This window comes from Oncorhynchus mykiss, chromosome 24, assembly GCF_057628025.1.
Source record: "Oncorhynchus mykiss isolate SJ-2025 chromosome 24, ASM5762802v1, whole genome shotgun sequence".
In the NCBI taxonomy this organism is placed as follows: Eukaryota; Metazoa; Chordata; class Actinopteri; order Salmoniformes; family Salmonidae; genus Oncorhynchus; species Oncorhynchus mykiss.
In genome coordinates, this window is record NC_143045.1 from 12,590,047 (window position 1) to 12,715,392 (window position 125,346).

Sequence of the window (125,346 nt, forward strand, 5' to 3'; positions counted from 1 at the left end):
CCCTTTGGCCGATGTCCAATATACCTTTCAATACGGCAAGTATACGTCCATAGGTTGGACCCCATTTACGCTAAAATACCTCTCGGGAATATAAATTCAGGTTTAAAGGTGGTGGGTATGTTTTTGATAACTGTGGGCAATTGAGTCAGTACCACATTATCAATAGAACATGCGCGTGGGGTGTGTGTGTTATCCAATTCAGTCAAATACATTCGCTGTCAAACTATATGTCAAATGTTCATAAAGGTGTCATTAAGGAAAATACTGTCTCAATACTTTTTCATCCAACATACTTACAGTTTAGAGAAATCACCAAGTAATTTAAGTCACCAAGTCAAGAAAGGTTAATATAGGTACTTTATTGTGGGTATACCTCAGCCTAGCCCCAAAGTAATGATATAAATGGTGCTATTAAGTACACCGTGTGCTGGGGAGGGTGGCTTGCGGCGCAGGCAGGCATGCAGCCTTTCAGACCCACAGCTACAGCTCGAGGCAGCGCGCTCAATTAGCCTAAATGGAAACAGTTTTCATTCATTGCAATAACTCACTGTTCTCGAGACCACTTTCAGAATACATACTTTATTATGACACGCTGACCCGGAGGCGCGGAATGGCAGGACCAGGGAACGCTGGGGAGATATGTGCAGCCCAGTGGGTTGTAATTATTAGACATTCATTGGGTTCAAGACCCTTTGCAAGTATAGCTAAATTATTTGCTTTCTTGTGCTATAGTTCGAATTTAAATCCCATCAAAAAAACGTGGTTGGGCAGTTCACAACGTTTGGATCCTATTTTAACCTAATTAGATGCGTTACCTTTGGTAATTTCTGCAGAAAATAAGAACTCACGTTAATATCTGGTAATTGATTGTTTATTTCAATGCATTTAGTTATGTTTGGGAGGTTGTTTAGTGGTTAAAATAAATACATAATTTGTATAGGAGCTGTCGAAGCCAGACTAAAAGTGAGAAGGGAGCCTCCGGCACAAGGAAATTACCGCGCACCCGCGTGACCTTTGAGCAAGGTAATCAATCAAGTGATCAACAGGGATATTTTATCAATGCTTTGCCCAGCCAAGACGTTTCTGAAATAAAATAAGGAGATGGACAACGACGATAAAGCGTGTAGACTATACTACTAAATACAAATAATAATACGGTATAAATACTCCCATCACATTTGCAAAAACATTAAAATAATATATTGTCAAGTCAATTGTTGTATGTGCATGAGCAGTATATTGATTTATAAAACATATACTTTTTATTATAATAACACTAATAACAAAAGCATTTCAAATAGGCCTACAAATAAAACGTCTTTATAAATAAACCACACTAACAACAATACTAATAACACATATTAACAACACCAAAAACAATAATAATACTATTAATAATAATAGCCTAATAATAATAGTTATTATTATAACTTGTTTTATAACTCTTATATGTGCAACTGCTTTTGAATCTGATACTGGTGCCTAAACATTTTATGCTTTTGACATAAACGTGTGCTGGGTGTTAGAATCATCATGCCATACTGCCTGTGTTTTTACAACCATTCTTTCACCTTTAACTTCGAGAGTATAATCATATTACCATAATTTCCTGCTCTTATTCAATTGTAATAATTCATATAATGCCTTATGTGAAACATGTTCTAAGGAGTGTGAGCCGGCGAAAAGGACGGGAGTGGAGCACGCTAGTGCCCCGGTGAGCAGTGCCCCTCCGTGGAGAGAAGTGAGAATATTTTATAACCTATACGGACCACTGAGCTCTGGTACCGACACCCATTCAACACAATCTACATTGCCAATACACCACGGGGAACTCCAACTTTCTGCCTGACTTTTCCGTTCGAGTAGAGATACGCAGAAATAATCTGCAACTGTTCGCTCCTGGATTTTTAACCACATCGAAAAGCATCCACTATACCCTTCTACTTTTCGATCAAAGTTAATATTAGGCTACACTGTTGTGGCTATTTGGATATCGAGGTGTTCATATTTCCACCGTTTGGTTATGGGCAGGTGTGTCATGCACCCCAAAAAACTGAGCAGGCACAAAGTATGTGAGGATGGCTGGGGGGTGATCCTGGAGAAGGGCTATGCCCCCATCCATAAATTGGAGAATTTAGCATTTTTGGTTATTGTTGTATTTAATCCCTTTTTTCACCACATTTGCGATCCAATCTCATCGCTGCAACACCCCAACGGGCTCGGGAGAGGCGAAGGTTGAGTCATTCGTCCTCCAAAACATGACCCACCAATCCGCGCTTCTTAACACCCGCCCACTTAACCTGGAAGCCAGCTGCACCAATGTGAGGAGGAAACACGTTCAACTGATGACCGAAGTCAGCCTGCAGGCGCCCGGCCAACCACAAGAGTGTGATGAGCCGAGTAAGGCCCCCCCGGCAAAATCCTTCTCTAACCCGGAGGACATTGGGCCAATTGTGTGCCGCCCTATTGGACTTCTGGTCACGGCTGGTTGTGACACAGCCTGGGATCAAACCCGGGTCTTTAGTGACGCCTCAAGCACTGTGATGCAGTGCCTTAGACTGCTGCGCCACTCGGGAGGCCAAATGTAGCATTATTTCAAACTCCTGAAACAGCTTTTTCCTGTGATCTAGAGCCATAATCAGTTTGCTTAATTATATGTAAAGCAATAATGATAACAATTCTGCATGTCTAAGCAAACCTCTTGAGCTGTCTGTATCCTCCTGACAAAACTATATATGCTTCTCTGAATCTCTGCTCAAGGGTAAAATATTGTTATAGTTTTAACCATGTTTTGAGCCTAGTGCTTGTTTACAATTACATCGTTTGTAAACAATAGAGTAAAAAATGCGTATATTTTGGGTTCTGAAGGGTTACGACAGTTGGACTAAGGTCATGAGGGATTTATAAATAATATTTTTCAAAAATCAATTGGAATACAAATTGTATATTCACGGTAACTCTCTTCAAGCAGATTTCAGTAAAAACTGTGACTGGGCCACTCAGGGACATTCACTGTCTTCTTGGTATGCAACTCCGGTATAGATTTGGCCTTGTGTTTTAGATTATTGTCCTGCTGAAAGGTGAAGTCATCTCCCACTGGCACCTACTACCATACCCCGTTCAAAGGCACTTACATATTTTGTCTTGCCCATTCACACCCTGAATGGTAGACATACACAATCCATGTCTCAATTGTTTCAAGGCTTAAAAATCCTTATTTAACCTGTCTTCTCCCCTCCATAATACATTGATGGAAGTAGATTTAACAAATGACAACAATAGGGGATCTATGTCATGGAAAGAGCAGGTGTTTGTAATGTTTTGTACACTCAGTGTAGATTGAAAACCTAGACCTATAGCCATAGGGCCTTTATATCAGCCCACTCCTTATACAAAGTCCACATTCAACCAATTAATTTCATCCTTTTTTTATCAGCAATAACCCAGTAACCTCTCCTCATGTGAAGTCAACATGCTTCCCCTGCAAACTCAACTTGTGCTGGAGAATGAAGTAGCTAATAAAGTATTAGTGACTGTGATTACATTCAGTCTTTACGCAAGGCTTTCATTCGATGTCATGTGATTCAAGCAAGGAGTTCTTGGTTCAATTGAATACTTACTGGTTCAGTCGTGTTTAAGGCAAATATATATTTGATGAGCTTGGTAGAGCTTGGAAGAGCACAACCCTTGCATTTGAACAAATAAGCCAAGTCTGCATCTTGGCGACACACTTGAGAAACCGAAGAAAATGCACCAAGACAAGAGTATCAGAACAACGCCCATGACGCTGTGGAGAACATGTGAGCAAATACAATCTAACTACTGTAGGTTATATTATCAACATACCGCTGTGTGCTTCAACAAAATAATATGTCTTTGCTCATCAAAGTGTGCATCTCTGCATGAACAACAATCAACTAAGAGCTGCTAATAGTTTATAAAACTGCAACCAAATACTCTCCCCAAACCATTTGTCTGTTGAGATTGTATTCATTTCATGTCCTTTAGTATTGGTTTCTTTGCAGCAATTCAACCATGAAGGTCTGATTCATGCAGTCTCCTCTGACGAGTTGATGTTGAGATGTGTCTGTTACTTGAACTCCGTGAAGCATTTATTTGGGCTGCAATTTCTGAGGCTGGTAACTCTAATAAACTTATCCTCTGCAGCAGAGGTAACTCTGGGTCTTTCTTTCCTGTGGCGGTCCTCATGAGAGCCAGTTTCACCATAGCGCTTGATGATTTTTGAGACTGCACTTGAAGAAGCTTTCAAAGTTCTTGACATTTTCTGCGTTGACTGACCTTCATGTCTTGATGTAATGATGGACTGTCATTTGTCTTTGCTTATTTGAGTTGTTCTTGTCATAATATTCTTACTTTGAAGAATATCAAATATAAAATATATTTGGATTTTTTTAACACTTTTTTGGTTACTACATGATTTCATGTGTTATTTGCTATTTGTCAACCTGATGCATATCTTTGGTTTGGAGGTGTTAAATTTGTTAAAACGTTTTACAACAGCTATAGTAAATTACACCCAACCAAACAAGTGGGTGCAGTGATGACAGATTCTTAGATTACAATATTTCTAACGTTTGTTGCTCCATAATGTTGTACCGCCATCTAGTGCTCAATAAGCGGCACGGTTTACAATAACGTAATGAAACAAACTATTTTCTAAAGGTACCTATAAAAATATATATTCTACAACAGAGGTATAGATATGTAGATAACACTAGCAATACGATGATGGTAATGTATACATTCACTGCTGGTATTTCAGGAGCAAGCAAGCTATTGACATCTTGGTGAGGCAGATAGTTGAGTGCATTTTAACAGTGATTCCCGGTAGACCTATCTAAGGGGCGGATTACTATGCACTCTCGAGACAATCTGGAGAAGTATTTATGGACATGGTGTGGCGGGGATGTCTACGGGCAGTCGTTTATCCTCGAACTCAGCAGCTCGATTAGGTCACAGACAGGTTGCAGAGCCGTCCTCATCAATTCTGATTGACTTTTCCATTGCAAAAGTCTCTTCAACTAAGAGACCTGACAAGTAATCAATCCGTCATTCAATCAGCGTTATTTATCTGGGGTTTACCGTAAGAGCAGACTGGAGTGGGATGCTCGTCAGTTTCCCGGTTGCAGTGACATAATGGTTTCTGGAGACCATGCATAGGAATCAGGAATAAGACAGCTGTGTGTGCCACGGTCACACAGAAGTTCCAAAACCCATTCATTTTTATTAGCACTGAATCAAACTATTTAATTTCAATACCAAACAAGAGCTCTTATTCCCATAGATCATTTTTTTGTCTCCAATGTAAGCCTATGCCTGCCCTCGTATATAGCCTAGGCTATATCCAAGTTATTTTGTGCCTTATCAAATGAACAGTTAATTCTCCTTGGGAAACATTTAGAAAAATACCTTTAATCAGAATCAGTGTTTCATTGAATTGTCTCTGGTGAGCAGGCCAGGGAAAGGCATCAGACATGACTCAGAAGCACTTGTGATGGATGACGTTGGACCCCATCTCCTGGTACTCCAAGGCACTGATGCACATGTCTCCAAAGATGGAGAGAGAGGCCAGAAGGGAGCCCCCCAGCCAGGCAGTGTCCATCACAGGGACTGGCCCCACGCGGCATCCTGGCGGGGCCAGAGCCGAGGCCTCCTCCCTCAGTCTGTGGCCCATCCCGGGAAGGAGGCTGGAGCCCCCGGCAAGGACAGCGTTGTCTAGGAGCAGCTGCCACAGGTCTGCATCGCTCTCCAACACAGAGCTCACCAGGAGACTGGGAATGCCTTGTGTTACCATGCGGACAGTCTGAGGAGAGAAGAGGATTTCGGGTGCCCTGAACCTCTCGCTGCCAACCCTCAGCATCTGTCCGTCGGGGAGCTGGTAGTCCGCATCGGTGCTGCCAATGATGGTTGTGGCTGTCTCTGAGGAGGGATCAGTGGATACATAACACATCTGCTCCTTGATGATGGTCATGGTGTCATGTTCCTGTGTAGTGCTGGAAAACTGAGCTCCGGATTCCTTCAGCAGCAGAGCCAGGTGGGCCGTGACATCCTGCCCTCCCAGGCCCAGCTGACGCACAGCGTGGGGGAGGCAGTGGCCCTCGAAAACTGGGACGGTGTGGGTGACGTCGTAGCCACAGTCCACCACACAGCCGGTCACCCTGCCTGAAGACAGCAGGGCCAGGAGCGACTGAGGGGCCATGTACAATGCAGGGACACCCAGACCCTCGAACATCATCCTGCAGGTCTTTTCCCTGTCCGACTGGGTGGTCAAGGGGAACTCAGTCAGTAAAACCGGGCTCTCACATGAGGGGGTCTTCACGTGCCTGTTGAAAACATAGCTCCATATGGCCTCCATATCAGCCCATGACACCACCCTCCCACGCTTCATGGGACGAATCACAGACAAGTCGTCTCTCCTCCCCCATGCCTCATCTCCAAAGCAGAGCTCTCCTTCACTAGAGTTGCTCTCAGATCTGCCAGTGACATTTTTACAGATCAGACTAGGCTCTGTACTGCCTGAGGTCCCAACTCTCATCTGGTCAGTTCCATTGTCAATCACAATTGCAGTTGGCAAATGTGCCATTTCTCTCTCAATTCTAGCAGCAGAAAGTATGAAAAGAGTGCCCACAAATATGAAATAAAGTTATGCCTTATTACAGTCCCCCTTCTTTATTCCTATCACTTTGTGATACATTACCAAGTACCTCCGCAATGAAAACATTCTGATTTCAAAACAGACTAGAACACCATTATGATGTCACAACCACTTTCTCCTCTAGTTATAATGTGAGTGTATCTGGATCGGTGACAATGGGTGAGTTCATTTTGCATCACCCGGTGTAATTGTTGTCATATATGCTGATTTCGTGGCGCGAGTAAATAGTTGCATTTAACTCAGCAGATAAGAAGATGAAATCGCAAGACTTCTGTTTGTGTCCTGCTTAGGTTTGCAATAATGACAGCATTGTGCGTAAACATTTTATTATTATTTTTGTATGTATTTTTATTCAAGTTTTACAGAATGTACAATGTAAGCACAAAGATTTTACCATATCCCAACCACCCTCCTTCCCTCCATACAACACATCCACCCAACCCCCCTAGTCCCCCCCTACCTCTCCGCCCTACCTCAGTCCACCCACCTCGATTCCCTCCCTCCCTCCCAACCACCCAACCCCCTCCCAACCACCCACACTGATCACCCCAAATAGCCAACCCATCCCACACCCTCCCTCAATTCGGTCCTAGAAAACAAAAATTCTACAGAGATATCACCACAAACAAACAATCAAGAATACAGGGGGGGTATACAAACAACTCAATACAGATTCAAAATACAAAAACAGAAATAAGTAAATGATCAGTAAACCTTAGACAAACGTGCTTGGACTGGATAGCATTATATTGATGACTGTACCTATTATGTAATGACTACTGGTAATGCCTACTGGGAAACCTTGAAGCATTTCATCAGAGGAGAGCCTCTGCAAGCCATTAGAGTATAATATCAATGGTTGCTATTTTCTAACAAATGTATCATTGGAACCCCTAAGAGAATACCTAATTTTCTCAAGCTTTAGGAAGAACATTACATCCTTGAGCCATTGAGAAGTAGAAGAGGGCTGAGCAGACTTCCACTGGAGAATAATTCTACATCGAGCTAATAAGGATGTAAAAGCAACAATATGGGCATGTTTGGGGTCCAAGGAGAACAAGTATTTTGGAATACCAAAAACAGCTATCAAGGGACAAGGCTGCAGGTTCATTTCAAGCATCACAGATAGAGTTTGAAAAATAGAATCCCAGTAACTTTGCAGTTTAGAGCATTGAATGAACATGTGACTCAGGTCACATGGTGAGACATGACATCTATCACTCTCATCATTTACATTTGGATATATGTCAGACAATCTGGATTTGGAAAAATGCACCCTATGTAAAATCTTAAATTGTATGAGACCAAGATGAGCACAAGATGTAGTGGAGTGTACTCTATCAACCGCATCATCCCACCACTCCTGTGTAAATTCAACACCCAGATTTGGCATGGTTCCCCAGATCCTCAAAAGGTTCTACAGCTGCACCATCGAGAGCATCCTGACCGGATGCATCACCGGCTGGTATGGCAACTACTCGGCATCTGACCGTAAGGCACCACAGAGGGTAGTGCGAACGGCCCCGTACATCACCAATCTTCCTGCCATCCAGGACCTATATAATAAGCGGTGTCAGAGGAAAACCCATAAAATTGTCAGAGACTCCAGTCACCCAAGTTATAGACTGTTTTCTCTGCTACCGCATGGCAAGCTGTACCGGAGTGCCAAGTCTAGGACCAAAAGCCATAAGATTGTTGAACAATTCATAAAATCGCCACCGAACAATTTACATTGACCCCCCTCTCTTTCGTACACTGTTGCTACTCACTGTTTATTTGTTACCTATGCATAGTCACTTCGCCCCCACCTACATGTACAGATTACCTCAACTAGCCTGTACCCCTGCACACTGACTCGGTACTGGTGCCCCCTGGATATAGCCTCATTATTGTTATTCTTATTGTGTTACTTTTTATTATTACTTTTTATTTTAATATACTTGGTAAATATTTTCTTCTTCTTGAACTGCACTGTTGGTTTAAGGGCTTGTAAGTAAGCATTTCACTGTAAAGTCTACACTTGTTGTATTTATAAAATAAAGTTTGACGGAGTGTTGGCGGAGTGTTTGTCCAATGACAAAATACACAGATAGATCTGAGAAATGACTGCTTTCTGTCGAGGTAATAGAGTCAATATGCCATCTCAGGGTTAGCAAGGGGGTGGAGCAGGGAAGCCAGAAAATGGGGAGGAGACACAATGCCTAAAAAAGTGAGATGGAGGCAAAGAGTATCTTGGAAGGACTTAATACCTTTCCTTGTCCAGTAAGAGAAAGCATTATCTATTAGAGAAGCGAGGAATACGTGATTCTTATTAATAGGACCCATAGTAGATGCAGCAGAGAATTTAAAATGTTGCCGAAACTGGTACCAAATCTTAAGTGTGGAAAGCACTACAGGATTGCGAGTATAGCAAGAGGGGCATGTTGGGAGAGAAGAGCAGAGTAAAGCAGGAAGAGAAGCAGAAATACAAGAACGTGCCTCTAGGTGGCCCCATGGGGTATCTGGAGCATGTAACCAGAATGGCAGTTTCTGAAAGTTGGCTGCCCAGTAATAGTATAAAAAGTTGGGTAGTGCCAGCCATCCACTAAACTTGCATCTCTGAAGAAAAGATATACTGACTCAGATCTACCTCCCCAGATACATGTGGTAACAGCCGGATTGATTGACTTTAAAAAAACACTTTGGTAAAGACAATGGGATAGATTGAAATAGATAAAGACATTTGGGTAAACTGTTCATTTTTACAGCATTAATCCTTGCTATAAGTGAGAGTGGAAATTAGTTTTCATTTGCACAAGAAGGGGAGCAAAGCCTGCAGAAGAAAGGGCATGTAATGAACGAGTTATGTTCAGCTGAAAGGGCTGTCTGCTGGAGATGTAGCACTGCTGGACTGACTGGGAAGCACTCACTTTTCAGGACATTCAAATCCACTCTTATTAGTCACATGCACCGAATACAACAGGTGTAGTAGACCTTACAGTGAAATGCTTACTTACAAGCCCCTAACCAACAATGCAGTTTCAAAAAAATATGGATAAGAATAAGAGATAAAAGTAACAAGTAATTAAAGAGCAGCAGGAAAATAACAATAGCGAGACTAAATACAGGGGGGTACCGATCCAGAGTCAATGTGCGGGGGCACCGGTTATTTGAGGTAGTACGTACATGTAGGTAGAGTTATTAAAGTGACTATGCATAGATGACAACAGCAGTGGTGTAAAGAGGGGGAGCTGAGGGTGCAATGCAAATTGTCTGGGTAGCCATTTGATTAGATGTTCAGGAGTCTTATGGCTTCGGCGTAGAAGCTGTTTAGAAGCCTCTTGGACCTAGACTTGGTAATCCAGTACCACTTGCCATGCGGTAGCAGAGAGAACAGTCTATGACTAGGGTGGTTGGAGTCTTTGACAATTTTTAGGGCCTTCCTCTGACACCGCCTGCTATAGAGGTCCTGGATGGCAGGAAGCTTGGCCTTAGTGATGTACTGGGCCGTTCGCACTACCCCCTGTAGTGCCTTGCGGTCAGAGGCTGAGCAGTTGCCATACCAGGCAGTGATGCAACCAGTCAGGATGCTCTCGATGGTGCAGCTGTAGAACCTTTTGAGGATCTGAGGACCCATGCCAAATCTTTTCAGTATCCTGAGGGGTAATTGGTTTTGTCATGCCCTCTTCACGACTGTCTTGGTGTGCTTGGACCATGTTAGTTTGTTGGTGATGTGGACACCAAGGAACTTGAAGCTCTCAACCTGCTCCACTGCAGACCTGTCGATGAGAATGGGGGCGTGCTCAGAACTCTTTTTCCTGTAGTCCACAATAATCTCATTTGTCTTGATCACATTGAGGGAGAGGTTGTTGTCCTGGCACCACACAGCCAGGTCTCTGACCTCCTCCCTATAGGCTGTCGTTGTCAGCTGTTGTGTCATCTGCAAATTTAATGATGGTGTTGGAGTTGTACCTGGCCGTGCAGTCATGAGTGAACAGGGAGTACAGGAGGGGACTGAGCAAACACCCATGAAGGGCACCAGGGTTGAGGATCAGCGTGTCGGATGTGTTGTTACCTACCCTTGCCAACTGGGGGCGGCCTGTCAGGAAGTCCGGGATCCACTTGCAGAGGGGGGTGTTTAGCCCCAGGGTCCTTATAGCTTATTGATGAGCTTTGAGGAATGAATAGCATTCTCACGTAGGTGTTCCTTTTGTCCAGGTGGGAAAGGGCAGTGTGGAGTGCAATAAAGACTGCATCATCTGTGGATCTGTTGGGGCGGTATGCAAATTGGAGTGGGTCTAGGGTTTCTGGGATGATGGTGTTGCTGTGAGCCATGACCAGCCTTTAAAAGCATTCTATGGCTACAGATGTGAGTGCTATGGGTCAGTAGTCATTTAGGCAGGTTACCCTAGTGTTCTTGGGCACAGGCACTATGGTGGTCTGCTTGAAACATGTTGATATTACAGACAGGGACAGGGAGAGGTTAAAAATGTGAATGAAGACACTTGTCAGTTGGTCAGCGCATGCTCGGAGTACATGTCCTGGTAATCCATCTAGCCCAGCGGCCTTGCGAATGTTGACCTGTTTAAAGGTCTTACTCACATCGACTGTGGAGAGTGTGATCACACAGTCATCCGGAACAGCTGGTGCTCTCATGCATGTTTCAGTGTTACTTGCCTCGAAGTGAGCATAGAAGTAGTTTAGCTCGTCCGGTAGGCTCGTGTCACAGGGCAGCTCTCGGCTGTGCTTCCCTTTGTGGTCCGTAATAGTTTGCAAGCCTTACCACATAAGACGAGAGTCAGAGCCGGTGTAGTACGATTCGATATTTGTCCTGTATTGACGCTTTGTCTGTCTGATGGTTCGTTGGAGGGCATAGCGGGATTTCTTATAAGCTTCCGGGTTAGAGTTCCGCTCCTTGAAAGCGGCAGCTCTAGCCTTTAGCTCAGTGCGGATGCTGTCTTTAATCCATGGCTTCTGGTTGGGGTATGTACGTACGGTCACTGTGGGGATGGCGTCATCGATCCACTTATTGATGAAGCCAATGACTGATGTGGTGTATTCCTCAATACCATCGGAAGAATCCCGGAACATATTCCAGTCTGTGCTAGCAAAACAGTCCTGTAGCTTAGCATCTGCGTCATCTGACCACTTTTTAAAAAATCTAGTCACTGGTGCTTCCTGCTTGAATTTTTGCTTGTAAGCAGGAATCAGCAGGATAGAATTACTGCCAGATTTGTCAAATGGAGGGCGAGGGAGAGCTTTGTATGTGTCTCTGTGTGTGGAGTATAGGTGGTCCAGAGTTATTTTCCCTCTGGTTGCACATTAGGAATCATGTAGTAACCAAAATAATGTTAAACAAATCTAAATATATTTAATATTTTAGATTCTTCAAAGTAGCCACCCTTTGCAGTGACGACAGCTTTGCACACTCTAGACATTATTATCTCAACCGATCCCTCTCCTTCTTGGTCGAAAAGCCCTTACACAGCCTGGAGGTGTGTTGGGTCATTGTCCTGTTGAACAACTAATAGATAGTCCCACTAAGCGCCAACCAGATGGGGTGGCATATCGCTGCAGAATGCTGTGGTAGCCATGCTGGTTAAGTGTGCCTTGAATTCTAAATAAATCACAGACAGTTCACCAGCAAAGCACCCCCACATCATCACACCACCTCCTCCATGCTTTACGGTGGAAACCACACATGCTGAGATCATCCGTTCACCTACTCTGCATCTCACAAAGACACGGCGGTTGGACAGATTTCCACCGGTCTAATGTCCATGGCTTGTGTTTCTTGGCCCAAGCAAATCTCTTCTTCTTATTGGTGTCTTTTAGTAGTGGATTCTTTGCAGCAATTTGACCATGAATGCCTGATTCATGCAGTCTCCTCTGAACAGTTGATGTTGACATGTGTCTGTTACTTGAACTCTGTGAAGCATTTATTTGGGCTGCAATTTCTGAGGCTGGTAACTCTAATGAACCTATCCTCTGCAGCAGAGGTAACTCTGGGTCTTCCTTTCCTGTGGCAGTGCTTATGAGTGCTTGATGGTTTTTGCGACTGCACTTGAAGAAACTTTCAAAGTTCTTGACATTTTCCGATTGACTGACCATGTCTTAAAGTAATGATGGACTGTTTTTTCTCTTTGCTTATTTGAGCTTTTCTTGCTATAATATGGTTGGTCTTTTGTATACCTGTATGCCAATCATACCCTGTCACAACACAACTGATTGCCTCAAATTAATTAAAAAGGAAAGAAATTCCACAAATTAACTTTTAACCAGGCACACCTGTTAAAATAAATGCATTCCAGGTGACTACCTCGTGAAGCTGGTTGAGAGAATGCCAAGAGTGTGCAAAGCTTGTAATCAAGGCAAAGGGTGGTTACTTTGAAGAATCTAAATTAGGAAATATATTCTGATTTGTTTAACACTTTTTGGTTACTACATTTATCCATATGTGTTATTTCATAGTGTTGATGTCTTCACTATTATTCTATGAAGTAGAACATAGTAAAAAATAAATAAAAACCCTTGAATGAGTAGATGTGTCCAAATGTTTGACTGGTACTGAATGTATAATGATGTATAAATAAATAAAAAATGTACAGGGTGATGTGCGATAGGGGAAATATATAAAGTAGGCACCGAAATTATTAACACGCCTGATAAAGATGAGAAAAAATGGCTGTATAAAATAAATAACGTCAGTACTATACTTGATTAAGGTGAGCCAAAAGACTGTAAACAATAATTAAAATACTATATTGTATTTATACTATACTGACATGAAGATAGAGCTCTATGGCCACGCACAAAAGTGATGGGTTTGGTGTCAAAATGAGAATGCATTAGCAGAAAATAACTCTATACCTACTGTAAAATATGGTGGTGGATCTTTGATGTGATGGGGTGGGGCTATTTTGCTTCCAATGTTCCTGGTGACCTTGTTAAGGTCAACGGCATCATGAAGTTGTTGCCTCGGCCAGGAGGCTGACATTTGGCCGCAAGTGTATCTTCCAGCAAGACAATAATCTCAAGCATACATCAAAATCCACTGGAGTCTTTGGAAGAGGAGGAAGAGGTCGGTAAAGATCTTTCATGCATGCTTCCTTGCCCTGGGTTCATACAGGACCTCGATGTAGGACAGGTGGTAGCCGATGACCCTTTCAGCAGAGCAGACAATCTGTTGCAGTTTGCCCTTTGACCAGGCAGACGCATTCCCTAACCAGACCAGTGATCTAGGAGATAAGGATGTAATAGATGATGGTTGTGTACAACCAAACTAGTATTGCCCGTGAGAGTTTACATTTCTACAGCTGACATAAGAAGTACATCCACTGGTGTGTCTTATTGGTGATCGCTGTGATGTTGTCCTCCACTTGAGGTTGTGGGAGATGATGGTCCCCAGGATTTGAATATCTCAGTCGCGCTTACAGCTGAGCCATTGATTTCAAGACAGAGAGATGGCGAGGAACGCTTCCTGAAGTCAATCACCATATCCACAATGGTTTTAAACAATTTTAAACAATATAAAAACATCAAAAGTAGCAGTAATTATACTCTGTAAGTACTGCACATCACATTTCCAGAGTGAGTGCTCTGCTACTTTTGAAGTTCTGATACATTTTATGAACATCCCCAACACAGTGAATGGGAAAATGGATTCAAAGGGAACTCCCTCTGCTGGTGGTTTGCTGAATGTGATCAGTTAATGACCTGTAATGTACATTTCTATATATAAAATGGGTCATATCTTCAAAAGTAGCAGAGCACCCACTGTAATTTGACGTGTTTAAAGAGTACTGTATATTATTCCAAACAATATGTCTAAAAATAAGCTAAAAAAAGGGTACTTTTGTGATAATCATATACATATTTTTTTTATGTAGAATAAATTCATTTGTAAAATTGCATTTCAGAATCTAGACATGCCTCATATTTTAGAGCACACTATAATGAGTATAATAGGTCTAAAAAGGGGCTAAAATGTCCGTTTTTATTATGATAAAAAAAAAGACTTGTGATACAAATGTAAAAAGCAAAAAACATCCTTCCTCAAAATGAAGTGGAATTGCTCAGCATTCAGTCCAGGCTGCCTCACGATACAGAAACAATCAAACATATTTATACAGTCCTTTCTACACCAGCAGATGTCACAAAGTCCTTATACAGACACCCAGTCTAACAAATGCAGATGTAAAAGCACCGTGGATAGGAGAAACTCCCTAGAAAGTCAGGAACCTAGGAAGAAACCTAGAGAGGAACCAGGCTCTGAGGGGTGGCCAGTCCTCTTCTGGCTGTGCCAGATGGAGATTTTAAAAGTACATGGCCATTAAGGCCAGATCAGAGAGACAGATACAGACATACACATTCTTCCATCTGTAATCATCATGGACCCCTGTAGTAATAAAGGCGTGGTTCTCTTTTATTTCTCATCAGGGAATGGGATCCAGGAAATCCACTCACTCTAAATTCCATCAACAAGGGGATGTGTCCTGTACTGATCAAACCCATAATGAGTCCTGGCTATAATCTCCATCATGAATATCTCCTAATAATGTATTGAGCTAATGAAGTGGACAAGGCATGGAAAGATGTAGTCGAAAACACAAATCCATTTAAAGAAAGAGTAACAGAACAATCGAGAACACAAACATATACACCCACAAAACAGATACAATAGAGCCCGGTTGTTGACAACACAGCTCACTAAATATAATAACAAATATATCAAAACATATACAGAGAATTATGAACATGTGAGTATGATGTAAAAAACACTACTTTTAAAAAGCAGCAAAACTCCTCATGACCTAACAATAGCTAGCTAGAACCAAGTGAACATCGAAGACAGCCCTGAAATTTCCCACTTGAAATATTGCATTGAAAAAAAAACCCTGTTGAACGGAGGAACTATCTTGGATCAGCCTGGTCTCACAGACTAGACGCAACATACCAAAACTACATCCAGGACATGCAAATGAGTATGATATGTTACGTTTGGTATGGTTACATAAGACAGAAGGTTATTTAAGGCGAAAACTAAAGGAGAGTGGTTGGCCGGGGGGGATGGGTGGGAGTATAACTTAAAAGCTGCGTGTTCGAATCTCGTCACAGACAACTTCAGGATTTTAGCAACTTTGCAACCACTTACTACTTTTTAGATACTTGGCAACTACTTAGTATGCCAACACTTCTCCTTACCCTTTAACCTAAATCCTAACCTCTAGCCTAGCTAACATTAGCCACCTAGATAACGTTAGTGTTAGCCACCTAGCTACAGTACCGATAGCCACAACAAATAGGAATTTGTAAAACACTGTATCATAGGTATTGCAAATTCATAACATATTGTACAAATTCTATTTCATAATATACTAAAGGGAGCATTCATAAGCTGAAAGTAATTTAAAGCTGGACCCACTTGGTTTGTAACTGTCACGGCCGAACAGGACCAAGGCGCAGCGTGGTGAGGGTACATACTTTTATTAGTAGATGTCTCCAACAAAACAATAAACATACAGAAACGACCATGAAGCTCAAGGCTATAGTGCCAACCAACAAAGACAACTACCCACCAAGACAGGTGGGAAAAAGGGCTGCCAAAGTATGGTTCCCATTCAGAGACAACGATAGACAGCTGTCCCTGATTGAGAACCATACCCAGCCAAAACAAAGAAATACAAAACATAGAAAAATGAACATAGAATGCCCACCCAAATCACACCCTGACCAAACCAAAATAGAGACACAAAACGCTCTAAGGTCCGGGCGTGATAGTAACAATGTAAAGAAACAAGTTACTTTTTCCAAATTGGGTAATATTATTACAGCTGCTTTCTCAAGTAATGTGTGCATTACCTTTACATTACTTTCAGCAAATATTTTCCCACCGATGTAACGGATTTCTTCCTGGGAAAGAGAGGACCAAAGCGCAGGGTGGTGAGTGTTCATCTTCTTTAATAATAAATCCCCACTGAACACTTCAAATTCCAAAACAACAAATGTGACAACCGAAAACAGTCCTATCTGGTGCATAGACAGGAACCAATCACCCACAAACCCTAACACAAAACAAGCTACCTAAGTATGGTTCCCAATCAGAGACAATGACAAACACCTGCCTCTGATTGAGAACCATATCAGACCAAACACAGAAACAGACAAACTAGACACACAACATAGAATGCCCACCCAGCTCACGTCCTGACCAACACTAAAACAAGGAAAACACACAAGAACTATGGTCAGAACGTGACAGTACCCCGGCTCCTGGCTGACTGGCGGCTCCATGCTGACTGGTGGCTTTGGCGGCATCACTGTACCTGGTTTGAGTCCCGTAGGGCAGTGCACAATTGGCCCGGGTTTGGCCGGGGTAGGCCGTCATTGTAAATAAGATTTTTTCTTAACTGACTTGCCTAGTTAAATAAAGGTTAAATTAAAAAATATATAAAATAAATTAGCACCTCAAATTTTGGACCCGTTAAAGGGGCAATCTGCTGTTCAAAAACTAAGAAAGCGGTCACCCCGCAACTGGGAAGGGGCTGGAGAAATTTAACCATACTCAAATTAATTGATAGAGCAATGGATACAAGCATTGACCATCCATAATATAAAGAACTTATAGTTTTAATCCTTACAATTACATTGTTCACTAACAATGGAGTAAAACAAGCTTATATTTTGGTTTCTGATGAGGCATTTATAAATTAACTTCTTCAAGAATTATCATGAATAGGCTATCATTAATTAAAAATGTCCAAAATAGATGCATCAATCACAGATTTCCACTTCAACCCTTCTCCTATAGTTTCCGCGGAATACATACGCACACAGCACTTTTCTGATTTCAATTAAAATGTTTCTTTTTTTAAACAAGTTATTTTTTCATTTCACTTCACTAGTTTTGACTATTTTGTGTATGTCCATTATTTGAAATCCCATCCCCCCAAAAAACATTTACATTACAGGGGGGTGATTACTTTTGAAAGGCACTACATACAGGTAATCTCTCAGAAATCTCTCAAACACGTTTTGACTGTTTTTCCATGTATGAATCTGCTATTCAATGTGTTTCTATGGGCTAATAGCAGTAAGGACAGATTCAATATTTCTTCAAATATTTGTTCTTACATATGTTTTGGTATCTACAGTGGCCCTAAAATTCCTAAATCAAATAGCTAAAAGATCCTTGGTATGGCCATCTTAAAACAATTCCACATGGTAGTTTGTAGAAACACATCCCTGGGCCCTGAGACTTAACAGCGATTCCCGGTAGGCCTATCTGCAGCTCGATAAGGTCCCACACACACTTACGTTACAGAATCGTCCTCATCAATTCTGATTGACTTTTCCATTGCACGAGTCTCTTCAACGAAGAGACCTGACGAGTAATCAATCCGACACTCGATCAGCTGTTTTTATCTGTGATTTCCCGTAAGAGCAGAGTGGGATGCTCGTCAGTTTCCTGCGGTTCAGTGTGCTGAATAAAGGTTTCTGGAGACCATGCATAAAGGGATCGGACAGCTGTGTGTGCCGTGGTCCCATAAAAGTTCCACAACCATTTGCTATTATTAGCACTGAATAAAACCATTATTGAAACCTACAACATTTTATTTCAAAACCAAATAAGAGTTCTTATTCCCATAGGCCTTTTCTCTCCAAAGTAAAAATGTTCCTGCCCTCTTGCAGCCTATAGGCTATATCCAAGTATTTTTGCCTTGTCGAATGGACCTTTTATTTGCCTTGGTAAAAATGTAGAAAAATACATTTAATCAAAAGCAGTGTTTCTCTGAACATATTGTCTCTGGTGAGCAGGCCAGGGAAATGCATCAGGGACCCACTTGTGACAGTCCCCAAAGATAGACAGAGAAGCCAGAAAGGGGAACACCTGGTCAGTTGTACAACTGAATGCATCTTTCACATTTAACCCAACCCCTCTCAATCAGAGGTGCGGGGGGCTGCCATAATTGACATCCACATCTTCAGCACCCGGGGAACAGTGTGCTAACTGCCTTGCTCAGGGACAGCTTGGGGACTCAATCCAGCAACCTTTAGGTAACTGGCCAACGCTCTAACCACTAGGCTACCTGCCAGCTAAGGGAGCCCCCCAGCCAGGCAGTATCCACCACAGGGACTGGCGCCACATGGGACCCTGGCAGGGTTTCGATGGCTCTACTACTCTCACAACAAGCATTCAACCTATGATATTCAACATTGTGGAGAGTGCAGAATGTGAAATAGCTGCTAGGCACAAGTAGAAAATGTTCACATTGTAGGCTATTTTAACAATTGATGTGCACACCATGGCATGAATTTGGAATAAACATGTCAATGTACAGAGAGGTGGGGTGGAGGGGGCCACTATATTTTCATGTTGCCTGAAGAAAATATGACAGAGAATTAATGAAAGTCATAGTCTTAGATGCTATAGCATCTTTTTCTGCGATACAACTTTTGATTAGGATAGGTTGGGAGCAGGACTCAGGCCATTTACTGCTACTAACCCTGAAATTCAATGCTTCCATAGTAGGAGTTGAGTTCGTTCTCAATTAATTTTCTCTGTTTTTTGTAGAACCACCTGCAACTGGACATGAACATTTATAAGAAACACTTTTTATGAATCTAGAATGAAGAAAGTATCACAAAGACCAGGTTAGTTCAAAAATCTTTTACAAATGAAAGATTGATGGAGGCGTTTTCCATTAACCAAGCAGTAACTCAGACTACGGAAGCATCACATATTGGAGTACCTAGTGGTAATCAGAGTCAAGCAGAATCAGGTGCAAAATGATGGTACAGTTGAAGTCGGAAGTTTACATACACCTTAGCCAAATACATTTAAACTCAGTTTTTCACAATTCCTGACATTTAATCCTAGTAAAAAGTCCCTGTCTTAGGTCAGTTAGGATCACCATTTCATTTTAAGAATGTGAAATGTCAGAATAATAGTAGAGAGAATGACTCATTTCAACTTCTATTTTTTTCATCACATTTCCAGTGGGTCAGAAGGTTACATACACTCAATTAGTATTTGGTAGCATTGCCTTTAAATGGTTTAACTTGGGTCAAACGTTTCGGGTAGCCTTCCACAAGCTTCCCACAATAATTTGGGTGAATTTTGGCCCATTCCTCCTGACAGAGCTGGTGTAACTGAGTCAGGTTTGTAGGCCTCCTTGCTCGCACATGCTTTTCAGATCTACCCATACATTTTCTAAAGGATTGAGGTCAGGGCTTTGTGATGGCCACTCCAATACCTTGACTTTGTTGTCCTTAAGCCATTTTACCACAACTTTGTAAGTATGCTTGGGGAAGACCCATTTGCCACCAAGCTTTAACATCCTGACTGATGTCTTGAGATCAATATATCCACATAATTGTCCCCCCTCATGATGCCATATATTTTGTTTAGTGCACCAGTCCCTCCTGCAGCAAAGCGCCCCCACAACATGATGCTGCCAACCCCGTGCTTCACGGTTGGGATGGTGTTCTTCGGCTTGCAAGCCTCCGCCTTTTTCCTCCAAACATAATAATGATCATTATGGCCAAACGGTTCTATTTTTGTTTCATCAGACCAGAGGACATTTTTCCAAAAAGTACAATCTTTGTCCCCATGTGCAGTTGCAAACCGTTGTCTGGCTTTTTTATGGCGGTTTTGGAGCAGTGGCTTCTTCCTTGCTGAGTGGCTTTTCAGGTTATGTCAATATAGGACTTGTTTTACTGTGGATATAGATACTTTTGTACCTGTTTCCTCCAGCATCTTCACAAGGTCCTTTGCTGTTGTTCTGGGATTGATTTGCACTTTTCGCACCAAAGTACGTTCATCTCTAGGAGTCAGAAAGCGTCTCCTTCCTGAGCAGTATGACGGCTACGTGTTCCCATGGTGTTTATACTTGCGTGCTATTGATTGTACAGATGAACTTGGTACCTTCAGGTGTTTTGAAATTGCTCCCAAGGATGAACCATACTGTGGAGGTCTACAATTGGTTTTCTGAGGTCTTGGCTGATTTCTTTAGATTTTCAAGCAAAGAGGCATTGAGTTTGAAGGTCAGCCTTGAAATACATCCACAGGTACACCTCCAATTGACTCAAATTATGTAAATTAGCCTGTCAGAAGCTTTTAAAGCCATTACATAATTTTCTGGAATTTTCCAAGCTGTTTAAAGGCACAGTCAACTTAGTGTATGTAAACGTCCGACCCACTGGAATTGTGATACAGTGAATTATAAGTGAAATAATCTGTAAACATTTGTTGGAAAAATTACTTGTATCATGCATGGAGTAGATGACCTAACCGACTTGCCAAAACTATAGTTTGTTAACAAGAAGTTTGTGGAGTGTTTGAAAAACGAGTTTTAATGACTCCAACCTAAGTGTATGTACACTTTTGACTTCAACTGTACATGAATAGAAGGTGAATAAAGCTGAATCCAAAATGTATAGCCTAGGAGCCTACAAGACATTGACGAACACAGACATAATTAGACTATTTCGGAATAATTTGCTAAACAGATAAACCAAATAGCCTGTTCACTATGTTTGTTTACGTTGGCTAATGCTAGACGAATCCTCTTGTTGATAAAACATTGAATAACCTGGATTGCATTTGCTACAGCCTCTAAAAGATCACACCCGAGTAGAAATGTTAGGCATAACAATGTTATGTTTGTTTCTTACATGCGTATTGTCTTAACATGTTGCCTGGGGTAATCTGTGCACATTTTCAGCATGTCTACATACATTTAACAAATCAAAAACTGAAAAATTGGGCGTGCAAAATTATTCAGCCCCCTTAAGTTAATACTTTGTAGCGCCACCTTTTGCTGCGATTACAGCTGTAAGTCGCTTGGGGTATGTCTCTATCAGTTTTGCACATCGAGAGACTGACATTTTTTCCCATTCCTCCTTGCAAAACAGCTCGAGCTCAGTGAGGTTGGATGGAGAGCGTTTGTGAACAGCAGTTTTCAGTTCTTTCCACAGATTCTCGATTGGATTCAGGTCTGGACTTTGACTTGGCCATTCTAACACTTGGATATGTTTATTTTTGAACCATTCCATTGTAGATTTTGCTTTATGTTTTGGATCATTGTCTTGTTGGAAGACAAATCTCCGTCCCAGTCTCAGGTCTTTTGCAGACTACATCAGGTTTTCTTCCAGAATGGTCCTGTATTTGGCTCCATCCATCTTCCCATCAATTTTAACCATCTTCCCTGTCCCTGCTGAAGAAAAGCAGGCCCAAACCATGATGCTGCCACCACCATGTTTGACAGTGGGGATGGTGTGTTCAGGGTGATGAGCTGTGTTGCTTTTACGCCAAACATAACGTTTTGCATTGTTGCCAAAAAGTTCAATTTTGGTTTCATCTGACCAGAGCACCTTCTTCCACATGTTTGGTGTGTCTCCCAGGTGGCTTGTGGCAAACTTTAAACAACACTTTTTATGGATATCTTTAAGAAATGGCTTTCTTCTTGCCACTCTTCCATAAAGTCCAGATTTGTGCAATATATGACTGATTGTTGTCCTATGGACAGAGTCTCCCACCTCAGCTGTAGATCTCTGCAGTTCATTCAGAGTGATCATGGGCCTCTTGGCTGCATCTCTGATCAGTCTTCTCCTTGTATGAGCTGAAAGTTTAGAGGGACGGCCAGGTCTTGGTAGATTTGCAGTGGTCTGATACTCCTTCCATTTCAATATTATCGCTTGCACAGTGCTCCTTGGGATGTTTAAAGCTTGGGAAATCTTTTTGTATCCAAATCCGGCTTTAAACTTCTTCACAACAGTATCTCGGACCTGCCTGGTGTGTTCCTTGTTCTTCATGATGCTCTCTGCGCTTTTAACGGACCTCTGAGACTATCACAGTGCAGGTGCATTTATTCGGAGACTTGATTACACACAGGTGGATTGTATTTATCATCATTAGTCATTTAGGTCAACATTAGATCATTCAGAGATCCTCACTGAACTTCTTGAGAGAGTTTGCTGCACTGAAAGTAAAGGGGCTGAATAATTTTGCACGCCCAATTTTTCAGTTTTTGATTTGTTAAAAAAGTTTGAAATATCCAATAAATGTCGTTCCACTTCATGATTGTGTCCCACTTGTTGTTGATTCTTCACAAAAAAATACAGTTTTATATCTTTATGTTTGAAGCCTGAAATGGGGCAAAAGGTCGCAAAGTTCAAGGGGGGCGAATACTTTCGCAAGGCACTGTAGTTTATAATTGAGCTTAGTTCAACTGTCGTGTCCCATCAGAACCCAAAATATAATCTTGTTTCACTCAAGTTTGTAAAAAAAATGTAAATGTAAACAAACACCATATAGCATCTAAACATGGTTAAAACTGTAATGTTGATATCATGGATGGTCAGTCCTTGCATCCATAGCTTTGTCTATGCATTTGAGTGGTTACATTTCTCCAACCCATTCCCTCAACTTTTTTACCAAAACAGGGGTAAATCTATTGATTGCCGCTTTAGTAAATAGATTTTTTTATAAATTATGTGTTACATTCAACTGTCAAAAAGTCTGTTATCGAGATAATTTCTTTAGTAGGTGACGTCAGAGGTCAGCATGTGGGATAAATCGGAGTTCAGGGATGAATGACGAGCTTCCCACTAGTAATTACATGTTGGTAAAACCCACCTTCCCACTCGGTTATGAATGCAGAATTAACCACAGGTCAGCGACCACAGGTTAACTTCTAAATAAAAAATGCATGGTTCTCATTTGGGCAAAATATCTTCCTCTCCTCGACTCCTCCGTCCTCTTACCTCCATGACACGGAAACCAATAAGTGGTCAAGTGGGTAGTGTCAATTCGTTAGTAGGCGAACGAAAGAGTGTACTCCCCTCCTCGATAGCCACCTTTCGATGAGAATAGTCTATGTATCCTACCAGAGTGCTTCACAGAGGAGTTTTTATACAGTATGTGTCATACCCTCTTTGAATCAGCTGTTGTTTTGTCGGAGTAGAAAAGCATGCGCACATTTAAAAACTATATGACACTTATTGTTTTATCTATAAAATGTCTGCCACAACCATCACCATTTATTTTGACCACTTTGTGCATATATTTTGGGATTCTTCCTCTGTAAACGTCATTTGCCTGATGACGCGCTAGTGGACAAGGACCGTCTCATTTCATTCAAGCGCATTTGTTTCCACATTTCTGCATTGTTGGCAATGTTGGCAATGAGCCCCTTTATGAGCCCCTTTATCTACTTCCCTAGAGTCGGCTCAACATGTGGATACCATTTGTATGTCTCTGTGTCCAGTTTGAAGGAAGTTAGAGGTAGTTCAACGGGCCAATGGTAACAAGCGTTAGCACAATGACTGGAAGTCTATGGGTATCTGCTGGCATGCTAGCAGATACCATAGACTTCCAGTCATTATGTTAACGCTAGTTAGAAACTCCCTTTAAACTGCACTCAGAGACATACTGCACTCAGAGACACAAATGGTATCCACAAATGAATCTGACTCTGGGGAAGTAGGTAAAGGGCCTCGAAGTATGGCTTTAGTTATCTCTGGGTCTGTCCTTAGGCTACCTTAGGGAAACTTCACCCCGGAGGCTAGGTCCATTTGCAGGAATTTTGATGTGTAGGTCAAATGACAGGAAGCATTAACTACTAATTCCCTTGTTGTCTGTCTGTCAATTTTCAGAATGCGCATAGATTCAAGGCCACTTATAAAGTGGGATAAGAGACTATAAAATTGGGGTGTAGCCATAAAATGCATGCTCATTTGAAACAAGTGGGTTTAAGTGTGGTGTTGTAACACAATATACATTTTGTCCAAAGTTACAGTACAAACCAGGCACTACAGAACATTGATTGAAATGTGATCAGGCTATAGTGCAAGTCAGTGTCATACACTGTATTGTATGTACATGTATATTTATGGTGTAGTCCCGAAGTCAGAGAATCTGCCAATCACAACATTGCAAAGCGCTGCTATTGACACAAATTGGTCAATCATTCACAAGGCTTTTACCTCAATCATTTAACCTGGCTACACCCGTTCATCTGCACAGGGGAGAAGGGAGGTCTTGCCAGTAGGAATACTGAGACAAAGTCTGACTTGCTGGTTTTTTCCTCCTTAATCATGGTTTTGCCTCAGGTTTGGAGATGGATACTATTTGCCTGCTTTCACTGGCTTTGTGTCTGTCAAGAAGCTCCTAGACCGTAAGTAAACCTGCACAGTCATCAGAGTTAGAATTGAATAATAAACATAGCATCTCCCCCCGGTGTAAAATGTTCTCTCTCATAGAGCAGATCAAGAGCTATTTTTCATCTACCCTATCTGCAGATATTTTTTTCTGAAGACTTCACCTACAGTTGAAGTCAGAAGTTTACATACCCCCCAGGCAAATACATTTAAACTCAGTGTTTCACAATTCCAGACATTTAACCCTAGTAAAAATCCCTTGTCTTAGGTCAGTTAGGATCACCATTTTATTTTAAGAATCTGAAATGTCAGAGTAATAGTAGAGAGAATGATTAATTTCAGCTTTCATTTTTTTCATCACATTTCCAGTGGGTCAGAAGGTTACATACACTCAATTAGTATTTGGTAGCATTGCCTTCAAATGGTTTAACTTGGGTCAAACGTTTTGGGTAGCCTTCCACAAGCTTCCACAATAAGTTGGGTGAATTTTGGCCCATTCCTCCTGACAGAGCTGGTGTAACTGAGTCAGCTTTGTATGCCTCCTTGCTGGCACATGTTTTTTCCACTCCAATAACTTGACTTTGTTGTCCTTAAGCCATTTTGCCACAACTTTGTAAGTATACTTGGGGTCATTGTCCATTTGGAAGAGCCATTTGTGACCAAGCTTGAACTTCCTGACTGATGTCTTGAGATGTTGCTTCAATATATCCACATCATTTTCCTTTTGTGAAATGCACCAGTCACTCCTGCAGCAAAGCACCGCCACAACATGCTGCTGCCACCCCTGTGCTTCACGGTTGGGAAGGTAGACCTCCAATTACTCAAATGATGTCAACTAGCCTATCAGAAGCTTCTAAAGCCATGACATAATTTTCTGGATTTTCCCAAGCTGTTTAAAGGCACAGTCAACTTAGTGTATGTACATTTCTGACCCACTGGAATTGTGATGCAGTGAATTATCAGTGACATAATCTGTCTGTAAACAATTGTTGGAAAAATTACTTGCATTCCACCAATCAGCCTGTGGCGAAGGATCACCTTCCAACAGCATAAAGTAGATATCCTAACCGACTTGCCAAAACTATAGTTTGTTAACAATAATTTTGTGGAGTGGTTGAAAAATGAGTTTTAATGACTCCAACCTAAGTGCATGTAAACTTCTGACTTCAACTGTAGGTACCCTCTCATTTTGTACTGATATTCCTGTTTGTTTGTTGGTGTGTGTATGGTCTCTGTAGGGTTTACATGGTAGCCATTCCTGCAGTGATCCAGGCAGGCTCAGAGACCAAGCTTTGTGCCAGTCTTCTGCAGCCCAAAGAGACCCTGGTCATGACCATATCTCTGATTGGTGATGAGCAGAGCAAAATTCTTCTCCAAGAGAGTTCTGACCAAGAGTTTCACCGCTGCTTCCAGTTTCAGGTCAGCCAGCACTGGTCGACATCCAGAACCATTCCAATAAGAGTATACAGTACTTCTTAGCTTTGTGATGCATCTCTTCATTTTGTGCAATGGAATAATATTTGATTGTAAATATCAAGGTGTTGGCCTTGACATTTTTACCTGGTTTTGGTCAGATGCAAGCATGCTTTTAAATACTGCACAATATATATATAGTGCATTCTGAAAGTATTTAGACCCCTTGAATTTTTCCACATTTTGTTATGTTACAGCCTTATTCTCAAGAGGATTCAATTAAAACATTAATCAATCTACACACAATAACCCATAATGACAAAATGAAAACAGGTTTTTAGAAATCCATTATTTCCATAAGTATTCAGACCCTTTGCGATCAGACTCCAAATTGAGCTCAGGTGCATCCTGTTTCCATTGATCATCCTTGAGATGTTTTTACAACTTGATTGGAGTCCACCTGTGGTAAATTCTATTGATTGGACATGATTTGGAAAGGCACACACTGGTCTATGTAAGGTCCCACAGTTGACAGTGCATGTTAGAGCTAAAACCAAGCCATGAGGTTGAAGGAATTGTCTCAGAGATAGCTTCGAGACAGGATTGTGTCGAGGCACAGATCTGGGGAAGGGTACCAAAACATTTCTGCAGCATTGATGATCCCCAAGAACACAGTGGCCTCCATCACTCTTAAATGGAAGTTTGGAACCCCCAATACTATTCCTAGAGCTGAGCAATTGAGGGAAAAGGGCCTTGGTCAGGGAGGTGACCAAGAACCCAATTGACACTCTGACAGAGCTCCAGAGTTCCTCTGTGGAGGTGGGAGAACCTCCCAGAAGGACAACCATCTCTGCAGCACTTCACCAATCAGCCTGTGGCGAAGGATCACCTTCCAACAGGACAATGACCCACACAATGACCTGGATGCTCCCCATCCAACCTGACAGAGCTTGAGAGGATCTGCATAGAAGAATGGGAGAAACTCCCCAAGTACAGGTGTGCTAATCTTGTAACATCATACCCAAGAAGACTCGAGGTTGTAATCGCTGTCAAAAGTGCTTCAACAAAGTATTTCTGTTTTTTATGTTTAATACATTTGCATGAATTTCTAAAAACCTATTTTTGCTTTGTCTTTATGGGGTAATGTGTGTAGACTGATGAGGGAAAAAACTACTTAATCCATTTTAGAATAAGACTGTAATGTATCCAAAGCAACTCACAATAGCATATGTGATCCCCACAGGAATTGAACCCCCAACCTTGCCATTGCCAGCAGCATGCTCTTACCAACAACCACACAGGACCACAGTATAGTATTATATGTTATTGGTACATTAGTTCATCAGTGTGTTGTCCTCTGACTCCCTGACAGGCCCCTCAGGTGGAGAGTTCCAAAGTGCAAAACTTTAAGGTGGAGGTTCGAGGTGAAATGTTTCTATCGACAGAGGAGAGAAAGGTCATGATCAAACCCTACAGTCCGATGACATTCATCCAAACGGATAAACCAATCTACAACCCAGGAGAAACAGGTAATTTTACACAGAGCCAGGGACCTACACAATTAGTCTCCTTGCTAAGAAACAGGACAATTAGGTGGGAGCATATTTCTATGATGGTTTGCTCTGTCATCCCAGAGACACTTGAAACAGCACCATCAGGTGCAGATAAAGAACAAATCCGCTGTGGGTTCACTCAGAATATGTACACTGGAACGGAGTTTGAACTGTCATACCATATGTTATAAGATGTTCCTCTCCTGGACATTATCACTGGATATTGACAGTGTAAATATTTTCAGCGAACTCAGTGCAGTTTTCCTTTATCTGCAATTGATTGAATTGGGGCCTTAGTACCAACGGTTGAAAATGTTATCGAGTACCTATAAATAGTTTGTCTTCTGAAATTCTCATTGAGTGCTTGTCTTCATTTTGTCATTGCCTTCTTACAGTGAAATTTAGGGTTATCACCTTGGATACCAATTTTAGCCCTGTCAATCAGCCGGTGAGTGTTGAAAATGTGCAACATTGAATATTGAAAACAATGACCTGTATTTGGTCATCCTTTAGATCAGTATCTCAACTACTTAAAAAAAAGACAAATACAGAATAATCACAAGTATCCCAACATCACACTACTGTGATAGACATAGCAATCAGGTCTGTATAGCATTGTCCAAACAACCCAGTTCCCTTGTGGTTTACAGTGCCTGCCCTGAGATTGGAAGGTTTTGTGTTCGAGTCATACCAAAGACTCAAGAAATGAGACCCGATGTCTCACTGCTTGGCACTCACCATTCAGGGCATAGATTGAGGGTTAAACCCAATGATTACACCAGGGATGCCAGAAAATAATTAAAGTATTTCAGATTGTTCTGGTAATTCTAATCCTTGTCACATATAAACTTAATTGGAAGAAAGGACGTCTGATTTACATTTCTATCACATTTACCTCTTTTTTTTATCATGATCAAATGGACCATTTTAGGCCCTTAGGCCTATATGTCTCCTGAAAGACATTATGATCCGTGAACCATACATGATACAGACAACATCTTGATGTCATGATACTCCTTTTAGTGTGCTCTGAAATATGGAGTCTGTCTAGATTTTGAAATACACATTTTCATATTAATTTATTAACATCTCAAAAGCATACTTTAAATCACACCTTTATTCGCCAAATACATTTGTATGGACAGGAATGTGACTTAGTGAAATGGTGCTGCCACAATAAGAATATACAGACAGACGATAAACAGTATACACAGACAACATATGTAGAAGAGATCCACATGCGGTACGCAAATCGTAGTGTATGCACACTATGTACACCGTGAGCTAAGAACTACAAGTTTCACAATAAAAACTTAGCAACGTTAAAAATGATGTATGTAGAGACGTATAAAGAAAAAACTATTTTACAGGATGATCTGAGAGGGGGGGGATTTATGTACAGCGGGGCCCGAAATGAATTTACACCCTTGATAAAGATTAGCAAAAATGACTGCATAAAATACAGAATTCAAATACTATACTTGATAAAGATGAGCAAAAATGACTATGATATAAATCATTGAAATACTATATTGCATTTATGATATACTGACATGAAGATAGAGCTCTTTGGCCACATGCACCAGTGGTGGGTTTGGCATCAAAATGAGAATGCATAAGCAGAAAAGAACCCCATAACTACTGTAAAATATGCTGGTGGATCTTTGATGTTGTGAGGCTATTTTTCCTCCACTGAACCTGGGGCCCTTGTTAAGGTCAACAGCATAGTGAACTTTACCCAGTACCAGGAAATTTCAGCCAAAACATGCAAGTGGAAGTGGATCTTCCAACAAGCCAATAACCCCAAGCACACATCAAAATCCACAAAGAAATGGATCATTGGCCACAAAATCAACATTTTGCAATGGCCATCAGTCTCCGGACTTGAAACCCATTGAAAACATGTGGATTTAATTGTATAGGGAGGACCATATGCGCAGACGAAGGATATCAAGGATCTGGAAGATTCTGTATGGAGGAATGGTCTCAGATTCCTCCCAATAAGTTCTTCAACTCATAAAACAAAACAACAAAAAATGTTCAGTGCCGATATCCTCACAAGGTATGGTGATTTCAGACCTCACTGTATTTGAAAATAATGATCTTTGGACCAGGCAGACGCATTCCCACACCAGACAATGATCAAGGAGGTTGAGTATGGACTTTATGATGGCTGTGTAGAACTGAATCAGTATTATCCATGAGTTTGAATTTCTTCAGCTGACATAAGAAGTACATCTGCTGGTGTGTCTTATTGGTGATCACTGTGAAGTTGTCCTCCCACGAGGTTGTGGGAGATTGTGGTCCCCAGGAATTTGAATATCTCTGCCGTGCTTACAGCTGAGCCATTGATTTCAAGGAGAGATAGTGAGGGACGCTTCCTGAAGTCAATCTCCACCTCCATGATGTTTTTTTTTTTTTTTAATATACTCTACTAGTAATATACATCAAAATCCCAGAGTGGGTGCACAGCTACCTTTGAAGTTATGATACATTTTATGAGCATCACCAACACAGTGAATGGCAAAAGGGATTTGAAGTGAACACTCTCTGCATGTGATTTACTGAATGTAATCAGTTAATGACCTATAATGTACATTTATATGTATAAAATGGGTAATATCTTCAAAAGTATCAGAGAAGCCACTGTAATTTAGACGTGTTTGAAGAGTATTTTGTTCCAAACAATATGTTTTAAAAAATGAGCTAAATCAAAAAGGGTACTTTTGTGCTATTCATATAAATATTTTTAACGAAGAATAAATTAACAAGAAAAGTTGTATTTCAGAATCTAGACATGCTCCATAGAGCATACTATAGGGAGTATAATGTCACTAAGATGATGTCTTTATCATGTGCTGTTCACAGATCATACAGTCAGTCGTACAAGCAGTGATGTAAAGTACTTACAGTTGAAGTCTGAAGTTTACATACACCTTAGCTAAATACGTTTAAACTCAGTTTTTCACAATTCCTGACATTTAATCCTAGTTAGGATCACCACTTTATTTTAAGAATGTAAAATGTCAGAATAATAGTAGAGAATTATTAATTTCAGCTTTCATTTCTTTCACCACATTTCCAGTGGGTCAGAAGTTTACGTACACTCAATTAGTATTTGGTAGCTGTTAGAGGAATTTAATTCCTATATGTTCATTAACCAATTCAATTATAACAAAGTAAAACACTTTGTCCGTTTCTAAGAATTTGTAAGGTTCTTATTTGCATAAAATAGACAAAGATCAGTCTCAAAATGAATCAATAGCGTTTATTCCCGAGAGCTCTGGTCATAATACCATGTACATTGGCTTATATACCTCACATTTTGTCCTAAATGTCCCTCCTCTCAGATACAATGGCAATATAGTTCACAAGCCTTCTCACATTGTTTAACAGGTGGCAGACAATCTACTACAAGCCCAAGGTCTCTCCTCTCCTTGGGTAGGGACAGAATGTCCTGTAAGGAACACAGTATTCCAGCCGGTCTGACGATAGCTCCCTTCGTTTCCAACAAGGAACAGAAAGTCCTTGTTCTAATTCTTGACTAAAACGACACACCTTATATTCAATATTATGATTATAATAATATTCGTACATTCATACAGTGTATACGTTAAATGTATACCTAATTTAGTCATTATTCATAAAAATCCCATAACAGTAGCATTGCCTTTAAATTGTTTCATTTGGGTCAAACGTTTGAGGTAGCCTTCCACAAGTTTCCCACAATAAGTTGGGTGAATTTTGGCCCATTCCTCCTGACAGAGCTGGTGTAACTGAGTCAGATTCGTAGTCCTCCTTGCTCGCACACGCTTTTTCAGTTCTGCCCACAAATGTTCTATAGGATTGAGGTCAGGGCTTTGTGATGGCCACTCCAATACCTTGACTTTGTTGTCCTTAAGCCATTTTGCCACAACTTTGGAAGTATGCTTGGGGTCATTGTCTATTTGGAAGACCCATTTGTGACCAAGCTTTAACTTTAACTGATGTCTTGATGTTGCTTCAATATATTCACATCATTTTCCTGCTTCATGATGCCATCTATTTTGTGAAGTGCACCAGTCCCTCCTGCAGCAAAGCACCCCCACAACATGATGCTGCCACCCTCATGCTTCATGGTTGGGATGGTGTTCTTTTGCTTTCAAGCCTTCCCCTTTTTCCTCCAAACATAACAATGGTCATTATGGCCAGTTCTCTATTTGTTTGCAGTTGCAAAGCGTAGTCTGTTTTTTATGGCAGTTTTGGAGCAGTGGCTTCTTCCTTGCTGAGCAGCCTTCCAGGTTATGTGGATAGAGGACTCATTTTACTGTGGATATAGATACTTTTGTACCTGTTTCCTCCAGCATCTTCACAAGGTCCTTTGCTGTTGTTCTGGGAATGATTTGCACTTTTCGCACCAAAGCACATTCATTTCTAGGAGACAGAACTCGTCTCCTTCCTGAGTGGTATGACGGCTGTGTGGTCCCATGGTGTTTATACTTGCATACTATTGTCTGTACAGATGAATGTGGTACCTTCAGGCGTTTGGAAATTGCTCCCAAAGATGAACCAGACTGTGGAGGTCTAAAATGTTTTTTCTGAGGTCTTGGCTGAGTACTTTATATTTTGCCAAATTGTACTTTTATTTCACTATGTTCCGAAAGAAAATGCTGTACTTTCCCTGTACCTTTCCCTGTCACCCAAAAGTACTCATTACATTTTAACAGGAAATTGGTCCAATTCACACACTTATCAAGAGAACATCCCTGGTCATCCCTACTGCCTCTGATCTGGCGGACTCACTAAACACAAATGCTTTGTTTGTAAATTATGTCTGAGTGTTGGAGCGTGTCCCTGGCTATCTGCCAATAAAATTGTGCCGTCTGGTTTGCTTATTATAAGGAATTTGAAATGGTTTATACTTGTACTTTTGATACTTAAGTACATTTTTAGCAATTCCATTTACTTCTGATACTTAAGTATATTTAAAACCAAATACTTTTAGACTTTTACTCAAATGTTATTTTACTGGGTGACTTTCACTTTTACTTGAGTCATTTTCTATTATGGTATTTTTTACTTTTACTCAAGTATGACAATTGAGCACTTTTTTCCACCACTCCGTACGAAAAGCATGTATAGGTCTAAAAAGGCCCTAAAATGGCCACTTTCAAAATGGTTTGTGATATAAATGTAAAAAGCATATTAAACATCCTTCCTCCCAATTAAGTTTATATGTGAGGATGGCCAGAACATTCTGAGATACCAAAAACATTTTCGGACCTAGCTGGCGTGAAATCGCTCCCGGCTGTCCAGGCTGCCTCACGCAACAGAAACAGGAGATAGGCTCCTGCCCTATTGGCCACCCTGGTTCGGACAAGGATTGTTATGTACAGTATACTGTATATGCTGTAAACTAGCCACCACATATCATACACGTCTCGTCAGTACTCCGTTGACAACAATACTTCTGGGAATGGGAATCTATTGGGCAAAATCCAAATCTCTGAAGGTATGATTTTTAGCGTGTGACGTCTCTTTGATCAGACTACACAAACAATTGAGACACATACTGTAGCACTTAGGGCAAAAGTGCATGTCTGCAGATGTTCTCTAAATAAACCTGCGTGGGCTGATTTTGAAGGTCCTCCAGCATTTACCATAGGACATTGGGTTTTCAATTTCATATAGGTCAGATTGGAATGTATGGGATTTTCTTTCTTGAGATTGAGTTGATCTACTAAATTGATGTTAGAGTCCCAGTCAGATGCAAATGCTACATGTGATGTCTACTTGAAGAGACAAAGCCAATCGCCTGCCTAGTTCCTACAGTTGTATACATCAGCTTTGCTCCTCTGTTGATTTTTTTTGGGGGGGAATGTGAGTTATTCATAAAACATTAACCAATATCTTGTCTTTGCCCTTCACAGTACAATGTTGTGGAACTTGAGGTAAGACCCTTATTAGTCTGTCAAAAATACTACAACACGATAAGACGATGACTCCACCAGCTAGGTAGGTCATCATTCATTTCCACATGGCAGTTACCAGAAGCCTCCATATCAGCTATATGTGAACACATCTGGGCCACCTTCAGTAAGCAAACTTCAGAACATTGCAGATAGAAATGTCATGAATAGAACTGACGTGACTCCTTATTCTACATGTCAGACAGGCATGTTTAACTTACACCTACAAAGGTGCTATCTAGAACCTAAAATGGTTTTACGCTGAACACAAAAGGCTCTCTCCTATGGGGACAGCCGAAGAACCATTTTGGAACCCTCTTTTCTAAGAGTGGACTTCTATCTGAACATTAAACAAGGTTGTGCCCTGCTAAATGTGTCCCTTGTTCTATGAATAAACAGGATATTCGTCAGAACAGGATTGGACAGTGGGTCAATACATCATCTAGCGGCAACATTCTGCAGCTTTCACACCCCCTGAACTCTGAAGCACCCGTAGGATTATATGCTATTGTAGTGAGGATTGGTGATAACAAAATATACCATAACTTCAAGGTAGAAAAATATGGTAAGTTGAGCTTCTTTATTTACCTTTCATGCTCGGTAATATTATGGATCTGGCAGTTGAATCATTAAATCACAATCCAGGAACATTCATGAGTTAACTGCTGTTCTATTATATCTAGTTTTGCCAAAGTTTGAGATCAAAATGAACCTCACCGATGAGCTCAGCATTGTTCAAGAGGAGTATGAAGTAGAAGTGTGTGCAACGTGAGTCTACACTATCGCCGTTTTGCAATGCACTGTTACAAAATAGTCAAATACACAGACAAGTGCATTTTCAAATACAAATATTGAAATACCCTATGCATTTGACCCAGGTCTGCTTAGTCCTAGGGGTATTTAAAATAAGGTATTTGGAAATGAGTCATTTAAAATAGTTTCAAAAAGTAGGCTATTTATAGAAAATTACATGAAAATACTTTCAAATACTTCAAATAGAAGTAGTTGATTTGGCCACAATATTTGAAAATACTCATGCACAGAAAATAAGTATTTGAACCTAGGTCTAGGTAATGACAGCTAATGACTAATTATTGTGCTTACTCAAAGCTCAAAGCTGGCACAGAGCTCCATAGACTAGAATAGTACATTTTGGATTTCAGACTTAGATTGCTTCAATACAGCTTAATTCTACTATTTACCAGTCACTACTAATACCACTAATACTGCAGTCACTACTATTACCACTTCTACTACTACTACTAACACAGTCACAAATTTGACTACTACAATTACTACTGCAGTCACTACCACTATTATAACTTATTTCACAACCATAAATACTCAAGGCAAGCTCGATAACACGCACAATTTCTTTAAGAAATGTACTTTTCTAGTTGAAGATCTACGATTCCACTGCTCAATGTTATAAACTGCTCTTATGAGTCCCTGAGACTTCAAAGGTTTGGGACAGTGGCATGTACATGAAGAGCTGTGCCCGTAGTCACAAAGCATCTCAGAGTAGGATTGCTGACCTAGGATCAGGTCTCCCCCTGTACATAAGATCTTGTTCATTAGATACAGAAGTTAAAATTCTGATAGACTTTATGAATACAGGTCCAGATCCATTGACAATGTTGAAAACACTTGACTTAAAAGCCTGCAGGTTTAAAGCATTATAATGTGTTATAAGTACACATATACAGTGCCTTGCGAAAGTATTCGGCCCCCTTGAACTTTGCGACCTTTTGCCACATTTCAGGCTTCAAACATAAAGATATAAAACTGTATTTTTTTGTGAAGAATCAACAACAAGTGGGACACAATCATGAAGTGGAATGACATTTATTGGATATTTCAAACTTTTTTAACAAATCAAAAACTGAAAAATTGGGCGTGCAAAATTCTTAGTTTTTGATTTGTTAAAAAAGTTTGAAATATCCAATAAATGTCGTTGCAGTTCATGATTGTGTCCCACTTGTTGTTGATTCTTCACAAAAAAATACAGTTTTATATCTTTATGTTTGAAGCCTGAAATGTGGCAAAAGGTCGCAAAGTTCAAGGGGGCCGAATACTTTCGCAAGGCACTGTATAAACCTTTATAATGTATCATTTGAGGCTTATACTATGGTATGTGTCTCTATGTAGGAAATGTATGATACTTGATGTGTTTGATGTATGTTTGTGTGTTATTATGAATTTAAATCAGATACACGTATGGACACCCTGTACCTGGAAAAGCAGAGGGAGAGTTGTGCCGACATGTACTGTACAATGTAATGATACCAATAATAATAGATGAGAAAGATCAACAAGGAGTTCCTGATTATACACACCCCTGTCACAAAGAGTCAATAGTGGTCTGTATGATTTCCTGAAGAAACTATCATCAGCATAATTGTTTTTACCAACATATTACATTTGAATGTGATGTGGTTAAATGTATTTAAATCAGTTCTTAATGTCTGTGGTTTTGCTTGCTTTTCCCAGATGGACCAAACTGGCTGTGCTTCTCATGTCTTCAACATGTCCATTTTCACAAAGAATGCTGGAGAGAACGTGATCATAGACAGGTTTAGTTTTAATGCAAAAGTAGAGGAGGAGGGGACAGGCAAGTCATTTATCACAAAAAATTGGAGATGTGACAACATTCTTTTATTTTACCTTTATTTAACTAGGCAAGATCAGTTAAGAACAAATTCTTATTTACAATGACGGCCTAAGAACAGTTGGTTAACTGCCTGTTCAGGGGCAGAATGACAGGGGTTTGAACTTGCAACCTTCCGGTTACTAGTCCAACGCTCTAACCACTAGGCTACCCTGCCGCCCCAATTTGTCTGAAGTCAAATGAAAGCTGTTTTTTTGTCTTTAGTGTGAATGACATAATATCAATATTGCATGTTTAATTAGATCATGAAGACCTGTGTGTTTGACCTTCTGTGCTACATCATGTGAAATTAAGCTGTTTTTATTAATTTCTTCTGTTTGTAATCATGTTTTTAATATTTTTAATAAACTGCAATGGAATTCAGTTGCTGCATTGTGAACTGTCATTGTGCATCATGGTGGCATGTGTTCTTGTTAAATAAACCATCCTATTCTCATTTGTTTTCCTTTAACAGGTATTACACGGTCAGAGGAAAAACACATAGCGGTCTCCTATGTGATTGGAAAACTCACGTTTGTCGACACACCCAAAATCTATGAGCATGGATCAATTATCGAGGGCAAGGTAAGTCCAGATCCAGTGTTATTGTTCCTTGTACTTTGTTGACTTGTGGATGCCATTTGTTCTTTGACATTCCTGTTTACTTAACTACTAATGGTAGGTAACAGTGACAAACAGATGTAGCATGACATTACTCCTTTTTTCCTCAGATAAACGTTGTTCACTTCAACAACACACCTATCTCTGACATGTTAGTCTACCTGTTGGAGAAGAAAGGCTGGTCCTCACATCGTCTCCAGAACCTAACCACGGACAGCCATGGTGTTGCCAGTTTCTCCCTCAACACAACCACTATGCCCAAAGAGGATATTAACCTCATAGTAAGTATGATTCCTTCTAGGTTTGAAAGACTCTGAGACTCAGAAGATCCCAACTCAGAAGATCCCCCTTGACCCTACACTCTAGGGTCAATAATGCTCTTGTGGAGATCAGAGAAGATTCCATTTGTATAACAAACAATATGGTGACACTTCCACCTATCCTATCATGGGGAAGGTGGCGATGTTGGCATATTGCTTATACCTGTAAAATAAAATATTATAAAAAATAAACTAATCCTCTTAGATCTCCACAAGTGTAATGGCATAGGCTCTAAGGGTCGATTTGGGATTCGTTAGACTTTTTCTTCCCTCTGTTGATTTCCAGGTTAGCAACACACCAGAAGTGGAGAACACTAGATACAGGGTCCCCTATTTCAACAGGGGGCACCACGTACTCTCACTGATCCGGCCCACTTTCCCTCATTGTAAAACATCCAGCTCTCTGGCTATTCAGAAGACGGAGAAACCACTGACATGTGGGGAGGAAGTGTCAATCAACATCCAGTATGCTATCGTAAGGGAGACCGTCCCAAAGGGCTCCGTGGATGTCATCTACCTGGTGAGTAGAACCAGAAACAAGTTGTGACAAACTGCAAACCCAGGGTGCATCCGAAATGGCACCCTAATTCCATAGTACACTATTTTGAACAGGGTCATTTCAGACATAGTCCCAGCCTCTCACCTTTAAAGGAAGGATGTCCCTATACAACACCAATACTCCTCATCATCTCCTTATTCCTGACTTGATGGGAAAACTGTTTTTCCCTCCTCCAGGCCTTATCCAGAGGGGCGATACTTCAGCATGGACATATGTAGGTTACTGTACAGCAGGGGAGTCCTGGTGAGGATGATTTATTAAGTAATTATGGACCTACTGGGAGGTGCTTGATGACAATGACAGTGTGAAATGCTCTTACGTTGCAGTAACTGAGGGTGAAGTCACCTTGAAGTTGGCAGTGGTTCCAGAGATTGCGCCGTTGGTACAGGTCCTGGTGTACAGTATGCTACCCAGCGAGACTGTTATCGCCCACAGCATGAACTTCCCCACTGAGAAATGCTTCAGGCACAAGGTGCTAGTCATATACTCAGTGATTGCACATCAGAAACATATTGTGATCATTTTATGGAAGCCAGAAAAAGTGTCAGGTATTTCCATGCACATAGATATCGTACCTTGTATAAAGGTGTATAATGCCTCCTGAGTGGTGCAGTGGTCTAAGACACTGCATCGCAGTGTTAGCTGTGCCACTAGAGATTCTGGGTTTGAGTCCAAGCTCTGTCGCGACCTGGAGACCCATGGGGCGGTGCACAATTGGCCCAGCGTCTTCCGGGTTAGGGAGGGTTTGACCGGCAGGGATGTCCTTGTCCCATCGCGTACTAGCGACTCCTGTGGCGAGCTGGGCGCAGTGCATGCTGACACGGGTCGCCAGGTGTACAGCGTTTCCTCCGATACGTTGGTGCGGCTGGCTTCCGGGTTAAGTGGGCATTGTGTCAAGAAGCAGTATGGCTTGGTTGGATTGTGTTTCGGAGAATGCACGGCTCTAGACCTTCACCTCTCTGAGTCCGTACGGCAGTTGCAGCCCCCGTACGGACTCGATTCTGTAACTACCAATTGGATGCCACGAAATTGGAGAGAAAAAGGATTTTACATTTTTTTAAAGTAAAGGTGTGTCATGTACACATACAGTGGGGCAAAAAAAGTATTTAGTCAGCCACCAAATGTGCAAGTTCTCCTACTTAAAAAGACGAGAGAGGCCTGTAATTTTCATCATAGGTACACTTCAACTATGACAGACAAAATGAGAAGAAAAAAATCCACATTGTAGGATTTTAATTAATTTATTTGCAAATTATGGTGGAAAATAAGTATTTGGTCAATAACAAAAGTTTATCTCAATACTTTGTTATATACCCTTTGTTGGCAATGACAGAGGTCAAACGTTTTCTGTAAATCTTCACAAGGTTTTCACACACTGTTGCTGGTATTTTGGCCCATTCCTCCATGCAGATCTCCTCTAGAGCAGTGATGTTTTGGGGCTGTTGCTGGGCAACACGGACTTTCAACTCCCTCCAAAGATTTTCTATGGGGTTGAGATCTGGAGACTGGCAAGGCCACTCCAGGACCTTGAAATGCTTCTTACGAAGCCACTCCTTCGTTTCCCGGGCGGTGTGTTTGGGATCATTGTCATGCTGAAAGACCCAGCCACGTTTCATCTTCAATGCCCTTGCTGATGGAAGGAGGTTTTCACTCAAAATCTCATGATACATGGCCCCATTCATTCATTCCTTTACACGGATCAGTTGTCCTGGTCCATTTGCAGAAAAACAGCCCCAAAGCATGATGTTTCCACCCCCATGCTTCACAGTAGGTATGGTGTTCTTTGGATGCAACTCAGCATTCTTTGTCCTCCAAACATGACGAGTTGAGTTTTCACCAAAAAGTTATATTTTGGTTTCATCTGACCATATGACATTCTCCCAATCTTCTTCTGGATCATCCAAATGCTCTCTAGCAAACTTCAGACGGGCCTGGACATGTACTGGCTTAAGCAGGGGGAGACACGTCTGGCACTGCAGGATTTGGGTCCCTGGTGGCGTAGTATGTTACTGATGGTAGGCTTTGTTACTTTGGTCCCAGCTCTCTGCAGGTCATTCACTAGGTCCCCCCGTGTGGTTCTGGGATTTTTTGCTCACCGTTCTTGTGATCATTTTGACCCCCCGGGGTGAGATCTTGCGTGGAGCCCCAGATCGAGGGAGATTATCAGTGGTCTTGTATGTCTTCCATTTCCTAATAATTGCTCCCATAGTTGATTTCTTCAAACCAAGCTGCTTACCTTTTGCAGATTCAGTCTTCCCAGCCTGGTGCAGGTCTACAATTTCGTTTCTGGTGTCCTTTGACAGCTCTTTGGTCTTGGCCATAGTGGAGTTTGGAGTGTGACTGTTTGAGGTTGTGGACAGGTGTCTTTTATACTGATAACAAGTTCAAACAGGTGCCATTAATACAGGTATAGAGTGGAGGACAGAGGAGCCTCTTAAAGAAGAAGTTACCGGTCTATGAGAGCCAGAAATCTTGCTAGTTTGTAGATGACCAAATACTTGTTTTCCACCATAATTTGCAAATAGATTTATAAAAAATCCTACAATGTGATTTTCTGGATTTTTTTTCTTCTCATTTTGTCTGTCATAGTTGAAGTGTACCTTTGATGAAAATTACAGGCCTCTCTTCTTTTTAAGTGGGAGAACTTGCACAATTGGTGGCTGACTAAATACTTTTTTGCCCCACTGTATGTATGTCCTGTGTACCAGGTGTTTGTGGAGTTCTCACCCTCAAAAGCAGTCCCAGGGGAGGAGAACACCCTGCAGCTCTCGGCCCAGCCCGGCTCCCTCTGTGGCCTCAGTGCTGTGGACAAGAGTGTTCACATCATGGAACCAGGGAAGAGGCTGGATGCTGACAAGGTAACAGAGCTCACTGAAGTGAATGTCAACAGTCATACCACCATATAAACAAGCTTTTGTGGTGCTGGCCACAACAACCAGCTTCAGGGGAATTAGAAGTGACTACAACAGACTTGGAGTGGGTCTGTTCGCAGTGGGCCATTTGGTGTACTTTCAAGGTAATTGGCACTCATTCGCTGCAATGAGATCCACTTTTTATAGAATCTCAGTAACTGAAAAGCATCTCCCTATTGGTACTTAATGAGGTAATAGTCTAGGTTGTGTTTATTAGTACAATTTTAACCCTCCTACCAGAACTCAGTAAAAGGCACATGACAGCCCTCTTGGAGTTTGTCAAAACGCACCTAAAGACTCTCAAACCATGAGAAACATGATTTTCATTTCCCCTGAATGCCAAGCGTCAAGTCTGGCACCATCTGGCATCATCCCTACAGTGAAGCATGGTGGTGGCAGCATCATGCTGTGGGGATGTTTTTCAACGAAATTACAGTTAACTAGCATATTCTGTAAAGCGAAAATATAAAATGTTCCCTTAAATAATTTGCTGCTTTTTTCCAATGTGCTAAAAATACAACTTACCATAATTTTATTTCAGCATCATTTCATTTTTAGAATTTTGAAGTAAATAGTACTTTTGTGATAACAACAACTGCCAGTTATAACCCTCTGAGGATATGTATAACTTAACATTATATCTCCAGAGAAACCTAGATTATAATATTTTTTTAGATTTTAATTATTTAATAATCCATCTTTGGGATATGATCAAAAATATGCCTCAGGGGACAAATGGACCCCAGTTAGTACTATGAGGGTTAAAAACGTTTAGCAATGGAAAACGAAATTGAGCATCCAAGTTGTCCTTCCCGATTTCAGTCTGTTGTCTTCTGTTTGATGCCCAGTGAACAAGGTAATTTCACGTCTCCTTAATATCCCATTCCAGATATTTGATTTGTTACCAGTCAAGGAGAGAACATACATTCCCTACGAGCTTCAAGACCCAGTAGCATGTTTACGTGTAAGACCAAGAAGATATGTAATGCCATACACAAATAGTCCATTTGAGGAGGGAAATGCAACCTTATGAAGTTTTTCAGGTAACTTCTTCCTTGTTTTCTATTTACTTGAAACCTAATTTCTGCTCTTGTAAGAATCAGTCAACATACTGCCACCATCTTCTTAAATTATGAATTGCTAAAATACCCTGTTTGAGGCAACAAAAAAAATACATATAGAATAGAAACATAAAACTCAGAGGTATTAATTAATATTGAGCTCTCTTGTTTTTGACTCTGGTAATTCTAGAAACTGGGACTGAAGCTGGCAACTAACCTGGTTTTAAGAGTACCTTTCTGCCTCAGCTACAAGGGGCTGCAGTACCCTTTGCCCCAAGGTGGGATATCCTCCTTACCACCTCTTGCTCTCGTTATTGCCAGACGTATTCGGTGAATCTTGGGAAATTCATGGCTTTTAGTTTGACATGGCTGATGTTAACACCAGAATAATGACTATGTTTTGTTTTATTAATAGGCCACTATTTCTACCATGAAACAATGACCAGATTCAACCCGGGTCCAGCGTTTCTGGGTTTAGGTCAAGCTGGACTTGGTGGAGTACCCGGTGATGGATTTGGTGCCGCTCCAGCTCCACCACCCATACAGACAGTCCGTACGTTCTTCCCCGAGACATGGATATGGGATCTTGTGGAAGTTGGGTAAGAGCACTGCACAGTGAGGCTAACTTCAGGTGAAAGCCCTCTTATCTCTTGCCTAATATCAACACATGCAGTAGTTGTGTAGATTAGGAACCTGTACCTCTTTAATAATTAAGGTGTATTGCAGAGTAGGTGAGATTGGGGTAAATTGAGACATTTTTTACATTCAGTATTACCTCGAAATTATAGTGTTCTTCCTAACAAGGATGTACATATATTTCAGGATGTTGTGTATCCCTGGAAATAATCGGAATTATTGTAAACATTACAGTTTTGAAAACAAAGCTTGTCCATAAAAAGTGGTCTCTTGGCACATAAATTAAGCCACCTACAAATGTCTGTACTGAACAAAATATTACCACTACCTTTTTAAAACCATGTCTATATTTATTACTCAAACACAATTCAATACAATCACAATGGCTTATTTATTAAACATATTTTAACACACGCTTAACACCTGACAAAAACATACTTTTTTAAACACTTCTACCATAGATATTGCCTTGCTTTATGATAACACGTACATTTCCTTAACTGGCTAAACTTACCCCAAGGCAAATGTTGAGTACATTAGCCCACACAGCTAAAAGGAAGCAAGGTAATGGTAGATTTAGGACGTCAAGTTGAAGCTTATAGAGACCCCAACTGATGTTATGAACGATCTTTAGATACAAGCATCATGAAACCTCTAACACAATAAATTAATTTGACTTGGTGAAAATCTGTTTTTTGGAACTAAGTTGCTTACCACTTTTTCCATGTGGTTTCTTCCTTTGCAGACTCCCATCAAATGATGACCTCTTCCTAAATATTTGGTCAAATGAATCATTTTGTGTGTGGTTTCCTAGAAACAATGGTGTCTAAAATTACTCCATTTGGCTCAACTTGCCCCACTCTCCCCTATGCCTGTTTTTCGTAGGGAAGAGGTCCTCAGAGCTGTTTAGATTTAAGCTTAAATACATAAAAATACAAATAAATAGTGTTCAAAGAATTTGTAAAGTCATACTCCATTGTTCTCTATGGGACACTTAGATGCATTATGTTTGAACTCTGACCTCTGTATTACAGGGAGTCTGGATCAGCAGACGTGCCCCTTACAGTCCCAGACACCATCACCACCTGGGAGACAGAGGCATTCTGCCTGGCCCCTGGCGGTTTCGGTCTGGCTCCTCCTGTGGAGATCACTGTCTTCCAGCCTTTCTTCCTAGAGCTCACCCTGCCTTACGCCATCATCCGTGGAGAGCATTTTGAGCTGAAGGCCACTGTGTTCAACTACCTGTCCAAGTGCATCATGGTACGGCACTGCATCATGATCGTTTCTTGAGTTGTTTCATGAGTTTCTCAAGTTGTATAAAATGTTGTGTTTTGTTGCAGTTTGCCTAGTCAGTGTTTATTTATTTTTTATTACACCCAGTGTATCAGTCTTGGGTTTTCCATGTTGTCTTACAAGTGTTCCTCTTGGGCAGGTTTCTGTGACTCCGGCTCCTTCCTTAGACTACACTCTCACACCCCTGAATGATGATGCGGCAGGGTAGCCTAGTGGTTAGAGCGTTGGACTAGTAACCGGAAGGTTGCGAGTTCAAACCCCCGAGCTGACAAGGTACAAATCTGTCGTTCTGCCCCTGAACAGGCAGTTAACCCACTGTTCCCAGGCCGTCATTGAAAATAAGAATTTGTTCTTAACTGACTTGCCTGGTTAAATAAAGGTAAAATAAAAAATAAAAAAAAATGTCCAGTATTCATCATGCTTGTGTGCCAATGGACGAAAGACCTTCAGTTGGACAATGGCACCCTCTGTCCTGGGTAAGTCACCAGTCTCCAGTCAACTGTTCAAACAGCAGAATGGTTGTCAATCTGAGTTGTGTACTCTCAGTCAGCGTATTGGATGTTGTGTAACCTGTGTTGTGCTCTGTCTGTCAATGTGTGTGTAGGGGATTTGAATGTGTCCGTTAGTGCAGAGGCTGTCCGGTCCCACGCTGTGTGTGACAATGAGATTGTGAACGTACCAGAGAGAGGACGCATCGACACAGTTACAAAGAGCCTGCTGGTGAAGGTATGTAGTTTAGTGCTGTTATGGAACGTACTGTTAGGTTGTAGAGATATATGACCAAGATTATGTGGACACCTGCTCATCGAACATCTCATGGGCATTAATATGAAGTTGGTCCCCCCCTTTGCTGCTATAACAGCCTCCACTCGTCCAGGAAGGCTTTTCAGTACTTGTTGGAACACTTGCTTCCATTAAGCCACAAGAGTATTAGTGAGGTCAGGCACTGATGTTGGGCGATTAGGCCTGGTTCCAATTCATCCCAAATGTGTTCAATGGGATTGAGGTTAGGGCTCTGTGCAGGCCAGTCAAGTTCTTCCACACCGATCTCGACAAACCTTTTCTGTATGGTCCTCGCTTTGTGCAAAGGGGCATTTTCCTGAAGAAAAAAAATGTTGACACAAAGTTGGAAGCACAGAATCGTCTAGTACAGAGTTTCTTGAAGTATGGGTCGCCACCCGGACCTGTTAAGGGTGGGTAAATGTATAATTATTTCATGAATTACTGGAATTGATTTAGCCAAGTGCAACTGTGCTCTCGGTTGAGTCCGCTCTCTGCTTACCAGTGGTCTATGCTCAGTTTGGAAGCTGCGCTCGTGGAAGAGGTAGAGGGAGATGCCCGTGTACTTCTCGGTTTACCGGATGTTTTTTCTGCAGTTGTCTGCAGCGCTGTCGTTCAAGCCAATGATGACTTGTTATTCCCACTTGCCATCACTCACCGCTGTCATGAAATGGACTCATGCTAGCCACAAGTTCGGACTGAGCTCAATCGTCATGAAACGCAAATACAGTGATTACTTTTTTGTCTCTTTCATACAAACTTTGATAAATAACGAGGAGCGTCCACAATGTGTTTTGTGTGGGGAAGTGCTTAGTAATGAGTCTCTCAAAACGAACAAATTAATAAAACGACCAACGATGACCAAACATCCAGGCACAACATGACGGTACACCCAGGGAGTTCTTTCAGAACAGAGCAGAATGCTTCAGGAAACAGTGCTTCGAAAGTGGAAGAGTAAGTCAACTAGCAAGGCATTGTTGTCACTTTATAACAGGTATAATAAGCATAAATAAGGGAGTACAGTCTCTCATAGTAGTATATGTGATTTTCTCTTTTGTACCGTGTAACGGTACACAGCTAATATTTCACGTTAGCCAAAGCAAGCTAACTAGCTACTGAGAAACAGTACAGATGAAGATGAAAAAATATCAGGTCTACTGTACATTTTACTGTAGAAAGTATTGTTGAAAACAAGTCTAGGTTGGAACTGTTGCTGTTACAAGTCATCATTTTTATTATGAACTGGAATAAAGTGATTGAAGCAAGATGCTTTTTGAGACAAACACTCACACAGGTCTGGGTTGCTCATCTGCAGCAGGAAGCTGTCTCCTGCCTGTCTGAGAAAGCAGTAGATGTTCTGGTCCAGCTTGACACCACATACAAGTCAGTGTTCTCAAGTACAGAAACAGTGTCAATGCTGAGCATGACCTCAGTGTTGCACTGTGAAAAACTGAGCCCAGAATAGACATGCTTGTGTTTTCTGGTCTACACCTGTGTGATGTGATCAATCAGTTTATTCCAGTTCAGAATTAAAAATATATATTTTAAGAGCAACAGTTCCAACCTAGACTTTCTATCAGCAATAATGTATACTGTAAGATGTACAGTATAAAATATAATTGATCTGTAATGTTACTTAGGGTTGCACGATCAAAAAGCCTGTGTGTGTGTGTGTTCTGTTGTACATCTGTGGGATGTGATCAATCTGTTTATTCCAGTTCAGAATGAAATTATTTATTGTATTTTACAGCAACAGTTCCAACCTAGACAGGTATGTAATAGTGTTTTTAATGGGGGAAAATGGACATTAAAATATATTTATGGGTATTTCATTGTTATTTGTTTTTGTCTACATTACATTTCTTTTTGGCATAAGGGCAATGAAATGTACCGATATTTACGGATAGTTGCATATTTTCCTAAGCTTGGGTCCCAGGAAAACACAGCATTTCTGATTTGGGTCCCAGGCTGAAAAAGTTAAAGAACCCCTGGTCTAGAATGACATTGTATGCTGTTGGGCCTTGCCCAACCATGAAAAACAGCCTCAGACCATTATTCCTCTTCCACCAAACTTTACAGTTGTCACTATGCATTCGGGCAGGTAGCGTTTGTCATCCGCCAAACCCAGATTCGTCCGTCGGACTGGCAGATGGCAAAGCTTGATTCATCACTCCAGAGAACGCGTTTCCACTGCTTCAGAGTCCAATGGCGGCGAGCTTTACACCACTCCAGCCGACGCTTGGCATTAGGCTTGTGTGGGGCTGCTTCGCCATGAAAACCCATTTCATGAAGCTCCCGACGAACAGTTCTAGTGCTGACGTTGCTTCCAGAGGCAGTTTAGAACTCGGTAGTGAGTGTTGCAATTGAGGACAGATGATTTTTACATGCTTCAGCGCTCAACTATCACGTTCTGTGAGATTGTGTGGCCTACCACCTCGCGGCTGAGCCGTTGTTGCTCCTAGACGTTTCCACTTCACAATAACAGCACTTAAAGTTGCCCGGGGCATCTTTAGCAGGGCAGAACTGACAAACTGACATGTTGGAAAGGTAGCATCCTATGACGGTGCCACGTTGAAAGTCACTGAGCTGTTCAGTAAGGCCATTCTATTGTCAATGTTTCTCTATGGAGATTGCATGGCTGTGTGCTCGATTTTATACACCTTTCAGCAACGGGTGTGGATGAAATAGTGTAACTGCCTCTAACTGAACATTCTCTCTTTTTTTTCTCTCTTCTCTCAGGCAGAGGGAACAGAAAAGACCAAAACCTACAACTGGTTGCTGTGTCCAACTGGTCAGTAATGCATGAACGTTGAATGTTCACTTTGGTTGAACTGATCATCTCCATTCAGCTCGTCATCTGTGTCCACAGGAGAAACTCTGACAGAGGAGGTGGAACTGCAACTCCCCAAGAATGTGGTGGATGGATCTGATCGAATTTCTCTCTCAGTCCTGGGTAAAATGTACCATAGTGTTGTTTGGAGACGTAGTGAGTTTAGAGTGTGTTTAGGTTCTTATATTTGTCCTATTTCACATGTGAGAATTGGAAATGTGTTTTCTGCATATCTCACTCTCCCTGAGACACCCTTGGAGAGTGGGGTCATGGCCAGGGTCTGACATTATTAATGCTAATTAGGGTTAATTAGGAACAATTAGGGTTAAGTGTCCTGCTTAGGGCCACATCAACAGATTTTTCAAATTGTCGCTCTGGGATTTCAACTACCCACTGGACACACAACGTCATTTTAAAGTGGACATTTTGGTAATATTTGGCTGAGGCCATAAGACTGCTGAACAATTAATCAAATGGCCACCTGGACTATTTGCATTGACCCCCCCCCCCCTTATTTTTTACACTGCTGCTACTCACTGTTTATTATCAATGCATCCGAGGGGCACAGCGGTCTAAGACGGCACTAGAGATCCTGGTTCGCTCCCAGGCTGTGTCACAACTGGCTGTGATCGGGAGTCCCGTAGGTTGGCGCACAATTGGACCAGCGTCGTCCGGTTTAGGGTAGGGTTTGGCCGGGGGGGTAGGCCGTCATTGTAAATAAGAATTTGTTCTTAACTGACTTGCCTAGTTAAACAATAAAAAATATGCATAGACACTTTACCCCTACCTACATGTTTAAATTACCTCGACTAACCTGTACCCCTCACATTGACTCGGTACCGGTACCCCCTGTATATAGCCTTGTTATTCTATTGTGTTACTTCCCCATTGGATAGAAACACTTTGAAGTTTGTAGAAATGTTATGTATGAGACTATAACATAATTGATATGGTAGGAAAAAATCCAAAGAAAAACCAACCAGAATCTTTTTTTTGTTGAGATCCCATGCTCTTACAATGGAAATCTATGCAAGTCCAGCTCCCAGATTGCAATTCCCATGGCTTCCACTAGATGTCAAGTCTTGTTCAAGGTTTCAGGCTTGTTTCTTCCAAAACGGAGAAGAATTGAGTTTTGGTACTGGGAGTCACAGTTGGAAATCAGTCTGTGGGCGCGCAACGAACAGGACGCGCACTTGCTAATTTTACATTTCTATTGAACATACTTCTTTCTGTATGAAATATTATAGTTTAATTACATTTTAGGGTACCAGGGGATTACATAGACACGTAGTTTGACTTGTTTTAACAAAGTTTAGTGGTAGCTTTTTGGATTCCTTTGCATGTTGAACTCAAATCGATGGCGCCAACTAAAAATACTTTTTGGGATATAAAGAAGGATTTTATCTAACAAAACAACCATGCATGTTGTAGCTGGGACCCTTTGGATTGCAAATCACAAAGTAAGTGATTATTTAATCGCTATTTGTGATTTTATGAAGCCTGTGCTGGTTGAAAACTATGTTGATGTGGGGCGCCTTCCTCAAACAATCGCATGGCATGCTTTCGCTGTAAAGCCTATTGTAAATCGGACAATGCAGTTAGATTAACAAGAATTTAAGCTTTTAACCGATATAAGACACTTGTATGTACCTACATGTTTAATATCCATAATTTCTATGATTATTTATTTGAATTGAGCGCCCTCCAATTTCACCGGAAATTGTCGACAGTTGTCCCGTGATTTAACGAAATGGTTTTAAAAAGGTAGTGGTAATATTTCATTCAGTACCGAAATTTGTAGGTGGCTTAATTTAAGATGTGCCAAGAGACCACTTTCTGTGGGGACAAACAATGTTTTCAAAACTGTAATGTTTACATGAATTCTGGTTATTTCCAGGGATACACAACATTGTGAAATATATGTACATCTTTGTTAGAAAGAATACGATATTTCCCTTGACGGAGTAATGCTGAATGTAAAAAAAAGGCTCAACTTACTCCCCTCTCTCCTACTTTGTAATACAATTGAAAGAGATCCTGGTTCCTAATCCACACCAATACTGTATGTTTTGTTACATTAGTATTACTTTATTACAAAAGGTTGACAACGCACCCAAATATCAACATTTAAAAGATATGTATCTAATGCTTGGATAGTTTCATCTGAGCCACTGGCCACTTGTTAATAGGCTATTTACCTTATTGCAAAAGAGATATATAATGTTTGATTGTCAACGCACCCAAATATCAACATTTGAAAGAAATGTATCTTTTGTGCCACTGTTCTTTAATTTATATTTTTGGTTGCGATAGAGACGTGAATCCAAAGTATTAATTATTCATTTGTAGACAACATTGACTTTTTGGTGGAGATGGAGACGTGAATACAACATTAATAATTAATTATTCACTTAAAGATTACATTTGAAACCATAGGTTTATATGTATTGTCTATTTTTAGTTGAACCCTGAATTGAATTTAAAACAAAATCTGTTGATGACTTCATAAATGCTATAAGGGCTTAAATAGTATCTTTAATGACAAATGGAGTATGGTTACATTTGATTTGCTCTGTTAAACCTACACTTTGATATGACTACGATATCAGCAGTGAATCTATTTAGTTAATAAGAGATTTCTCAATAAGCATTCTGACAATAGGACATTGGTAGCCAATGACAAATATAAAAGCTAAGCAGAACTGCACTTGATTACAACCCTGGATGGGAGACCAAATGGATAGCTGTAGATAGATTAACTCTCCACTAGGATATGCAGCCAGTCTTAGAATTTTTTTCTGATAGTGGATATAACGTTGGAAGATCTGACATGGTTTCAAATATAGAAATTCAACATATTTTATACAAGGTTTGATTATGTTGAAAATTGGTTACCATGATGATATATTAACAGTTTCCCAAGTAGATTCCACATCACAATACATTGACAAATTAAGTTGAACCAATGTTTTTTCAACCAGTTTGTGCCCAATGGGTAGCAACCTTTCGGTAACTGGTCCAACACTCTAATCGCTAGGCTACCTGGTAGAGGCATAGTGGTGGGAAAAACAACCCTTCTCCAGCGATAATGCTGCTGTTTGCTAAAGAGGTCAGTCTTACAGAAGTCCCATGTTTCTCTGTAGGGGACATCCTGGGTCGGGCCCTCAAGAACCTGGATGGACTGCTGCAGATGCCGTATGGGTGTGGAGAGCAGAATATGGCCCTCCTCGCCCCCAATATCTACATACTCGAGTACCTGAGGAACACAGAGCAGCTCACTCCAGCCATCCGAGACAAGGCCACCAAGTTCCTCACTAGTGGTAAGAGAGTCCCTCAAAATGTGGACAGTATTCATTGGGCATAAACTGCAAGAAAACTGTCAAATATCTAGATCTGTCCAGAATGAGCCCTTTTTTTTCATTTTCCATTGAAGAACATTTTAAAATGTTTCACCACGGTATGTTCTAATGACTACGACCCTGCTGTTAATCAAAATCTAATTTTATTGGTCACATACACATGGTTAGCAGATGTTAATGCAAGTGTAGTGAAATGCTTGTGCTTCTAGTTCCGACAGTGCAGTAATATCTAACAAGTGATCTAACAATTCCCCAACAACTACCTAATAAACACAAATCTAAAAGTGGTGAATTAGAATATGTCTAATAGTTGGTATAAAATACAGTATATGCATATGAGATGAGTGATGTAAGATATGTAAACATTATTCAAGTGTCATTATTTAAAGTGGCATTGTTTAAAGTGACTATTGATCCATTTGTTAAAGTGGCCAGTGATTGGGTCTCTATGTAGGCAGCAGCCTCTTTGAGTTAGGGATTGCTGTTTAGCAGTCTGATGGCCTTGAGATAGAAGCTGTTCAGTCTCTCGGTCCCAGCTTTGATGCACCTGTACTGACCTCGCCTTCTGGATGGTAGCGGTGTGAACAGGCAGTGGTGGTTGAACAGGCTCGGGTGGTTGATGTCTTTGATAATCTTTTTGGCCTTCCTGTGACACCGGGTGCTATAGGTGTCATGGAGGGCAGGTAATTTGCCCCCGGTGATGCGTTGTGCAGACCTCACTACCCTCTAGAGAGCCTTGCGGTTGAGGGAGGAGCAGTTGCCGTACCAGGCTGTGATACAGCCCGACAGGATGCTCTCGATTGTGGATCTGTAAAAGTTAGTCAGGGTTTTGGGTGAAAAGCCACATTTCTTCAGCCTCCTGAGTTTGAAGAGGTACTGTTGCACCTTCTTCACCACACTGTCACGTGTGGGTGGACCATTTCAGTTTGTCGATATGTACGCTGAGGAACTTAAAACTTTCCACCTTCTCCACTGCTGTCCCTTCGATGTGGGTAGGGGTGTGTTCCCTTTACTGTTTCCTGAAGTCCACGATCATCTCCTTTGTTTTGTTGACATTGAGTGAGAGGTTGTTTTCCTGACACGGCTAGGGATGCCGTCTGGGCCAGCAGCCCTGCGAGGGTTAACACGTATAAATGTTTTACTCACGTCACCCACGGAGAAGGAGAGGGGGGGGTGCCGTTCTTGGTAGCGGGCCGCGACGGTGGCACTGTATTATCGTCAAAGCGGGCAAAGAAGGTGTTTAGTTTGTTTGGAAGCGTGATATCAGTGTTCGTGACGTGGCTGGTTTTCTTTTTGTAGTCCGTGATTTCCTGTAGACCCTGCCACATACGTCTCGTGTCTGAGCATGACTGACCCAACACACGTAGGAACTTGTTTTCCCACTAAAATCATCCCAAATGGCACCCTAGTGCCTACATAGTGCACAGATTTTTCCTGGCCAAAGTAGTGTACTATACAGGGAATAGGGTGCCATTTGGGGCAGACACTCAGTGACTATAAAAAACATTTGGTCACTTTATTGTTCACTCTAAAAACACACCGACAGGTTACCAAAGGCAGCTGAACTACAAGCATTTTGATGGTGCATACAGCACATTTGGACAAGGCTCGGGGAATACTTGGTGAGTATAGTGTTTTTCAACTACTGGTAAACACATTATAACTGTTTGTTTCAATTAAGTATTGACCAATCAAATGGCATTGTCTCTGACAGACCATGGATATGACATCAGTTCAAATAAGCTGTCATTGCATGTAATGTCAAGCTCTAAGTCATGTTATTGACAACCTTATGTGGGTATTATGACGGGACATTCAAATCAAGTTCTCTTTCCTCAGGCTGACTGCTTTTGTCTTGAGATCCTTTGGCAAAGCACAGTCTTTCATTTATATTGACCCAGTGCAAATGAAAGAGCCCACGAGTTGGTTGGAAAGTCAGCAAGGCAAACATGGGTGTTTTGTCAGATTGGGGAAACTCTTTAATAACAGAATGAAGGTACTTATTGATATCAAATGTATAATTGATAATAAACTGAAGGAAGATGGAAGAAGATGTAGTTGTGTGTCTCATCAGACCAGCCATGAAGTTGTGAATGATGCTTTCAACAGAATTGTAGTTTAATACACATTGTAGTATTTTGACATTGTTTTATAGGGTGGGGTGACTGATGAAGTCACACTGACGGCCTACATCACTGCTTCAATGCTGGAGCTCAACATGTCAGTGTCGGTAAGTAGCATCTCCACAAAATATTTTTTATCTGGAAATAGCCAAAGAAATAAGCATAAGAATAGGTGTTACCGTTAGCAGATCTGAGACCAGGCTAACATGTCTCTTAATGTGCTGCTCTGTTATTTTGTGCTCCAGGATCCTGTTTTGTACGGCAGTTTGTCTTGCCTGAAGAACTCCACCAGTGATTTGTCCAACACCTACACTACTGCTCTGCTGGCCTACACCTTTACCCTGGCAGGGGACATGGAGACCCGGGCCCAGCTTCTGCAGCACCTGGACACGGTCGCAATACGAGAGAGTGAGACATATCCTTTTTTTTAGGGGGGTAGATCAGCTTACAGATAGATTGTAGCTTCCATCAATGTAATTGTCTGCATTATTTCCAATCCCCTATATATTGTTTTGTAAATATATAAAGTACCAGTCAAAAGTTTGGACACACCTACTCATTCAAGGGGTTTTCTTTTTGTTGTTGTTATTTTCTACATTGTACAATAATAGTGAAGACGTCTTCAAAGCTGAGGAGTTAACTTCTAGTGGATCGTGTTGATACTAAGTAGAATGTAGAATAATAGTGAAGACATCAAAACTATGAAATAACACGTATGGAATCATGTAGTAACCAAAAAAGTGTTAAACAAATCTAAATATATTTTATATTTGAGATTCTTCAAAGTAGCCACCCTTTGCCTTCATGACAGCTTTGCACTCTTGGCATTCTCTCAACCAGCTTCATGAGGTAATCAGCTGGAATGCATTTCAATTAACAGGTGTGCCTTGTTAAAGTACATTTGTGGAATTTCTTTCCTTAATGTGTAGTTTTTTTAATCAATTAGTATATTTGAGTTTAACCACAGTGTTTGTTGTATTATATGTTCTGTCTATTCTGGTGGTTTAAACTGAAATTGCAAACAACTTTCTATGGCTTGTTTTAAAAATTGTGATATTTTGGAGATTTATTTCATTTTCAAATAACCGAAAGTGAGAGGTTGTAATCTGAATAAAGGGAATAGAACATTATTGAACATGGGGTGAGACATCCTTACTAATCTGATAGAGAACCAGTTCGGAACTAAGTATAACTTTTGTATGACTGACGCCTTTAGTGAGAGGTTTGATGCTTTGATATTTAATCATTTCTGCCCTCCGAATTCATATTCATTATATACAGTGCCTTCGGGAAGTATTCAGACCCCTCTCTCTTGTTAGGTTACAGCCTTATTCTAAAATTGATTAAATCATTCCCACCCACATCAATCTACACACAATACCCCATAATGAAAAAGCAAAAACAATTTTTTAAATATTTTTGCTGAAATTAGAAATAGAAATTAATTAAATATCACATTTACATAAGTAGTCAAACCCTTTAATCAGTACTTTGTTGAAGCATGTTTGGCAGCGAGTACAGGCAAGAGTATTCTTGGGTATGACGCTACAATCTTGGCACACCTGTATTTGGGGAGTTTCTAACATTCTTCTCTGCAGATCCTCTCAAGCTCTGTCAGGGTGGATGGGGAGCGTCGCTGCACAGCTATTTTCAGGTCTCTCCAGAGATGTTAGATCGGGTTCAAGTCCGGGCTCTGGCTGGGTCACTCAAGGACATTCAGAGACTTGTCCAGATGCCACTCCTGCGTGCTTAGGGTCATTGTCCTGTTGGAAGGGGAAACTTCACCCCAGTCTGAGGTCGTGAGCACTCTGGAGCAGGTTTTCATTAAGGATCTCTCTGTACTTTGCTCCATTCATCTTTGCCTCGATCCTGACTAGTCTCACATTCCCTGCCGCTGAAAAACATCCCCAAAGCATGATGCTGCCACTACCATGCTTCACCGTATGGATGGTGCCAGGTTTCCTCCAGACGTGACACTTGGCATTCAGGCCAAAGAGTTCAATCTTGGTTTCATCAGACCAGAGAATCTTGTTTCTTATGGTCTGAGAGTCTTTACGTGCCTTTTGGCAAACTCCATGCGGGCTGTCATGTGACTTTTACTGAGGAGTAGCTTCCGTCTGGCCACTCTACCATAAAAGCCTGATTGGTGGAGTGCTGCAGAGATGGTTGTCCTTCTGGAAGGTGGCCAGCTCTAGGAAGAGTCTTGGTGGTTCCAAACTTATTCCATTTAATATTGATGGAGACTACTGTGTTCTTGGGGACATTCAATGCTGCACAGATGGTTGTCCTTCTAGAAGGTTCTCCCATCTCCAGAGAGGAACTCTTGCGTTCTTTCAGTGACCATCGGTTTCTTGGTCACCTCCCTGACCAAGGCCCTTCTTCCCCGATTGCTCAGTTTGGCCGGGCAGCTAGCTCTAGGAAGGGTCTTGGTGGTTCCAAGCTTCTTCCATTTAAGAATGATGGAGACCACTGTGTTCTTGGGGACCTTCAATGCTGCAGACCTTTTTTTGGTACGCTTCCCCAGATCGGTGCCTCAACACAATCATGTCTTGGAGCTCTACAGACAATTCCTTCGACATCATGGCTTGGTTTTTGCTCTGACATGCACTGTCAACTGCGGAACCTATTATAGACAAGTGTGTGTGCCTTTCCAAATCATGTTCAATCAATTGAATTTACCACTGGTGGAATACAATCAAGTTGTAGAAACATCTCAAGGATGGTCAAGGACGGTCAAACAGAATGCATCTGAGCTCAATTTCGAGTCTCATAGAAAAGGGTCTGAATACATACATAAGGTATTTCTGTTTATTTTTAATAGATTTGCAAAAATGTCTAAACCTGTTTTCGCTTTGTCATTATGGGGTATTTTGTGTAGATTGCTGTAATGTAACAAAATTTGGAAAAGGTCAAGGGGTCTGAATACTTTCCGAAGCCAAAGTCTGGCTTGCCATTTCAAATAATATTGAATTTATTTAGCTAATAATTTTAAAGACAGGTCACTAGGTATAGGCAAGACCATAAGCAAATAGGTTAACTGGGATAATCAGGGTTATTTTTCCACAAATAGACAGGTATTTTCCTTTCCATGGTAGCAAGATCTTATCTATTTTTGCAAACTTTCTATAAACATTTATTGGAGTGAGAATTTCTTTCTTTCTGGATATGTATACCGAGTATATGTTTTTTAGTGGTTACTGGAGGTTGATCTGAAGAATGAGTTCCACATCATCGTCAGACCATTTTATTGGTAAACTACCCAGTAATGTAAAAGTTGTATTTTTTTAGGGATGAAATATGTAATATAGTACACATAATTTGGTTGTAATCCAGAGAGGTTTGTGCTGTCTTGCCTTGATTGATATTACCTGGGCAATGGAGTAATCACAAAAGTGCAAACCATCCGCAAATCTGGCACATTAGTCTCAATTAAATTAGTATTTCAAAGAACTCAGGTGTCTGTCATATTATGTATAATGATGAATAAGCTAGGCTCTGTGTCTCTCTCTGTGTGTTCCTCATCCCTCAGGGGGTCTCCTGCACTGGACTCAGACCTCCTCAGAGACCTCAGCCTCCCTGGCAGTGGAGATCAGCTCCTACGTTCTGCTGGCTTCCCTCAGTGCCTCCCCTCTGTCTACCACTGACCTGGGCTATGCCTCCCACATCGTCAGGTGGCTGGTGAGGCAGCAGAACGCCTACGGAGGCTTCTCTTCCACACAGGTATACTTCCAAAACACATTTGGTCCGAAATGGCAATCTGTGCTGTGCACTAGTAATGAGGCATTATTACCTTGATTTCACCACAGGCATGTATGTGCTTCTTGTCATGTCAAGCCATGTGAAACTAACTTCTGCTGAAATGGAGGCAATAAATTCTCATGAATGGATATGAGAAATAGCCACTCTTGAACTGAACTAATGTTTAAATGAACATTTCTGTAAAATGGGATAGCTGATTTTGAACACATTTGTCTGTTGTTTGTGTTTAGGACACAGTGGTGGCCCTCCAGGCCCTGGCTCTCTACTCCACCAGGGTGTTCAGTAGAGAGGGCACCAGCACAGTGACAGTACAGTCTCACAGTGGGGGACAGCACCTCTTCAATGTGAACCAAAACAACAAGCTTCTCTACCAGGAGAGTGCGCTGCAGGACACAGAAGGGAAGTACACGGTGGAAGTGAAGGGCAGTGCTTGTGCCTCAGTGCAGGTCAGTGAAGACAATCCGATTTGGCAAGATCTGATTTATATATTACTGTGAAGTCCAAACATTTAAGAAGCTTTGTCTGGCTTGATATCTAATTTATGAAAAGTTTTAAAAAATCAAGCTTGTAAAATGTATATTTTTAGACAACCTTGTTCCCCTAACCACTTCTTCCCTCTTTCCCAGGTGGCGCTCCACTACGACAGCACAACGCTCAGCATCCAGGTGAAGACAGAGGTGGACTGCAACAGCAACTCTTTAAGACCCAGAGTCACGCTGAACCTCGAGTCTCAGTAAGAATGAATGACACATTTGCGTTTACTGAAGCTTTATTTCAATCAGGTCATTGATGACACTCCAAAGTGTTATTATAGAGCATGTCTAAAAATGTTTTTGACCCAATTCTATTGGTGTTTTTATACCTACAGTGCCCTTCGTAATTATTGCGACTAAGAAACATGTTTTTCTTATTTTGGCTCTATAATCCAAAAGTGTGGATTTGAAGTCAGGATATTTACAGGTTAAGTCAGGGTATTTACAGCACTTTTTGTACATAGTCCACCTATTTTAGGACACCAAAAGTATTGGGACAAATTCACTTATGTGTATTAAAGTAGTAAAAAATGAAGTACTTGGTCCCATATTCACTCTACAAATTCGTTGGATGCATTTTCTGTTGGTTTCAGATTATTTTGTGCCCAATAGAAATGAATGGTAAATAATGTATTGTCATTTTGGAGTCACTTTTATTGGAAATAAGAATAGAACATGTTTCTAAAAACGTGCATATTAATGTGGATGCTACCATGATTACAGATAATCCTGAATGAATTGTGAATGATGATGAGTGAGACCGTTACAGACGCACAAATATCATACCCCCAAGACATGCTAACCTCTCACCATTACAATAACAGAAGAAAAAATGGGGGGGGGGGGGGGGGGTGATATTTTAGCATCTGTAACTTTTGTGTCTGTAATATAGATGTGTTTAGAAAAAATATTATATTCTTATTTGTAATTAAAGTTACTCTAAAATGACACAATACATTTATATTGGGCACAAAATAATATGGAACACAACCAAAACAAACAGCAAATGAATCCAACACATTTGTTGTGACAAGGTTGATGTAGTCATTATATGCTCTGAATATGGGACCAAATACTTAACTTTATACTACTTTAATACACATATGTACATTTATCCTAATAGCCTACATTTGGTCCCCTAAAATGGGGGGACTATGTAGAAAAAATGCTGTAATTTCCAAACGGTTCACCCGGTATGGATGCAAATACACTGAAATTAAAGATGACAGTCTGCACTTTAACCTCATAGTCATTGTTTGTTAAAAAAATGCTTCACTGTCCCAATAATTAGAGGGCACTATATGTATAGGTTATTTAATTTCTAGTTTGTACCTAACAGTAAGAAAACATATCAGGAAACCTGGTATTTGTATTGGTAAAATAATCAAAGTATCCATTCATTTGATTTTTACAAGCACTTGTCAAAATCAAACTTTGATCTCAGGGGCCTCTTTTCTTTCACAGATATTCTGGAAAGGAGCTGACCACCAATATGATTATTGTGGATTTGAAAATGCTGTCTGGATTTGCTCCAGACCCAGACTCTTTGGCGAGGGTAAGTTTATTTTTGTCATAACATACTTTTATGGTGTTACCTGTGGCCTTTTTCCATGTATTGTAGCTCTTGCCTCTTTCACATGAAAATGAACTTTGTTGTCAATGCAAGATGAATAACATGTATGGCATGTCTTCACAGCTGAGGAGGTCATTTCTAGTGGATCGTGTTGATACTGAAGATGACCATGTGTTAATGTACTTGACAGAGGTGAGACCAAAACCAAAATATCCATTCTATCAACTTTGCACAACTCTTAGGGCAACATATGTCCATTGTTGTTGTCAAAATTGGTCAAGATCAGTAAATTTGGTTGTGAATTCTTTCACTTTGGAAATATGATTGTTTTCAATTAAAATGGTCAATAAAATAATTGCTTCTTAGAAAATAGCAGATTCTCAAGCAAGAAAATACAGAGCAAGAAAGAGGTTATGTCAGGAGCGTGAATGAGGACCCAAAAGCGAATTAACAAAACAGAGTTTCTTTAATTACGAAACACACGTAGGCTCAGATGGACAGGCAGATTCCGACAGGACAGGACAAGGTTAGATGAACAGGCAGATTCCGACAGGACAGGACAAGGTTGCAGCAAACACGACGATAGTCTGGTTCAGGCATGAGAAACACAAACGAGAATCCGACAAAGACAGAAGCAGGAACAGAGAGAGATATAGAGACCTAATCAGAGGGAAAAAGGGAACAGGTGGGAAAAGGGGTGAACGAGGTAGTTAGAGAAGACAAGGAACAGCTGGGGGAAAGAGGGGAAGAAAAGGTAACCTAATACGACCAGCAGAGGGAGACAGGGTGAAGAGAAAGAACAGGAACAAGACACAACATGACAATACATGACAGGTTAAACCTGCACAAAAAGTTTAATGTATTCGTTTTTGTTTTAGTGTATGTGTTCTCTCTCTCTTGGAAAATTTGGCAAGGATAGGAAAAAATCTAATATAAGGCAGCAAAATGTGCAAGGAGTGTGTAGACTTTCACTAGTGACTGTATATATATTTTGATGTACTTGTGGTGACATACAGTGCATTTGGAAAGTATTGACTTTTTCCACAGTTTATTACAGTCTTTTTTTTCCTACCCTATAATGACAAAGAGAAAACAAGTTTTTAGAAAATGTTGCTAATTTATTAAAAACTGAAATACCTTATTAACATAAGTATTCAGACCCTTTGCTCTGAGACTCAAAATTGGAGCTCAGGTGCATCCTGTTTCTATTGATTATCCTTGAGATGTTTCTACAACTTGATTGGAGTCCACTTGTGGTAAATTCAATTGATTGGACATGATTTGGAAAGGCACACACTTGTCTATAGTAGGTTCCGCAGTTGACAGTGCATGTCAGAGCAAAAACCAAGCCATGAGGTCGAAGGAATTGTCCATAGAGCTCCGAGACAGGATTGTGTTGACGCACCGATCTGGGGAAGGGTACCAAAAAATGTCTGCAGCATTGAAGGTCCCCAAGAACACAGTGACCTCCATCATTCTTAATTGGCCACCTGGCCAAACTGAGCAATCGAGGGAGTAGGGCCTTGGTCAGGGGGGTGACCAAAAAACCGATGGTGACTCTGAAAGAACGCCAGAGTTCCTCTGTGGAGATGGGAGAACCTTCTAGAAGGACAACCATCTCTGCAGCACTCCACCAATCAGGCTTTTATGGTAGTAGCCAGACAGAAGCCACTCCTCAGTAAAAGGCACATTTCAGCCCTCTTGGAGTTTGCCAAAAGGCACCTAAAGACTCTCAGACCATGAGAAACAAGATTCTTTGGTCTGATGAAACCAAGATTGAACTGTTTGGTTAAGACTAAGAAGTCACTACAAAGTGATAATTATAACAATTGAAATGCTAATCCTTTGCACATGAATGCTCACTCATTCGGGAACAATTGCAATCAATATATATATTTACGCTACGTGTGTCGTCTTGATCGCTGGTGAAAAGTTAATTTCTTTTGTAGAATTGTCCATCTCTCTCCCTCTCTCTCTTCTTTGTGGTTAGAGGGTATTGTTTAGAGTGACATTTGTTATAGAATGGATGTTTCGGCGGTTGTCGTTCTTCACGTTCAATGATACCGAATTCCTAGCTGCAGACAAGTAATTCAAATCAAAGACTTGTTCTTATTCTGTCGGTATCGATAGTCTAAGAGTTTAACCACGTGGTATGGTTAAAAGATTCAGCAATGGTCTACAACCTTTGTCCTCCTAATGGAGAAAAACATGGTCTGCAACCTTTAGCCATCTCGTAATTGAGGTAAGGTCGGTCTGCTGATCGAAAACCCGAGTGGGATTTTTATTGGGAATGGCAGAAAAGGCTGTCCCAGGATGTCTGACCCTAACAGGGCTCAGGGGCAGTCCTCTGATTTAGTTCAAATCAAAAGGGAATTGTATTTTTCTTCATTTAAACAGTCCAAAATCATACAACACAAGTTTACAAACAGTATCATACTCACTCATTCATCTTATACAACAATTAGATGTAAACCTCAAATCTGAGGCTATTATATAAACAGTGTTATGGTAATGTGGCCACACCGTCTCCCATGAGCTTTCCCAAGTTGTGACAAATGGACCAGTTCGTAGCTGGATTCTTCACCGATCTTTTATACTTTCTCCAGAACATGACATTTGTTCGTACCTCAAGTTCTGTGAGGTGGAAGGATTTCCTTTGTCCTCTATGAACGTTTACTCTCTCTCGACTATGTGTCCATGTGGAGATCCTCTCAGGAATTTACAACCTCTGACCACAGCAGCCTAGTTGAAGGAGGCAGGGAGAGGGGGATGGGGTTGCTATACCCAAAGAGGCCAACGTCATGACAAGTGGCTTTGGGACAAGTCTCTGAATGTCCTTGAGTTGCCCAGCCAGAGCCCGGACTTGAAGCCAATCAAACATATCTGGAGAGACTTGGTAATAGCTGTGCAGCCACACTCTCCATCCAACCTGACATAGCTTGAGAGGATCTGCAGAAAGGAACGGGAGAAACTCCCCAAATAGAGGTGCGCCAAGCTTGTAGCGCCATACCCAAGAAGACTCAAGGCAGTAGTTGCTGTCAAAGGTGCTTCAACAAGTAAAGGGTCTGAATACACTTACACATTTATTCACATTAGTGTTTTCCCTGCCAAGATGTTTCCTTTCGTTTTAAGTTTGTTTCTTAAATCCTTTGTTGTTGTAATGAATTTTTTACAGCCACTTTCATCATATTTTACATAACTTGCTCTTGAAACCTACTCCTGCATTCATCCCAGTTATCAGCAACAGAGCAATTACAACTACAATAATACTGTCAATTAAAAAGTATATAACATAAACATGCAGTTGACATGGAGGCTATAGTGTAATGGAATGTTTTGCCATATGTGGTAGGTTTTGTGGGTAATACTATTAACACGCTGGGTGTCAAGTAGAGTGTTACTGAAACAGAAACTTCTGCTCAGAGCATTTCAATAATTGTGACCCAATATGTTTTTTTCGTGTTTAAAAAATAAATAATTTAATCTCTCGACAGTTACCATCACTATTGCCTTTGAAACACACCCTGGACATCATACGGGAGCTCCCAGTACAAAATCTAAAGCCAGCGGTGGTCAAGATCTACGACTACTACCAGCCGAGTAAGTTTAAATCTAACCTTCCCCAATATGTATTTTTCCTTTTTAGTAACATTTGGTTACTTGTATTCATTTACTGAGACTTATCTGTCTTATGGTTTCATTCAGGTGACCAGGCAGAAACAGAATATGTCTTCCCTTGCAAGTAGGGGTTACAAACTGGTGAGCTATTTTAATTGTGAAAATATTGATGTTGAATTATTAGATTTAAAATAACTGATCCATATACTATACATGCATACTCTATACATTATTTAGTTTAACTATGTTGATATTCCTTCTACCAAAAGTTGGTCAGTTTGTTAAAGCATTCATTCCTTACATGTACAGTATATATTCACTCCTCTGCAGATGTAAGAAGAACATGACATTCACAGAAGTCACACCTGCAAACCTTGACATATCTTTCAAGATCAAAAGTAAAATATGTAACTGGAATTAAAGTTTTCCATTATAACCCTATTCTTGAGCATTTTTTCCAGACAGTTTTGTGACACTATGGCAAGCAAGTGCAGGCTCAGGAGACAAGGTGAATAGTGAAAGGCTTTGTGTAAGACAGTGGGTCTCATCCTGGGGTACCTGGCCTATCCACAGGGGGTACTTGGGAAGACTCATGGGCAGTGCAATATGTGATTGGTGATACAGTAAACACAAAAGTTTAGAACCACTGTAGTAGTAACAGAATCTACACACGAACGGTTTATGACCATGATTTACGACCTAAATGTTAAAGGTCACGTACACCAGGGGAGAATATCCAGAGGAGGAAGGGGAATTTCATACAAATAAAAATGGTAAAACATTACAAAGTTATCCTGTTTAGATAGAATGTTACGAAATATATTCACGTCACCAAATAAGGTATTAAAACACACTGTTCTGCAATGAATGTCCACAGTAGCCTCAACAGGACAGCTTGCTTCCGTCCTCCTCTGGGTACACTGACTTCAATACTAAACCTTGGAGGCTCATTGTTCTCACCCCCTTCCATAGACTTACACCGTAATTATGACAACTTCCAGAGGACGTCCTCCAACCTATCAGAGCTCTTGCAGCAGGAACTGACATGTTGTCGACCCAACCAAAGGATCAGAGACTTAAAGAGAGAGAGAGACAATAGTTGAAAAGTTTTGAAGAAATTCACTTAATCAAATGAATGAGAAGCAAGTAGGTTTCACTTACTTAGCAAGCAAATGCAGCTAGCTAGTATAGCCTACTCAAAACACCCTCAGAGGGATGCTATGGTAGCTAGCTGGCTATGACTATCCAACACAACACTGGAACTCTTCCAAGTCGAGGTAAGCTTTTGGTGTTACTAATTTATTGCCACTTGGGCGCACAGGTGTAACTGCTGAACTGATAACTGACTATACACTGTAAAGTTACTTTTGAGTTACTTTTTTATTTGAGGTAGTATGTACATGTAGGTAGAGTTATTAAAGTGACTATGCATAGAAGACAACAGAGAGTAGCAGTGGTGTAAAGAGGGTGTGTGTGAGGGGGGGGGGGCACTGTAAATAGTCTGGATGGCCATTTGACTAGATGTTCAGGAGTCTTATGGCTTGGGGGTAGAAGCTGTTTAGAAGCCTTTTGGACCTAGACTTTGCGCTCCGGTACCGTTTGCCTTGCGGTAGCAGAGAGAACAATCTATGACTAGGGTGGCTGGAGTCTTTGACAATTTTTAGGGCCTTCCTCTGACACCGCCTGCTATAGAGGTCCTGGATGGCAGGAAGCTTGAACCCAGTGATGTACTGGGCCGTACGCACTACCCCCTGTAGTGCCTTATGGTCAGAGGCCGAGCAGTTGCCATACCCGGCAGTGATTCAACCAGTCAGGATGCTCTCGATGGTGCAGCTGAAGAACCTTTTGAGGATCTGAGGACCCATGCCAAATATTTTCAGTCTCCTGAGGCGGAACAGGTTTTGTCGTGCCCTCTTCACGACTGTCTTGGTGTGCTTAGATCATGTTAGTTTGTTGGTGGTGTGGACACAAAGGAACCTGAAGCTCTCAACCTGCTCCACTGCAGCCCCGTCGATGAGAATGGGGGCGTGCTTGGTCCTCTTTTTCCTGTAGTCCACAATCATCTCCTTTGTCGTGATCACGTTGAGGGAAAGGTTGTTGTCCTGGCACCACACGGCCAGGTCTCTGACCTCCTCCCTATAGGCTGTCTCGTCGTTGATCAGGCCTACATCTGTTGTGTCGTCTGCAAACTTAATGATGGTGTTGGAGTCGTGCCTGGCCATGCAGTAGTGGGTGAACAGGGAGTACAGTAGGGGACTGAGCACGCACCCCTGGGGAGCTCCAGTGTTGAGGATCAGCATGGCAGATGTGTTGCTACCTACCCTCACCAGCTGGGGGCGGCCTGTCAGGAAGTCCAGGATCCAGTTGCAGAGGGAGGTGTTTAGTCCCAGGATCCTTAGATTAGTGATGAGCTTTGAGGGTACTATGGTGTTGAACGCTGAGCTGTAGTCAATGAATAGCATTCTCATAAAAGTGTTCCTTTTGTCCAGGTGGGAAAGGGCAGTGAGGAGTGCAATCGAGATTGCATCATCTGTGGATCTGTTTGGGCGGTATGCAATTTGGAGTGGGTCTATGGTTTCTGGGATAATGGTGTTGATGTGAGCCATTACCAGCCTTTCAAAGCACTTCATGGCTACGGACGTGAGTGCTACGGGTCTGTAGTCATTTAGGCAGGTTACCTTTGTGTTCTTGGGCACAGGGACTATGGTGGTCTGCTTGAAACATGTTGGTTTTACAGACTCAATCAGGGACATGTTGAAAATGTCAGTGAAGACGCCTGCCAGTCAGCACATGCCCGGAACACACATCCTGGTAATCCGTCTGGCCCCACAGCCTTGTGTATGTTGACCTGTTTAAAGGTCTTACTCACGTCGGCTACAGAGAGTGTGATCACACAGTCGTCCAGAACAGCTGATGCTCTCATGCATGCCTCAGTGTTGCTTGCCTCGAAGTGAGCATAGAAGTGATTTAGCTGTTCTGTTAGGGTCGTGTCACTGGGCAGCTCATGGCTGTGCTTCCCTTTATAGTCTGTAATAGTTTGCAAGCCCTGCCACATAAAACGAGCGTCGGAGCTGGTGTAGTATGATTCAATCTTAGCCCTGTATTGACGCTTTGCCTGTTTGATGGTTTGTCGCAGGGCATAGCAGGATTTCTTGTAAGCTTCCAGGTTAGAGTCCCGTACCTTGAAAGCGGCAGCTCTACCCTTTAGCTCAGTGTGAATGTTGCCTGTAATCCATGGGTCTGGTCGGGGTATGCACTTACAGTCACTGTGGGGACAACGTCCTCGATGCACTTATTGATAAAGCCAGTGACTGATGTGGTCTACTCCTCAATGCCATCGGAATAATCCCGGAACATGTTCCAGTCTGTGAAAGCAAAACAGTCCTGTAGTTTAGCATCTGCTTCATCTGACCACCTTTTTATTGACCGAGTCACTGGTGCTTCCTGCTTTAAGTTTAGCTTGTAAGCAGGAATCAGGAGGATATATTTGTGGTCGGATTTACCAAATGGAGGGCGAGGGAGAGCTTTGTACGTGTCTTTGTTTGTGGAGTACAGGTGATCTAGAATTGTTTTCCCTCTGATTGCACATTTAACATGTTGATAGAAATTTGGTAGAACCGATTTAAGTTACCCTGCATTAAAGCCTCCGGCTACTAGGAGCGCCTCCTCTGGGTGAGTAGTTTCCTGTTTGCTTATTTCCTTATACAGCTGGCTGAGTGCGGTCTTAGTGCCAGCATCTGTCTGTGGTGGTAAATAAACAGCCACGAAAAGTGTAGCTGAAAACTTTCTAGGCAGGTAGTGTGGCCTGCAATTTATCACAATATACTCTACTTCAGGCAAGCAAAATCTAGAGACTTCCTTAGATTTTGTGCACCAGCTGTTGTTTACAAATATGCACAAACCGCCACCCCTCCCATCTTACGGAGTGTGCTGTTCTATCTTGCCGGTGCAGCGTATATCCCGCTACTTGAATATCCATGTCGTCATTCAGCCACGATTCCGTGAAACATAGGATATTACAGTTTATGATGTCCCGTTGGTAGGACATTCGTGATCGTACCTCGTCTAATTTATTGTCCAATGATTGCACGTTGGCGAGTAATATTGACGGTAACGGCAGCTTTCCCACTCGCCTCCTGCGGGTCCGGACGAGGCATCCCGCTCTGTGTCCTCTATACCTGCGTCTCCTCCTCTGGCAAATAACGGGGATGTTGGCCATGTCAGATGTTTGGAGAATGTCCTGTGCTTCCTGCTTGTTGAAGAAAAAATATTTGTCTAATCCGAGGTGAGTGATCGCTGTCCTGATATCCAGAAGCTCTTTTTTTGCCGTAAGATACGGTTGCAGGCCAGGGGAAGCTCGGGCGGGTAGCAGTGAACCAGGAACTGAGGCTGGGGCAAGGGGAGTAGGTCTGGAGCAGAATTCAAGGAAGCAGTAGAGTGGGGGCAGGGAAGCTGGACTGACGAGACGAGGGACTGGAGACAGGGACCAGAGTCAGAGCAGACGGAACTGTAGTGGAGAGAAAAGCAGCATCAGGCTAGGGAAACAGGCACAAGAGGATAACATGATCTATGCAGGAACAAACGGCTTGAACCGCAGACTGACTGAGCAGAGGCTACGGTCTGGCCGCGTGGAAGTGGCAATCACATACACCCACACAGAGAGAGAAAGGGAGAGAGCACTAGGGGAGACACAGGATGAAAATAGTGCCCCCTACCCTACAGAAGTTAGGGAGACACCGGATGAGAAGTAGAGGGCGTGGCAGGAGCAGATGTAACAAAGTCCAACAGGTGTACTGTGATTCATATAACAGTTGTTATGTTCATGGGGAAGGAAAACTGGGGGGGCACAAATTCTATCTGGGGGGTCCATGCCCGGCTTTGCCACCTTGTAGAGTCGGCTCTGTGTACAGTGTTGTTCCCTGAGGTAAAAAAAGTCAAAAGGTACACTTCACTGGTACACATATGAACTCACATGGTACAACCTCAAGTGAATCTTCCAGCAAGACAATATCCCCAAGTACAAATCAAAATCCCCCAAAAAGGGTTAATTGACCACAAAATCTACATTTTGCAATGGCCATCTCAGTCTCCAGAAATCAATCTGTGGTTTCAATTGATAAGGAAAGTCCATAAGCACAGATGAAGGATATCAAGAATCTGGAAACATTCTGTATGGAGGAATGGTCTAAGATACCTCCCAATGTGTTCTCCAATCTCATAAGGCGAGGGTGCTGGATTATTGAAAACAGGGAATCCAATCCTTTTCACCCTTATCTTTTTGAGATGATTGGTATTACTTGTTAAACAAAATATATTTCTCTGAACAATTGTATTAGTATAAAATAATATAATTGTTTAAAAAAAATGCTTACCATATACAGTTGCGAGAAAAAGTATGTGAACCCTTTGGAATGACCTGGATTTCTGCATAAATTAGTCATACAATTTGATCTGATCTTCATCTTAGTCACAACAGTAGACAAACACAGTGTGCTTAAACTAATAACACACAAATTATTGTATTTTTCTTGTCTATATTGAGTACATCATTTAAACGTTCACAGTGTAGGTTGGAAAAAGTATGTGAGTCCTGTCAATGAGAAGAGATTGGAGATGTTGGTTAGAGCTGCCCTGTGCTATAAAAAAATACTCACAAAATGTGAGTTTTCTATTCACAAGAAGCATTGCCTGATGTGAACCATGCCTCGAACAAAAGAGATCCCAGAAGAATTGTTGACTTGCATAAAGCTGGAAAGGGTTACAAAATGATCTCTAAAAGCCTTGATGTTCATCAGTCCACGGTAAGACAAATTGTCTATAAATGGAGAAAGTTCAGCACTGTTGCTACTCTCCCTAGGAGTGGCTGTTCTGCAAAGATGACTGCAAGAGCAAAGGGTAGAATGCTCAATGAGGTTAAGAAGAATCCTAGAGTGTCAGCTAAAAACGTACAGAAATCTTTGGAACATGCTAACATCTCAGTTGACGAGTCTACGATACGTAAAACACTATACAAGAATGGTGTTCATGGGAGGACACCAAGTAAGAAGCCACTGCTTTCCAAAAAAAACCATTGCTGCACGTCTGAATTTTGCAAAAGAGCACCTGGATGTTCAACTGTGCTTCTGGCAAAATATTCTGTGGACAGATGAAACTACAGTGGTGTTGCTTGGAAGGAACACACAACACTATGTGTGGAGAAAAAAGACACTGCGCTCCAACATCAAAACCTCATCCCAACTGTAAAGTATGGTGGAGGGAGCATCATGGTTTGGGGCTGCTTTGCTGCCTCAGAGTCTGGACAGCTTGCTATCATCGACGGAAAAATGAATTCCCAAGTTTATCAAGACATTTTGCAGGAGAATTTAAGGCTATCTGTCCGCCAATTGAAGCTAAACAGAAGTTGGGTGATGCAACAGGACAACGACCCAAAACACAGAAGTAAATCATCAACAGAATGGTTTCAACAGAAGAAAATATACCTTCAGGAGTGGCCCAGTCAGAGTCCTGACCTCAACCCGATTTAAAATGCTGTGGCATGACCTCGAGAGCAGTTCACACCAGACATCCTAAGAATATTGCTGAACTGAAACAGTTTTGTAAAGATGGATCGTCCAACATTTCTCCTGACCGTTGTGCAGGTCTGATCCGCAACTACAGAAAACGTCTGGTTGAGTTTATTGCTGCCAAAGGAGGGTCAACCAGTTTTTAAATCCAAGGATTCACATACTTTTCCCACCCTAAACTGTGAATGTTTACACGGTGTGTTCAATAAAGACATGAAAACGTATAGTTGTTTGTGTGTTGTTAGTTTAAAAAGACTGTCTGTCAGTGTTGTGACTTAGATGAAGATCAGATCAAATTTTATGACCAATTTATGCAGAAATCCAGGTAATTCCAAAGGGTTCACATACTTTTTCTTGCCACTGTAGCTCAATGTTTGTAATATTTATTTATATTATTTTTATTTATAGTCTTTTTTGCTCATCTTTATCAAGGGATCCAATCATTTTTGAACCCACTGTATATTATAAAGGGGCGGCAGGTAGCCTAGTGGATAGAGCGTTGGGTCAGTAACCGAAAGGTAGCAGGATTGAATCCCCGAGCTGATAAGGTACAAATCTGTCATTCTTCCCCTGAACAAGGCAGTTAAACCACTGTTCCCTGGTAGGCCATCATTGTAAATAAGATGTTCTCGACTGACTTGCCAAGTTAAATATATATATATATTTAATATGGACAAAGTAAGAAACAGGCATTGCATGCAAACTATTGAGATGTAATCAGGTCATAGTGCCAATGTCCTGCACTGTACTGTATGTATATTGATGGTGCATGTGTAGTCTCCATGCCAGAGAATCTGCCAATCACTGAAAATCACTGTTGTTGACACAAATTGGTCAAACATTCACAAGGCTTTAACTTCCATCATTCAACCTGGCTACACCAGTTCCCCTGCTTGTACTCTACACAGTGCAGTAGGGAAGTCTTGCCAGTAGGAATACTGGGACATAGGCTGACTTTTTATTTCTCTCATTGAGTCATGGTTCCTTCTGAGCTTCATGTTTGGAGATGGATATTCTTTGCCTGCTTTCACTGGCTTTGTTTCTGTCAAGAAACTCCAAGACCGTAAGTAAATCTGCACAGTCAGTTAGAATTTAGTAATCAGATGTGGCGTCTCGTCCTGAGCAAATTTAGAACTGTTTTTCATCTACCCTTTCTGCATATATTTGTTCTGTGTATTTCACCTATAAGTATAGGCTTTTTAAAAAGGAATCTTTATTTTTTTTATCTTAATTATTATTATTTATTTATTTTGGCCCACCCCTCCTCTTTGGAGGACAAAATAAACGTGTTTATTTTGTTGTTACATGTACTCTGTTCACACAATTTACTTGCATGGCGCCGCAGGAAATGCAGACGAGCATTGTGTTTGACATAAATTAATTGAAAACCTGCACTAACACATATTATGTGTTAGTGCATTGCACTTTTCATGCAACCTGTCTACTTTTGTCCAGATAATTGCGGAATCACATATCAAGCAACATTATGGACATAACATTCAAATCGTGTTGCTGCAGGATTATTTTGCTATAACAATACTTGTGAAATTAAGATCCTACATCTGTAGTTTCTTGTTTAGAGGTGCACTCTCATTTTGTACTGATTTTCCTGTATGTTTGCTGCTGTGCTGGCATATGTTCTCTCTAGGGTTTACATGGTAGCCATTCCTGCAGTGATCCAGGCAGGCTCAGAGGCCAAGCTTTGTGCCAGTCTTCTGCAGCCCAACGAGACCCTGGTCATGACCATATCTCTGATTGTTGATGAGCAGAGCAAAATTCTTCTCCAAGAGAGTTCTGACCAAGAGTTTCACCGCTGCTTCCAGTTTCAGGTCAGCCAGCACTGGTCGACATCCAGAACCATTCCAATAAGAGTACACAGTACTTCTCAGCTTTGTGATGCATCTCTTCATTTTAGTGCAATGCTATCTTATTTGATGGGAAATATCAATGTGGTGGCTTTTCTGGAATTCTGGCTGAAATTTGACATAAAAAGATGACATTAAGTACTAAAGAAAAATAATTTTAAAAACACACTGATGAAAGGAGAAGTGATTGAATCTTCACAACCTTGACATTGTTGCAGCACGTTCTTACCAACTAAGCCACACTGGATCATATGTCATTGGTTCATTGTCTCACTGACAGGCCCCTCAGGTGGAGAGTGACCAAGTGCAAAACTTTAAGGTGGAGGTTCGAGGTGAAACGTTTCTATCGACAGAGGAGAGAAAGGTCATGATCAAACCCTACAGTCCGATGACATTCATCCAAACGAATAAACCAATCTACAACCCAGGACAAACAGGTAATTTTACACAGAGCCAGGGACCTACACAATTAGTTTCCTTGCTAAGAAACAGGACAATTAGGTGGGAGCATGTTTCTATGATGGTTTGCTCTGTCATCCCAGAGACACTTGAAACAGCACCATCAGGTGCAGATCAAGAACAAATCCGCTGTGGGTTCACTCAGAATATGTACACTGGCATTTGAGGCAACATCACATGTTACAAACTGTTCTTCTCCTGGACATTATCCGTTGATTCCAATTGGCTCATTCATCACTCCTACTCTCCCCTGTAACTATTCCCCAGGTCGTTGCGGTAAATGAGAATGTGTTCTCAGTCAACTTATATTGACAGTGTAAATATTTTCAGCGAACTCAGTGCAGTTTTCCTTTAACTGCAATTGATTGAATTGGGGCCTTAGTACCAACAGTGTAAAATACTATCCAGAGTAGCTGTCAAAAGTTTGTCTTGCAAAATTCTGGTAACTTTCACAAAAATCCCAGGTTTTACAGAAATCCTGGTTGAAAGATTCCTGGAATCTGGGAATCCTTCAACAGGGATTTCTGGAGAATCTGGGAAATTTAGCTAAATTATGCTTCTAAATTTCTCATTGAGTGCTTGTCTTTGTCTTTTCATTGTCTTTTTACAGTGCAGTTTAGAGTGATCACCTTGGATACCAATTTTAGCCCTGTCAATCAGCTGGTGAGTCTTGAAAATGATTGAATATTGAAAACAATGACATCTATTTCATCTTCATTTGGATCAGTATCTCAACTACTTAAAAAAAATGACAAATACAGAAGAATCTCAAGGATTGTTTCACATTACTGTCTGATAGATGTAGCAATCAGGTATCATGTAACACTATGTATGATATTGTCCAACCAACTCAACTCTACGGCCTTGTGGTTAGTGTCCTCCTTGAGAATGGAAGATTTAGGGTGTCAAGCCTTACCAAAGAACGGGATCAGATGCCTCTCTACTTGGCACTGAACATTAAGGAGATGGATTGAGGTTAATGCCCAGCAATAGACTAGCATCCTGTCCAGGCTCCTTCACTCTACAGAAACAGGACATAGGCTCCTGCCTTATGGACAGGGACAAGGCTTATGATGGACAATATACTGTAAATGATTATTTTAATTCAGTAATCAACTAGCCACAACATGTTATACACATCTCGTTAGTACTCCATGAACAATAAGACTTTGGAAATGGGAAATGTTTTGAACAACTATGGGGCAAAATCCAAATCTTTAGGCCATGTTTGTTTGATAAGGCTACACAAACATTTGAGACCCATAGCACTCAGTGCAAAGGTTCTGCAGAGGTTCTCTAAATAAACCTGCGTGTGTGTATTTTAGGGTCCTCAAACATTCACCACAGGACATGGGATTTTCAATTAATTTACTGTAGGTCAGATTGGAATGTATGGGATTTTTTTCCTGAGATTGAATTAATCTACTGAATTCTACTAAAGTCCCAGTGCAAATACTACTTGTGATATTTAGTTGAGGAGACAAACCCAAGCACCTGCCTAATTCCTATAGTTGCATACAGCTTTGTTCCTCAGTTCATTTTGGGGGAATTTTAGTTATTCATAAAACATTAACCAACCTTTTGTCTTTGTCCTTCACAGTACAATGTTGTGGAACTTGAGGTAAGACCCTTATTAGTCTGTCAAAAATACTACAACATGATAAGACGATGACTCCACCAGCTAGGTAGGTCATCATTCATTTCCACATGGCAGTTACCAGAATCCTCCATATCAGCTATATGTGAACACATCTGGGCCACCTTCAGTAAGCAAACTTCAGAACATTAAGAAAGAAATGTCATGAATAGAACTGACGTGACTCCTTATTCTACATGTCAGACAGGCATGTTTGGCTTACATAACATGTTTGTATCTGAACGTTCCACAGTCTTGTGCCCTGCTAAATGTGTCCCTTGTTCTATGAATAAACAGGATATTCGTCAGAACAGGATTGGACAGTGGGTCAATACATCATCTAGCGGCAACATTCTGCAGCTTTCACACCCCCTGAACTCTGAAGCACCCGTAGGATTATATGCTATTGTAGTGTGGATTGGTGATAACAAAATATACCATAACTTCAAGGTAGAAAAATATGGTAAGTTGAGCTTCTTTATTTACCTTTCATGCTCGGTAATATTATGGATCTGGCAGATGAATCATTAAATCACAATCCAGGAACATTCATGAGTTAACTGCTGTTCTATTATATCTAGTTTTGCCAAAGTTTGAGATCAAAATGAACTTCACCGATGAGATCAGCATTGTTCAAGAGGAGTATAAATTAGAAGTGTGTGCAACGTGAGTCTACACTATCGCCGTTTTGCAATGCACTGTTGTTATGTGTAACTCCACTCATGTCACTGTCTAATTAATCGCATTGCGCAAATGCAGACTTTGAGTCAAATACTAATTTAATTATTTGAATTACTTTTGCATACATCTCAAAATAAGTATTTACCGAGTGGCGCAGTGGTCTAAGCCATTGCATGTCAGTGCAAGAGGTGTCACTGCTGTACCTGGTTCAAATCCAGATTGCATCACATCTGCCTGTGATTGGTCCCATAACGTGGAGCACAATTGGTCAGGGTAGGCAGTCATTGTAAATAACAATTTGGTCTTAACTGACTTGCCTAGTTGAATAAAAAGTAATTCAGTATTGGAATGTATTTGGAAATACAAACATTTTAATCCTCCATACATTTGTCTGTTTGGTCCTAGGGGTATTTAAAATAGTGTATTTGGAAACAAATACTTAAATATGCATGTATTTGGGCCTCTCGGGTGGTCTAGAGCACTGCACTGCAGCGCTAGCTGTGCCACCAGAGACTCTGGGTTCGCGCCCAGTCTCTGTCGCAGCCGGCAGCGACTGGAGGTCCGTGGGGCGACGCACAATTGGCCTAGCGTCGTCCGGGTTAGGGAGGGTTTGGCCGTTAAGGATGTCCTTGTCTCATCGCGCACCAGCGACTCCTGTGGCGGGCAGGGCGCAGTGCACGCTAACCAAGGTTGCCTGGCGCACGGTGTTTCCTCCGACACATTGGTGCGGCTGGCTTCCTGGTTGGAGGTGCGCTGTGTTAAGAAGCAGTGCAGCTTGGTTGGGTTGTGTTTCGGAGGACGCATGACTTTCGGCCTTCGTCTCTCCCGAGCCCTTACGGGAGTTGTAGCGATGAGACAAGATAGTAACTACTAACAATTGGATACCACGAAATTCTGGAGAAAAGGGGATCATATTTAAAAAATAAACTATAAATATGCATGTATTTGAACCCAGATCTGTGCTAATGACAAAAACTAAATGAAGACCTACAATGCTACTACTGCTCAAAGTTATAAATTGCTTCTAATAATTTAAAAGTTTGAGACAGTGGCATTTACATGAACAGCTGGGCCTTTAGTAATAAAGCATCTCAGAGTAGGATTGCTGATCTAGGATCAGGTCTCCCCCTATACATGTGACACAAACGATTACACTGATCCTAGATCAACACTCATACACTGAGAGGCTTCATCTTTACAGGTCTAGATGCATTGACAATGTTGAAAGTACTTGACTTAAAGAAAGCCTGCAGGTATAATGCATTTGAACTTGTTGTAAGCAGCATGTATGAGCCTTTGTAATGTCTCATATGAGGTTTATAATATACTATGTCTCTCTAAGTAGGAAATCTGTTGTTTTTGATGCTTTTCATTATGAAATAAAATCAGATACACGTATGGACAGCCTGTACCTGGAAAAGCAGACTTAGAGTTGTGCCGACCTTTAAGGAACGATGTATTCATATCAATGAGAATTGATGAGGAAACTCATCGAGTAGTTCCTGATTATACAGCCCCCTGCCACAAAGAGTCAATAGAGGTCTGTATGCTTTCCTGAAGAAACTATCATCAGTATAATTGTTTTTACCAACATATTACATTTGAATGTGATGTGGTTAAATGTATTTAAATCAGTTCTTAATGTCTGTGGTTTTGCTTGCTTTTCCCAGATGGACCAAACTGGCTGTGCTTCTCATGTCTTCAACATGTCCATTTTCACAAAGAATGGTGGAGAGAAAATGCTCATAGACAGGTTTAGTTTTAATGCAAAAGTAGAGGAGGAGGGGACAGGCAAGTAATTTATCACAAGAATTTGGAGTTGGGAAAAGTGATGACAACATTTGCCTGCAATCACATGAAAACACATTTTTTGAATTGAGAGTGAAAGGCATGATGTCAATATGTTTAATAAGATTGTGGAGACCTGTGTTTGACCTTCGGTGCTACACCATAATGTTATATACAGTGGGGCAAAAAAGTATTTAGTCAGCCACCAATTGTGCAAGTTCTCATACTTAAAAAGATGAGAGAGGCCTGTAATTTTCATCATAGGTACACTTCAACTATGACAGACAAAATGAGAAAAAAAAATCCAGAAATCACATTGTAGGATTTTTTATGAATTTATTTGCAAATTACGGTGGAAAATAAGTATTTGGTCACCTACAAACAAGCAAGATTTCTGGCTCTCACAGACCTGTGTACCTCTTCTTTAAGACCCTCCTCTGTCCTCCACTCGTTACCTGTATTAATGGCACCTGTTTGAACTTGTTATCAGTATAAAAGACACCTGTCCACAACCTCAAACAGTCACACTCCAAACTCCACTATGACCAAGACCAAAGAGCTGTCAAAGGACACCAGAAACAAAATTGTAGACCTGCACCAGGCTGGGAAGACTGAATCTGCAATAGGTAAGCAGCTTGGTTTGAAGAAATCAACTGTGGGAGCAATTATTAGGAAATGGGAGACATACAAGACCACTGATAATCTCCCTTGATCTGGGGCTCGACGCAAGATCTCACCCCGTGGGGTCAAAATGATCACAAGAACGGTGAGCAAAAATCTCAGAAGCACACGGGGGGACCTAGTGAATGACCTGCAGAGAGCTGGGACCAAAGTAACAAAGCCTACCATCAGTAACACACTACGCTGCCAGGTACTCAAATCCTGCAGTGCCAGATGTGTCCCCCTGCTTAAGCCAGTACATGTCCAGGCCCGTCTGAAGTTTGCTAGAGAGCATTTGGATGATCCAGAAGAAGATTGGGAGAATGTCATATGGTCAGATGAAACCAAAATATATATTTTTGGTAAAAACTCAACTCGTCGTGTTTGGAGGACAAAGAATGCTGAGTTGCATCCAAAGAACACCATACCTACTGTGAAGCATGGGGGTGGAAACATTATGCTTTGGGGCTGTTTTTCTGCAAAGGGACCAGGACGACTGATCCGTGTAAAGGAAAGAATGAATGGGGCCATGTATCGTGAGATTTTGAGTGAAAACCTCCTTCCATCAGCAAGGGCATTGAAGATGAAACGTGGCTGGGTCTTTCAGCATGACAATGATCCCAAACACACCGCCCGGGCAATGAAGGAGTGGCTTCGTAAGAAGCATTTCAAGGTCCTGGAGTGGCCTAGCCACCAACCCCATAGAAAATCTTTGGAGAGAGTTGAAAGTCCATGTTGCTCAGCAACAGCCCCAAAACATCACTGCTCTAGAGGAGATCTGCATGGAGGAATGGGCCAAAATACCAGCAACAGTGTGTGAAAACCTTGTGAAGACTTACAGAAAACGTTTGACCTCTGTCATTGCCATAAAAGGATATATAACAAAGTATTGAGAAACGTTTGTTATTGACAATACTTATTTTCCACCATAATTTGCAAATAAATTCATAAAAAATCCTACAATGTGATTTTCTGGATTTTTTTTCTTCTCATTTTGTCTGTCATAGTTGAAGTGTACCTATGATAAATTACAGGCCTCTCATCTTTTTAAGTGGGAGAACTTGCACAATTGGTGGCTGACTAAATAATGTTTTGCCCCACTGTATATATGTTTTTAATCATGTTTTAAAATATTGTGTAAACTGCACTGCAATTGACTTCTGCATTGTGAACAGTCATTGTGCATCATGGTGGCATGTATTCTTGTTAAATAAACCATCCTATTCTCATTTGTTTTTCTTTGACAGGTATTACACGGTCAGAGAAAAAACACATAGCGCTCTCCTATGTGATTGGAAAACTCACGTTTGTCGACACACCCAAAATCTATGAGCATGGATCAATTATCGAGGGCAAGGTAAGTCCAGATCCAGTGTTATTGTTCCTTGAACTTTGTTGAATTGTGGATGCCATTTGTTCTTTGACATTCCTGTTTACTTAACTACTAATGGTAGGTAACAGTGACAAACAGATGTAGCATGACATTACTCCTTTTTTCCTCAGATAAACGTTGTTCACTTCAACAACACACCTATCTCTGACATGTTAGTCTACCTGTTGGAGAAGAAAGGCTGGTCCTCACATCATCTCCAGAACCTAACCACGGACAGTCATGGTATTGCCAGTTTCTCCCTCAACACAACCACTATGCCCAAAGAGGATATTAACCTCATAGTAAGTATGATTCCTTCTAAGGGTTTGAAAGATTCTGAGACTCTTTATGCTCCATCCCAAATCACCCCATTGACCCTACACCCTGAGGTCTATCATGCTCTTGTGAAGATCTGAGAAGATTCCATTGGTATAATAAGCAATATGGTGAAACTTCCACCTATCCTATCAGAGGGTGAGGTGGAGCTCTAAGGGTCGATTTGGGATTGGGCCTTTCGTTATACTCTCTCGTCCCTCTGTTGCTTTCCAGGTTAGCAACACACCAGAAGCAGAGAACACTAGATACAGGGTCCCCTATTTCAACAGGGGGCACCACGTACTCTCACTGATCCAGCCCACTGCCCCTCACAGTAAAACATCCAGCTCTCTGGCTATTCAGAAGACGGAGAAACCACTGGCATGTGGGGAGGAAGTGTCAATCACCATCCAGTATGCTATCGTAGGGGAGACCGTCCCAAAGGGCTCCGTGGATGTCATCTACCTGGTGAGTAGAACCAGAAACAAGTTGTGACAAGCTGCAAACCCAGGGTGCATCCGAAATGGCACCCTATTCCATAGTGCACTATTTTGAACAGGGCCATTTCAGACATAGTCCCAGCCTCTCACCTTTGAAGGAAGGATGTCCCTATACAACACCAATACTCCTCATCATCTCCTTATTCCTGACTTGATGGGAAAACTGTTTTTCCGTCCTCCAGGCCTTATCCAGAGGGGCGATACTTCAGCATGGACATATGAAGGTTACTGTACAGCAGGGGAGTCCTGGTGAGGATGATTTATTAAGTAAGTATGGACCTACTGAGAGGTGCTTGATGACAATGACAGTGTGTAAGGTTACATACGCACAATAATGCGATTATTGTGGCTAGACAGATTAATATAACACTTAGATTAAAACGTTTACATGCTTTGCAAGAAGAACACTTTCCCTAATAATCCTGTTAACATGGAAGTCTGAAATCAGGCTACTGATAAATAAACGTTCAGCCAAGTTTAAAATAAACTTTTTACCACAGCCACCATGCTATTTTTGGGAAGCATATTTGATTCTGAGTTCGGACATTTATAGTGTGTATGTGAAAACGACTTAGAAAACACATACATTCAAACTCACTTCCCTTGCGCTAAAGAAGGCAGATCGCTCGGCTGGTGCTAGCAAATGAGCAGATCAAATACACTGCTGGAACACCATTAAGGTGTTTACATGTTTGCATCACCGAATAAGGTATTTATAAATACTAATAATTTGAATGATTGTACAGAAAACCAGGGGCCTCATTCATAACCGTTGCGTAAATTTAACACTAAATATCTGCGTGCACCATTTCTGAAAAGACTGCACATACACACACAAATATTGAGATACATAAACTTGGTGCATGCCATACATAAGCATGTTTCTGATTATACATCAGACCTGTTATAAAACTGTGCGCATCAACGAGCATTATAACTCCTCTTAGAAAACGCTCATCGTTCATCTTTTAAGGTATTGGAATTAGGCCAAGACAGTAGCTACAGGAAATAGAAATGTTGAACTTGATCAAATGTCTTTGGAGGTGTTGCCAGAATTATTTATTTTGCAGTGACATTTGCTGTAATCTACCAGGCCATTTCTGAAAGACAAAACCAATTGAAAATTGTTGTGGACCTCTAGACAGATCACAGGTCGCAGTTGTAAATGAGAACTTGTTCTCAACTGGCATACCTAGTTAAATAAAGGTTAAATTAAAAAAATATCGTTTGAATGCAATAATGTTTTGCATAATTTTTTCCCTAAACATAAATATGCTGCACTGCTCACGAATTCTGAAACATTGTCTAAAATGAAAACAGTAGGCCTACTTAGTGGTAGCCTACACACTTCAATACAAACAATCAACTGCTGTTCACCTGTTAAATACTGTATGGTATAAACTTCGCTCCCTGTCCAATGCGAAAGTTAAAAAACGTGAAATTACAGTATAATAGCCTATCTAATAAGCCCAATTACATGTGCGATGCACATGGTAATTTCTTGTGTGGCTACTTCGGGAATATGAACTCATTATGGCCAGAAAATGTGAGGAATTTATTCTGCATGATTAATGTATTATGTTTGAGAAATTCAAGTAGCCTATCCTAGGCCTATAGGCTATTTCGTGGGTAGCCTATGAAACCATCACAGCCAGAAAAGGTGAGGATTTATACTGCAATGATCATGGTAATGAAATTAATCATTAGAAATAGGCATCTTTCAGAACGCAAAGATAAAATACATCGATTTTCGCTCTTCTCGCTAAGGGAAAATTATTATTATTAGTAGTATTATTATATTTAGCTACCTGTTTTTTGTTATGAATAAGAGTCATATATTCCTGCACGAGGCTACTTTTGCCATCTTGCAATGCAGTACTTCAACCACTAGAAACTGTGCATACGCATGGTCTGAAGTTTACAGGAGGACAGGCACATTCCCACTTCAACTTTTGAGTGAAAACTGGGCATGCATGTTTAGGGGCATATTTTGTGCATACCCAACGTTTTATATGCCCCTGGTGTTTTAATCGGTTATTGAAGGAATTGAATTCCTCGGTTTTAATTCCCAATTAAAATTAAACACTCTGTCAATTCATAAGAATTTGTATGATCCTTATTTTATAGAAATAGACAGAGCCCGGTCTTAAAGTCAAATAGCAGCCTTTATTCACGAGAGTACTGCTCCTTACACATTTTACCACAGGTTATAAACTGAAAATGACGTCAGCGTTTTCTAAATGTTCCGTCTCTTCTTGACACTGGTAGAAAGGCTCTATAGTTCTCAAGCCTTCCCTCCTCGCCTAGAGCCAAGGTCAGCCAGTGTAGATAAGCATTCTAGTCAGTCTGGAGATATAATTAATTCATTTCTACCAAGGAACAGACCGTCATTGTTCTCATTCTTGATTATTTGCACACAATATATTCAGAACTAAGATTAAAAAGAAAATTCATACATATACAGTAACATAATAGTATTCTGATTAGTACATATACAGTAACATAATAGTATTCTGATTAGTACATATGCAGTAACATAATAGTATTCTGATTCGTCAGGCCTGGTTGAAATGTATACATAATTAGTCATCATTGATAAAAATTCCCTTAACATATCCACCCTTTCATTAAATATTATACATCCAATTACACATGTAGCTATATTGTAATATTAAAAAGCCTATTTCTATTTTTATTAGAAATATTTCTTGTCATCAAAACATCACCTAAACATAACCCACTACTTGCATTCGCCATGACTGTTTCTTAGGCCTACATCAGAATGATAACTCTTCTTATCAGGATTTTCGTTACAATCTTCATAAAAAAAACAGTCTAATATTGAAACAAGCTACAACCTAACCTCCCTAAACATCAAATATGGTCTCCTCGCGAGTGAAAGGATCCGGATTCTTCTATTACGTCCAAGCCATGTATTTTGTATTCCACTGGACAGAGCTTAGGATTGGTCCATATATCACCATCTGAAGTGTCATCGATTTCTCCAGAGTCCTGGAAATGATAACTTTCATACACGCAATCAACCACGTCTGTACAAAACTAACACAGTCACACAGGTGAAGGTAGCCCATAACACAGTAATCATAACATTTTTCCATCTTCCAAACACACTGTCAACCCAATTAGTCAGAGAAGTATCCACCCCTGAGTTTATTTCCTTCTCGTGAACTAGGGTGTGTAAACCAGACAAGGCCTTGGTCACTGATCCATCCTAACTGTATATCCCGGAGCCAAATTACCTATACACTCCCACCCTCTTCAGCCAGCAAACATCCAAGACTATTCTATTCATGTCATGGTGTTGAATGAGTGTGAAAGGCATTCTCAAATGTACCAGTACACATACCTCTGTTCAATTAGCCAGTAATACTCGGCTATCATGTCATTCTCCCACACAATCAACAGATGTGAGCCCTGGGCCTCCTTATCTTAGTGAAATCCCCAGATCTCAACCAGCCTGCCAAATCACTCATTGGTCGCATCAGAAGTAACATTAGCTGTCCTATTGCAGTACTGGTTTTACCCCACATATTTCTCAGGAGTGCTATACTGAATCAAACAATAAACAGTCTCCCGTTGCCTCTGTGAAAGGAGGAAGCTCAGATTTCAGAGGAACATGTGGATATAAATAGTGCAAATCCATACAACTTATTATCTGGCTTTCCTGCTTCCATGAATAGCTTTACCTTAGGTGAATAATTCAATTTCTGAACTATCCACACCGGCTCTTGGCTCTGGACCACTCCACAGTCAGTATCTGCTTTGTCAGGGACTCTGCTTGTATTCTGCGGACTATAGAGCAATCAGCTGCTCTAACTTTTTCTACCTGGAATGCACTAGGTTATCAACTGAAACCCTTACTTTCACTACACTCCATCTCCTTCCATGCTGGGTATGTAGATTTATGTAGCCTTCTCACATGATGTGAGCTATAACATGTTTCCATGAACTACACAGAGACTTGCATAGATGTCTTCCATAATAGCTACTCTTAGTCCTGAACTGCCAAGGAGTCAGAGACACCACTTGGTCTACATAGAACTCCACTGAGACATCCCTCCCTATCCTACTCTCACTTCCTGTTTATCCAGATCAAGTGATCTCTTATGCTTGGTTAATACTAATTTCTCCTTGTTTAACTATGTCAATATTACCCTCTGGCCTTCTCGGGTTCATGGTGTAGGAATACGGTCTCCAACCATACAGCTTAGGATGGACAGCTCACCTATAAAGCCCCACCCTCTTCTAGAAAACACATCATTAGCAAGAGTCAGACACATTTTCACTTCTATGAACAAGAACAGTGAGGAAAGGACAGGTAAGGTATTTTTCATTCGAGAGATGGCCCCCAGAATTCTGTTAATTCCAGTTCTCCTCTCGAACTCTGTTATTGTTCGACAGTGTCAGTGTGTCTTACCCTCCCGCAGTGTGATATGAATCCGGGTAGTTCTTTCTGCTAGCTGTCACCAGGAGTCCTCGGTATGGTCCCCCCAACAGGCCTCAGGGACTGGATTGAGTGACTTCACCTGTAGTGCATAAAATCTTGGACATACAGGTTTGGTTAACAAACAGTTTCTCATTTGTTCTATCTGATTATATCTTTAACTTCTATACCTACTTGTTAGCTCATTTTTTAAATTTTTTTATCAGTTAATTATCCCGTAGGTCACATCCTATCCTAGAACACAATTTACCCATCCCCCCTTTGTTACCTGGCTCTGCCCAGGTACCAACCTTGCCTACTCTTAAACAATGACTTAGGTAAGATTAGTAAATTATCCTTATGTCTGACATCATCATGTAGGAGCCCCTTTAATTTTCCACATGTCCAATTCTCCCTTGGGCGTCCATTCATGTCAATCCTGTACCAATTCTCTGTCAAGTTTCTTATCTACTTTAAGAAGTATCTGTGCTACTTATATATTGTCTTAAATATAAATATTTACCAATTTAAACCGTAACCCTTTTCTCTCATATCTCTCAAATACCACTAAGCTTCTAACTGTTTGACTTTATCTAAAATCATTGATTTTAGAAAAACATGTCAATGAGTGGCAATCTCTAAAGTCCTTACATTTCCTTAATCCTAACAATAATCCTAAATCATCACAGATGTCCTATATTCCTGTTAAATTTAATATTATTTAAAAAACCTCCTAATAATCAAACAAAGTCAAAACAAATGCTAACCATATCAAAATCCTTCCTACACTAACAAGCTCTTTCCTTCAGGGACCCTGAGTATTCTATCTGACAATAACATGAATTTAATATATGTTGCATAGTGTGGAATACCTTATCTACAGTAATTTATCACCCCTAAGAACTGAAACGTATTTTTCTATGTAATTCCCTGCCCTATTGGCTTAATATATCTCCTATCCAAACCTCAATGTATATTATCTTCCCCTATTTATTCTCAGTGATAAATAGGATTTGTTTCTCTGTTAAAATACCAAATTAATAATAGCCCATTCAAAAACTTCACAGCTAATGTTGTAAAACAGAATCCTGAACCACTTTCTCATTTGCGGTTCAAACAATAATTCTAACCCCAAACTAAAACTCCATTATAATTAATTTACCTTAACTATTAACCCAAATGACCACATTCATTATACAAATGACTCTCCCCTGAGGCTGATCAGACCTCAAAAGATAGTCATGATAAGGTCAATAGGTCATACCACCTTTTTATAGTCATGTTCCATACTACCTTAGACATATTAAAGAACCCTTTATCCTTAAAATAAAGAAAAATCACTTGTGTAATTAAAACTCATAAAATAAAAAACTCATAAAGTTCCATATGTGAGCGTGCCTCTTTAAAATACCTTTGCACTAAAACAAATAGTCCTAACAAATGTTTTATGTGTGTATATTTGCAAACCTTAATGGATAATCAAAACTTCCAGGCCTTTTTCAATTTGGTCGTTTATGACCGCAATCTCACCCACTCTCCCCAAGATTATAATCCCAGGAAACATCTAAAAGTGAGGCACCTAAACCTCAATTTTCCCAGAAGAACACAACACGCCTAACTAGCATTCACTATTCTACTTCGATTCAGAAACTCAAAAGTGAACTATAAACTAAGCCTAATGATAATTCCCCTTTGACTCAAATCATTAATCATACGTTTTAAACAACGTCTATGTATATGTTTACTTAAATGAACATGCTACCCTTAGATACAATTAACCTGATAACATTATTATCCAATGTATTACTTTTTCCCTCTGCCGCAAATGTCGTACATTCCTCATCCGTAATTTAATCCCAGATATTTAATAAAAATGCAATCGCATTCTCCCATGGCTCCTTCAACTTACATATTTTAGATAACTTCCATCCGTCCCAGAATAAGGAATCCTACTTAAACACACCAGAATACAATGTTTAACTAAGTTAAATCAAACCCTCAAATTGACCATAACCAGTAACCAAATAAACAAACCACTTTTATCAGCAAAAAAACTATACAAAAACTCACTAATTTAATGCTTCAGATGACAAAATTATTCAGAGACTCACGTTTACATCTCAATAAAACAAATCATCATCTGCTTGTTCCTCAACATTGTTCCACATAATGGAAACAGCGCTCAAATTCACTGGTGTTACATAAACAATCAAACCAGGAATCAATAACCATCAGAATCCATTATCACGATGTTTTACGATTCAGACATCCAGTCTCCCTTTCTCATAGCCTAATAGAGTCCAAATAAACGCCACAAATCTATGATGCCCACCTAGCGAATCAGCTGCTAGTTTTTAGCATCTTTCCTGACTATCCTGGCGACTCTCAAATTACTTTTAATAATGTATTTTGACATTTTTATCAACTTCTGAAAAGTGACTCAAAACAATAATGCACACATTTTCCTTCTAAAAGACAAACAATTTTCTCCGTTACCCCCAGTCACAACATAATTTCCGTGGCGACCAAAAGTGCCTTGCGAGTGATGTCATCAACAAGCGCTCAACCTCGGCCCAATCCGTAACGACTTTCAATTAATTGTAAATAATTGTTGGTTGTCTGCAACAACAGTAGTATGGGTTCGATAAACCAAACCTAATTTATCACATCTGTTAAAATCTTGAATTATAATTTACAACACCAACCAATATCTCTAAATTCGCTAATTTTATAAAAACATTTCGATGGGCATAAATCGTAATTGTCTCTTCGTTATTTTTAGAATTCAGTTTGATTTAAGTAACTGTTTCGTCTTTGACTTAGCATTTTAATTACGACTCTATTCCCAATACGTTATTCACTTGTCTAATTAAAACTCCTAATAATCAATACTCGAGTGTACCCCTTTAAGACATCTTGTCTCTGGTAACAGGGACCCAAACTTTTACTACAACAACGAAACCTAATAATTATGATAATCCCTTCGCATCATTTATTTTAAATCTCTCTATGTTTCATGTAACTCATTCAGTCTATCTTCAAAGTGTCGTCCCAAAATATTTTATACACTGCCATACACTCAAACCACTGTGATAAACGTGCACTGTCCCTTTAAGATAAGGGACAGTGCGGGGAACCTAACTTGTTCCCCGTAATGAAAACAGATAGTGTTTTTAGAATACGTTAACTTCTTGTTCGAATTCACTGGCGTTACCTAACCAAAAATCAATACTCGGGAAAACAATCACAACTTTTTACGATTCAACTATTCTTACCTATTTTATAGTCCAAAGTGTTGCACTATATAGCCCCATTGAATGCCTAGCAATTCCGTTGCTAGCTGTAGCATCTTTTCAGACTATCCTTAAAAAAGCTATAATGCATGCATTTTCCCTCTAAATGCCACAACCCATTTTCTCTGTTTAAATTTATCGTATATCCGTCGATTCATAAAAATATAACATCCTGGTTATCGTATCTCTCCGTTATTCCCTACATTTAACTTTAGGTGACTTTTCTGTCTGACGATGTGTGTGTCTCTTTAATGGAAACCTTATCAATAGCTTTGACTGTTGAATCAGATATTAGGTCTTACCTTACAACTATAAGCCCAGGGGTTGTAAATCCCTAGTTAATATCTTATTTTCCGGTTGTGTCAGAGGGCTTTTAAAGAACGCTAATAATTGTAATCTCACGCCACTATCTCTTAGGCTTCCCTCTCGCATGGAACCTCTTGTCTATAGATTTGGCTTTTATCCCATTCCTTTAGATTTTGGTTCCCTCTCCTCCTTATTTGGATATTTCAGTAGTATTTGTTGAATCGGAACGATGATCAATACTGCCACAATTCAAATGACCATTCCAGTTATCTTGAGCATTCCCTTCCTGTCTCCCCACGCCTAGTATTTGTACAAGATCACCGTCCTATCCCCCAGCTCCTATTTAATATCCCGTCTTAATCTCGGGCGAATATGCCTCTCATGATTAAGTTTAGTTTATCTACGGTAGTGCACATTACCACAGGTTATTTTTTAACCTGCTCAGTGTATATCGGTTATACAAAACCCTGTGGGAATAGCAAAGCTCCCATTATTGGGGGTGGCAGGGTAGCCTAGTGGTTAGAGCGTTGGACTAGGTTTTGCATACAAATCTGTCGTTCTGCCCCTGAACAGGCAGTTAACCCACTGTTCCTAGGCCGTCATTGAAAATAAGAATTTGTTCTTAACTGACTTGCCTAGTTAAATAAAGGTAAAAAAATGATGAATTCTGAAAATTTTAGAACATTAATCAAAGAACTCAAATCCCCACAGAATCGAGAATATAGGCTACTAACCTTGCCGCCGACTGGGAAAAGCATTGTTCGTTGGATCTAGTCACCGTACCTGCCGTCTGGGGTGTATACCGGCCTGTTTTTAACCTCAATTCAGGGGCCAGGTCTTTAATAACGGGACCAGACCCGCTCGTGCACGATTTCTCCGGCGTACGACCTCCAGATGGCAGAGACGGGTATTTTAGATCCCGGTTCGAGGGACCAATTATTGAAGGAATTTAATTCCTCTGTTTTAATTCCCAATTAAAATGAAACACTCTCAATTCATAAGAATTTGTATGACCCTTATTTTATAGACATAAACAGAGCCCGGTCTTAAAGTCAAATAGCAGCCTTTATTCACGAGAGTACTGCTCCTTACACATTTTACTACAGGTTATAAACTGAAAATGACGTCAGCGTTTTCTAAATGTTCCGTCTCTTCTTGACACTGGTAGAAAGGCTCTATAGTTCTCAAGAGTTCCCTCCTCGCCTAGAGCCAAGGTCAGCCAGTGTAGATAAGCATTCTAGTCAGTCTGGAGATATAGTTAATTCATTTCTGCCAAGGAACAGACTGTCATTGATCTCATTCTTGATTATTTGCACACAATATATTCAGAACTAAGATTAAAGAGAAAGTTCATACATATACAGTAACATAATAGTATTCTGATTAGTACATATACAGTAACATAATATTATTCTGATTAGTACATATGCAGTAACATAATAGTATTCTGATTCATCAGGCCTGGTTGAAATGTATACATAATTAGTCATCATTGATAAAAATTCCCTTAACATCGGTGTATGCTTTCTTTGAGTTTGGCTTCACACCGATTAAGATAAAGTGTAAGGTGACTATTGCATAATCTGTTTTCAGCCATAATCCGTTTAATATCGAATTATTACGGTGCATGTAAACGTACTCAGTGTGATATGCTCTTGCTTTGCAGTAACTGAGGGTGAAGTCACCTTGAAGTTGGCCGTGGTTCCAGAGATGACGCCGTTGGTACAGGTCCTGGTGTACAGTATGCTACCCAGCGAGGCTATAATCGCCCACAGCATGAACTTCCCCTCTGAGAAATGCTTCAGACACAAGGTGTGTGTGTGTGTGTGTGTGTGTATGTATGTGAAAAATATGGGTTGTTTATGAATTCGAAGAACCAATAAAAAAACGTAGGTGCTGGATTTTAGACTGGAAGCAGGTGTCCGTTCAGAACACGAGCAGGAAGCAGTAGTTCTAGTTCTAGGGTTTAATGAAGATCCACACACAGAAATACAACACCACCCTCTCTGATACTAACGTTAATTGTGGTTTTGTAAAAGAAAGTATAGGAGAACTTAGGCTATAGCACAGTATGGGAAAAATATGCCTATTTGCATGTCAACAAACTAAACTGGACCCAAACACATACTAGATGCACAAATAAACAATGGAGCAATGTAGAAAGATCAACACATTATAAAACATAATAAGCATGAGCGACCTACAACCGAAAATTGCCTAGCACCACAGACAAAAGCTAACACATGCTAATCGCTAATAAGCATGCTAAATAGTAATGCATTCCCGACGACAATGCTCATGCTGACGCTAAAGGGAGTACACAAGCTAGCTAGCGACCATTTTAACACAAATGGTACATATTTACAACAGACACTAAAGGTGTATCATGTATCCTGTGTGCCAGGTGTTTGTGGAGTTCTCACCCTCAAAAGCAGTCCCAGGGGAGGAGAACACCCTGCAGCTCTCGGCCCAGCCCGGCTCCCTCTGTGGCCTCAGTGCTGTGGACAAGAGTGTTCACATCATGGAACCAGGGAAGAGGCTGGATGCTAACAAGGTAACAGAGCTTACTGAAGTGAATGTCAACAGTCATACCACCATATAAACAGCTTTTGTGGTGCTGGCCACAACAACCAGCTTCAGGGGAATAAGAAGTGACTACAGCAGATATGGAGTGGGTCTGTTCACAGTGGGCCATTTGGTGTGCTGGAAAGCATATCCATATTGGTACTTAAAGTGGAAATGTGAGTTATAGATCTACGTGAATGCAAGTCTAAGAAGCAGTATATCTGTTCTGTGTGCTATTTCTTTTTTACTTTTGGTTTTGTACATTATCTTCAAACAGCTGAAACACCAATATTTCACAGTGGTTTAGATGGTACAATGATTCTCTACACTATACTCACATGAGTCAGCGGCATACACTACCGTTCAAAAGTTTGGGGTAACTTAGAAATGTCCTTGTTTTTGACAGAATCACTTTTTTGTCCATTAAAATAACATCAAATTGATCCGAAATAGAATGTAGACATTGTTAATGTTGTAAATGACTATTGTAGCTGGAAACGGCAGATTTTTTTTATGGAATATCTACATAGGTGTACAAAGGCCCATTATCAGCAACCATCACTCCTGTGTTCCAATGACACGTTGTGTTAGCTAATCCAAGTTTATCATTTTAAAAGGCTAATTGATCATTAGAAAACCCTTTTGCAATTATATTTGCACAGCTGAAAACTGTTGTGCTGATTTATTTATTTATTTTTATTTCACCTTTATTTAACCAGGTAGGCTAGTTGAGAACAAGTTCTCATTTACAACTGCAACCTGGCCAAGATAAAGCATAGCAGTGTGAACAGACAACAACACAGAGGTACACATGGAGTAAACAATAAACAAGTCAATAACACAGTAGAAAAAAAAGCAATAAAACGTGTCTTCTTTAGACTAGTTGAGATTGAGAATCTGTAGCATCAGCATTTGTGGGTTTGATTACAGGCTCAAAATGGCCAGAAACAAAGGACTTTCTTCTGAAACTCATCAGTCTATTCTTGTTCTGAGTATTGAAGGCTATTCCATGCGAGAAATTGCCAAGGAACTGAAGATCTCGTACAAAGCTGTGTACAACTCCCTTCACAGAACAGCGCAAACTGGCCCTAACCAGAATAGAAAGGAGTGGGAGGCCCCGGTGCACAGCAAGAGGACAAGTACATTAGTGTCTAGTTTGAGAAACAGACGCATCACAAGTCCTCAACTGGCAGCTTCATTAAATATTACCCGCAAAACACCAGTCTCAACGTCAACAGTGAAGAGGCGACTCCGGGATGCTGGTCTTCTAGGCAGAGTTCCCCTGTCCAGTGTCTGGATTCTTTTGCCCATCTTAATATTTTATTTTTATTGGCCAGTCTGAGATATGGCTTTTTCTTTGCAACTCTGCCTAGAAGGCCAGCATCCCGGGGGTTGCCTTTTCACTGTTGACATTGAGCATTTCTTATTAGACAAGTCCAAGTAGTCACTGCCTTCTGTTTGGTGCCCAATGAACAAGGTCATTTCACGTCTCCTTATTATCTCATTCCAGATATTTGATTTGTTACCAGTCAAGGAGACAACACACATTCCCTACGAGCTTGAAGATCCAGTGTCATGTTTACGTGTAAGACCAAGGAGATATGTAATACCATACCCAGATGGACCAACTGACAGACAAAATGAACCTTTTGAAGTTTTTCAGGTAACTTCTGCCTTGTTTTCTCTTAACTTGAAGCCTGTTTTCACCTCTCATAAGAATCAGTTACCATTCCGTTACCATGCATTCATCTTCTTAAATTATACATTTCTAAAATAGCCTTTTTGAGGCAAAAAATACATATAGAATAGAAAAATTAAACGGAGACATTCATTAATATTGAACTCTCTTGTTTGTGATTCTGATATTTCTAGAACCTAGGACTGAAGCTGGCAACTAACTTGGTTATAAAAGTACCTTCCTGCCTAAGTTACAAGGGGAAAGAGTACCATCGCCCCTATGGTGAGATGTCCTCCTTACCACGTCTTTGGTGAATCTTGGGAAATGTATGGTTTTTGTTATTCTAACATAGCTTGTGTTAGGTTCTAAACAACAGAGTAAAAACGGACAACTATGAAAAGCTCAAGCTAAGTTTCAGCCATAGGGTCAGACAGCTGAACAGACAAAGACATAGTCACACAAATCAAATCAAACTTTATTTATCACATGTGTCGAATACAACAAGTGTAGACCTTACCGTGAAATGCTTACTTGCAAGCCCTTAACCAACAGTGCAGTTCAAGAAGAGTTAAGAAAATATTTACCAAATAAACTAAAATAAAAAATGATAAAGTAACACAATAACATAACGATAATGAGCTATATACACAGGGTACCGGTACCGAGTTAGTGTATGCGGGTACAGGTTAGAGGTAATTTATACATGTAGGTAGGGGTGAAGTGACTATGCATAGATAATACGCAGCGAGTAGCAGCAGTGTACCAATCAGATGGGGGGGTCAATGTAATAGTCCGGTGGCCAATTGATTAATTGTTCAGCAGTCTTATGGCTTGGGGGTAGAAGCTGTTAAGGAGCCTTTTTGGTCCTAGACTTGGCACTCCGGTACCGCTTTCTGTGCGGTAGCAGAGAAAAGTCTATGACTTGGGTGACTGGAGTCTCTGACAATTTTATGGGCTTTCCTCTGACACCGCCTATTATATAGGTCCTGGATTGCAGGAAGCTTGGCCCCAGTGATGTACTGAAGATGCCGAGAAGTTGCCATACCAGGCGGTGATGCAACCAGTGCTTTCGATGGTGCAGCTGTAGAACTTTTTGAGGATCTGGGGACTCATGCCAAATCTTTTCAGTCTCCTGAGGGGGAAACGGTTTTGTCATGCCCTCTTCACGACTGTCATTGTGTGTTTGGACCATGATCAATCGTTGGTGATGTAGACACCAAGGAACTTGAAACTCTTGACCTGCTCCACTACAGCCCCGTCGATGTTAATGGGGGCATGTTCAGCCCCCTTTTCTTGTAGTCCATGATCGGCTCCTTTATCTTGCTCACATTGAGGGAGAGGTTGTTGTCCTGGCACCAGTTCTCTGACGACCTCCCTATAGGCTGTCTCATCGTTGTGATCAGGCCTACCACTGTTGTGTCATCAGCAAACTTAATGATGGTGTTAGAATCGTGTTTGGCCACGCAGTCGTGGCTGAACAGGGAGTACAGGAGGGGACTAAGTACACACCTCTGAGGGGCCCCAGTGTTGAGGATCAGCGTGGTGGATGTGTTATTGCCTACCCTTACCACCTTGGGGTGGCCCATCAGGAAATCCATGATCCAGTTACAGATGGAGGTGTTTAGTCCCAGGGTCCTTAGCTTAGTGATGAGTTTTCATGGACACAATGGTGTTGAACGCTGAGCTGTAGTCAATGAACATCATTCTCACATAGGTGTTCCTTTTTTTCCAGGTGGGAATGGGCAGTGTGGAGTGCGATTGAGATTGCTTCATCTGTGGATCTGTTGGGGCGGTATGCGAATTGGAGTGGGTCTAGGGTATCCGAGAGGATGCTGTTGATGTGAGCCATGACCAGCCTTTCAAAGCACTTCATGGCTACCGACGTGAGTGCTACAGGTGGTAATCATTTAGGCAGCTTACCTTCGCTTCCTTGGGCACAGGGACAATGGTGGTCTGCTTGAAACATGTTGGTATTACAAACTCAGTTAGGGAGAGGTTGAAAATGTCAGTGATGACACTTGTCAGTTGGTCAGTGCATGCTTTGAGTACACGTCCTGGTAGTCCATCTGGACCCGCTGCTTTGTGAATGTTGACCTGTTTAAAGGTCTTGCTCGCATCGGCTACTGAGATCGTTACCACACAGTCATCCGGAACAGCTGGTGCTCTCGTGCATGCTTCAGTGTTACTTGACTCGAAGCGAGCATTAACAGCATTCAGCTAGTCTGGTTGGCTCGCGTCACTGGGCAGCTCGAGTCTGGGTTTCCCTTTGTTGTCCGTAATAGTTTTCAAGCCTTGCCACATTCGACGAGCGTCAGACCCGGTGTAGTAGTATTCAATCTTAATCCTGCATTGACGCTTTGCTTGTTTGATGGTTCGTCTGAGGGCATAGCAGGATTTCTTATAGGCGTCCGGATTAGTGTCCCGCTCCTTGAAAGCGGGACTCTACAGTCCTGTAGAGTAGCATCTGCGCCATCTGACCACTTCCATATTGACCGAGTCACTGGTACTTCCGGCTTTAGTTTTTGCTTGTAAGCAGGAATCAGGAGGATAGAAGTATGGTCAGATATGGCAAATGGAGGGCGGGGGAGAGCTTTGTATGCATCTCAGCGTGTGGAGCAAAGGTAGTCTAGAGTTTTTTTCCCCCCCTCTGGTTGCACATGTAACATGCTGGTAAAAATGTGTTAAAACTGATTTAAGTTTGCCTGCATTAAAGTCCCCGACCACTATGAGCACCGCTTCTGGGTGAGCATTTTCTTGCTTGCTTATGGCCTTATAGTTGGTTGAGTGTGGTCTTAGTGCCAAGATCAGTCTGTGGTGGTAAATAGATGGCTACGAATAATACAGATGAGAACTCTCTTGGTAGATAGTGTGGTCTACAGCTTATCATAAGGTACTCTACCTCAGGCGAGCAATACGTTAAGACCTTAATATTAGACATCGCGCACCAGCTGTTAATGCCAAAAAGACACACACCCCTACCCCTTGTCTTACCAAAAGTAGCTTCTCTGTTCTGCCGGTGCAGAAGTGAAACATAATATATTATAGTTCTTAATGTCCCGTTGGTAGGATAATCGTAATCATAGGTCATCCATTTTTATTTTCCAAAGATTACATGTTAGCAAGAAGAATTGATGGAATTGGGAGTTTACTCGCTCGCCTACGGATTCTCAGATGGCAACCTGATCTGCGTCCTCTTTTCCTCTGTCTTTTCTTCATGCAAATGACGGGGATCTCGGTCTGTTCCCAGGAGAGCAGTATATCTTTCTCGTTCGACTCGTTAAAGGAAAAAGTGTCTTCCAGTCCGTGGAGAGTAATCCCAGTTCTGATGTCTAGAAGTTATTTTTGGTCATAAGAGAAGGTAGCAGCAACATTATGTACAAAATAAGTTAAAACATAAGTTACAAACGCGAAAAAATGAACGAAATCGCACAATCAAATCAAATCAAAGTTTATTTGTCACGTTCGCCGAACAGTGAAATGCTTACTTACAGTCTCTAACCAATAGTGCAAAAAAGGTATTGGGTGAACAATAGGCAAGTAAAGAAATAAAAACAACAGTAAAAAGACACTGAAAAATAATAGTAGTGAGACTATATACAGTAGCGAGGCAATAAAAGTAGCGAGGCTACACACAGACACCGGTTAGTCGGGCTGATTGAGGGCATGTAAAACGTCAGACATCCTCTTCGGCACCACAAGCATTGGTATTTAACCCTTCCTCCTATGCTGTGTCCTTACACATCGGAACAGCCAGTTGCTAGACAGAACTTTAGTGATATCTGTTCTTACTCAATTCATCTGACCTGATCTCAGCCCAAATACCTCACTCCTCCCCAACTCACGGCTGTCCTGTTGACTTGTACCAGACTGTGGCCCTTCTCCTTCCCATGGGATTCCTGATGTCTAACAATAACATATTCTCACAGAATGGAAATGTTCTACATTCCCCTCTCTCCCTCAGTGATATGGATATTTCATGTTTTCAAGTTTAGAAGTCAGAACCCATCACCTGATTAAACCAGTCCGAACACTCTACGCATCACCGTTGAAAGCGGCATTCAGTCTGGTTTGACCAGGCTGATTCTAACATGAGAATGACTGTTTTGTTTTAGAAGTATCCTACAGACAATACTCCGATCCTATAGCCGTGTACAGCCTTCTGGGTCAAGCTGGACTTGGTGGAGTACCCGGTGATGGATTTAGTGCCGCTCCAGCTCCACCACCCATACAGACAGTTCGTACGTTCTTCCCCGAGACATGGATATGGGATCTTGTGGAAGTTGGGTAAGAGCACTGCACAGTGAGGCTGTTGCCTTATAGATTGGATGGCAGGACATCACAAAAATAATGCTTGTGCATTGTTGAGGCAGAAGGCTGTGTTATGTTATCATTCTGAACGGTCAGATAATTAGCAACAATGACAAGATGCTGCCATGTGGGGAATAGTCGGTGGCTCGTTTTAGCTCGTTGTATCTTGTTATTGATACCATGTTTTGAGTCATGTCATGTCTATGCTAATATGGCAAAAATTCTTTAGCTAGCCTGTTAAGTCTACCCCCTCCTTTTTCGAACATTCTGTTAAAAATCGCGCAACATTTCAGCGTCCTGCTACTCATGCCAGGAATATAGTATATGCATATGATTAGTATGTGTGGATAGAAAACACTCTGAAGTTTCTAAAACGGGTTAAATCACGGCTGTGACTATAACAGAGCGTGTGTTTCATCGAAAAGCGCAAGAAAAACTGGTCACTGAAAACTGAAAAAAATATCCATGCGCCACTTGCATGTATTGTTTAAGGGACACCAAATTAAATAGGGCAGAGATTGCAATTCCTACAGCTTCCACACGATGTAGCCAAAAACGTAATTTTCATTGACAAAAATCCTTTGTTTTATGACAAATAGATCCTTCATTCCATCCAGCATACAGCAACCCATTTTGGGAGAGAGAAAAAGGGACATTGTTTTCTTGAGTAGCTGCAATTGAATACAGATCGCCCAGTGATCAATTTGATCGCTTATTAACGTTTACAAATACCTAAAGTTGGGTTACAAAAGTAGGTTGAAGTGTTTTGTCAAAGAATATAGGCAACTTATATAATTTTTAAAAATGACGTTGCGTGTTGGAAGAGAGCTTTTTTCCTGAACCAGACAGGCTATACAAATGGATATTTTGGGCATACATGGACGGATTTAATCGGGAAAAAGACCCAATTGTGATGTTTATGGAACATATAGGAGTGCCAACAAAGAATATCATCAAAGGTAATGAATGTGTTATATTTTATTTCTGCGTTTTGTGTAGCGTCGGCTACGCTAATTATTTTATTTACGTCCCCTTCAGGTATATTGGGGTGTTGCATGCTATCAGATAATAGCTTCTCATGCTTTCGCCGAAAAGCATTTTAAAAATCTGACTTGTTGGCTAGATTCACAACGAGTGTAGCTTTAATTCAATACCCTGCATGTGTGTTTTAATGAACGTTTGAGTTTTAACGAGTACATTTAGCATTTAGCGTAGCGCATTTGCATTTCCAGGTGCCTAGTTGAGACGTCTGCGTCTCAAGTAGGATCAACAGGCTAGCTAACCAACAACTGTAACGATGCATTTGAGATACAACAAGTTCTCATTGTACAAATGTATTTACGTTTTCAATAAACATTTGGAGGCAAAATATAGTTTACTTGTTGTCAACAATCTAAGCCAACACCGTCTGCTTTGCCCCATAGTTGCGTACGTGTCGGTTTTGTTGCAAAACAACCAACCCGCCTATATCAAAACATACATTAGTGGTCCAGATTAGGAACCTGTACCTCATTAAACTGCAGTACAGAGTAGGGGTGCGTGGTGTAAATTTATACATGTTTTACATTCAACATCACTCCGTAAAGGGAAATCTAGTATTCTTTCTACCAAAGATATCTTCATATATTTCAGGATGTTGTGTATCCCTGGAAATAATCAGAATTAATGTAAACATTAGAGTATTGAAAGCAAAGCTTGTCCCCCAAAAAATGTTCTCTTGGCACAATTTACCCCACAGTACAGGGTAAGTAAGCTGCCTACACATTTCTGTACTGAACAAAATATTACCACTACCTTTTTAAAACCATAGCTAGGTTTCCCTCCGATTGGGGACAGATTTCCATGCAAATATTTAAAAAACTCTGCATAAAAACAACATGCATATTTGCCCACCAGAGATGTTTCCATCAAATGTACTATATGATGAGATTATTATGGACATTATTTTTATTTGTCAAATGACGGCCAAGCATCGATCATCATGTCACCAGAATAAAACCCTCAATATTTATTGTAAAAGAGCATCAACCTCATCACCATTTTATGAAGTTCTTCATAATTTATTTCATCTGTAGCCTAATACTTTCCCTAGTCGTAGTGGGAGGACCGCATGATTCCAAGTTTTACTTAGATATGATGGTTATTATATCAATATTTGTGCATAAAAGCGTTTCTACCGCCATTTCTCGCATAATTTGTTTTACTGACACAAAAAGGTCCCACCTTGTCTAGCATATTTATTGGGGTCAACAATTGAACATTTTTACAGACAAATGATCTGTTTCCATCAGGCCATACATTTTTTTATCCGACGTACTTTATGCGCGCAAGACTGTTGGATGGTAACTTGGTTCATATCTCTCTATTTCCGAAACACAATTCAACACAAACACAACAGCTTTGTCTTTTAAGTGTTTTAAGCATTTTTTAACACAAGTATAAAACCTAACAAACGCTTTGTACTTTAAAAAAAAGAACACTTTTAACACAGGCCAGGCCTGTTACGTCATATCCCAGCGATAACCTCTTGCATTAAGGGTTGGGCGGATTACTTGAAAAATGTAGTCCGTTACAGTACTTGAAAAATAAATTCATCAGCAATGTAATCGATTACTCAAAATGAGTAACGTAATCCGATTGCCTTTTAATTACTTTTGGATTACTTTCACTCCTAACACCAGATATTTTAAAACGTTTAAAAACATTAATCTAATACAGCATTATTTTATTTATTAATGTGAGTATTTCCAAATTGGGAACTAGTGTGCTATCTATTCGATGTAGCTTGTAGAGACCCCAAATTATGTATAGAACAATCTTAATTATCTGCTTTAGATACAAGGATCATGAAACCTATAACACAATAAATTAATATCTGTTTTTTGGACATAAGTTGCTTGCCACTTTTTCCATGTGGTTTCTTCCTTTACAGACTCCATCAAATGATTACTTCTTACTAAATATTTGGTCAAATTATACATTTTGTGTATGGGTTCCTAGAAACAAGTGTGCCTCAATTTACCCATTTGGCTAAATGTTTCTATTTTCACTTAGTGGCTTTCTGTTTGACCTTTGACTTCTTTATTACAGGGAATCTGGAACACTAGACATTCCCCTTACAGTCCCAGACACCATCACCACCTGGGAGACAGAGGCATTCTGTTTGAACTCTGACCTCTGTATTACAGGGAGTCTGGATCAGCAGACGTGCCCCTTACAGTCCCAGACACCATCACCACCTGGGAGACAGAGGCATTCTGCCTGGCCCCTGGCGGCTTCGGTCTGGCTCCTCCTGTGGAGATCACTGTCTTCCAGCCTTTCTTCCTAGAGCTCACCCTGCCCTACTCCATCATCCGTGGAGAGCATTTTGAGCTGAAGGCCACTGTGTTCAACTACCTGTCCAAATGCATCATGGTACGGCACTGCATCATGATCATTTCTTGAGTTGTTTCATGAGTTTCTCAAGTTGTATAAAATGTTGTGTTTTGTTGCAGTTTGCCTAGTCAGTGTTTATTTATTTTTTATTACACCCAGTGTATCAGTCTTGGGTTTTCCATGTTGTCTTACAAGTGTTCCTCTTGGGCAGGTTTCTGTGACTCCGGCTCCTTCCTTAGACTACACTCTCACACCCCTGAATGATGTCCAGTATTCATCATGCTTGTGTGCCAATGGACGAAAGACCTTCAGTTGGACAATGGCACCCTCTGTCCTGGGTAAGTCACCAGTCTCCATTCAACTGTTCAAACAGCTGAATGGATGTTAATCTGAGTTGTGTACTCTCAGTCACCGTATTGGATGTTGTGTAACCTGTGTTGTGCTCTGTTTGTCAATGTGTGTGTAGGGGATTTGAATGTGTCCATTAGTGCAGAGGCTGTCCAGTCCCACACTGCATGTGACAATGAGATTGTGAACGTACCAGAGAGAGGACGTATCGACACAGTTACAAAGAGCCTGCTAGTGAAGGTATGTAGTCTACTGCTGTTATGGAACTTACTGATGTACAGATACCATCTAGTGCCTTTGACTGAAAACAATCTCCTCTCCTCTCAGGCAGAGGGAACAGAGAAGACCGACACCTACAACTGGTTGCTGTGTCCAACTGGTCAGTAATGCATGAATGTTGAATGTTCACTTTGATTGAACTGATCATCTCCATTCATCTTATCATCTGTGTCCACAGGAGAAACTCTGACAGAGGAGGTGGAACTGCAACTCCCCAAGAATGTGGTAGATGGGTCTGATCGAATTTCTCTCTCAGTCCTGGGTAATATACCATTGTATCATTTAGAGGTGTAGTGAGTTTTTTGAGGCGTAGTGGTGGGAAAAACAACCCTTCTCCAGCGAATAATGCTGCTGTTTGCTAAAGAGGTCAGTCTTACAGAAGTCCCATGTTTCTCTGTAGGGGACATCCTGGGTCGGGCCCTCAAGAACCTGGATGGACTGCTGCAGATGCCGTATGGGTGTGGAGAGCAGAATATGGCCCTCCTCGCCCCCAATATCTACATACTCGAGTACCTGAGGAACACAGAGCAGCTCACTCCAGCAATTCGAGACAAGGCTAACAAGTTCCTCACTAGTGGTAAGAGTCCCTCAACATATAGATCGTATTGATTAGACACCAAACGGAAGAAAACTGACTGAAACAGGGCTGGATTTGTCCAATCAGAAGCTTTTTTTTTTTTTTAATTGAATAACATTTTTTTACGTTTCACCACAGTGTGCCCTAATGACTGTGACCCTGCTATCATGTAAATTATAGAGCTCCAGCAGAGATGACATCACAGTGTCTTATCGACAGTGCATCACTGACCCAGCACATGTAGGGACTTCGGGATGTTTTCCCACTGAAATAATTTGATCAGAGAATATTGAGGATGCATCCCAAATGGCACACCCAGGGTTGGGGAGTAACTGATTACATCTATAATCTGTTCCTTGTAATCTGATGACCAAAAAAAACAGTCACTGTAATCAGCTACCAGCTAAAATATTGTAATCAAATTACAGATACTTTTCAAAATCTAGATTATTGCCAATTTAAATTCAGAAAGAATGTTTGCTGAAAAACACATTGACACCTTCCTGTTTCCTCAATGACATTCAATTGAGCATTGAAAAGGCTGTTTAAGTTTGAGTTTGTTCCACCTGAGCATGTCTGACCACAAGTCACCAAATGTGTTTGATGGATACTTTATCTTCTATGCTTCTTAAGGGGAAAGTCATCCAAAAGTAACAAAGTAATTAGATTACGTTACTGAGTTTGGGTAATCCACAATTTACGTTACTGATGACAATTATGGACAGGTAACTAGTAACTGTAACGGATTACCTTTTAGAAAGTAATCTACCCTACCCTGTCTATTCCCTACATAGTGCACAGATTTATCCTGGCCAAAGTAGTGTACTATACAGGGAATAGGGTGCCATTTGGGGCAGACACTCAGTGACTATAAAAAACATTTGGTCACTTTATTGTTCACTCTAAAAACACACCGACAGGTTACCAAAGGCAGCTGAACTACAAGCATTTTGATGGTGCATACAGCACATTTGGACAAGGCTCGGGGAATACTTGGTGAGTATAGTGTTTTTCAACTACTGGTAAACACATTATAACTGTTTGTTTCAATTAAGTATTGACCAATCAAATGGCATTGTCTCTGACAGACCATGGATGTGACATCAGTTCAAATAAGCTGTCATTGCATGTAATGTCAAGCTCTAAGTCATGTTATTGACAACCTTATGTGGGTATTATGACGGGACATTCAAATCAAGTTCTCTTTCCTCAGGCTGACTGCTTTTGTCTTGAGATCCTTTGGCAAAGCACAGTCTTTCATTTATATTGACCCGGCGCAAATGAAAGAGCCCACGAGTTGGTTGGAAAGTCAGCAAGGCAAACATGGGTGTTTTGTCAGATTGGGGAAACTCTTTAATAACAGAATGAAGGTACTTATTGATATCAAATGTATAATGATAATAAACTGAAGGAAGATGGAAGAAGATGTAGTTGTGTGTCTCATCAGACCAGCCATGAAGTTGTGAATGATGCTTTCAACAGAATTGTAGTTTAATACACATTGTAGTATTTTGACATTGTTTTATAGGGTGGGGTGACTGATGAAGTCACACTGACGGCCTACATCACTGCTTCAATGCTGGAGCTCAACATGTCAGTGTCGGTAAGTAGCATCTCCACAAAATATTTTTTATCTGGAAATAGCCAAAGAAATAAGCATAAGAATAGGTGTTACCGTTAGCAGATCTGAGACCAGGCTAACATGTCTCTTAATGTGCTGCTCTGTTATTTTGTGCTCCAGGATCCTGTTTTGTACGGCAGTTTGTCTTGCCTGAAGAACTCCACCAGTGATTTGTCCAACACCTACACTACTGCTCTGCTGGCCTACACCTTTACCCTGGCAGGGGACATGGAGACCCGGGCCCAGCTTCTGCAGCACCTGGACACGGTCGCAATACGAGAGAGTGAGACATATCCTTTTTTTTGGGGGGGTAGATCAGCTTACAGATAGATTGTAGCTTCCATCAATGTAATTGTCTGCATTATTTCCAATCCCCTATATATTGTTTTGTAAATATATAAAGTACCAGTCAAAAGTTTGGACACACCTACTCATTCAAGGGGTTTTCTTTTTTTTGTTGTTATTTTCTACATTGTACAATAATAGTGAAGACGTCTTCAAAGCTGAGGAGTTCACTTCTAGTGGATCGTGTTGATACTAAGTAGAATGTAGAATAATAGTGAAGACATCAAAACTATGAAATAACACGTATGGAATCATGTAGTAACCAAAAAAGTGTTAAACAAATCTAAATATATTTTATATTTGAGATTCTTCAAAGTAGCCACCCTTTGCCTTCATGACAGCTTTGCACACTTGGCATTCTCTCAACCAGCTTCATGAGGTAATCACCTGGAATGCATTTCAATTAACAGGTGTGCCTTGTTAAAAAGTACATTTGTGGAATTTCTTTCCTTAATGTGTAGTTTTTTTAATCAATTAGTATATTTGAGTTTAACCACAGTATTTGTTGTATTATATGTTCTGTCTATTCTGGTGGTTTAAACTGAAATTGCAAACAACTTTCTATGGCTTGTGATATTGTGATATTTTGGAGATTTATTTCATTTTCAAATAACCGAAAGTGAGAGGTTGTAATCTGAATAAAGGGAATAGGCCATTATTGAACATGGGGTGAGACATCCTTACTAATCTGATAGAGAACCAGTTCGGAACAAAGTATAACTTTTGTATGACTGACTTTTACTGAGGATTGGCTTCCGTCTGGCCACTCTACCATAAAAGCCTGATTGGTGGAGTGCTGCAGAGATGGTTGTCTTTCAGAGTGACCATCGGTTTCTTGGTCACCTCCCTGACCAAGGCCCTCAGTTTGGCCGGGCAGCCAGCTCTAGGAAGGGTCTTGGTGGTTCCAAGCTTCTTCCATTTAAGAATGATGGAGGCCACTGTGTTCTTGGGGACCTTCAATGCTGCAGACATTTTTTTGGCACCCTTCCCCAGATCGGTGCCTCAACACAATCACGTCTTGGAGCTCTACAGACAATTCCTTCGACATCATGGCTTGGTTTTTGCTCTGACATGCACTGTCAACTTCGGGAACCTATTATAGACAAGTGTGTGTGCCTTTCCAAATCATGTCCAATCAATTGAATTTACCACTGGTGGAATACAATCAAGTTGTAGAAACATCTCAAGGACGGTCAATGGAAACAGAATGCATCTGAGCTCAATTTCGAGTCTCATAGAAAAGGGTCTGAATACATACATAAGGTATTTCTGTTTATTTTTAATAGATTTGCAAAAATGTCTAAACCTGTTTTCGCTTTGTCATTATGGGGTATTTTGTGTAGATTGCTGTAATGTAACAAAATTTGGAAAAGGTCAAGGGGTCTGAATACTTTCCGAAGCCAAAGTCTGGCTTGCCATTTCAAATAATATTGAATTTATTTTGCTAATAATTTTAAAGACAGGTCACTAGGTATAGGCAAGACCATAAGCAAATAGGTTAACTGGGATAATCAGGGTTATTTTTCCACAAATAGACAGGTATTTTCCTTTCCATGGTAGCAAGATCTTATCTATTTTTGCAAACTTTCTATAAACATTTATTTGAGTGAGAATTTCTTTCTTTCTGGATATGTATACCGAGTATATGTTTTTTAGTGGTTACTGGAGGTTGATCTGAAGAATGAGTTCCACATCATCGTCAGACCATTTTATTGGTAAACTACCCAGTAATGTAAAAGTTGTATTTTTTTAGGGATGAAATATGTAATATAGTTCACATAATTTGGTTGTAATCCAGAGAGGTTTGTGCTGTCTTGCCTTGATTGATATTACCTGGGCAATGGAGTAATCACAAAAGTGCAAACCATCCGCAAATCTGGCACATTAGTCTCAATTAAATTAGTATTTCAAAGAACTCAGGTGTCTGTCATATTATGTATAATGATGAATAAGCTAGGCTCTGTCTCTCTCTGTGTGTTCCTCATCCCTCAGGGGGTCTCCTGCACTGGACTCAGACCTCCTCAGAGACCTCAGCCTCCCTGGCAGTGGAGATCAGCTCCTACGTTCTGCTGGCTTCCCTCAGTGCCTCCCCTCTGTCTACCACTGACCTGGGCTATGCCTCCCACATCGTCAGGTGGCTGGTGAGGCAGCAGAACGCCTACGGAGGCTTCTCTTCCACACAGGTATACTTCCAAAACACATTTGGTCCGAAATGGCACCCTGTGCTGTGCACTAGTAATGAGGCATTATTACCTTGATTTCACCACAGGCATGTTATGTGCTTCTTGTCATGTCAAGCCAGGTGAAACTAACTTCCGCTGAAATGGAGGCAATAAATGATAATGAATGGATATGAGAAATAGCCACTCTTGAACTGAACTAATGTTTAAATGAACCTTTCTGTAAAATGGGATAGCTCCATTCATTTTGAACACATTTGTCTGTTGTTTGTGTTTAGGACACAGTGGTGGCCCTCCAGGCCCTGGCTCTCTACTCCACCAGGGTGTTCAGTAGAGAGGGCACCAGCACAGTGACAGTACAGTCTCCCAGTGGGGGACAGCACCTCTTCAATGTGAACCAAAACAACAAGCTTCTCTACCAGGAGAGTGCGCTGCAGGACACAGAAGGGAAGTACACGGTGGAAGTGAAGGGCAGTGCTTGTGCCTCAGTGCAGGTCAGTGAAGACACTCCTCCCAATCCTATTTGGCAAGATCTGATTTATATATTACTGTGAAGTCCAAACATTTAAGAAGCTTTGTCTGGCTTGATATCTAATTTATGAAAAGTTTAAAAAAATCAAGCTTGTAAAATGTATATTTTTAGACAACCTTGTTCCCCTGACCACTTCTTCCCTCTTTCCCAGGTGGCGCTCCACTACAACATCCCTACTCCTACTGACAGCACAACGCTCAGCATCCAGGTGAAGACAGAGGTGGACTGCAACAGCAACTCTTTGAGACCCAGAGTCACGCTGAACCTCGAGTCTCAGTAAGTAAGAATGAATGAAACATTTGCGTTTACTGAAGCTTTATTTCAAGCAGGTCATTGATGACACTCCAAAGTGTTATTATAGAGCATGTCTAAAAATGTTTTTGACCCAATTCTATTGGTGTTTTTATACCTACAGTGCCCTTCGTAATTATTGCGACTAAGAAACATGTTTTTCTTGTTTTGGCTCTATAATCCAAAAGTGTGGATTTGAAGTCAGGATATTTACAGGTTAAGTCAGGGTATTTACAGCACTTTTTGTACATAGTCCACCTATTTTAGGACACCAAAAGTATTGGGACAAATTCACTTATGTGTATTAAAGTAGTAAAAAATGAAGTACTTGGTCACATATTCACTCTACAAATTCGTTGGATGCATTTTCTGTTGGTTTCAGATTATTTTGTGCCCAATAGAAATGAATGGTAAATAATGTATTGTCATTTTGGAGTCACTTTTATTGGAAATAAGAATAGAACATGTTTCTAAAAACGTGCATATTAATGTGGATGCTACCATGATTACAGATAATCCTGAATGAATTGTGAATGATGATGAGTGAGACCGTTACAGACGCACAAATATCATACCCCCAAGACATGCTAACCTCTCACCATTACAATAACAGAAGAAAAAATGGGGGGGGGGGGGGGGGGGGGTGATATTTTAGCATCTGTAACTTTTGTGTCTGTAATATAGATGTGTTTAGAAAAATATTATATTCTTATTTGTAATTAAAGTTACTCTAAAATGACACAATACATTTCTATTGGGCACAAAATAATATGGAACACAACCAAAACAAACAGCAAATGAATCCAACACATTTGTTGTGACAAGGTTGATGTAGTCATTATATGCTCTGAATATGGGACCAAATACTTAACTTTATACTACTTTAATACACATATGTACATTTATCCTAATAGCCTACATTTGGTCCCCTAAAATGGGGGAACTATGTAGAAAAAATGCTGTAATTTCCAAACGGTTCACCCGGTATGGATGCAAATACACTGAAATTAAAGATGACAGTCTGCACTTTAACCTCATAGTCATTGTTTGTTAAAAAAATGCTTCACTGTCCCAATAATTAGAGGGCACTATATGTATAGGTTATTTAATTTCTAGTTTGTACCTAACAGTAAGAAAACATATCAGGAAACCTGGTATTTTTATTGGTAAAATAATCAAAGTATCCATTCATTTGATTTTTACAAGCACTTGTCAAAATCAAACTTTGATCTCAGGGGCCTCTTTTCTTTCACAGATATTCTGGAAAGGAGCTGACCACCAATATGATTATTGTGGATTTGAAAATGCTGTCTGGATTTGCTCCAGACCCAGACTCTTTGGCGAGGGTAAGTTTTTTTTTGTCATAACATACTTTTATGGTGTTACCTGTGGCCTTTTTCCATGTATTGTAGCTCTTGCCTCTTTCACATGAAAATGAACTTTGTTGTCAATGCAAGATGAATAACATGTATGGCATGTCTTCACAGCTGAGGAGGTCATTTCAAGTGGATCGTGTTGATACTGAAGATGACCATGTGTTAATGTACTTGACAGAGGTGAGACCAAAACCAAAATATCCATTCTATCTACTTTGTACAACTCTTAGGGCAACATATGTCCATTGTTGTTGTCAAATTTGGTCAAGATCAGTAAATTTGGTTGTGAATTTTCTTTCACTTTGGAAATGTGATTGTTTTCAATTAAAATGGTCAATAAAATAATTGCTTCTTAGAAAATAGCAGATTCTCAAGCAAGAAAATACAGAGCAAGAAAGAGGTTAAACCTGCACAAAAAGTTTAATGTATTCGTTTTTGTTTTAGTGTATGTGTTCTCTCTCTCTTGGAAAATTTGGCAAGGATAGGAAAAAATCTAATATAAGGCAGCAAAATGTGCAAGGAGTGTGTAGACTTTCACTAGTGACTGTATATATATTTTGATGTACTTGTGGTGACATACAGTGCATTTGGAAAGTATTGACTTTTTCCACAGTTTATTACAGCCTTTTTTTCCTACCCTATAATGACAAAGAGAAAACAAGTTTTTAGAAAATGTTGCTAATTTATTAAAAACTTAAATACCTTATTAACATAAGTATTCAGACCCTTTGCTCTGAGACTCAAAATTGGAGCTCAGGTGCATCCTGTTTCTATTGATTATCCTTGAGATGTTTCTACAACTTGATTGGAGTCCACTTGTGGTAAATTCAATTGATTGGACATGATTTGGAAAGGCACACACTTGTCTATAGTAGGTTCCGCAGTTGACAGTGCATGTCAGAGCAAAAACCAAGCCATGAGGTCGAAGGAATTGTCCATAGAGCTCCGAGACAGGATTGTGTTGACGCACCGATCTGGGGAAGGGTACCAAAAAATGTCTGCAGCATTGAAGGTCCCCAAGACCACAGTGACCTCTTAATTGGCCACCTGGCCAAACTGAGCAATCGGGGGAGTAGGGCCTTGGTCAGGGGGGTGACCAAAAATCTGATGGTGACTCTGAAAGAACGCCAGAGTTCCTCTGTGGAGATGGGAGAACCTTCTAGAAGGACAACCATCTGTGCAGCACTCCACCAATCAGGCTTTTATGGTAGTAGCCAGACAGAAGCCACTCCTCAGTAAAAGGCACATTTCAGCCCTCTTGGAGTTTGCCAAAAGGCACCTAAAGACTCTCAGACCATGAGAAACAAGATTCTTTGGTCTGATGAAACCAAGATTGAACTGTTTGGCTAAGACTAAGAAGTCACTACAAAGTGATAATTATAACAATTGAAATGCTAATCCTTTGCACATGAATGCTCACTCATTCGGGAACAATTGCAATCAATATATATATTTACGCTACGTGTGTCGTCTTGATCGCTGGTGAAAAGTTAATTTCTTTTGTAGAATTGTCCATCTCTCTCCCTCTCTCTCTTGTTTGTGGTTAGAGGGTATTGTTCAGAGTGACATTTGTTATAGAATGGATGTTTCGGCGGTTGTCGTTCTTCACGTTCAATGATACCGAATTCCTACCTGCAGACTAGTAATTCAAATCAAAGACTTGTTCTTATTCTGTCGGTATCGATAGTCTAAGAGTTTAACCACGTGGTATGGTTAAAAGATTCAGCAATGGTCTACAACCTTTGTCCTCCTAATGGAGAAAAACATGGTCTGCAACCTTTAGCCATCTCGTAATTGAGGTAAGGTCGGTCTGCTGATCGAAAACCCGAGTGGGGTTTTTATTGGGAATGGCAGAAAAGGCTGTCCCAGGATGTCTGACCCTAACTGGGCTCAGGGGCGGTCCTCTGATTTAGTTCAAATCAAAAGGGAATTGTATTTTTCTTCATTTAAACAGTCCAAAATCATACAACACAATTATACAAACAGTATCATACTCACTCATTCATCTTATACAACAATTAGATGTAAACCTCATATCTGAGGCTATTATATAAACAGCGTTATGGTAATGTGGCCACACCGTCTCCCATGAGCTTTCCCAAGTTGTGACAAACGGACCAGTTCGTAGCTGGATTCTTCACCGATCTTTTATACTTTCTCCAGAACATGACATTTGTTCGTACCTCAAGTTCTGTGAGGTGGAAGGATTTCCTTTGTCCTCTATGAACGTTTACTCTCTCTCGACTATGTGTCCATGTGGAGATCCTCTCAGGAATTTACAACCTCTGACCACAGCAGCCTAGTTGAAGGAGGCAGGGAGAGGGGGATGGGGTTGCTATACCCAAAGAGGCCAACGTCATGACAAGTGGCTTTGGGACAAGTCTCTGAATGTCCTTGAGTTGCCCAGCCAGAGCCCGGACTTGAAGCCAATCAAACATATCTGGAGAGACTTGGTAATAGCTGTGCAGCCACACTCTCCATCCAACCTGACATAGCTTGAGAGGATCTGCAGAAAGGAACGGGAGAAACTCCCCAAATACAGGTGCGCCAAGCTTGTAGCGCCATACCCAAGAAGACTCAAGGCAGTAGTTGCTGTCAAAGGTGCTTCAACAAGTAAAGGGTCTGAATACACTTACACATTTATTCACATTAGTGTTTTCCCTGCCAAGATGTTTCCTTTCGTTTTAAGTTTGTTTCTTAAATCCTTTGTTGTTGTAATGAATTCTTTACAGCCACTTTCATCATATTTTACATAACTTGCTCTTGAAACCTACTCCTGCATTCATCCCAGTTATCAGCAACAGAGCAATTACAACTACAATAATACTGTCAATTAAAAAGTATATAACATAAACATGCAGTTGACATGGAGGCTATAGTGTAATGGAATGTTTTGCCATATGTGGTAGGTTTTGTGGGTAATACTATTAACACGCTGGGTGTCAAGTAGAGTGTTACTGAAACAGAAACTTCTGCTCAGAGCATTTCAATAATTGTGACCCAATATGTTTTTTTCGTGTTTAAAAAATAAATAATTTAATCTCTCGACAGTTACCATCACTATTGCCTTTGAAACACACCCTGGACATCATACGGGAGCTCCCAGTACAAAATCTAAAGCCAGCGGTGGTCAAGATCTACGACTACTACCAGCCGAGTAAGTTTAAATCTAACCTTCCCCAATATGTATTTTTCCCTCTCATTTTTAGTAACATTTAGTTCATTTACAGAGACTTACCTGTCTTATGGTTTTATTCAGGTGACCAGGCAGAGACAGAATATGTCTTCCCCTGCAAGTAGAGGTTACAAACTGGTGTCCTATTTGAAATCTAGAATTATTGGTGATGTTGAATTAGTCATTTTATTTAGCTGGCCTGACCCTTATACTATATGTAATATTCCTTTATTAATTGACCTAAATGCTGGCTATTGTTGTTAGAGAATTCTTTACATTCATTGTATATGCCGCTTTGAAGATGTAAGAAGAAAATGACATTAACAGAGGTCACACATGCAACCCTTGAGGCATCTTTCAAGCTCTAAAGTAAAGGATGTAAAATTACTGGAATTAAAGTTTTTAATGAAATCCCTATTCTTGAGCATTTTTTCCAGATCGTTTTGCGTGTAGGTTTTGATGTCACACTATGGCAAGAAATTAGTTCCAAGGTGTAGGCTCAGGAGACAAGGGGAATATTGAAAGGCTTTATGTAAGACAGTGAGTCTCTTCCTAGGCAATTAGTACCTGTGGGTGTACCTGTCCTATCCAACCATATCAAAGAGTGTTTTTGTTAAATTCCAGAGAGCTGCAATATGCTGTTCATCGTTGTTGCCAACTATACAAAGTTATTTAAATGTTTTTTCTCAATTTTGCTTAACTTTTGGTTCTCATATTTTTTCTTCCTCCATCTGTAATCATTGTGGACCCCCTGTAGTTCTCATCTTTTTTCTTCCTCCATCTGTTATCATCATGGACCCCCTGTAGTTCTCATCTTTTTTCTTCCTCCATCTGTAATCATCATGGACCCCCTGTAGTTCTCATCTTTTTTCTTCCTCCATCTGTTATCATCATGGACCCCTGTAGTTCTCTTTTATTTCTCATCAGGGAATGGGATCCAGGAAATCCACTCACTTTTAATTCCATCAACAAATGGCTTTCAAGGGGATGTGTCCTGTCCCGATCATACCCATAATGAGTTATGGCCAGTGGGGGGGGGGGGGGGGCTGTTTTGCATGTTATTTTTTTTCATACGTGTCACACCAGTTTGCAAACAATTTAAAAAATATATATATCATTGAGTTCATAAAGCCGCTTACAGGAAGCTTCCAAATGCAGGTGTTTCAGCCTTGCTCAGTGCTTTCTGTGGTGGTTGGGCAGGCCTGCAGAAAATAGTAGCATTGCACCGTGATTGGCTCAGTGTTCAGTCACTCATGGGGACACTACGTCACCCGCCTTTAAGGGTAGACATCAGGAATGTGAGCCCTTTGGGACCTGCCATAGACTTAGATTAGAAATGCCCTTCCAAGAAGGCTCAAGGTCATTGCACACAGATAAAATTACCTCAAATCATGTTATATCTACAGTTGCTTTGATTGGACTGATCATCATCAACGTCTTACTTTCAAAATCTTAGCTAGCAGTCATCATCATAAATCAAGTAAAAAATCTACTGGCAAATCCTTTCTAATCCTTGTCATATGAAGATAAATAATAAATAGAAATGATAGATAAAACATATCGGTGGTCATCAGCCATTGGACATAAACATTACACAAGTTGAGCTGTTTGGAAAGAATTGGTGACCGTGGCTAACCTTGGAAGTTGGGAATAAACGCCTCTCAGACTGAGAAAATATGTTTTGAACGGTCATCCAACTCGGAATTGTAAATCTTTCTCTTTCTTTGAAGACAACATTTGCCAACAAAGGACCGCCACGCACAACAGGGTGAGTCCCAAAATGTCTTATATGCTGCTGCATAAATGATGTAATATTCCAGGGAGATATGTATACTGTAATGCCTCACCCTAATAATTTGGTCTATTTTCACCACTTAATTTCGCCTAACATTACTGTTCTGACTCGGTGGTGCTGCACATATAACCTGTTTTTCAGAAATGTCATCATCTAATATTGTAAGAGGTTTCATTGCTTATATGCTTATTTATCCTATGGTTCTGACTTCGAGTACAGGGAAAATACTGTAAGAGCAGCCCATGTTCTGCATTCTGTCACTGTACAAAAGTGCTGAACACATAGTTATACTGACTGCGTCTGTCGTCTCTCACTCATTAATGTCTTAATCGAAATAATGGAATGCCTCATCAGCTCATCATTCCCTTATGCCATAGTTTGTACATTTCAATTGTCAGTAAAAAACACATTTGTTTAAGCAAGTCAACCATATCAGCTGTGTTTTTAAAAAGGCAGTAAACGAGGCTGAATTGATTGTTTTGCTGCCAGACAAGGCTCCGCTGATGTAGCGGTGTTAAGGATTCAGCCAGGTGTAGCGGTGGTAAGGATTCAGCCAGGTGTAGCGGTGGTAAGGATTCAGCCAGGTGTAGCGGTGGTAAGGATTCAGCCAGGTGTAGCGGTGGTAAGGATTCAGCCAGGTGTAGCGGTGGTAAGGATTCAGCCAGGTGTAGCGGTGGTAAGGATTCAGCCAGGTGTAGCGGTGGTAAGGATTCAGCCAGGTGCAGCGGTGGTAAGGATTCAGCCAGGTGTAGCGGTGGTAAGGACTCACTCCATTGTGCTGGAAAGAAAGCTCTGCTGTTTGGACAGCTTTATGTAGGCCCTAACAGTTTGTAGGCACCGCTTGTCACTGTTATAGTGCAATTAATGTGTTATTTAGTGTAGTGTCTTTGGTGGCAATTGTTTTTGTTTGCCCCACCAAGATTTACATGCTAAAATCACCACTGGTCCTGGCTATAATCTCCATTATGAATATCTCCTAATAATTTATTGAGCTAAGGTAGATGTAGTCAAACACAAATCCATTTAGAGAAAGAGTAACAGAACCATCAAGATAACACAAACAGATACACCGACAAGACAGATACTATAGAGCCCTGTCGTTGACGACACATACAAAAAACATGAAAACATTCATAATGAGATGATGAACAGATGAGTATACTGTGAAAAATAATCCTCATGACCTAACAATGAGAAAGAAAATACATACGTATTGCATTGCTGAAGCTAGAACCAAGTGAACATCGAAGACAGCCCTGAAATACAGTCAACAGTGACAACGGTAAGATAAGACATTTCCCTCTTGAAATATTGCATGGAAATAAACCTGTAAACCTATATTGCCTTGCATTATGCCTAGGATGCTCAACTTACCACATGGCGATCGACTCAACTTAACCCAAGACATATTTTGACTATATTAGCCCACACAGCCACAATGATGCACTTTCATGCTAGGTTTAGGACATCAAATTGAAGTTTATAGAGATCCCAACTGATGTATAGAACAATATTGCAATTATCTACTTTGGTTTAGATCCGAACATAGTGAAACCGCTAACACAATGAATTTGACCTGGTGAAAATCAGTTTTTTGGAACCAACTTTTTCCATGTGGTTTCTTCCTTCAGACTCCATGAAATGATGTCCTCTTCCTAAAGATTTGGTCAAATTATTCATTTTGTGTATGGTTTCCTAGAAACAAGGGAGGCTCAATTTACTCCTTTGGCTCAACTTGGCCCACTTTTCCCTCGGCCAGATTTCTCTTAGGAAAGAGGTCCTCAATGGGGCAAGCTTAAATACATTTTAAAAATCTAAAGAAACATTGTTCAAAGAATTTGTAAGTCATACTCCATTGTTCTCTATGGGACACTTAGTGGCTTTCTGTTTGAACTCTGACCTCTGCATTACAGGGAGTCCGGATCAGCAGATGTGCCCCTTAAGGTTCCAGACACCATCACCTCCTGGGAGTCAGAGGCATTCTGCCTGGCCCCTGGTGGTTTCGGTCTGGCTGCTCCGGTAAAATTTACAGTTTTACAGCAATTCTTCCCGGAACTCCCCTTGCCTTACGCCATCATCCGTGGAGAGCATTTTGAGCTGAAGGCCACTGTGTTCAACTACCTGTCCAAGTGCATCATGGTACGGCACCGCATCATGATTGTTTCTTGAGTTGTTTCATGAGTTTCTCGAGTTGTATAAAATGTTGTGTTTTGTTGCAGTTTGCCTAGTCAGTGTTTATTTATTTTTTATTACACCCAGTGTATCAGTCTTGGGTTTTCCATGTTGTCTTACAAGTGTTCCTCTTGGGCAGGTTTCTGTGACTGCGGCTCCTTCCTTAGACTACACTCTCACACCCCTGAATGATGTCCAGTATTCATCATGCTTGTGTGCCAATGGACGAAAGACCTTCAGTTGGACAATGGCACCCTCAGTGCTGGGTAAGTCACCAGTCTCCATTCAACTGTTCAAACAGCAGAATGGATGTCAATCTGAGTTGTGTACTCTCAGTCAGCGTATTGGATGTTGTGTAACCTGTGCTGCACTCGGTCTGTCAATGTGTGTGTAGGGGATTTTAACATCCAGAGCCTGTCCAGTCCCACGCTGTGTGTGACAATGAGATTGTGAAAGTAAAGGAGAGAGGACACATCTACAAAGTCACACAGAGCCTGCTGGTGAAGGTATGTAGCCTATTGTTGTGGTGGAACTTAGTTTTAGGTTGTACATATACCATTTTGTGTAACTGCCTCTGACTGAAAAGTATCTCCCTTTCTATTCATCTCCTCCAATTATCTACATTCTCTCCTCTCTCTGTGCTCTATCACTGTCTCTCAGGCGGAGGGAACAGAGAAGACCGACACCTACAACTGGTTGCTGTGTAATGCATGAATGTTGAATGTTCACTTTTATTGAACTGATCATCTCCATTCATCTTATCATCTGTGTCCACTGGAGAAACTCTGACAGAAGAGGTGGAACTGCAACTCGCCAAGAATGTGGTGGATGGATCTGATCGAATTTCTCTCTCAGTCCTGGGTAAAATAAACATAGTGAGTTTAGAGAGATAGTGAGTTTAGAGAGGCGTAGTGGTGAGATAAGCCATGAGGTCAAAGGAATTGTACGTTCAGCTCCGAGACAGGATTGTGTCGAGGCAAAGATCTGGGGAAGGGTAACAAAAAATGTCTGCATTATTGAAAGTCCCCATCATTCTTAATACATGGAAGAAGTTTAGAACCACCAAGACTCTTCCTAGAGCTGGCTGCCCGGCCAAACTGAGCAATTGGGGTAGAAGGGCTTTGGTCAGGGAGGTGACCAAGAACCCGATGGTCACTCTGACAGAGCTCCGGAGTTTGTCTGTGGAGATGGGAGATACCTTCCAGAAGGACAACCATCTCTGCAGCACTCCTTGGCCTGAATGCCAAGCGTCACGTCTGGAGGAAACATGGCACCATCCTTACGTTGAAGCATGGTGGTGGCAGCATCATACTGTGGGGAAGTTTTTCAGCGGCAGGGACAGGGAGCCTAGTCAGGATTGAGGGAAAGATGAATGGAGAGAGATCCTTGAAGAAAAACTGCTCCAGTGCGCTCAGACCTCCGACTAGGGGGAAGGTTCACCTTCCAACAGGACAATGACCCTAAGCACACAGCCAAGACAACGCAGGAGTGGCTTCGGGACAAGTCTCTGAGTCTCCTTCCAACCTGGCAGAGCTTGAGGGGATCTGCAGAGGAGAATGGGAGAAACTCACCAAATACAGGTGTGCCAAGCTTGTAGCAATATAACCAAGAAGATTTGAGGTTGTAATCACTGCCAAAGGTGCTTCAACAAAGTTCTGAGTAAAGGATCTGAATACTTATGTTAATGTTTTTCATTTTAAAAACATTTGCAAAAAAATTCTAAAAACCTGTTATTGCTTTGTTATTATAGGCCATTCTGTGTCGATTGATGATGGGGAAAAAAAAACATTTAATACATTTGAGAATAAGGCTATAACGTAACAAAATGACAAATGTCAAGGGGTCTGAATACTTTTCAAATGCACTGTATACTCAGGAATGAAAGTAGATTAAATTTCTTCCCATTACGGGACCTCCTATGTACGCACGTGCTTATGGGCCTAATCAAGTATCGTGTCTTTACTATCATTTAATTGAAGTTTTATATTTATCAAAGATTCTCTGTAATTAGTATTACGCGATCAACTTATTAATCATGTAACTGTAATTTACTAGGAAGTCGGGGCACCAAGGAAAAATATTCAGATTACAAAGTTATCATTTCCTAAAATAACTTTTCAGATATTTTATCTGATCAATTAGTCTTCGAATTAATAAATTATTTACTTTACCTCACGTTAGTCTCATTCCAAACGTCGTAAATGGTTGGTTATCTGCACGAGCCCAGCCTTCACTATGAGTCATCCATACATCAATTGTCTTAGTTAAATTATTTATTTATTACTAAGTAATTCACAGAAATGCATAAACAAACAGTAAATATGGTTACAAGAAATGATAGGAGAATGTTAGACAAAAGGGGAAGTGGGGGTTGACTAAGAAGTCACTACAGAGTGATAATTATAACAATTGAAATGCTAATCCTTTGCACATGAACGCTCTCTTATTCGGGAACAATTGCAATCAATACATATTTACGCTACGTGTGTCGTCTTGATCGCTGGTGAAAAGTTCATTTCTTTTGTAGAATTGTCCATCTCTCTCCCCCTCTCTCTCGTTTGTGGTTAGAGGGTGTTGTTCAGAGTGACATTCGTTATAGAATAGATGTTTTGGCGGTTGTCGTTCTTCACGTTCAATGATACCGAATTCCTAGCTGCAGACTAGTAATTAATATCAAAGACTTGTTCTTATTCTGTCGGTATTGATAGTCTAAGAGTTTAACCACGTGGTATGGTTAAAAGATTCAGCAATGGTCTACAACCTTTGCCCTCTCCTAATGGAGAAAAACATGGTCTGGTTGATAATTTCTCAAAGTTGTGTTTTATTCGGAATTGCAGACAGGGCTGACCCAGGATGCTAGACCCTAACTGGGCTCAGGGGCGGTCCTCTGATTTAGTTCAAATCAAAAGGGAATTGTATTTTCCTTCATTAAACAGTCCAAAATCATATTACACAATTTTACAAACAGTATCATACTCACTCATTCATCTTATACAACAATTAGATGTAAACCTCATATCTGAGGCTATTAGCGTTACGGTAATGTGGCCACACCGTCTCCCATGAGCTTCCCCAAGTTGTAACAAACGGACCAGTTCGTAGCTGGATTCTTCACCGATCTTTTATACTTTCTCCAGAACATGACATTTGTTCGTACCTCAAGTTCTGTGAGGTGGAAGAAATTCCTTTGTTCTCTATGAAAATTTGCTCTCTCTGTACTGTGTGGCCATGAGGAGATCCTCAGGAATTTACGACGTCTCTCTGACCACAGCGGTCTGGAGGAGAGGTGCTGGGTACCGGTGGGGGACTTTCTGGACCCTTCACTCCTGAGAGACTTCCACCGCCTCCACCCGGATCACCCGGCGCCTCGCCCTCCGGGTCGCCCTCGAGGCCGGTGTTGGCGCGCTGCGGGAGCCGGGGGGGGGGGTTCTGTCACGACTCCCGAAGTTGGCTCCCCTGCCTGTTCGGGCGGTGCTCGGCGGTCGTCGTCACCGGCCTACTAGCCGCCACCGATCCCTTTTCCTGTTTGTTTTGTCTTATTACTTGCACCTGTGTCTAATTGTGTTTTCCTGATGTGCTTCCTTAATTTAAGCCTAGTAAACCCACCCTTGTTTTGTGCGGGATTAATTCTGTGTTACGTGTTGTGTCGTTGGGTGTGTTAGTGCTCCGGACCGTGTACCCTGTGTTTTGGGCGTTGTATTTTGGTGCCAGATTAAAGTGCACTTCTCCCTTTGGAACTCTCTGTGCCTGATTCTTACCTCACACACCCAGTCCCTCGTGACACCTAGAATATGTGGACAACTACAAATACCTAGGTGTCTGGTTAGACTGTAAACTCTCCTTCCAGACTCACATCTCCAATCCAAAATTAAATCTAGAATCGGCTTCCTATTTCACAACAAAGCCTCCTTCACTCATGCCACCAAACATACCCTCGTAAAACTGACTATCCTAACGATCCCTGACCTCGGCGATGTCATTTACAAAATAGCCCCCAACACTCTACTCAGGAAACTGGATGTAGTCTATCACAGTGCCATCCATTTCATCACCAAAGCCCCATATACTACCCACCATTGCGACCTGTATCCTCTCGTTGGCTGGCCCTCACTACATATTTGTTGCCAAACCCACTGGCTCCAGGTCATTGAAAAGTCTTTGCTAGGTAAAGCCCCGCCTTACCTCAGCTCACTGGTCACCATAGCAACACCCTAGCACATGCTCCAGCAGGTAAATTTCACTGGTCATTGTTACGTTCCCCAGTTTATGTGTTGTAGTTTGTTTGTGCATGTGTTTATTTCAGGAAATGGCTTCCTGAAATCCTCAAGCAGCTGATTGGTCGACTCCAGGGCTAATTGGAGAGCTGACCCCGCCCCCTCGTCAAGACACAGCTGTCTCCAGTTACACATTCCTTCTAAAGCTATATAAAAGCCAGTGTTCTGTTCAGGAGAGAGAGATTTTGGAGGTTGGGATTGCTGAGGGAGATTTTGCTAGAGAGATTTTGGAGGTAGGGATTGCTGAGAGAGATTTTGCTAGAGAGATTTGCTGCAGTTTTGCTGGGAGGTCATTGCAGAGCGATTGATTGTGATAGAGATTTTTGCTGGAGGTTGATTTGCTGGGAGTTCATTGCTGGGAAGTTGGTATGTTTTGTGAGTTTGTTGCTCAGATAGAGCTTATTTGATGTCCTTTGTTAGTTTGAAATTGTTTAATATCCTGTTTCATTTGTTCCCAGGGGGGAAGGGGAAGGCACCTTGGGAGTGCTTAAGCAAGAGGCCCGTGGGCATACATATACCTGTAGTATATTCATTGTCTAGGTACACTAGGTAAGACCTGGGCGGACCACCCCCTGTATTTTGGTTAGGGCACCAGGTGGTGCTAAATTAGGTAAGTGGTGGGTAGGCAGGTAAGATAGAGATTTGAGATTTACTTTCTTTGCTTTGGTTCCGTCCAGCCCCTTTTCCCCATATTACCGTGTACAGGAATAAAGTCCTTGTAAAACGGTACCACATTCTGTCTTATCATTCTTACTCGCACCTACAGTCCATACCTTTTTCGCTTCACGGAGAGTTTAGTTGTAGCATGGTGTTGCGTTCCCTCTTCATAGAGGCGTGCGTAACATAATGGGGGCTCATCCGGGATATTTCCATTAAACCCACCGGACCCTGCTGCTCTGAGCTCTCTGTGGTTAGTGATTGAGGTGTGATGGTAGGTTGTGAGTTTGGATGACTTGTTTTAGTTAGTGTGTTCAGTAGACTGCATTGTATAAGATGGCTGCCTCATCTCCAAGTTTTTTGAAGCGCCCTCTATTGATTGTTTGGGTATGTTTTGTAAAGTAGACCTTATAGCTATAGCTGACCATTATGGATTTGTTGTCCCTGAGAAAGCCCTAAAGGCTGAGCTTTTGTTGCTAGTCAGGGAGGGTTTAGTGAGAGAACGGATTCTTTCATTGCAAGGAGAGGAGACGGGTAGACCTTCTGATGCCAAGTCGGAGGACAAGGCGGAGGAAGGGGTTCCTCGTACCCCCTTTACATTGCCCCGATTCGATCCTTTATCTTCTGCTTCGGGTCGTTCAGATGGAACTGCTAGGCTGAAGGTGAGGCTGGCTCGGTTAGAAATGGAGCAAAAAGATAAAGAGAGACAGATGAATTTTGAACTTGAAAATAGAAGCTGACAAGGAGGTGAGGATCCGACAACTGGAGCTAGAGGCTGGCTCCAGTGCGACTCCACAAGCTGCTCATCATCAAACCCACTTCGATGTGAGTAAAAACATAGCTTTAGTCCCTCCATTCCGAGAGTCGGAAGTTGATTCTTATTTCTCTGCGTTTGAGCGTGTGGCCGCTGCGCTGCATTGGCCACTCGAGGTTTGGCCGCTCCTGTTACAATGTAAATTGTCTGGGAAAGCCCAGGAAGTAGTAGCTGCTCTCTCCCTGGAAGACAGTTTACACTACGATACAGTTAAAACTACCATGTTGCGGGCTTATGAGTTGGTGCCTGAAGCTTATAGACAGCGCTTCAGGAACCACAAGAAACTCTCTCACCGTACATTTGTTGAATTTGCTAGGGACAAAGAGTCTCTGTTTAGTCGCTGGTGTTCAGCCAGCAAAGCTAACACCTTTGCTGATATTAAGGAGTTGATGCTGTTGGAGGACTTTAAACGCAACCTCCCAGATAGGATTGTAGTTCATTTAAATGAACAGAAAGTGGCGACATTGGCCCAAGCAGCAGTGTTGGCAGATGAGTACGCTTTGACACACAAGACTGTCTTTGGTGCACCACGTTTTGAAGGCCGGACGATTACATCATCAGTTCCTCGTTCAGGTCGCTGTTCCTCGTTCAGGTCGCTTTTCCTCTGACAACCCTAAGCCTTTACATGAAATCCGTGAATGTTTTTACTGTCACCAAAAGGGTCACGTGATTGCGGACTGCCCAGTTTTGAAAAATAAACCGAAACAGTCCCAGTCACCGTCCCCAAAAATGAAAAGTTTGGGTTTAGTCAAGTCTTTGGCTCGTCCATTGGATCGAGTTATTGATTCAGCATTTGAGAAACCGGATCCTGTCTATGCTCCGTTTATCTCTGCCGGTTATGTTTCCTTAACAGGAGAACAAGCTGATCAAAAGCCTATCCAAATCCTACGAGACACTGGGGCGGCGCAGTCAGTAATCATTACTGATGCTTTACCCTGGTCTCCTGAAACGTATTGTGGCTCACATGTCATATTACAGGGGATAGAGACAAAAAACGTACCTGTACCATTACACTGGGTCCACTTAGTGTCAGACTTGGTATCAGGACGTTTCCGTGTTGGTGTAGTATCTACACTGCCAGTAAAAGGAGTCACATTGCTACTAGGGAATGATATTGCTGGTGGTAATGTCATTCCTGTGTTAGAGGTAGTAGACAATCCAGAAATCAGAACTACAGATGAGAAATTGGTTCAAGCATTTCCACATGTTTTTCCTGCTTGTGTCTTAACGAGGGCACAATCTCGCAAGCTAGGAGATGTGGTGGATTTGGCTAGTTCCATTTTTGAGAATGTTGAGGTAGAAGATCATGCACCGAGTATGCCTTCTGCAATGCCGACAGTTTTTACACCCGTAAAAACTAAGGCAGGGGAAAATGAAATTGTGCCCCAATTACATGACATTCTTTTGTCTGTCACCCCCGAGAAGGTGATTGAATGTCAAAAAGAAGACACCAGTCTTCGCAAGTGTTTTGCTTTGGTAATTTCCATTGAGGAAGCTAAAACTAGAGAGACCGCCTACTTTATGGAAGCAGGAGTTTTGATGCGTAAATGGGCATCTCATGACACCATTAATGACTGGAGTGAAGTGTGTCAAGTGGTTGTTCCTACACCGTTCCGACAGCAGGTGCTGTCACTCGCCCATGACCAGGCGTGGTCTGGACACTTGGGGATCACAAAGACTTATAACCGGGTCCTTCGTCATTTCTTCTGGCCAGGTTTGAAGTCTGACGTGGTCCAATTTTGTAAAACATGTCACATATGTCAACTCACTGGGAAAGTGAATCAAACAGTTCCACGAGCGCCACTCTGCCCGATTCCTGTGGTGGGGGAACCGTTTGAAAGAGTGATAATTGATTGTGTAGGTCCATTGCCGAAAACCAGGTCAGGTAATCAGTTCCTACTAACAATAATGTGCAGTGCTACTCGATACCCAGAGGCTATTCCTCTCCGTACTATAACGGCTAAGACTGTGGTGAAGGCACTAGTGAAGTTCTTCTCTACGTTTGGACTCCCTAAAGTAATCCAAACTGATCAGGGATCCAATTTCATGTCTAAACTGTTTTCAAATGTGTTAAATACATTGTGTATTTCCCATCAGGTCTCCAGTCCGTATCATCCAGAGAGTCAAGGGGCTCTAGAACGCTGGCATCAGACGCTGAAGGCAATGCTACGCAAGTATTGTATGGATACCAGTACTGATTGGGATGAGGGGGTGCCCTTTGTCCTATTTGCTATAAGGGAAACGATACAAGAGTCCTTAGGGTTCAGCCCTGCTGACCTTGTGTTTGGACACACCCCACGGGGTCCGCTTAAAGTTTTGAAGGAGCATATCTTATCTCCTACACCCAGTAGCGCCCCTAAAAATGTGTTGGAATATGTCAGTAAGATGCGGGACAGACTGCACGCCGCATGTGCGTTAGCCCAAAAGTCTCTCTCCTCGTCTCAAAAACGCATGAAGTTGCATTATGACAAAAAGGCTGTTGGCCGTTCATTTGCACCAGGGGATCAAGTTTTAGTTTTGTTGCCAATCCCTGGCTCATCTCTGTCAGCACGTTTTGCTGGACCATATCTGGTGGAAAAGAAAATCAATGACACCAATTATGTGATAAAGACACCAGATCGAAGGCGTTCTTCCCGTGTGTGTCATGTTAACATGCTGAAAACATATTATGTGCGCGATTCTCCCGACAGCTCCTCAAGTAAGCCGGTCCAGCCCGCCGTCTCCAGTGTGGCTGCGGTGGTGCTGAAGCCTGGCTGGGACCTAGATGAGGATAAGGAGGACGGGTTGGAGTTACGCCATACGTTACAGCAAGGTGAACGCCTATGTAATTCAGAGATGCTGAAGAAGTTACCCTCTCAAATGGAACATTTGGATAATGATCAAACTAAGGATCTTATCCTATTGATAAACAGTTTTCTCAATGTGTTTCAGGACATTCCAAGTCGCACATCCATCTTGGAACATGACGTGGATGTGGGGAACGCTGTTCCTATACGTCAGCATCCGTACCGGGTTAATGCTAAGAAAAGGGAGGTAATGAAAAATGAGGTAGCTTATTTATTACAGAATGACATGGCAAAACCCAGTAACAGCTCCTGGAGTTCCCCATGTATTCTTGTTCCTAAGCCTGACGGTACATCCCGCTTATGTACGGACTATCGTCGTGTAAATGCAGTTACAAAGTCTTATTTTCCTCTACCTCGCTTAGATGACTGTATTGATAGAATTGGCTCTGCTGCTTACGTTAGTAAGTTAGATTTGCTAAAAGGTTATTGGCAGGTGCCGCTGACCTCTCGAGCTTCTGACATATCGGCTTTTGTTACGCCAGATAACTTTGTACAATACACTGTGATGCCCTTTGGCATGTGTAATGCACCTGCTACTTTTCAGCGGCTAGTTAACATTGTGTTTGCAGATCTGCCAAATTGTACTGCTTACCTTGATGATGTGGTGATTCATTCGTCTACCTGGTCTGATCATCTCTCCACTTTGAAAAGTGTGTTTCAGCGGTTGGAGAATGCTTCTTTAACCCTCAATTTGGCCAAGTGTGAGTTTGGGAAGGCTACAGTGACTTACTTAGGTAAACAAGTGGGACGAGGTCAAGTGCGCCCAATAACTGGCAAAGTGGAAGCAATTGTTGCTTTTCCTGCTCCCGACTCGCCGCCAGTTGCGCAGATTCCTGGGGATGGTAGGGTACTATCGTACCTTCTGTAAGAATTTCTCAACGGTAGTAGCTCCCCTTTCATCTCTGCTTAGTCCCAAGGTACCATTCAAGTGGTCCAAGGACTGTAACTACGCTTTTGAGTCCGCTAAAGCGCTACTTTGTAGTGCCCCAGTGCTTGCCGCCCCCAACTTTGACAAACCTTTTAAGTTGGAGGTAGATGCTAGTATAATGGGGGTGGGTGCGGTTCTCTTACAGGAAGATGAAGACGGAGTGGATCGGCCCGTCAGTTTCTTCTCCCGTAAGTTCAACTCGTGTCAGTCAAGATACTCTACAATTGAACAAGAGACGCTGGCTTTATTGCTTGCCTTACAGTTCTTTGAGGTATATGTGGGCTCCAGTGCCTTGCCTGTTATGGTCTTCACGGACCATAATCCATTGGTGTTCTTGAAGCAAATGTACAACCAGAACCGCCGCCTTATGCGGTGGGCTCTGATTGTACAAGGATATAATGTACAGATAGCTTATGTGAAGGGCTCGGCGAATGTGGTTGCTGACGCTCTATCACGGGTTTACTAACTGGGGAAGCGATGGCTTTTGTTATTGCAAAACTAGGTTTGCAATTTTTGTGGTGGGCGTGTTACGTTCCCCAGTTTGTGTTGTAGTTTGTGTTTGTGCATGTGTTTATTTCAGGAAATGGCTTCCTGAAATCCTCAAGCAGCTGATTGGTCGACTCCAGGGCTAATTGGAGAGCTGACCCCGCCCCCTCGTCAAGACACAGCTGTCTCCAGTTACACATTCCTTCTAAAGCTATATAAAAGCCAGTGTTCTGTTCAGGAGAGAGAGATTTGAGGTAGGGATTGCTGAGAGATTTTGCTAGAGAGATTTTGGAGGTAGGGATTGCTGAGAGATTTTGCTAGAGAGATTTTGGAGGTAGGGATTGCTGAGAGAGATTTTGCTAGAGAGATTTTGCTAGAGAGATTTGCTGGGAGGTCATTGCAGAGCGATTGATTGTGATAGAGATTTTTGCTGGAGGTTGATTTGCTGGGAGTTCATTGCTGGGAAGTTGGTATGTTTTGTGAGTTTGTTGCTCAGATAGAGCTTATTTGATGTCCTTTGTTAGTTTGAAATTGTTTAATATCCTGTTTCATTTGTTCCCAGGGGGGAAGGGGAAGGCACCTTGGGAGTGCTTAGGCAAGAGGCCCGCGGGCATACATATACCTGTAGTATATTCATTGTCTAGGTACACTAGGTAAGACCTGGGCGGACCACCCCCTGTATTTTGGTTAGGGCACCAGGTGGTGCTAAATTAGGTAAGTGGTGGGTAGGCAGGTAAGATAGGAGAGGCGGACTTTGAGATTTACTTTCTTTGCTTTGGTTCCGTCCAGCCCCTTTTCCCCATATTACCGTGTACAGGAATAAAGTCCTTGTAAAACGGTACCACATTCTGTCTGTTATCATTCTTACTCGCACCTACAGTCCATACCTTTTTCGCTTCACGGAGAGTTTAGTTGTAGCATGGTGTTGCCTTCCCTCTTCATAGAGGCGTGCGTAACAGTCATCCCCAAAGCCAACTCCTGCTTTGGCTGTCTTTCCTTCCAGTTCTCTGCTGCCAATGACTGGAACGAATTGCAAAAATCACTGAAGCCAGAGACATCTTGTCACGTTCGTTGAATGGAGGAGACCAAGGCACAGCGTGATATGAATACATGTTACTTTTAATAAAGACGGACACAAAACAAACTATACAAAATAACAAAACGAACGTGAAGCTATCATACAAAAGTTCAGACACAGGAAACTAGACAAAGACAATAACCCACGAATTACCCAAAGAATATGGCTGCCTAAATACGGTTCCCAATCAGAGACAACGATAAACAGCTGCCTCTGAGAACCAATCCAGGCAACCATAGACATACAAAACACCTAGATAGTAAACAACCCCATAAACATACAAAACCCAGAGAAAGTACAAAAACACATACATCACCCATGTCACACCCTGACCTAACCAAAATAATAAAGAAAACAAAGAATACTAAGGTCAGGTCGTGACACATCTCTCTCACTAACTTTAAGCATGAGCTGTCAGAGCAGCCTACCGATCATTTTACCGGTACAGCCCATCTGTAAATAGCCCACCCAACTACCTCATCCCCATATTGTTATTTTTTTGTTGCTCTTTGCAACCCAGTATCTCTACTTGCTCATCATCTTCTGCACATCTATCACTCCAGTGTTAATGTTAAATTGAATTGAAATTATTTCACCCGTATGGCCTATTTATTGCCTTACCTCCCTAATCTTACTACATTTGCACACACTGAATATAGATTTTTCTAGTGTGTTTTTCACTCTACGTTTGTTTATCCCATGTGTAACTCTGTTGTTTGTGTCACACTGCTTTGCTTTATCTTGGCCATGTTGCACTGGCCTACTTGGTTAAATAAAGGTGAATTAAAAAGTCTGTTTACTTTACTCACTCTTATCTCACATAGCCCTGAGCTATCCCACCCAGACCCAGCTACCTCACACTCTCACACTTTAATATTTAAACCCACACATACCAATACATACATACATATTTAACCTGAGTGTGTACTAGACACATAATCACACACACATTTGTTTAGAATATACATATACAGTACATCAATCAACACTCACATTTTTGAGTAAAGAAATATACTTTTCACCAAACACATTCGCCTGCTCCTCTATCTCCACCATATACATATATATCTATAACGTATATGTACGTACAGTTGAAGTCGGAAGTTTAAAAGTATTTGGCTAAGGCGTATGTAAATTCAGTTTTTCACAATTCCTGACATTTAAGCTTAGTAGAAATTCCCTGTCTTAGGTCAGTTAAGACCACTTTATTTTAAGAATGTGAAATGTCAGAATAATATTAGAGAGGATGATTTATTTCAGCTTTTATTTCTTTCATCACATTCCCACTGGGTCAGAAGTTTACATACACTGACAGTGACACATGGACAGACAGTCATTAGGCCAATAGCTGCAAACAGTTTCTATTGGACAAATTCAGGTATGTTTATCCCCTGTTTTGGTATGTTGAT

The 125,346-nt window shown here is 41.1% G+C and overlaps 2 protein-coding genes, 2 long non-coding RNA genes and 1 pseudogene across 8 annotated transcripts; 4 read left to right on the forward strand and 1 right to left on the reverse strand.

Annotated features, from left to right (window-relative positions):
• Positions 1 to 5,413: 5,413 nt before the first annotated feature.
• Positions 5,414 to 6,723, reverse strand: LOC110503323 (uncharacterized; annotated as a pseudogene). Its single transcript, XR_016491471.1, has one exon. The product of XR_016491471.1 is annotated as an uncharacterized LOC110503323 (transcript).
• A 17,947-nt stretch (positions 6,724 to 24,670) lies between these two features.
• On the forward strand, positions 24,671 to 62,791 carry LOC110503755 (alpha-2-macroglobulin). The gene is given in 38 exon segments (XM_090218332.1): positions 24,671 to 24,834; positions 26,056 to 26,236; positions 27,603 to 27,759; positions 28,179 to 28,231; positions 33,693 to 33,713; positions 34,131 to 34,296; positions 34,415 to 34,499; positions 35,941 to 36,091; positions 36,222 to 36,342; positions 36,854 to 36,963; positions 37,110 to 37,280; positions 37,606 to 37,839; positions 38,055 to 38,121; positions 38,205 to 38,350; positions 40,587 to 40,736; positions 41,680 to 41,790; positions 41,792 to 41,833; positions 42,042 to 42,129; positions 42,267 to 42,450; positions 43,522 to 43,747; positions 43,920 to 43,979; positions 44,190 to 44,256; positions 44,385 to 44,506; positions 47,300 to 47,351; positions 47,430 to 47,513; positions 50,534 to 50,710; positions 52,296 to 52,371; positions 52,589 to 52,745; positions 52,905 to 52,979; positions 53,118 to 53,280; positions 56,402 to 56,592; positions 56,862 to 57,077; positions 57,258 to 57,364; positions 58,629 to 58,719; positions 58,861 to 58,929; positions 62,232 to 62,337; positions 62,443 to 62,496; positions 62,686 to 62,791. Coding segments are annotated over 37 exon segments (4,398 nt in total). The 5' UTR covers positions 24,671 to 24,754; the 3' UTR covers positions 62,484 to 62,496; positions 62,686 to 62,791.
• Positions 62,792 to 69,702: 6,911 nt separating this feature from the next.
• LOC118944024 (alpha-2-macroglobulin) lies at positions 69,703 to 109,298 on the forward strand. Of its 4 annotated transcripts, none has more exons than XM_036961399.2 (35): positions 69,703 to 69,981; positions 70,567 to 70,747; positions 71,064 to 71,220; positions 71,853 to 71,905; positions 72,843 to 72,863; positions 73,176 to 73,341; positions 73,460 to 73,544; positions 74,949 to 75,099; positions 75,230 to 75,350; positions 77,255 to 77,364; positions 77,511 to 77,681; positions 77,929 to 78,162; positions 78,377 to 78,461; positions 87,904 to 88,049; positions 88,642 to 88,791; positions 90,313 to 90,465; positions 90,675 to 90,762; positions 94,593 to 94,764; positions 97,977 to 98,202; positions 98,375 to 98,501; positions 98,630 to 98,751; positions 98,839 to 98,890; positions 98,969 to 99,052; positions 99,191 to 99,367; positions 100,288 to 100,363; positions 100,581 to 100,737; positions 100,896 to 100,970; positions 101,109 to 101,271; positions 103,326 to 103,516; positions 103,792 to 104,007; positions 104,197 to 104,321; positions 105,592 to 105,682; positions 105,824 to 105,892; positions 108,764 to 108,869; positions 108,972 to 109,298. In XM_036961399.2, exons 1-35 carry the CDS (start codon positions 69,896 to 69,898, stop codon positions 109,010 to 109,012), a joined length of 4,428 nt encoding a protein of 1,475 aa, XP_036817294.1. In that variant the 5' UTR covers positions 69,703 to 69,895; the 3' UTR covers positions 109,013 to 109,298. The 4 variants fall into 4 exon arrangements, with proteins under 4 accessions (XP_036817294.1, XP_036817296.1, XP_036817298.1 ...); XM_036961401.2 differs by having other exon boundaries at positions 69,711 to 69,981; positions 94,596 to 94,764; XM_036961403.2 differs by having other exon boundaries at positions 69,711 to 69,981; positions 78,377 to 78,443.
• A 1,913-nt stretch (positions 109,299 to 111,211) lies between these two features.
• On the forward strand, positions 111,212 to 116,591 carry LOC118944025 (uncharacterized). The gene is made up of 4 exons (XR_005039332.2): positions 111,212 to 112,821; positions 112,994 to 113,120; positions 113,249 to 113,360; positions 113,515 to 116,591. It is a non-coding gene; the product is annotated as an uncharacterized LOC118944025 (long non-coding RNA).
• A 1,769-nt stretch (positions 116,592 to 118,360) lies between these two features.
• On the forward strand, positions 118,361 to 123,700 carry LOC118944086 (uncharacterized). Its single transcript, XR_016491322.1, has 2 exons — positions 118,361 to 121,411; positions 121,531 to 123,700. It is a non-coding gene; the product is annotated as an uncharacterized LOC118944086 (long non-coding RNA).
• The last annotated feature ends 1,646 nt before the right edge of the window (positions 123,701 to 125,346 follow it).

Bases quoted from the DNA above. Each gene is read 5' to 3' on its own strand.
- LOC118944024 (XM_036961399.2), top strand. From the start codon at position 69,896: ATGGTTCCTTCTGAGCTTCATGTTTGGAGATGGATATTCTTTGCCTGC. The intron at 90,763-94,592 runs GTGAGATGTCCT...GTTTTGTTTTAG, and splicing joins AGAGTACCATCGCCCCTATG to AAGTATCCTACAGACAATAC. The intron at 105,683-105,823 runs GTAAGTTTTTTT...ATGTCTTCACAG, and splicing joins ACCCAGACTCTTTGGCGAGG to CTGAGGAGGTCATTTCAAGT.